The sequence below is a fragment of the Pagrus pagrus genome (assembly GCF_965226575.1).
Source record: "Pagrus pagrus genome assembly, chromosome: 19".
Taxonomy (NCBI): Eukaryota; Metazoa; Chordata; class Actinopteri; order Spariformes; family Sparidae; genus Pagrus; species Pagrus pagrus.
The window spans coordinates 27,819,322-27,937,613 of record NC_140203.1 but is presented as its reverse complement, the minus strand read 5'-3'; the positions used below and the strand labels follow the sequence as shown (position 1 = coordinate 27,937,613).

Genomic DNA, 118,292 nt, shown 5'->3' with positions numbered 1-118,292 from the left:
GGCCTACAGAAAGTCAAATCAAATATAGAAGTAATCACGCAGGATGCATTTTGTCCAGACAATTCCTACTTTCAAATGATATATGATCATGTAGGCTACTGGAAGGCTGATTGCCTCAGTTTTCATACTGCGGCTTAACAACAAGTATGAAATCATACGACACACAAGCAGAATACTTTTTCTATTGAATTATAGAAATGATTCATCAGAATGTTGATGTACAGTATAACATAATATAATATAACAACCTCTTACAATATTGACAGTTACATTTAGGCATAAGGTTGTACATTTATGAAATAATGTAAAGTATAGTATAATAATGCTGCGTATTGTGGCAGACTTTATCATCTAATCATTAAAAAATGCTGCAGTAAAACCAGCTGAAAATCACCACACAGGCACCTGAGGACATATCGAACGCGTTTGTAGAAACAATTTGAAATGATTTTTTTAATGAATTTTTCAAACACAAAGAAAGGGTGTGAAATCAGAGAGCCTGTCAGTAGTCCTTGAGTTTGAAAAAAGTTTGCCCAAGAAAGTAAGAATGGGATATTTGAGCTATGATGTGAGAGAGCACCAGCACCATTGCAATGTTTCAAGTGTCAGAGAATGGGACACACTGCAGGACAATGTAAAGGAAAACTAAGATGTGCAAGATATGCAGGTGAACATGAATATGGAAAGTGTGGCCAAGATGCAAAAATCAGATGCTGTAACTGTGGTGGCGAACATAGTGCTGCTTATAGAGGGTGCCCTGTTCAAAGGCAAGCCAGAGAGGTGCAAAAATATAAAGTAACAAACCAGGTGTCTTATGCTGACACAGATAAAAAAGTAAAGGAAAGTGAGCTAGCCAGACCCAGTGCTGTGCATGTGATAAAGTGGAGTCTGAGAACCAACAAAAACCTACACCAAATCAATACATAGAGGAGATTAATGAAGACACTGATTGTGGACAAAATTAGCTTTGTTGCTTTCATCTGCAAGACTGTGAATGTTGCAGACTTTTCATGTCATGTACAAAGAGAAAAAGCGATAGAATCAAGACAATTGTTGAGGCAGCTGTAGAGATCCTGGGGTTTAAAGACATTACAGCTAAACTGATACATGAAATGTTGAACCCGACTAAAAATGATGGACTGTCTCAAGGTAATTAGTATCATCCTTATGGTAATCCATATCCTACAATGGAATGCCAGAAGCTTAATTGCCAATGGGCAAGAGTTCAAGAACGTTGTGGCTGATCTGAAAGTGGTACCAGATGTTATTTGCATACAAGAAACATGGTTAAGACCACACTTGGACTTTGCCATGCCAGGATATAGTTCTGTATGATATGATAGAATTGGAAGGCAAGGTGGAGGATGTGCAACATTTATTAAGGACACTTTAGCTTGTAGAAGAATCAATGTACCAAATGAGTATGAATGCACAGTGACGGAAATGTGTAGTCCCCGAGGAGATGTTAAAGTCATTAATTTTTACAACCCTTGGAAGAACTTAAAAATGCAAATATTTCAGGAGATATCAGGAAGTGCAGACAAGTGAGAAATTTGGTGTGGAGACTTGCCCACAGTAGTATTTGGGGAAGTGATCATACAGTTACTAATGGAGAAGTGGTGGAAGAATTAATTGAGGAGAGAGCACTTGTCTGTCTTAATGATGGAAGAGGCACCAGGGTGGACGTTATAAGAAATACAGTCTCATGTTTAGACCTTACTCTAGTGTCTGGGAATATGAGTAACTTATGTGAATGGAAGGTAATAACTGATACTAAAATAGGGAGAGATCATTTTCAGATTTTGTGTTCTATTAATATTGATATGCATGCACAGGAAGGACACACAACAGAAAGATGCTGTTTTCCTAAAGCTGACTGGGGAGAATTTAGAGCATGCTGCAGTGAGTCTAATGAAGGAATTACAATGGAGGGTGACATAGATAGATGTGCAGCAGCTGTGACTTCCTTGATTATTAGCAATACATCAACATGTATTCCTAAGAGCACATTCAATGGGAAAAAAGAAAATGGTTCCATGGTGGAACAATCAATGCAAAAATGCTATTAAAGAAAGAAACTGTGCATTCAGAGTTTTGAAAAATAATTTAAGTCAAGATAATCTGATTGATTACCAAAGAAAGAGAGCTATGGCGCGGAAAATAATTAAGTCATCCAAAAAGAATGCGTGGAGACAATTCTGCTCCTCCATGGGCAGAGAAATTAAACTTAATGACATTTGGGAAAAAGAAAAAAAAAAGAAAAAGGAAAAAGGAAATCTGTTAAAATCCCAGTGCTGGTAGATGGAGAATATCTGGCAATTACAAACAAGCAAAAAGCAGCATGTTGATGAAGGTTCTCAGTCATCCAGGTCATGGTAAATCTAGGTGCTGTATCGTAGGCAACTGGACTTTTTTCACTTTCTCGAAGATGTTTCACCTCTCATCCAAGAGGCTTTTTGAGTTCTAACTAACTGGAGGGGAGTTGCAGGCTTTTAAAGTCTGTATGGGAGTGTTCTTACTGAGTTGTTAAGGACACGCGTGAGCTCTGAGTTTCAGACTTGTTAGGGCCACTTATGGGTCATTGGTCAAACCGGCCTTCATGTGGGTTGTGAGCCCAGGTGTAAATGGTTGTTATGCTGTCTGGGGAGAGAACTCAGTACTGCATTGTAGGTGGGAGATAAGTAATGTCATAGACCACCTCCTTTGTGCAAAGACGGTCGTTCCAGTTAGACATAGATGGATAATTTTACTCCTCTTTCAAACCCTCTGTCTTCTCTGGACAAGGGGTTAAACATCTTCAAGAAACAAGTCCAGTTGCCTACGATACAGCACCTAGAAGCAAAAGCAGATTTATTGGGTAAGAAGTTTGCTAGTGTACAAAGTGGAAGCCACTTAGATGAAATCCATAAACAATGAAAAGATGACATTTTAAGAGAAATAATGATGTAACAAAGAAGAAGGATGGTAATGATCATCTCTTGATATGGATATTACATTACATGAGTTGAAAATGGCATTAGAGGGAAGTGGATATACGGCTCCAGGACAAGATCAACTATGCTATGCTATGTTCAGACAACTCCCAGATGAAGTGCTGGTAATTATATTAAACCTGTTTAATATGATATGAAGGAAAAGTGTAATGCCTAACAGCTGGAAAAATGCTCTGGTACTGCCTTTTGCTAAGCCTCGTAAAGACCCAGCTAACGCAGGAAACTAGAGACCTGTAGCGTTAACATCTCACATGTGTAAATGGATGGCAAAGGTCATTGTTCATAGACTGACATACTATTTAGAACAAAGAGGTTTGTTCAGCACATGTCAAAGTGGTTTTTGTAAAGGAAGATCTACGGTAGATGCTTTTAGACTAGCAGGAAGGGCCCTCAGATTTTGAGGTACCCCTACACGAGATAGAACAAAACACAACTGTGTTTTTTTTAAATCTTCAGGGTCTCCTATTCATAAAATGGATTGTTGTGAACTTTAACTTTTGGGCAAAATTTGTTTTGGGGGGTATTATTTAGAACTACTCCAATCTCTGTAAAAAAGACAAATTAGGCCAGTCCGCATAATGGAAAGATGACAAAAAAGCCCATCACTTTAGAATGCTCACTCTTTTCCTATTAATATTTGCTGAGCTATGAACCAGGTGTCTGTCCTACATCACCAGTCAGTCAGAAATTAATTCACTTAAAAAAAATCCTGAAAAATGAACCTGAAAACATAGCTGTAATTTAGGCGGAAATTGCATTTTTGTGGTAATAGGAAAGGGGGACTCCTTTACGTTTCTCTCATTTAACAGAAAATCATCAATTCCTCTCAAATAAACTATTACTGCATTCCCTAAGATGTTGTTGAACAATACCCAGTGGTTGTATGGAGCCAGTGAGTGCGTGACATGCTGGATTGTCATGTCATGTCAAGAATGGTGTTGCATGCCATACATCTTTCAGAATCATATTCTCACATCATTGTTAGGTGTGATGACATGGATGTGGAAGTACTGCTTATTTATTATGCAAGCAAAGGAATTGTCGAGTTTGGCTCGTCCATGGTGTACATGCATGCAGGCCATGGAATGAGAGAGAGATATGTCCCCATCAACACCATATCTCAGAAACTTGGAAAAGACATGTCAAGCTGTCTTCCAGCATGTCTCGCACTCACTGGCTGCGACACAACAAGCAGTTTATACAGGATAGGAAAGACTACAGCGTTTACCAAGCTCAAGACACATCTCAGTGAGCTCAAAGATCTGGCCCATTTTGGACTCTCTCCATGCTTGGAAGACTCTTTGCCAGTAGCAAGAGAATACACACTCTTGCTTTATGGAAAAAAGAAAAAAGAAAATGGACAGATGTGCACTAACCTGGATGAACTGAGGTTCATAATTGCATCAACAACAGATGCAGCCTCTGCAAATCTGCCGCCAACACAAAAAATTGTGAGTTGGCACTATGAATATTAAATGAATTATTTTTACCGTTATTATTACACTATTAGATTTTTTCATGATACTTTTCCAATTTTAAGCTTTAATTTAGATTGAAGACTGATTTTAATGTGTTATTGTTTCAATAAAACCGTTCTATTTTAAGCTTGTGTCTCTATTGTGTTAGCGGCTTGTAATTTTAGATTAACTTGACTTTATGATGTTACACACATTCTGACTACATGGTCATGTAGTACAATCACCAGTTTTTTTCTTCTCCAAGTATGATGACCATTAGAGTGACCATTCTTAACTTATAGGCTATTATAACATCCATCACTCACTCGGAATGACCTAATTTGGCGTTTTTTAGAGAAGAGGTTTGTCTAAAAAAATCTTATTTACAATAAATCTGTACTAGGTATCTCCATACAACCACTGGGTATTGTTCAACAACATCTTAGGGAATGCAGTAATAGTTTATTTGAGAGGAATTGATGATTTTCTGTTAAATGAGAGAAAAATAAAGGAGTCCCCCTTTCCTATTACCACAAAAATGCAATTTCCGCCAAAATTACAGCTATGTTTTCAGGTTCATTTTTCAGGATTTTTTTTTAAGTGAATTAATTTCTGACTGACTGGTGATGTTGGACAGACACCTGGCTCAGCAAATATTAATAGGAAAAGAGTGAGCATTCTCAAGTGATTGGCTTTTTTTGGCATCTTTCCATTATGCGGACTGGCCTAATTTGTCTTTTTTACAGAGATTGGGGTAGTTCTAAATAATACCCCCCAAAACAAATTTTGCCCCAAAATAAAAGTTCACAACAATCCATTTCATGAATAGGAGACCCTGAAGATTTAAAAAAACACAGTTGTGTTTTGTTCTACCTCGGGTAGGGGTATCTCAAAAACTAAAGCCTTTTTTGAGGACTTGCTGCTAGACTATTTAGTTAAAGTTAGTACTGAGGCAGAAAAAGCTGTTTACAATGAAAGAGATCATGGCTGTAGTGTACTTTGACATTGAGAGAGCTTATTACTCAATGTGGAGAGGAGGACTCCTGATTAAAAATGCATAAAATTGTTATTGGTGGTAGACTGTATAACTGGGTTCTAATCTAACCGGACATTCTGTGTTAAAGTTGGAGATGCTGCGTCAGAAGAGGTTGATATAGTAAATGGTATTCCTCAGGGCAGTGCTTTAAGCCCTATTCTGTTTAACATTATGATAAAGTATATTTTTGTGAATGTTGGTGGAGATATAGGGTCATCACTTTTTGTGGATGATGGGGCTATATGGAAAAGAGGGAAAAACATCAGACATGTGATTAATTGCATTCAGGAAATTTTACAAAAGGTTGAAAAATGGTCATATTACTGGAGATTTATGATGTCAGTTACAAAATCATGTTACATGATCTTTACCAGGAAGAGAAGGGTAGATAATGTGCAGCTTAAATTATATGGGCAAAATATGGAAAGGGTAAGTAAGTTCAAATATTTAGGATTGTGGTTTGATTAGAAATGTGTATGGAGGAACCATGTTAAACATGTCGAGACAAGTGCAAAAAGGTACTGAATCTCATGAGATCAGTCTCTGGTTATGAGTGGGGAGTAGATAAGCAATCACTGTTGGATATTTATAGAGCTTTAATACTGTCATGTATGGACTATAGATGTATGGTATATGGAGCAGCGTCTTGGAAAAACTAGACCGAATACAGTTCAGAGCTATTGTAGTGGGATCGGATGCATGTGTATTTTTTCTCAGTCATTTCAAATTGGTGTTGAAGTTTGATTTTCACTTCTAAGTTGAAGTTAAGGGTCTATAGAACAATTTGAGTCCGAGTGTCAAACACACAGATAAAAAATGGCCTCTAGGGGGCGCCGCAAAATATGTAAACTGCTACAACTTTTGATTAGATTAACCAAATTTAACATATGAGGTATGTATGGATTCAGAATTAAAAGGAGAAACTGGTATGCTAAGCATTTGGTGACCAGATTAAAAAAAACAAACACTTTTAGCCCAAAATATCAAATGGACGCAAGCGAAATTATGCTTTTTTTAAAGATAAAGTCTGAAAATATCCTCACAGTTGCTAAGGAATTTTACTTTTAATGTTATTTCATTAAGTCAAGACTGTGTGGTGATTAAACTGAAATTGAAACGCTCCTCACTCTTCTATTCTATGCCCTAGGGGGTGCCGCAAAATGTAGTAACAGCCATAATCTTTGTATGTATGGATTTAGGATCAGGAGTCCCAACTTTTTTTCAATCAATCAATCAATCAAGCCATCAAGCCATCAAGCCATCATTTTATTCACAAGAAATTTTCACAAAATAACTTTATATCTGGAAGAAAGTAAATCAATAACAATAAGAAGAGAAACAATAGTTTTTCTGGCATTCAAAAAATGAACAGAGGACCATAGGGCTAACATTTATTCTGAGAACTTCACTCTACAATGATAACTATGGTTTACTTCTTTGATTTATTCTGTCAGTCTTAGAAGTTCTGACATGTGCACTTGCACAGACGTGTGCACTTTAACTTCGCCTTCATGCACTTGCACCGAGAACTGGCAGGTCGACTTGTACAAGTACTTGTACAACCGCACTTCACATCTAGTTGGAATACGTCTTTGGCAAGTGGTAGCGTAGTCCAAATGGGAAGAGGTTAGCTGTCCTCTTTTTTCCACCCATGGTCAGTGGGGTTGTTGACAGGCATTGTTGACCTAAATGAATGAATAAATAAATGAATAAATAAATGCATGATTTTTTTGTGATTATATAGTACAATACTCAAGTCCATACAGGTGCATACTTACATGTGGGCTGTCGTCCAGATGCTTGCTTGGAAGACACTCCTTTTGAGATGTAGATCCAAAGCATCCATTGTTGGGGGGATTCTTTCAACATCCCTCGTCTTCTGTGAGAATAGCCTCATTCGAAGAAGATCAACATCATTTTCCTCATTTGATTCACTGGGGTACAGCCTACAGACAAAGTTTATTGCAACTTCTTTCAGCCTTGGAGAGGTTTGGAATGGAGTCTCAACGATAGTTGCGAACTCCTCTGTCAAGTGTGAAACTTCGTGCATCAATTTCCAGTTTTGCGGCGAGAGTGTTCAGGGAGATCATTCTTGATGCAGATCCAGATTTCTGCAGTTGCATTCAAAGCCTTGATATGATGGAAATTGCTCAGCAGGATTACGACAACATCTTTGTCTCCAGTATAGACCATCCCAACTGATGCTGTTTGGAGGGCATGGAGAAGATGCACTAGGACACGAGTGTCAGCTTCCTCGTGGTTGCAGCGATCCATTGGAGGACTGTTTCCAACATGGTGGACGCAATCATCTGCTATTATGAAGACATCTTTGTCATCTGGGAACTGTCCATTTGTAAGCGCAGTTGACAGGAATGAAAACAGTTCTGTCTTATTATCTTCATTTGCCAGAAATGCCTGCCAATCTCTTGGGACTTTGGCAGTGCCAGAGATGCATTGTCGGGTGCCTGACCCTCGTTTTTCTCTTGTTCCTCCTTTGATTGTCAAAGCACGATACTGGTCCCAGACGATGTCCACTCGTGTTGATCTTTTCAAGTCACGTTGAACTCTTGGGCAGAAGACCTTGTCGAAGTAGGACTCAAAGGTCTTCCCTTGGACAGTCGTGCCAGGCAGTGAACGGATAAGTGCTCCACCATCAATAACAATGAAATCATAAAGATCTGGTGCAACTATCTCCTCATTGTCAGATATTCCTCCACTCATAGGATTTCCCAGGATGTAGAACAACAAATCTGACTTGGTACAGGAGTTGAGGGATCCTTCACATGATAATGCAGGTGGGTATGGAGAAGACTCGTGGCAAAAAAACTCTTCCAAATTCCCTGCCCTTTTGTGGCAGTAGATGGCATAACTCTACCATAACTTTATTTTTCAAAAATCACAGTATTATGTATATGGATGAAAGCAGCAAAATAATTAAGAAGTGCAACAAAAGGCCTGCAAGTTGGGTGCTTCATATCACATAGGCTATATGCAGCCATATTTGTGTATGGGTATCCTAGCTATTTTTGTGCTATAGGGATATTTTGAACACCAATCTTAAATCCAGTTGCGTCATTACACAGCCTTTATTTACAATAACTTTAAAAATCATGTTTCATAGCAACTTTGAGGACATTTACAGACTTTATCTTCAAAAAAAGCACAATTTTGCTTGTGTCCATTTAATATATTTGGCTAAAAGTGTATTCATTTTTAATCTGGTCACCTGTTTCTCCTTTTAATTCTGAATCCAAACATACCTCATATGTTAAAATTGGATCATCTAATCAAAAGTTGTAGCAGTTTACGTATTTTACGGCGCCCCCTAGAGGCCATTTTTTATCTGTGTGTTTGACACTCGGACTCAAATTGTTCTATAGACCCTAAACTTCAACTTGGAAGTGAAAACCAAACTTTAACACCAATTTGAAATGACTGAGCCTTAAACGACCACACTATTGGTGCAATTTAAACAACTCCTATGAATTAACTAGACTCCACTCGAAGCATGGCAGCTGCGTTCCGCTCCGGTACGGTTTTGCTCCGCCATCCGTAGTCCGGCTAAACCCACTGGCTGCGTTTTGAGTCCGCCATGGCGCAGCACCGCTCAACAGCTGGAGTTAGGAGACGGAGGAGTTCCAGCGATAATTATATAATCACGCGCGACCGCAGTTATAGGTATGTATAAACACAACAACACGAAGTGTTCCCAAACGAAGGATTAGAAGAAGAGCTTGTATTTGTCTTTGTTTTTAGGTTTTTCTACTGGCATCAACACAGAGTGTTTTATTTTGAAAATTAACCAGACGTTATGTTGTTGTTTCGTGTCTGATTTCCTGTCTGCTCTGTGCTGAATTCGGCTGATTTGTTGATCCGCCAATCTACAGCCAGAGACGCATAGACGAGCAGGTTGGCCCGTTGCTGCCTGCGATACGTCGACGCCGCCGCCATATTGGAGGTGGCAGCTCAGCCCCGTGAACCAATACAAGTCAATGGAGTGAACTTTATAAAGCGCCCTCCTACAAAGTGCTATAAGTTGATGTCTCTCATTTACACGTTCACACACACACACACACACACACACACACACACACACACACACACACACACACACACACACACACACACACACACACACACACACACACACACACACACACACACACACACACACACACACACACACACACACACACACACACGGATATATTCAGGAAACAGATAGCAACCAAAAACGTCTGTAACGTTCTCTTTTGATTATAAACGTTACCTACTCCTTATATGTTTAGTAAACAGGTAGGCACCAAACCCACGGATGTGTTTTTCTAATGTTTTCACGAGTGTTTACAGCTGCCAATGTGTGTTACGCTGTTACTGTGATGATACATGACAGTTAAATATTGAATCTGTTTCTATAAAAACCACATCCTGGCAGGTAAATGAGACATCTGTGATAATAAACAGCACCAGCGTTTACATGTTACTGATTTTGATGAATCGTTTTTATATACAGTGATTTTAACTACTAATAATGACAATCATCGGGACAAGAAAATTAACAAAGTCTGCAAATCAAAAGAAGACACTGCTGCTGCCTGGCTGGCTTTTACATAGAGCAGGTCTAAACCGTAATCTTCAATTTAATTAAAAAAACCTCCTCTACTTATATCTATACAGCTTTATGTGCTGGGAAACAAATTAAAGAACATATATACATACTTATATCTATACAGCTCAATGTGCAAGGAAACCTTATATATCTGTAACATATATACCTGTTATGGCTACTCTTGCATTCAAAAAAGGTCAAAAAACTTTAGAGTAGTTTCTGAGGAGGTCTACGACTCACTAAATAATAAGCACTCGCAGAGATGTTTCCAGTTTTAACAAAAAGTTTTTTAATTTATTTACATAAACAGAAAAATTCTCCGGGTTGACTTCAAACAATGAGCAAATAACCTTTTAACTTGAAAGCAAAGAGGACTGATTTATAAGCAAAATGGTCGTATGTTTTTACTTACAAACATTAGTTTTGATTGAAGTTGAAGAAATATGCTCTCATATTTTTCTTTCAATTGCAACCTGTTCTGTTTCGATCTAAAAAAAAAACCATTTTGATTGCCACTTACTCTCTTTTGCTCTCAAATCTTTTTTTTTTTTTGGTTTCAAATCTATTCTATTTGATTGAATAATAAAGGAACAAAATTCTCTCCATAACTTAGCAGTTTAAGTAGTTTTTTCACCTTCAATATCCAGGGTACAGACCTCTGAAGTCGGTTCCATGATGAGTGATACTTGATTAATGTGCATATCGGATATTGGTTTTCCATCCTCACACTGTTAACTATGATCTCCTTTTCCACACTGTTAACTGTGACCTCCTTTTTCACCTCAGGGTCATTTGCTGATATCTCTGCTAGACCTTGTGTGATCTTTGGCCATGTCTTTTTTTCTCTGCCCAGGTATTCAGGACCTCTCAGCCATCTTGATCTTAAGAAAGATTCCATGTGCAATCCTCGTGATGCGTCATCGGCTGGATTGTCTCTTGAATTTATGTATCTCCACTGGCTTCTGTGGGAGAGATCATGGATCACTGCAACTCTGTTGGATACAAATGTATGAAATCTCTTTGTTTGATTGTGAATATATTTCAATACAGATGTACTATCTGTCCAGAAAGTTGAATCTGTGAGTGGTAAATGCAGCTCCTTCTTCAGCATCCGATCCACTTTTACAGCCAGTGTTGCTGCAGTGAGTTCATGCCTGGGTATGGTGATCTGCTTGAGAGGTGAGACTCTGGCTTTTCCAAATATGAAGGAGATATGGATTTTGCCTTGGTGATTTGTTAGTCTAAGGTAGCTTACTGTACCATAACCTGACTCACTTGCATAGCAGAAATGATGCAGCTCAGCAGTCTCCACTGGGTCGTAGTTCTCAGGCTTTATACATCTTGCTACTTGAAACCCACGTAACTGATTTAATTCCCGAACCATCTCTGCCAGGGCCTTGCAAATTCCTGTGGAATAACTTGATCCCATCCATACCTGGATTTGCAGAGCTCTTGCGGTAGTTGTTTGGCTTTCAGGATGAAAGGAGAGAGAAAACCTAATGGGTCATAAACTGAACTTACTGTGGAGAGTATACCTCTTCTGGTTGCAGGCCGGCTGTTGACAGTTACTTTAAAGCTGAAGGTGTCACTGTGGGTGTTCCAGTGGATTCCAAGTGCAGGCTCGACTGTGATTTGTTCTTTCAGCTTTTCTTTATCCAGGTCCAGTTCCTTGACTGCCTTTGCTCTGTGATGCTCAGGAATGCTTGCTAACACCTCACAGTTATTGCTGACCCATTTTGTCAATGTGAAGCCTCCCTGATCGCAGGCTTTAGTGAGATCTTTGACGAGCTTTATAACTTGGTCTGCTGTTGCCACAGATCGGAGGCAATCATCCACATAAAAGTAAGTTTTGATGGTTTTCATAACTTCATCAGAGTAATGCTTCTGGTTGTCATCAGCAGTTTGACGCAGGGCAAAATTAGCAATGCTCGGGGATGATACAGCGCCAAAGAGGTGAACTTTCATCCTGTAAACATCAAGCGGTTTGCTGATATCACCCTCTGGCCACCACAAAAACCTCAAAAAGTCTCTGTCCTTTTCATGAACATGTACTTGATAAAACATTGCCTCAATGTCTGCCATGACTGCAATTTGTTCTTGGCGAAACCTTAATAGCACTCCGATGAGGGTGTTTGTTAAGTCTGGACCTTGGAAGAGCTCCTTGTTCAGAGATGTTCCTTGAAATGAGGATGTACAGTGAAACACCACCCTCAGTTTGAGTTTTCGCTTGTGGTAGACACCATGATGCAGGATGTACCAGACCCGTCCATCCTCTCTGCGAAGCTGCTGAGGTGGAACCTTTTCTGCATAACCCTTTTTGAGAATGTCCTTCATGAAGGAGGTGTATTCCTCAGCATACATCTTATCCTTCTTAAATTTTTTCATAAGGTGCAGTGTGCGTTCCTTTACCATATCATAGTTATCAGGCATGACCTTGTCTTTATCCCGGACAGGCAGTGGTAAATGATAGTGGCCATCTTTAAGGAATGCTGAGCTGGAAGCAATCTCCATAAAACGTTTATCCTCAACTGACATCTCAATTTTCTCCTCATTCATGTTCCCAGAGAAATCCTGGTTATATTGTCTGATGAGTAGATCCTTCAACTCAACAACAGAGATTATGTTACTTGACACTGCAATGGGCCCAACATGTTCTGCAGCACTATTAACACTGAGTGGTCCAGTTACCACCCATCCCAGTAGGGTTTGGACTGCATATGGTCCATTATCATGACTGTTTATTATTTTCCATGGCTCCATTGCTCGAGGAACATCAGTCCCAATGAGGAGTTCAATGTCTGCCTCAATTTCCTTTAACTGGATGCCACTGAGATAAGGCCACCTCTCCAAATCAGCTTCTGTGATTATGTTTTCCTTTGAGACAGGGATTTTGTTCTGTGTGTAAACTTTTGGCAGGTCCAGATATGTGCAGCCCTCCAAGTCTCCCACCTCCAGTCGTCTGACCTCATAGGTCCCTGCAGGCTTTTCCTGTCCCATTGTTCGCAAAAGTATCTCTGTTTTGCGTCCTTTCACATTCAACAGGTTCATTAGATTTTATGAACGCTAGAAAATCATCAAGTGCTTTTCTCCACTGTTGACAGACTTGTTAACCCACCATCCACCATTCCTTCAGAAATGTTGTCCTCAGAAAAATTTGATCAATTTGCTTCTTTCTTTAATAACAAAATCATTACTATTAGACAAAACATTACTGCTCTAAAATCAATAACTGAACTTGCCCTTCCTCTCTCCAGGAACTCCACCTGTGTCATGTCTCACTTTAAATGTTTTAATCTGACAGAGCTTGAAAATATTGTTGGTCAGCTCAGGTCCTCCACCTGCTGCCTGGATCCTCTCCCAACTGCTTTTTTCAAAAATGTCTTTAACTGCTTAGCATCAGAGGTTCTACATATCATTAACTGGTCTCTCCAGTCTGGTATATTTCCCACATCACTAAAAACAGCTGTCATCAAACCACTTTTGAAGAAAAACAATCTGGATCAAAGTGTCATTGCAAATTCTAGGCCTATCTCCAACTTACCATTCCTCAGCAAAATACTTGAAAATACAGTCTACATTCAGCTCAAGAATTATCTTGCATCAAATAGCCTTTTAGATACTTATCAGTCTGGTTTTCGGCCCCACCATAGCACAGAAACGGCACTTATCAAAGTTTTAAATGATCTACATATAAACACAGACTCCAAAAAAAATCTCCATTCTTGTTCTACTTGATCTTAGTTCTGCGTTTGATACCGTTGACCACAAAATCTTACTGGAAAGGCTTGACAGGTGGGTTGGCTTGTCTGGTCCAGTTCTAAATTGGTTCAGAACCTACCTTCATGATAGACAGTTTTATGTCTCCATTGGTGAATTCAACTCCAACACTATGAACATTACATGTGGGGTACCCCAAGGGTCAATTCTTGGACCAATGCTGTTCAATCTCTACATGCTTCCACACTCACATGTCATACGCAAACATAATCTTAGTTACCATAATTATGCAGATGATTCGCAACTTTACATTTCACTACATCCAGATGACCTATCACCCATAATATCCCTCACTCAGTGTATCAAAGACATTAATCAATGGATGTCAGAAATTTTTTTACAACTAAACAAAGACAAAAACAGAAATACTCATCTTTGGTGCACAGGCTCAGAGACAGAGAATAGCAGCACATCTCAACTCTCTCTCTCTTGACAGCAAAACTGAAGCAAGGAATCTGGGTGTAATCATCGACAGCAATCTAAATTTCAGAAGTCATATCAACCACATTACAAGATCATCTTTCTATCATCTCAAAAATATTTCCAAATTGAGGGGCTTTCTGTCAAAATCAGACTCAGAAAAATTAATCCATGCATTTATAACAAGTAGACTAGATTACTGTAATGGTTTATTCACTGGACTCCCAAAATCAAGTATTCAGAGGTTACAACTAATTCAAAATGCAGCTGCACGTATTCTCACTGGTACCAAGAAATATCAACACATCACACCTGTTCTTAAATCTTTGCACTGGTTACCTGTTAGTACAAGAATTGATTTCAAAATACTACTCCTGGTTTACAAAGCACTACATGGCCTTGCACCTCAGTACATCACAGACATGCTCATCACCTACACCCCAACAAGAACACTTTGGTTAACAGGCAGTGGCAACTTACTCATTCCTCGCACCAGATCCAAAGAAGGGGAGGCAGCCTTTAGTGTATATGCCCCACGAAAATGGAACACCTTGCCTGACACAGTTACACATGCCACATCAGTAGCCATCTTTAAAAACAGATTAAAAACATATCTTTTCTCAACAGCCTTCTGTTGAACTGTGTGTGCATGTGTGTGTGTGCATGTGTCCATATGTGATTGTGTGAGTGGGTGCGCATGTGAGTCTAAGTGTGTATGTGCTGAAGATGACATATATGATTGTTTACTTGCACTCTTCTTGTTTTCTATTCGATTTCTAATTGATTTTTATTAGGGCCGGGACTCGATTAAAAAAATTAATCTAATTAATTAGAGGCTTTGTAATTAATTAATCGAAATTAATCGCATTTTTAATCGCATATAAATATTTGACCTGAGAACAGTGAGAAGCAATTTTTTTCATATAGGTTTTAGTATACCATTGAATAATGACTGAATAAAAAAAAAAGAAAGAAAACAAAAAAGTTCCTTTGTTATATTTACATTTTTGGGGATACTGAATTTTAGGTCTTCATTGAATGTTAGCCATAATTATTACTATTAAAATAAACTGAATAAATAAAGACATGGGATGTTTCATTCGGTGTGTAATGGACATATATATATATATATAATGTATTCACTTTTTGAATTGAATTAGTGACATAGGCCTTAATAAACTCTCCTATGACATTCTCATGCACCTGTACATCAGAAACAATAGGAGTGATAGGTACAGTAGGATATGCAATAATTAACTACTGCATACATCTTGACAGCTCTACTTTACACTGTTGATTTGTATAATCCCAACAGACATGTCCAGTGATTTTCAGCTTTCTGTGTTTACATGTGTCTGTTTTGATGATACAAGTCAGCGGTCCTGAAATGTGTGTTTCTCTTCTATAAAACACATTCTACATCGCGGAGGCAACGTCTCTCCACTTAAGCCTAGTTTATGCTTCTGCGTCGCGGCGACGGCGTAGTTACGTCGTCGACCCGACGCCGTCATTGAGCATTCGAAGTTCTGCGTCGAGGGAACGCGTTGGTCTGCAATTCACCGCCAAGCTGCGAGGGGGGGTGGGGGGTGGGGGGATTGGTTTCAGGGGGTTCTTGCTCTCTTGCACTGTAGTTGCGGTCAGAGCGGATATGCTGTGTAGCATTCTGGTCACAGTGTGGGGCTTACAAGCTACATGCTGCACAACACCAATACTCCTCCTGCCCTGCTGGGATCTCACAAAGCATGGAGTTCACAAGCAATAGGAGACAAGCATGCAAGCAGCAGAAGTAACTGGCGGTGTTGTTATACTGTTGACCGGAAAAGCAACTGCCGGAATGACGGTCTGAGCGGACCAATCCCAGTCCTTGCCGTTCGCGTCTCGACGCGTCGACGTGACGCGTAGTCAGGATTTTTTGGAGGCGCACGTCAGGCTACGGCGCAGGGTCCGCGTAGGGGTCTGCGTCGACGACGTAGCTACGCCGTCGCCGCGACGCAGAAGCATAAATCAAGCTTTAGGGCTTCCTTCACCTTTGAAACGGGGCAGAGCTCCGTGGGAAACACCTGCCTGACAGCAACGTAGGGAACCGTGCACGTCGGGGAAAAAAACGGCGTCGCCGTCGCACCGAATGCACGCGGCTACGCGCCGCTTTGGGTTGTGAGCGCGCATGTCGCGCGTCTACATTGGAAGCTAAGAGGTAGGCTGTTATCAGTATAATCAGAGGCAACCATGAATGAGTTCGCCTCAGTTTCACGTGATTGTCACTGTCAGCCTGTTAATTTTACTGACCCGAGCTGAGACGCACCCCAAGTGTCGGCGGCTTTTTAACTCCTTAAATAATTGTGCTCCAGTATAATCAGTACGCCTGAAACTCATCCAGTGAGAAACGTTCCGCGTTGCAAATATAAGTGCGATTAAAATGCGTTAATTTTTTTAACGCGTTAATTTTTGTGTAATTAATTAATCTCAATTAACGCGTTAAAGTCCCGGCCCTAATTTTTATATAACTATGTATACCTGTTGTGAAGCACATTGAGTCTGCCTTGTGCATGAAATGCGCTTTATAAATAAAAGCTGAATGGAATTTTCTGTGCAAAATGTTGCTGTGCTGCCTGGATCGAGGAAGGCATAGGTCTGAATATACCTTAACTCTGACTGGAACAATCGCAAGTGCACAGTCTCTCCCGGCCCCAGTTGCATCACCTGCTGAAACAAGAGCACTGCTTATGGGGGTATCTTCTGTCTCAGCAGTGGCTTTTGGTTGATTTTCCTGTTTTGGGCCTTTTGCACTTTGAATATGAAGTACAGTAGGATGTTTCATTTGACAAACTTGACACATTAATCTTCTTTTACAATTTTTGCTTAGATGACCTTTTAGTAGGCAACCAAAGCAGTATCAATGGCTTCTTAAGAATTCAACCTTGTTGTCATGACTGTGTTTTGAATTGTGAGCAGTCGATCAGAGTGTGTTTCCAATGGCAGAATCCACAGGAAGGGATGATAGGACAGGGTCTGGTTTGAGGAGGTTGTTGTGGAACAGATGATTGTTTTACAGCGCATTCTGCTTTCTCTGTATTCACTGCTACTGAAGTAGCGAAGCTGCTGTTTTTGCCTCTTATTAATTTTGGTTCACTTTTGCTTCTTGGGATAGACTTTTTTGTTGTCATTTGGTCTTGAATGTCCCCGAACAACGGATCCAAAAGCATCTTAGCATGTTTTTCCACAAAATCCACAAGGTGCTGAAATCTGATTCTCCTGCCAGTTCTCTGTTGTGTCTCGTAGGCTGTGGTTCGCCACCTTTCCCGGAGTTTGTAGGGTAGTTTGGATGCCATTAGCCTTAGGTTTGATGGGATCTCGAGTTCCTCTAAATACTGTAAATCTTGCATTACATTACCACATCCTCTCAAATACATTGCATATGCATGCAGCATTTTCCCATCCTCAGCTTTAATCGCTGTCCAGTTCAAGGCTTTTTCCAGGTAAGCTCCAGAAACTTTCATTTCATTCCCAAAGTGCTCTTTTAAGAGGTGTCTTGCTTCACTATAGCCCCTGCTCCCATCCATGTGCAAACAGCTGCGAACCAAGTCTCTTGGTAAACCAGAGGCAAACTGCTCAAGATAGTAGAGTCTGTTCTGATTATTTCTAGTCTTGTCTTCAATCAAGTGTTCAAATGCATGGATAAAAGACTGATATGCCAATGGGTTACCATCAAACACAGAAATCTCTCTTGCAGGTAACAGAGACAGGTTTTGCTGTGAGACAATGAGTTCTGCTATGTCATTTTGTCTTTGAATAACCACATCCAAGTTATCATGAGCAGCATTAACAACCACATCTGAGTAATCTTTTACAGCATTAGTTATGGTGTGATTATGATTTGCAGTTTTGGTTTTGTGTTTTTCAGTTAAATTCTTGTTTTGAGGTTTATTTTCTGGTGTGTTGGTACCCCTTGTAGGTGGAGGTCTGTGGAGACTTAAGATGGTTTGGTGAAGTGGAGTTTTGGGTATTGCACCTAACTGTGCCAATTCCACATTGCTCTCCATTGTTTCTGGTTCATGGTGAGAGTCATAATACTCCTTCATGCCATCACCCAGAACTTCCTGATCCACCTCATCACTTTGAAGAATTTTTATTTTAGCGGTTGATGCTGCGAGGTCTGCTTCCAGCTCCATTTGCTCCATCTTTGATTTCAGTTTTGTTTCCTCCAGTTGCAAAGTGTGTTTTTCTTTCAATGCAGCAGCTCGAGCCATCACAGCAGCTTGTTCCTCTTTGGCCTTTTTTAACTCTGAGGAGACTGAGGAAGATCTGGAGGTTGATGTTCCAGTGGAAGTGGAAGACTTTGATTTGTGTGACACGTTTGATATGCTCTCCAGTGGTCCAACTTTTGATTGTGCAATTTCTCTTTTCCATGTTTCAACATCTTTCATGAAATAATTCAGGTTAGTTATTCTGGGTTCATACCAGTCATAATAATCATTTTCCTTTTCCTCCTCTGATAACAGGTCTTGCACAGATTTGTGAGCATTTTTAAATTCATCCACAGCTCCTTTAAACGCTTCAAATGTGTCATTGACTTTATCAACATTTCCAACGTCAGTCATCAAAGCCTTTATTTCATTTGTCCTCCTCGCGACTTCAACATGTCCTCAGACTCAGTTGCGGTCTCAGTTGTGTCAGACATCATCACAAATAACCACACAAATTCCTTTAATTTCCGTTTAGTTCATTTTTAAACATCCTTCCAACGTCCCCGTTTTATTGCAATCCACATCCACAATCCACAGCTTTGCCTTCCATGGGGTTCGATTGTTTCTTTGTAACGCAACGGCGCATTCATTCATAAAGTCGATCAGCTGATTTTACTCACGGCCCGCCGTCTGCTTCCTTCATCTGTCGGCGAGTGATCCGCTTGATCCGCCGACTCTCCACTTTCCTTCGAGTCTTCAGTGGAGTTTATCAACTTGTTATGGCTACTCTTGCATTCAAAAAAGGTCAAAAAACTTCAGAGTAGTTTCTGAGGAGGAGGTCTACGACTCACTAAATAATAAGCACTCGCGGAGATGTTTCCAGTTTCAACAAAAAGTTTTGAATTTATTTACATAAACAGAAATATTCTCCGGGTTGACTTCAAACAATGAGCAAATAAAAAACGTAATTTAGTGGTTGATAAACTGTTTCACTCCTCACTCCTTCAACACAAAAAGCAGACAAAAGCGCAAACCAGCTGTCCTCTCTCCCTAATCACAGGAGGAGGATGGCCTGACTAGGAGGAGGGACCTGAGCAGCAAAACGATCATAATAAATAATAGTTCATGTACAATATATATCCTGAATAGTTATCCTTATCATTAGCATTATTTTATACCATTACCATATACCATTTTCCAAATAATTAATACAAAGAATCAATAGGCTCCAACAATACCTACATATCTTAATGATTATGATTATTATTATTACTATTACTGGTATATATATATGTATATATATATATATATATATATATATATATGTATATATATATAACTTTTGTTTCCTTTTCTTTATCTATTATTTCATTTACTCAATCTACATTTTGTCTCATTTATTTCATTTACTCTGTTATTAAATATAATATAAAATATAATATACTATGCCCTCTTTCACTTCATACAGTTTCAGACCCTACACATCTTCTCCCTGTTTGTCTTTTTGCTGTTTTGTATTTCTCCCCCCTTGTTTCTTCTGCAACTATTGCTGCTGTTAGTCTATTTTCTTCTTCCATATTATTATTTATTTTTGTTTGTTTCTGTGTTTCTTTGTTATCAGTTCCTCTGTCTCGTCTTGTGCCATATATTATATATATTGTGCCATATATATATATACGTACACAAGCACATCAGGAAATGTGGCAGCACAGGATGGGACTGTGTCCCTGTCTGCTTTTGAGATGTCCTCTTCTCCACCCGCAGAAGAAACTGAAGAGCTTCCATGCCCCTTTGCCAACATTCATGTCGTTGTGTGCGACCATAGCTACTTACCAACCCGCTTTGGTGGCCTTGTGGACAATGCCCTTGTTTACATCTCAGGGTTTGTCGTTCGCCAAGTTTTGCAGAAGCTGTCTTGTCATGTGTGCCGTGGTAGTTTGATGATTGATGTTGTACCCACATCATTTGATCAGAGCTACCACTTGCTCAGACTGAAAAACAAAGGAGGACTGATGATTCCTTCTGAGGGCACAGTGAAGGTGGTCAGATCAGCCGAGCGTTTCATTCGACAGTCAACATCAGGGCAAGCTGTCAAAGTGGCCTTGATCCATCAGTTTGTCCGGGCTGAGATTGGTTCGTTGGATGTGTTTTTTCTTGGGGGGCACATTCAAGAAACACAGTTTGGCATTGACAAGCACCATTTTGTGCTGATGTAACTGGTTGCGTCTGTGTTCCACAAACTGAGGCTGCACCACATTTCCAAACTGAACACTGCACAGTTACAGAGTGGCAGCACAAGGAAAAAGCTGTGCAAAACAGTACTATTCCAAGGGTTTTAGCTAACACACACACACACACACACACACAAACACACACACACACACACACACACACACACACACACACACACACACACACACACACACACACACTCAATTTGGATTAGAACTGGTGATTGTAAAGGGCAAAGCATATGATTCATATCATTTTAAAAATCATAAACCACTTGGCGCCCCTTGTGCCCTGATGTGCATTTGAAGTCAAAGTCATTTGCACAGTTAAAAACAAGTTTCAGTGGGCCTAGAAACATATGAGAGCAGGGAAAATCATTTTATTCTTTGACTCCTCGGTCGAGCAGATAAGATTTAAAGTGAATTGGTTTCTGCACAGCACCGGTACTATACGTTGTTTTTTTTTTTTAGAGGAAATTATTTATCTGTCACTATCCTTGAAGAGCACTCTCTTAAAACCACTGGAGTTTTCACAAAGCATCCCCAAAAGGGTATTACAGATCAAATATTTATAATGTTGACAGATGTTTTCTTGCCCTTCTGCTCACTGATCTGCACCACATACAGTAGTATGCCCCACTCACAAAGGACATATAAAGATAACTGAAATATACACCTCACCGAAAACACAAGATGTCCTGAATGTCTTTCTCTGATTGTTTGACAAATGTATTTGGATACCAGTTAAATCATAGTGAGTATTGTATTAATGACAATGCATCTATATAAGAGAGCATGGCATGATGAAGTGTAACAGTGCTGCTTGTCTCTTAATGTTCAGCAAAATAACTAGTGCCAGTGCTTTTTTTATATATTTAATTTTTTCCCTTTTTTTTTGGTGCAGTACAAGTGACCAAGTGACAAATGTGAACACACACACACACACACACACACACACACACATATACATATATATATGTATATATATATATATATATATATATATATATATATATATATATATATAATACAATACAATACAATAGTTGCAGAAGAAACAAGGGGGGAGAAATACAAAACAGTAAAAAGACAAACAGGGAGAAGATGTGTAGGGTCTGAAACTGTATGAAGTAAAAGAGGGCATAGTATATTATATTTTATATTATATTTAATAACAGAGTAAATGAAATAAATAAGACAAAATGTAGATTGAGTAAATGAAATAATAGATAAAGAAAAGGAAACAAAAGTTATATATATATAGGCCTACAAATAATAGTAATAATAATAATCGTAATCATTAAGATATGTAGGTATATATGTTCTTTGTTTCCTTGCACATACAGCTGTATAGATATATGTATATATGTTCTTTAATGTGTTTCCTTGCACATAAAGCTGTATAGATATAAGTATGTATATATGTTCTTTAATTTGTTTCCCAGCACATAAAGCTGTATAGATATAAGTATGTATATATGTTCTTTAATTTGTTTCCCAGCACATAAAGCTGTATAGATATAAGTAGAGGAGATTAAATTGAAGATTACGGTTTAGACCTGCTCTATGTAAAAGCCAGCCAGGCAGCAGCAGTGTCTTATTTTGATTTGCAGACTTTGTTAATTTTCTTGTCCCAATGATTGTCATTATTAGTAGTTAAAATTGAATTGAATTCATTGAGGGATAGCCCCTTGAGATGCAGCATCTCATTTTCGAGGGGGTCCCAAAATCACTGTAGCTATATAAAAGCGATTCATCAAAATCAGTAGGCTAACATGTAAACGCTGGTGCTGTTTATTATCACAGATGTCTCATTTACATGCCAGGATGTGGTTATTATAGAAACAGATTCAATATTTAACTGTCATGTATCATCACAGTAACAGCGTAACACACATTGGCAGCTGTAAACACTTGTGAAAACATTAGAAAAACACATCCGTGGGTTTGGTGCCTACCTGTTTACTAAACATATAAGGAATCAAAAGAGAACGTTACAGACGTTGTTTTTGGTTGCTATCTGTTTCCTGAATATATCCGTGTGTGTGTGTGAATGTGTAAATGAGAGACATCAACTTACATCACTTTGTAGGAGGGCGCTTTATAAAGTTCACTCCATTGACTTGTATTGGTTCACGGGGCAGATCTGCCTCCTCCAATATGGCGGCGGCGTCGACGTATCGCAGGCAGCAACGGGCCAACCCGCTCAATGAGGCGTCTAATGTATATATGTCTATGGTGTAGATGGTGTGACCGCAGTGTATTCATCTATGGCATAGATGAACTTGCACTCAGTCACACCCATAGACATATACACATTTTTATGAGTGTTTACAGCTGCCAACGTATGTAACGCTGCTACTGTGATGTTAAATGACAGTTAAATATTGAATCTGTGTCTATAATAACCAGATCCTGACATGTAAATGTGACATCTGTCTACCATACTGTCACCTTATGGACTACTGACTGCATAATATATTAATCAGAATCAGAAATACTTCATTAATCCCCGACGGGAAATTGCTTGCGTTACAGCTGGGAGCAGCTGTAATTCAAAGTCAAGAATATGTAGAAAAATAGTAATAACAACAACAACAATAATAATAATAATAATAATAATAATAATAATAATACAAACTATAGCCTATATAGGCCTTTAGTGTATATTTATAAAAGTAACCCACTGCAACTTTACTTTTTTTTTTTTTTAACCATGTAATGTTATTTTATACAATATCATATTTTATAATGTTCTGTCATGGAGTTTATCACTTCTGCTTTATAAAGTTCACTCCATTCACTTGTATTAGTTCACGGGGCAGATCTGCCTCCTCCAATATGGCGGCGACGTCGACGTATCGCAGCAGCGGGCCAACCCGCTCAATGAGGCGTCTATGTATATATGTCTATGGTCACACCCACCACTTGTTTATGGCAGCCGCAGCTGAGCCACTCTGCCCCGCTGTGTTTTTTTTCTTTTTTTTTCTTTCTTTTTTTTCTGCCCCGCTGTGGCGTCGGGCTGACCTGTGCAGCTGTGACGTCAGGGCTCTTCCAGCCTGTCTCCAGCGGCGTCGGTGTTGACAAAACGCCGATAAAATACTCGCTGAAAACTTTCCAATCCATTCTGGACCTAGAGCACTGACGGACCAGAGTCTGTGGGCGGTTCTCTGAAAGCAGAATGTGGGCCATTTGCAGCAGAACTATGGTAAGTACCGCACCTTCAGCTGACCCACATTACACTGGCCAAAAGCCAAGTTAAGCTTAACCTCCTGACATTAATAACCATGAGAAGTATCTCAGACAGCCTTTATGATTATAATGACTCATCAGTCAACACTAGTTAGCTAACAGCGTTGAAGGAATGAAAGATGTTAGCAAAGTTAGCTGACTTAGCTGGTAATGGACTAAAGTAACCTGAGCGGCTGCTAACAGTAAGCTAGCTCACCTCAGTGGGTCAAAGGTGGTTCTACCAGAGGAGCTGTGGCGCCCCGGTGCACACATCAAGACCGATACACAACAAAACAGCGTTCAGCTAACGTTCCTCATCATCATCACGCTGATTTTGAAGACAAAGCCACCTGTTGTATCTGTCTGGACAGACTTTAAATGACACAAGCTAGCCTGTAGACACCGTGGAGCGTTCCGGGCTCATTTGATAGCTGCAACCTGCTGCAGGTGAACAATTCACCTTCATTTTTACACCTGATCGACAGATTCTTTAGGAAAGGAGAACTTAACTAAGCGGGGGAAACTACATTTGGCACCTTTTAAAAATAGATGAATATTTTAAAGCAGTATCATTTACTTCTCAGCAAGTCTGTTTACACGCTTCCTGCTGTTGTTAGGTGAAAGTGAGTCAGACTGCCGCCCCCTACCGGCGAGACATGTCGCTATGATGGAGGTCACTCTGAGAACTGCTACCAACTACCCCTCAGTTTGTTGTAGACAGGATCACTGTAGCTGTTAACCTTAAACTAGCTGTGGCAGCAGACACCACTGGCGAATGTAACACCAGTGATGGAGTCATGTGGGAGTCAGTGGAGCAAGCTGCTGCTGGGATAACATGAGTCAGCACATTTTACACCAACTTTTGAAGTCCATGCCAGCTCCAGTGCATGCAGTCATTAAAGCAAAGAGCACATATTCTGAAATTGATGTACATTTTTCAAAGATTCAACTTTTCACTGTTTTTGTAATCATTTGTAATGAACAAAAATAGTATTACATAGAACTTCTAAAATGATGTAATAATATAATAAACACAATGCCTGTTGAGAGCGCGCGAGTTCTGAACATGTCACGAACCCGTTTGGAGGAAAAAGCCATGACATGTATCACCAATGTGATGTTTATAAAGTGGATTGAATAGAAAGTAGTCGTATGGACTAGCTACCATGCTGCTGGTGACAGCCACAACATCACTGAACAGACTACTTAAGAGATGTTTTGTGCCCATTGTTGGCTTACAGGAGTCACTTTAATGACAGGGAATTAAATAATGACAATAGCAACAAAATTACTGGCTTTGAAAAATAATGCTGTTAAAAAGCAGACTCCCCCAGTAAGCCAGTTAGTGTTTCAGGGTTAGTTTAATAACACCGTCCACTACACACATGTATTACATGACACTGTCTTGTCTCTCAGGTGAAGGTGGGGATGGCGAAACCCTGTGGCTTAATGAAACCCTGTCACTTGGTGAAGCCTGTATCAGCGACCCGGGTCTCTGGCAGATACCTGACCCATCAGAAGGGACTGCCCAGTCTGCCTGTCCCCCCTCTGCAGCAGACCTGTGAGCGCTACATCAGTGCCCTGGAACCCATCATAGAGGTGGAGGAGCTGAAGCACACCAAAGAGCGGGTGGATGAGTTCCAGAAAGCAGATGGGGTAGGAGAGAGACTTCAGAGGAGCCTGGAGAAGAGAGCACGCAACTCTGAGAACTGGGTGAGCTCAACAGCTGGACTGGGGGATGGAGTCCAGCCCATGACGACCCTCACAGTATCAGAATTTTTCCCAACTGTCATTCTGTTGATCTGTTATTAACTGTGTGTCGCTGTGTCTCTGTAGTTGTCAGAGTGGTGGGTGCAGGTTGCATACTTGGAGTACCGTATGCCTGTGGTTGTTCATTCAAGTCCAGGGTTGGTCTTGCCCCGCATGAACTTCCGAGATAAGCAGGGACAAATAAGGTGAGTGGCGGTGAGAGCCTTTCGAAGTTTACACTTTGTTATAGCGCCCCCATTAGGCCGAGTGGGATCAAATGTTTTGAGCAGCATTTGGACATCATTTATACTCGACATACCAAGTTTCGCATCTCTAGGTCCTTCTGGCTCTCCATAAATGATTAAAATGCAAACAATGATGATTAATGACGAACAGGCCACCCCCACATTCACCTATCAACATGGCAGTCAAGGTATTAGTTAACAGTTACCCCTAGAGCATGCATACCAAATTTGGTGAAATTCCGTCCAGTGGTCTTTGAGATACGCATGTGTGGCATTTATAGCGCCCCCTATAGGTTGAACTCAAAAATGCTTTGGTAGGCAGATTCCCAGTCCCGTTGTGAACCTGCCCACCAAGTTTTGTGATGATAGGTCAAAGGGTGTAGGAGTTATGGCCAATCATTTCTAAGCTCCGCCTATTGCGAACATTCATTGGTCCGTGGCAGCCATGTTTTTTGACCAATCTGGCTCATTTATAATAGAAACTTGTCTTTTCATCCCCCGAGGCTGTATACCAAATTTGGTGTTGATAGGGTCAATTTTCCAAAAGTTTTATTCACTTTACTGTTTTTCACATTATGCAAATTAGCAAAAAATCTAGTTAGGCGGACCTTTATGGTCCAATGATATTTTTTGTAGAGCACATTGAGCTGGACTTGTGCGTCAAATTTCAAGTCAATCAGACTTACGGTGTGAGAAGGGTGAATTTCTGAAAAACGCCTTTTCAATCTTCGGTACAATCTTAGAAGGGTTCTAACCCCGAAGGGGTAGAACTAGGGATGAGCGAGTACAGCATTATCTGTATCTGTATCTGTTAACCATATGAATTATCTGTATCTGTATCTGTACTCGGAGCGGGCGGGGCCTAACCCGGAAGTGGGCGGAATTTAACCAGGAAGTGGGTCGGGATGTCTTGAAATGAGCGAGGCTTTAACCGGTATGTTATTTTAAGCATGCAATTGATATGGGTTGATCAGAAATTGTTATTTATTGCTGATTATAAAACTATTTACAGGACAGCATCAGCATTGAGCTTCAGATGAATGGTTTTGATCACGATAGCAAACGAACTATTTACAGAACAGAAGTTTTGCAACAATGAATACAACACATGCGGTTGCAATTATCAAGTAAAATGTAATGAACAAGAGTTTTCATACTCAACAATAACTTTTCTTTTTTTTAATTTTTTTTTTTTTCCCACACCAGGTGTGTGTGTGTGTGTGTGTGTGTAAGTGAATAAGAGAGTGACAGAGAGAGAGAGAGGGGGGGGGGGAGACTGTGTTCTACGGCTCAAATAGTCCGACGCTGTTTTTCAGATCTGCATTGACTTTGATGAAGATCAAAACAAAAAACAAAAAAACTCCGACGACCGGCAGAGAGAGGGAGAGGGAGAGGGGGAGAGAGAGTATGGCTGTGTCCAAATTCAGGGGCTGCAGCCCACGAAGTAAGCATTTGAAGGCCAATTACGTCACAACGCTGCGTGAAGGCTGTCCAAATTCAGAGGCTCCTCCAAACGCAGCCCACAAATGCAGCCTGGCCTTCCCTCTTTTCGGAGGACGCATCGCTACTATCCTTCGCGGCCTCCCATATCCCAAGATCCTTTGCGCACCGCTGCTCAGTCCCGAAACAGAAGAGGAAGCAAGAGAAAATGGCGACATCAAGTGGTGCAGACATGACATTCAAATTTAAGTAATGGGTTTATACTCAGTTTTTAGTCATGTAAACATCCAACGCCAGATATGTTAAACTTCAAAACCTCCAAATTTCAACTTTCAGTTGAAATACGTGACGCTGGTGATGCTCTGGTAAATATAGTTGTTATTCACCAATGGGTTAATGTTTATTTTGTAATGTTAATGATTCAATTTAGATTTGACACATTTTGTCGTTAATTTTTGTACACACACAAATAAATGTACACGTTTGATAGATTTGAACCAAAACAGACTTTAATGCATCTCTTCATTCACAATCGTGACGTAAGGGGCGGGAACATCTGGTGAGGCAACCAGGAAATACTCCGAAGGCTAGACCGTCCCATTTAACAACGGTAGACGCGGCCTTCAAAGACCTGTCCGAAGGAGACCTTGTGGACCGCAAAGGCTAGGCCACTGAAGGCTGCAGCCCCTGAATTTGGACACAGCCTATGTGTGTGTGTGTGTGTGTATGTGTGTATTAGGGTTGTCACGATACCAGAATTTCAGTAGTCGATACCAATACCTGTGAATTTCCATGATTCTCGATACTAATTCGATACCACAATTTTAAAAAAAACAACAGAACCCATGTACTTTTAAATTCACTAATTTATTGAAAACTGCTTCAAACTGTCAAGTATTTAACACCACTGTGCTTCAACATCTTTTTGCACAGAATTTAAATTGCAGTACCAGCTGCCAACTGCCAAAAGGTACTTTTAGTTTAAATAACATAAGGTAAGAGACTGTCAGACAGTATCTCATCATGTCGCCTTACGTATAATGACGCAGACCGTACCGTTACATTACGTTAAACATCTACATGACGGAGCGACTGAGCGAGAGTAGAAGCCTGCGCCCCAGCTCACTCTCATGCCCAAATGACGGAACGTAGGCATATTCGGGTTAACGTATGACGTGACACAACAGTGATAGTAAACGGAAACTCACTCGAAACTCACTTGAATTCTCTAAACAAGTCGGGGTGCCTGTCTTTGAGGTGTTTGGCCAGGTTTGACGTGCTTCCTCCTTTCGTTTGAAAACTTCTGAGGCACTGTTTGCATGTCGGCTTGTTTGAGTCTAGAATTGCTCCGTATTCATCCGCCTCGAATGCAAAATATTTCCACACGCGACTCTTAGTACCTGTCTTGTCGACGAGCCGACGTGTTGTGCTTTCACTCTCACTTGCTGAAGCCATTTTTTCTAAGACGGCAGGTTTCCTTCTTCAGCGCCGCTGACTGCTCTGTGCTGCCGACACGCATATACTGCCCCCGTCAGTTCCGCCAAGAATCGACACGGCTCGCCGAGTGAAAAGTTGTATATTCGGTTCTGACGTTACCAGAAAAAAGCAAGTATCGTATTATTTTTTTCGTGTCGGCATCGAATTGGTACCGAAGTATCGGTTCTTGTGACAACCCTAGTGTGTATGTATGTGTGTGTGTAGCTTGATTTCCAATATTTATACCACTACTAGCTTTATTTTTTTCACGAAGTACAGCAAGAAAGTGTCGGACACCGTGCGTGAAGTAAAAAAAAAACAAAAAAAACTGGTTAGAGCCAGGCAGCCAGATGACGGTTAAAAAAAGAAAAAGAAAAAAAATCTCCGACAGGCAGAGACGCAACGCGAGTCGGCACCACGTCTGAACGAACCCACGTTTACCAGAACTCTACTGGTTCATAAGTAAGTACCAACCTAAGTAATAACAACCTGAAGCTGAAGAAACCCTAAACATTAACGGAAAACGACCCGCGAACCTGAGTGACTGAGGGAGAGACAGAGAGCTGTTCTGTGTGTGAGTGAGCAGAGCGGACACAACAACACATCTGCATGTGTGCAGGGGGAGGGGCGCTGTAGCTTATCACAGAACGCAGACACAGTCAGCTCCCCAATGAGGATTTTCATTCAATCCGAGCACAGATATTGACTCGTATAACTCGTATAATACTCGCACTCGGCAAAAGTGCTTTATCCGTACCGGATACTCGTTTCAGCCGAGTATCCGGCTCAATTCTAGGTAGAACCCTTCTAAGATTGTACCGGTTGTTTATTATTATTATTATTTGTTGTCTGCCGCTTGAGCTCAAATTCCCGTGAGCTGGAATGGCCCAGAAACTTGAAACTTGGCCCAATGATTGGAAATGATGTGCATCAATTTTTATTAAAATATGAGCCCAGTCGGCCGGATTGTGGCGCTGTAATTAAGGCTTGAAAAGGCGTTTTTCAGAAATTCATCATTCTCACACCTTAAGTCTGATTGCCTTGAAATTTGACACACAAGTCCAGCTCAATGTGCTCTACAAAAAATATCAGTGGACCATATAGGTCCGCCTAACTAGATTTTTTGCTAATTTGCATAATGTGAAAAACAGTAAAGTGAATAAAACTTTTGCAAAATTGACCCTATCAACACCAAATTTGGTATACAGCCTCGGGGGATGAAAAGACAATTTTCTGTTATAAATGAGCCAGATTGGTCAAAAAACATGGCCGCCACGGACCAATGAATGTTCGCAATGGGGCGGAGCTTAGAAATGATTGGCCATAACTCCTACACCCTTTGACCTATCATCACAAAACTTGGTGGGCAGGTCCACAACGGGACTGAGAATCTGCCTACCAAAGCATTTGAGCTCAACCAATAGGGGGCGCTATAAATGCCACACATGCGTATCTCAAAGACCATTGGACGGAATTTCACTAAATTTGGTATGCATGCTCTAGGGGTGACTATTGTATAATATATTGACTGCCATGTTGATAGGTGAAAGTGGGCGTGGCCTGTTTTTCATTAACCGTCATTGTGTGCGTTTTAATAATTCATGGTGAGCCAGAAGGACCTACAGACATGAAACTTGGTGTAAATGATGTCCAAATGCTGCTCAAAACATTTGATCCCACTCGGCCTAATGGGGGCGCTATAACATAAGAGTGTAAGCTTCGAAAGGCTCTCCCCACCAACTTATAAGTGCTATTGACTTGAAATTTTTTGTACATGTCCTCCTGATAGTCCTCTACAAAAAAGCCTCTTCAGGGTGGCTCGTTTGGGACAAAAGAGGTTAGAACCCACGGATTGCCGCTTGCGGCTATATATATATATATATATATATATATATATATAACAAAAATACAAGAAATATACACTCCACTAGAATAAATATACATATATACAGAGCAATAATGCCAAAGTTGTAAAACTTTGTGTCTGACACTCAGAGTGAGGAATTGAACAGTTTGATGGCCACAGGCAGGAATGATTTCCTGTGGCGCTCTGTGGTGCATCTTGGTGGGATCAGTCTAGTACTGAATGTACTCCTGTGGCTGACCACCACATCATGGAGTGGATGGGAGCCATTGTCCAAGATGACATGCAATTTGGACAGCATCCTCCTCTCTGACACCACCGTCAGAGAGTCCAGCTCCACTCCCACAATGTCACTGGCCTTGCGGATCAGTCTGTTCAGTCTTTTTGCTTCCGCTACCCTCAGCCTGCTGCCCCAGCACACAGCATAAAGTCTAGCACTGGCCACCACAGACTCCTAAAACATCCTGAGCATAGTCCGGCAGATGTTGAATGACCTCAGTTGTCTCAGAAAATAGAGATGACTCTGTCCCTTCCTGTAGAGGGCGTTAGTGTTGTTTATCCAGTCCAGTTTATTATCAATGTGGACCCCCAGATACTTATACTCCTCCGCAATGTCCACACTGACCCCCCTGGATGGAAACAGGGGTCAACGGCACCTTGGTCCTCCTCAGGTCCACAACCAGTTCCTTGGTCTTTGTCACATTGAGCTGCAGATGGTTCTGCTCACATCATGTGACAAAGTTGTCCACAGTAGTCCTGTACTCATCCTCAGCACCTTCACTGATACATCCAACTATTGCTGAGTCATCCGAGAACTTCTGGAAATGACAGGTCTCTGTGCAGTAGTTGAAGTCCGTGGTGTAGAGGGTGAAGAGGAAGGGAGAGAGGACAGTCCCCTGTGGGGCCCCGGTGTTGCTGACCACTCTATCTGATGCACAGTGTTGTAAGCGCACACACTGTGGTCTGCCAGTCAGATAGTCAATAATCCAGGTCACAAGGGGGAATCCACCTGCATCGCTGTCAGCTTCTCACCCAGTAGAGCCGGACGGATGGTGTTGAATGCACTGGAGAAGTCAAAAAACATGACTCTCACAGTGCTCGCTGGTTTGTCCAGGTGGGCGTAGACAGGGTTGAGCAAGTAGTTGATGGCATCCTCAACTCCAAGTTTGAGCTGATAGGCGAACTGTAGGGGGTCCAAGAGTGGTTTGACCAAGGGCTGGAGCTGCTCCAAGACGAGTCTCTCCAGAGTCTTCATGATGTGGGAGGTCAGTGCCACAGGTCGTCACAACTTTAACTCACCCAGTGTTTGTCGCGGTGAAAAAAGTCACTGTGACGGTCAGCCGTCCCGACCGAGACTTCAGTGAACTTTCCCCCAGAAAACAGCCTCCCTCCCCGCAAGTGAATGAGTCAGACAGCGTCCAGGTTACTGATGGTGATTATGTTATTATGTAATTTAGAGTGAAAAACGTAACTTTGTCACTTTCCAAGATGTTTGGGGGGTCAGGATCTCAATCACAACACATTATAACAGCATCCATATGATTATTAACAGTCAGCAGGTACATGTTTAGATTAACAGGAGGACACCAGGGGAAACACGTTGAAAAAAACACTCAGATGTCATCATCATGACGTGTACCGTCACGCCTCTTTTGGAGCCGCGGCGCCGGCTTTCTGTATGAATTACACACTGGTTCATCTTTTACGCCGGAGCTGCTTGGTTCTGTGTGAACAACCAACGGCGGAGAATTGGCGAACCGCTGCTGCGGCAATAATGGGGCGTCTCTATGTGAAAAGGCTTAGAGTGTAGTGAGTTTGGAGACCAGGGGAGGAGGTGTGGGGAGGAATCTCACAGGAGGATGAAAGGCTGTAAGGAGTAGGAGGGGGTGGAGAAGGTGGTAGTTGGTAGACAGCAGTAGGATTGATGGTGGTGTTATCAGGGGGTGCAGGGGCCTCAGTATCAAATCTGTTGAAAAACAGATTGAGTTTGTTGGCCCGGTCCATGCTGCTTTCAACTCCTCTATTGCCAGCTGACCTGAATCCAGTGATGGTCCTCATTCCTCTCCAGACCTCTCTCGTGCTGTTCTGCTGAAGTTTACACTCCAGCTTCCTCCTGTAGTTTTCTTTACCCTCCCTGATCTTCAGCTTTAGGTGTCCCTGTATTGTTCTCTCCTCCTCCCTGTTGCCAGCTCTGAAAGCCCTCTTCTTTTTATTGAAGATTTCTTTGATGTCGGCTTGTTATTTGGGTAACAATGCACAGTCTCAGCTGGAACAGTGGAGTCTACACAAGAGTTGATATAGTCCGTGATGCACTATGTGAGCCCATCAATGTCCTCTCCACGCGGCTAACAAAGTGACTGCCAGTCCGTGATCACAAAACATCCCTGAAGTGTCTCATAAGCTTCCTCCGACCATCTCACTGTCCTTGTGGTCGCAGGCTGGGTCTTCACCAGAGGCACATAACAGGGGTTGAGGTGCAGCAGGTTGTGGTCTGATCTACCCAGTGGGGGGAGGGGAGAGGCATGCATCCTTCACATTAGCATACAGCAAGTCCAGGGTCCTCTCCTCTCTTGTAGGACAGTTTACATACTGTGTGAAGTTGGGCAGTGCTGTGTCCATGGTGACGTGGTTGAAGTCACCCGAGATAGCAATGAATGCGCTTGGGTGTTGAGTCTGTAACCGGGCTATGGCGGAGTGGATGACGTCACACGCCGACGTCGTGGTAGCAGAGGGAGGAATGGAAACAGTCACCACAACAACATGTGAAAACTCCCGAGGCAGATAATATGGTCGGAGTCCAACGTCAAACAGTTCAATAACCGGGCAACAGATACGCTCTTTGACGATAAATGAGCTGGACTGCACCACCTGTTGTTAACTAGAACAGCAAGCCCCCCTCCTTTACGCTTACCGCTCCCGGTGCAGTCCCTGTCGGCCCGAACAATCTCACAGCCCTCGATGGAAACGTTGTTGTCGGGAATGTCCTGGTGCAGCCATATCTCCGTAAAGCACATTAAACTACACTCCCTCTGACTCTTGGCTAGCGCCGTTAGCTCCTCCATCTTGTTAGCTAGCGATCTCATGTTACCCATGATGAGAGAGGGGACACTCGACTTCAATCTTCTCTTCTCCGTAAGCCGCCGTTGTCTCTACCTTGCTCTTGGATTCCGCTGCTTTATTCCTCCCCTGCAGCCTCTGTGTGTCCTTCTACATATCTCTTCAGGGATGTCTGCTCCCAATGTCACCTCCCTAGCACACTGCTGCTAAGAATATGACACTGGCTACCACAGACTGGTCGAACATTCGTAGCAGCCTAGTGCACACATTAAAGACCTGAGCCTCCTCAGAAAGAACAGCCTGCTCTGTCCCTTCCTCTAGAGGGCCTCAGTGTTGTCTGACCAGTCCAGTTTAGCTCGTCGGCACGTTCCTTTGTCCCCTCCACTGCTCCTCCTGCCCTTTTCATGCCTGTGATATTTCTCACCCCTGCCCACACCTCTCGGGGGTTGTTCTGCTGCAACTTGATGCAGTGTGTGTGTTGATGAATGAAAGCATTTAAACACAGTGTGTCAGGTCGTGTGTTGATCTGATCAGATGTGGTTGCACACCTTTCACTGGACGGTGACAACCCACTGATGATCCTATCACCTGTTCCCAATGAACCTGTTCACCTGTGGAATGTTCCGAACAGGTGTTTCTGGAGCATTCCACAACTTTCTCAGTCTTTTGGTGCTCCTGTCCCAACTTATTTGGTAAAACATTACAAATATTGTCTCTCTACTCTTTTCAATTGTGTAAATGTAAAAAAAAGATTAGCAAATGATCACATTCTATTACATTTATGTTTCACATGGCGTCCCAGCATTTTGGGACAGGGTTGCATGTGAATGATTTGGCCCAATGATAATTAGCACTGTGAGCCTCAGTGCTCACTGGGGAGGGCAGGAAGGAGGAGACAGAGGCCGATGGTGAAGGTGAAGCGGGTTTTATTGTCCAGGTGGGCAAACAAAAACAATGCAGCAACAAAAATCACGGAATAAACGAACAAAGGAACAGCCGTCTCTCTAGGCAGAGGGCTTCCGCGTCTGCCGTCGCTGTCCGTCTCTTCTCCGGTCCTCTCACAGGACCCAGCCTACTGCAAGAGACCAGAACCAGGTTACAAGCATGCTTATATAGCTGATTGATTACCTGATTCTGTCCAGCTGTCTGAGCACCGGCTGAGCCACTCCTCCCTCTCCTCCAGCAGCCGGCGCCTCAACCACACCCCACTGCCACAAGCACATTATTGTTTCCTATAGCAAAAAAAAATAGCAAGTCTAGTTTAATACAGTATGTCTCAGTACTTGGTGCTACATATTACAACCGCACACTATTTTGTCCATGTCATGCAGCGCCACTGTGCTGTGATCAGTTCTTTTTTTTAAACCCAGTAAAAAGTTTAGACACTAACTGATTTTCCTTTATTTAACCAACAGAAGGAAAAAGTGTACAATTGAACATTTAAATGTGTTGTGGAACAAAGGTAGGGCAGGTGTGGTATTTAGCAATTAATAATTACAAATAGTAATTATTAAAATTAATAATGATAATTATTCATTAAATCAATAATACGGGGCACCACCCTGGGACCAATAACCAGACCGAAAACAGTCTCAATAGAAGAGTATACAAATATGCTTAATATTTAGAATTAACGAAAAGGGGAAGGAAATGAATCCGAGCGCTGACCATCACAATCAGCAGTTACCACAAAGCATATGCACGAATAATCACAGAAAACTGCTCTGTACAATATAAGAGTTTATTAATGTTAGCAAATTGATCAATAATCAATAATACTTCAATCATCAAACATCTATCATCAAACTACAGCAGCTAAACTATGAAACTAAAACACTAAGACAACTCAAACAATAAACATGCGTGTGCGTGCATGCGTGCGTGCGTGCGTGTGTGTCAGAGAGACAAAGAGAGAGAGAGAGAGAGCCAAGATGGCCGACGTGATCTCTTTGAAGATTAAGTTTTCTACGTATAAATGTGAATCATGTTCTCTCTGTTTAGATTTGCTGCCAAACTGATAGCAGGTGTGCTGGACTTTAAGACAATGATTGACAAGTGAGTACTGAGCTGAAAATATTCTCTTTATTGACGAGATACCATTACCTGTTTTGTCTCTTGCTACTATACAATTCTTAAAATCGACAACAACATCCACATTTGTGAGATGGACATCAGACCTGACATTTGATATCCGATTAAAAAGAGCATCTTTGGCTCAGTGTTAGCTACAAAGCTAACATTTATGAAAGTTTAACTAGCTTACTGTGTGTTGTAGCAGCTGTTTCAATGATGAGCTCACTTATCAGTGTGATGCAGGTTATTGAATTATTAACATGAGCATTATTTGCATTATAAACCGTCAGTGAACCAGATGATTTTTGCTTTGTTGGTTTGGAATCTGACTAATCTACATGAATTAAAGGGCCGACCCTGTAATATTTCATATATGTTTCATTGATCATATCATTTGGAGCAATCAGCTTGTTGCACAGTAATAAGGTCACAGAAAACTGTATACGATCAAGTGACTAACCAGATGAGTTTTCACTGTGACTCGGTGTCTTATTACAACAGTAAGATGATGAGCTGATCCCAGAGTTGTCATGAGATCTGATTAAACTAGTGTCACTATGTAAATAGAGGTGGATCTAATGAAGCTGGTAGTCTCAGAGACATTGAGTGAAGTGGAATATATTGTAAATGATATTGTGGCTAAGTAAGTGCTCATATGTTTTACAGTGAGACACTACCAGTTGAATACCTGGGAGGGAAGCCCCTGTGTATGAATCAGTACTATGAAGTGCTGTTGTCCTGCCGTATCCCGGGTCTGAAGAAGGACTCGGTGGTGAACCACGCCAAGAGCTCCAGGCCGCCCAAACACATTACTGTTGTACACAACTTTGAGGTGAGGAGCTGTGTCCGAGCTCCTCTGGGATCAAGGACATCAGTTCAGCGTAGTCTGGCTCTGTCTTGGCTACCAGGTTTCACTGAGCCTGACATTAGTGCCGACTGCTATCAGCAGCGAACTCCGGGTTTTCTAGAGTATGACATTTTCAACACATTCAGTGATCTAGATTGTTGTCTCATAAAGAACAAGTGATTATGAATACGTGATTAACTCAAATAACAGTTTAAAGTTTCTGCTGCCAGAGCAGAGAGGAAAACAGTTTATGCGATAGAAGGCTTGATGAAAAACAGTTGCTGCATCAGGTCAAAGTTGTAATCACCATCCATTAGGTGTTTGTGTCTCTTACATGCCCTCTTTAGTTGAGTCTAAATAATACAGGTGTGGACTTATATATAACCAACTGTTACTTTGTTTTTCTCTGACCTTATTCTTCTTTAGCTGCAGCTAATAACAATTGCCAGTTACAGTAATTACATCTGGCACACAGACAGTTGTCCAAGAAAAGTGAGAAGCCTGACTTTCTGAGGCTTTCTTGTCTTTCTTCCTCTTGGAATCAGTTCTTTGTGTTGGACGTGTACAACAGTGATGGAACTCCACTGACGGCTGATCAGCTCTGCGTTCAGCTGGAGAGGATCTGCAGCTCCTCACAGACCAACATGGAGCCTGTCGGCATCCTCACCACCCAGCATCGCGACTCCTGGGGCAAGTCCTATGTCTCTCTCATCAAGGGTGAGCTCAGAGACCACTGACGCTGAACTGAAGAGCGATGTCTTCTCAAACAGCTGAAAAGCAGTGTGCTTGTATAATGAATCAGAAATGTAGAAAGATAATACAGAAATAAAACATTTGTGGAAATACTAAATGGGGAAAAATGTGAAGGGAAAAGAATACATAAATAAAATGAAAAATAAAATTGGAAGACAAATAGGTGAATTAATTAAGGGAAATAACTACGGATGCAAATTACAACAGACATCAATTCATGTCGCCCTTGATAAATTATTGAATGCCTAAATTGTTTTGTATATTTTTGGCATATTCAATGACTTATTTATTTATTGAGCCATATATTTATTTATTTAATTTCTTTTCCATTTTGGACGTTTCAGTCTCCCAAATGTCCAGTGCAATAGGGAGGGTAATCTGATGAAACTGCATTTATAGGATTCAAACAAAAATTTTGAGTGTTTAAAAAAAAACCCAACATTTTTTAATTATAAAAACACATTGATAAATCATTAAGTATCTTTATTTTGCAAATTAGAGTATTGGCTGCTGTCTAGATATCTCCATTAGCTAAAAAAACCAAACATGTTTGTGTACTTAATTTGTGCAGATAAGACCAACAAAGAGTCGGTGTCGGCAATCCAGAGGAGCATCTTCACCCTGTGTTTGGACGGAGCGATGCCCCGAGTGTCTGAGGAGACGTACCGCAGCTGTGCTGCCATCCAGATGCTGCATGGAGGAGGCAGCCAGTGGAACAGTGGCAACCGCTGGTTTGACAAGACACTGCAGGTGAGGATTTTTATACGCACACACATATACACACACACACTCCAGTGCGCGGTGCGCGCTGTCTCCGGTGTGCTCTGTGCACCTGACAGCACAGTCGTGTCCACTGCAGCGATTTCACACACAAATAATTATTCCAGCTAGTTACCAAAGAGTCCGGCCCTCTCCACTGCACTCCAAGACAGGGAGTGTGATGACGGCACAGCGCTCAATGGGGAAATATTGATTTAAGGTTTGTGTTGGCTGATATTTATGAGCGCAAATACGAGGTTTATGAAAACGGTCACGAGAAAAGTTTTGTGAGCACGTTGTCATAAACATTCGAACCAGCAGTGTTACTCACGTACTTGCACTTCCGTATTTGAGCTTATAGTGAAGTGTAATAGTTATTCCATAAACACCTTTCAGTTGTAAAAATATCAGCCAACACAAACCTTAAATCAATATTTCCCCATTGAGCGCTTTGCCATCATCACATTCCCTGTCCTGGAGCGCAGCGGAGAGGGCCGGACGCTTTGGTAACTAACTGATCCAGTAATCATAATCGATGGTCGAAATCCAAGATTAAATCAAAAAGCATTAAAGAATGAGTAGCCTACTGTTCATGTTTCACCAAATACAATTTTAGTTTTCATGTAGCTTGTGTGTGAGACAGCCCACAGAGCGCACTGGAGACAGTGCAGTCTCCGCACACACACACTGCCTCCTCTAGTTAGCTCATCTGGATCATCCTCACCACCTGCGAATATGGACTGTATGATTTATGAAAGCCTGTAAATAAAGTCAGTGCCAGCTCTCACAGAATCGTTACACTCCATATCCTCATTGTGAGTCCTAATCATGATGCAGGCTGAGTTCACCGTACACTTCAATGAATAAATAGTGTTCACCTATCAAACTTCCATTTTCAAATGATATCCCAGGCTGAGGGATACCACTGATCGCGCATATCTTGGGCATGTGAAGAAAAAAAACTTCTCTCACGAGAAAGGTTATCAATAGCACTACTGGTAATTTTGGGGTGAACTGTCCCTTTTTCAGACAGTCTTTACTCAAAGACATTCATAGAGTTGCACTCACTTGTACACAAGAAAAGACACAGAGGAATTAGTGTAAAGTAGAAAAAATACAGTTTGAGACTGTTCAAACCCCTGGCTCCTATCTCTCTGAATATCTTTATCATGGGGCTTTGACATTTATTACAAACTGTTTTTCACCAGTGTGTATCATACTCAAAGTGAATTGGTGAGCCTTATGTGCACGCTGCTTAGTCTTTAGTACACTTTTATTTATGAAACCAAATTTTGGCAAATTTCCTATTTATGGATCTTCTCTTTTAAACTTCAAATATAGAAATCACTATCTTTGCTCTCTTGGCGTTCTGCGATTGATTGTTCCACAAGTCTGAACTGAGTCCAGGTTGTCTGTGTTCAATGGGACTAACCTTGTTAAATAAAGGCTACATTTAAAACAAACAAAAAAAAGTAAATAAAAATCACTTTTCAGGTAAACAAACAAGAGCAACAATATGAATGTCTATGAGTAAAGACCGTCTGAGGATGTGTGCTGTTATCTCTTTTTTTTAACTCTCTGGAGTCAAGGCTGTTTGGCCGTTTTTGACTACTTTTGATTTTACCTTTATATTTCACCTTAAAAACTGTTTACCTTGCCTTGTTTGGTGTCATTTTTTTCAGCACAACCATGCATGTGTGACTTTACAGTTATTTCTTCATTTTGACATACTGTATTAACACATTGGACCTAAAAATCACACAAAAAACATCAAATCTAGTAGGAAAAGGGGTGTCATGGTTTTTTTTTGGCTTGCAAGCACTTTCCTTAGAATAGCCCGTTTTTACCATTTCTTCCTGCACCAAACGCACACCAAACGTGATGACAATATTCAGGAAAAAGCATGGCATAAATTATTTATCATAAGTCTCGTTTTACTTGGCCTATCAACACAATTTAAAACTGGTATATAGTTTGAAGTCTTGCTGCTACGTCATCTCAAATCAGTCATGTGATTTGGATGCACCAGCGCATCCGTTGACTCAAGAAGGTTACAACATGTGCATGAAATAAACAACTAAGGCCATTATGACAATAATTGGGATACACTGCATGGATGGTAGCTATCTCATTTAATCTAATCTATCTTTCCACCTCTGGCACACATTACTCAGTCTGTAATGCAGTCCGATGTTTTATGTTTTGCTCTCTGAAGATTTCTGACCATTCTTTCAGTTTATTGTTGGAGAGGATGGGACATGTGGTGCGAACTACGAGCATGCCCCAGCTGAGGGCCCACCCATAGTGGCTTTGATTGACCATGTTGTAGAGTACACGTAAGTAGGTCAAAGATTAATTTGGCTGTGTAGGTGTTTTGTTACAGCATCTTTGAATGGTTAGCTACAAGACAGAAAGACTCAATAATCTGCTAGAAAATCACAATAAGAAAGTCTTTATTTACTATGACTTTGGGTTTTGTTCCATCTCATGTTTCCCTTCTTTTCTTTCTTGTTTCTGTAACAGGAGGAAGCCAGAGATGGTGCGCTCTCCCATGGTGCCTTTGCCCATGCCCCAGAAACTGCACTTCAACATCACGCCTGAGATCAAGAAGGACATCGAGGAAGCCAAGAACAACATGAACACGTGAGGCCAGATTATATTACATGACATCGGTATAATAAATATATACATATTTATACTTAATAACATTAGGCATACAGATGGACCAGGTCTCACTGTCCTGACATTTCTCCCACCACAGACTGGCCCAGGACCTGGACATGAGGGTCATTGTATTTGGCAACTTCGGGAAAAATGTACCAAAGGCCCACAAGATGAGTCCTGATGCTTTCATACAAATAGCACTACAACTGGCTTACTACAGGTGAGCTGCTGAAAGGTGGTGTGGAGGTGAACAACAAGGCTCACTTCAGAGCTTCATGTAACAAAAACCATGATCACAAAGTTCAGCTGCAACAGAGACTCTTGTCTCCCGTCATGGAGGTGGATCTGCCCGTCCTCAGCTACTTATAATAATCTGTAACCTGACGCACCAGATGGTTTGTTACACTGAGAAGGAGCAGTAAGAAACTGTTTGGAAATGGGCAGGCAAAAAAATACTTGACAGGTGATTGGACTAAACATCTGTCTATCACCTTCTATCGCGGGCTAACTGTTGATCACCAATCAGATCAACAGTAGGAGAGCGCTGTCACCAGCGGCGCTCGTTGGTAAAAACAAGCAGAGAAAAGAGCAAACCCCTCTTTTTTATTGAGGAAAGCCTTCAGTGTTGTTCTTTCAATGAAACATAATGATGTAAATGTTGCTATAACAGCTACGCTAGAGCTTAGATCGGGCCCAAAAAATCAAGCCCGACCCTACCCGAACCCGTGGCCATTAGGTCCGAGCCCTGCCCGGCCCGACACATTAACTGTAATTATGAGCCCGAGCCCGATTTAAACCTGACAATTTTTTAATACGTAGTGTAACAGTCAGTTATTCAATGTAGCGCCACTAGGTGGCGCCTCCTTTTGTTTAGTGGGTAATGTAACCTGTACTAGTGATGGTATACTCCATTCCTTTTACTGACTCCAGTTTGTATGAGTCACTCACTAAAGTGAATCGGGTTTTCGAGTCACTTGAGTCAGTCACCCAGAGTGTGCGCCACGGAATGCGAGTTTATCAGGTAAGGGAGGGGCTCTACGAGCTGGGAGGGAGAGCGAGTGAGCTGTGAGCTAGCTTGATACATTTACGCAATTGCAGTTAGAATAACAGTTGTGTGGCATGTCTCCTCTTTGCAGTTAGCTGGCGGTAGCAGTGGTGAGTCAGGGAACGAGTTAATGGAGACAATGACTCGTAACTCCTGAGTCAGTAAAAAGAATCTCGAGTTTTGAACGATTCGTTCATGACTCGCACATCACTAACCTGTACGATGAAGAAGAGCAGGTGTACTTCCGCTCCCCATGAGAAAGGATACTGCCGACAGAGCGAAGACTCCCAATTTTATTTTGTCTTTATTTTGTAAAGTGTTGGTGCAAGAACCTCGGCCTGTGTTCGTTTGCATGTATGCCTGTAACATCTAGTGCCGGAGAGACCTGGCATGGTGTGGTCAGTATTATGAATAAAAGTGCCGTGCGGAAACCCCCACATGCTGCCTGCTGTCTCTTGAGTAACCGGAGCTACCCGCACTAAAGTGGACCATCACCTTCCCCTTCACCAGCCCATGTTACAGTGGGCTGTTATAACTGACATGTTTGAACTACAGAAATCTGTTTAGAATTATCTTAATGAATAATGCAACAAGGAATAAGCATGTAAACTGCGTTGTTTGTTTATTCAGAATGGAATGGATCACAAATGAATAAAGTAATGATTAAAAAAAAACCCACAAATGCTTGATCAAGGGCCCAGCCCGGCCCGGCCCAAGGATAGTGGCGGGAAATATCGAAACGGTCCGCGGGAGGAGTTGCCATTGTTGTTTTTAAACAGTGCTTCTCTGGCTGTTGTTACACCTAAACCACGTCCGTAGCTGCCAGTAGTTCCTTATATGATGCTGATTAGTTAAACAAGAGCATAGCTAGAAGTCTGGCTAGATGGATTTACAAGATCACATGATCATGTGATCTCTTGAATCCAACTGCCTCGCAAGGTAAAATGATCCGGGCTTATATGTACAGTAGTAAGAATAATTAATTAAATAATGGTACTAAACTAATGAGTCAAAAATGAAAGTCTTTGTTTGAAGATACTATACTTGATGAAAGTTTAAAGTGGAAAAAGACAACATCTGTTCTTTTCTGAGGAAAAACTACCAGCAGTGCAGGACACACCACAAGTTTATTTATTAATCTGTAATAGACGTGTGAAAGCTTCTACATATAGTTATGTAGTCAGCATTTTCCTGCCTGGTGGCCGACAATGCATCATGAAAGTGAAGTTTACAGAGAACCAATCGAAACAATTATTCATTGATTACACTGGACTTGCATTTCTACATTTTCAGTGCTTTTCCGTTCTACTGACTTTACAACACCTGTCACATTCACCGATTCACACACACATTCATACACTGAGCTACAGCCCCTTAAAACTATATGTGTTGCAAAGTAAGTACTCTCCAGAGGGAGCTGTGGCAAGTCTGAAAGATGTCCTCCATTGATGTCACTTGAGTACGTGTCTGTTGGTCTGAAGACCAAAAATGTATGGCTGTAGAGTAGAGCTAAGTGAGCTCATTATCTGCTGCAGGCTACAGACACAGCCAGATCTCTGACAGAAGTGTTGGTTGCACTGTGGGTAATGTAGGTGCCATGTTTTGACAAGAAAGAAGAATGTGTGAAATAAAAAAGAGACATGTCGTTCATGTTGTGTTACTGTATCATCACACCGTCTCTTGTCATTGTTCAAAGTGTGTGTCTTTTGTGCTGTGAGACGGCATTCGTTCTCACTTCTAAGAGCAAAATGACTTACTTCTTTGAATTTTTGTACACTCGAGAATATTTTTCTCTGAGCCGCTTTATACATGAAGGTCATGATGACTAAGCAACAGCAGGTGTGTTAGAGTTCTCTCACACCATCTTTCCTCTTTTCCACAGGATGTACCAGCGCTGCTGCGCCACATATGAAAGTGCCTCCCTGCGTATGTTCAGACTGGGCCGCACAGATACAATACGATCAGCCTCGAGTGCCTCTGCTGCCTTTGTCAAGGCCTTTGACAATTCAAGCAAACAGGTCTGAATAGAGGGGAGATTTTGCCGGACTCTATTTGTAATTACAGCCACCATTTTGACAGTAACTAAGGTCACAATGCAAACACTCTGCCATGTGATACTGGGCTCAATGCTTAGTGATACAACAGTCAGGTTCAAATGGAACTTAAACATTTCAGAAAAAGATGAAACTGGGGATGGAGCCAAAGACAAAGTGGTGATGAATAATGTTCAGTGTTACACAATCAGATTCAAGTCAAGTTAGATTCAGATATATTTGAACACTGTTAAACCAAAAAATATGTCTTAACTGTCTTCTTTCCTGGTTTTTCACAGAACACAGAGAAGGTTGATCTGATGGTGAAAGCTGTAAGAGCACACAGGTCATATACTAACATGGTGAGTGTTCACAGCACCAGTGGTGGCAGAGAGTGAAGGAGAAGTCTGCTGATCCTTTCTATATTTTTCTACTAACAAGTATCATATGTGTTTATCACAGCCTGATGTGTCTTCTTCCACAGAGCTCCAAAAACTATGAAAACACATCAGTGAGCCACATGTTCCTTCATTACGATAAACACACACACTGAACCTTACTTTGACTTAGTCCCACACACACCATCCTGCTGCCACAAACACTATCTAGAGCAGCAAATATGGATTAATCTGCTGCTGAAAATAGTCCCCATCAATGCACTGTCCCCTCCGGTTTGAGTAATGTTTGATTAAAAAGTACAGTGACCAGTTGTTTTAGTAAATAATGTGTTTAGTGTTTACTGCTAGTTGCAATAAGAAAAATCTAGAACATTTAGTCTTATTGTTAACTGGTTTGGATCTGGTGACTGCCATCACAAAGAAATTAATTCTGTCTGTCCCCACAGGCAGTCAGTGGCCAGGCCATAGACAGACACCTCCTGGGCCTTAAGATGGTGGCTGTTGAGAAAAAACTCTCCATACCTGATATCTTCACGGACACAGCCTACGCCAAAGCCTTACACTACCAGCTGTCTACGAGTCAGGTATGGGCCAGAGAAAACCACTGAGAAATTCATAATGGCTCAGATATGTTCTTCTAATGACAGAATCATAGTTTTAAGTAAATGTGTTGCTTAGTGCCCAAACATGAATATTCTGTAAATACACATCAGTAGTCTAAAGTAGGAGTACATGGTAGTAGATGGACCAAACAGTTTGCTAACTAACATCACATTCTCATTTCTTCATAAGGTACCGTCCAAGACTGACTGTGTCATGTGTTTTGGCCCAGTCGTACCTAATGGATATGGTGTGTGCTACAACCCTATGGAAGATCACATCAACTTTGCAGTGTCGTCTTTCAACAACTGTGAAGAAACGAATGCAGAACATCTGGCTCAGGCCGTGGAGGAGGCACTGCTGGACATGAGGACAGTGCTGGAACAAACCCCAAGAGCCAAACTGTGAAGCTCTTCTAGACTTTAATACTTGTCATAGATGAAGTGAGTGCTACAGGGCTAGTGTCAGTGATGACCCAACTCAGTCACACTTCATAGTGATACAACTAGTGTGACTGAGTGACATTTGAATGACTAGACCCCACAGCTGGTGCGAGCTCCTGTTGTTAGTATGAAGCAGCTTTTTGTTCACTCACCATGTTGATCATCATCATGCACTTTAAATTATGCTGTTAAAAGACAGGGCAGTGCTGGTACTCTAGTGTTACAATGCAGAATTAATTAATAATGATGCACAAACTCAAACATTTCGGTGTCAGATTGGAACACTGAAATACGAACAGAAGTGACCTTGTTGTGGTGCCCTGGTAGCTCAAAAAAAAATCAGACAGGAATACAGTGGAATCAACAAGTCTTTCCTTGGTAACTTAACGTAAATACACAAGTTTTATTTATTTGAAGTTAATTAAACTTAATATGTCTAAAGTTTTATTTTCAGGCTAATTTATAAACTCAAAGTGTTTTGATTTGAACTGACTGGTTAGATGACTGTACTCTACAGAGTTCAATGGAATTTTTCTTCTAAGGAAACATGATCAGCATATCACATTAGCCGACTTCCCAGCATGCATTGTTTGAGAGTTAAAACTCTCTTGGGACCCTTCTGTCTCATAGTTTGAAGAAAAGATACAGAAGGGTCCAAAAGTCTGAGACCACTCTTCAAGATACCTCTGTTTTGCATTTGTTTCAGATGTAATTCTATTTGTTTCATCCCAGATAATAATATCAGTTTAACAGTTTGAGCGAAAAGTTGAATGTTTGAAAAAATATCAGTGAATGTCAGAATATCTCAGTATTTGTCCCCCTTCATACACTGGGCTGCATGGACTCCACAAGGTAGTGTAAGACCTGCTGACTCATGTTGTCCCAGCATGATGTGACAGTGTTCCACACAGCTTCTTGTGATGTCACAGAGGATGTTTGGCTTTCTCACTCTTCAAGTGCCCTCATACATGTTGAATGTGGTTGAGGCCAGGTGACCATGGAGGACAGTTCAGGACAGTCAGGACTCCTTGGTCTTTTTTGGTCTTCAGTAGTTGTGTGGAAGCTTTGAGGTGTTTTGGCTCATTATCCTGCTGCTGCATGAATCCTTCTCCACAAAGATCCAACCAGGGTGGAGGGTGGAGCATGTCTCTGAAGAATGGAGCCGTGCTTCTCCTCAGTCAGGGTGGAGTCAGTTCTGTGCAGGAGTCTGAAAACATCTTTAAGCACCATGTTTCAGTGTGGCTTTGACACACTGGTATCATTCTCTCTCCTGTTCGTCTTCTTCCATACACCCTTCTGTTACTGACACTAATCTATCACTGGGATTCATCAGTAAATAGACTTTTTTCATCATCCAATGTGAAATCCTGGTATTTCTAAGCAAATGTGTTGCTTAGTGCCAAAACATGAATATTCTGTAAATACACAACAGTAGTCTAAAGTAGAAGTACATGGTAGTAGATGGACCAAACACATTGCTAACTAACAAGTGTTTGTCCTTGTTTCCGTCCTGAGAAGTCGTTCAGAAACTGCTCCTCATCCTCTCAGTTTAGTAAATTGTGTATCAGTGACGAAGTTTCTTATCCATCTCTCAGTGAACTCAGCTTGATGCATTGACCTTCTGATGGTGTGGCCACTTTGGCTCTGACTCATTGTGCAGATTGTGTAAAGTGGTTCAGAGTTCCAGCACTGCCCCCTAGACTTTTAGACTAGCCGTGATTTGACGCTGAGAAAACCCCTCTGCCTAGAATAATAATCTGACTTCTGACACTTTCACTTAACTACTGAATTTTCAAACCTTCTGGCTATTTCCAGGTTTACGTGACAATTTTAGAGATCTTCAATGTAGCCTGAGACTTTTGGGCCCCACTGTATATGGTGGAAATGTCTTCAATACATTTTAAGATAAGTCATAGTTGTTTGTTTTTGCAATAATGAAGATGAAGATTAGTAATGAAGTAAGTCTCTACCCCCTCAGACTTTAACACTTTTGAAATATTCCATGGGAGCAGCTTCAAATTTTGGAAATTGTCTTTTTACCAATGCTGTTAAAAAAGCAGCTCAACAGGAGCAGCTATGACCTTTCTGTTTGAGGAATGAAGAACTGGCTCTTAAAATTGAGAAAATGTAAAAAACCATTCAGGTCATAATGCTCTGCATTCAAAGTTTGTGAAAAGTTTTATCAGTAAATGGAGCCCTGTTTTATAGATTTAATTTACATTTCGATTTCATTTGAATGTGTCTTTACTCAGTCATATTTAGATATCTAAAATGGACTTTTAATGAGGTGAACACAGATCGAAGCTAACAGTGTGTATGTTTTGAAAAAACAAATATATAAACATTGAAATAAAGTTTAAGATTGGATGAGTTTTCTTTTTTTATATATTTGAAATATTTTTAAATATATGTTAAACATTATTTGATGAAACATCTGTGACACAGGGAGGCTGGGCTGTGTGTTGTCTCTTATTACACTGCTTACTTTCTTTCCAAGTCTGTTGACAGATGGTGTCCAGGGCGTCACGCAAGCTAGGACCGCCACTTTTCATGACATAAAATAATATTCATCATTAAACCATATCTTTTAGAGATTGGATTCTATGATTAGGCCAATCAATTTCAGTGTCAATTTCCAAGCAATTATCACTAAAGGTGCATTTTTATCTCTTTTTTTTTTGATCAACCAATCACAGCTTTTAAAAGAATGTGTCACACAGCAACAGGGTTGACCCCACCTCCTCACTGAGGTAAGTTTCTGTCTCTTCCTGCTCAGAGCTGCTCCAAGAGGTTCCCTGAATCACTCTTAAATTAGGGTTAGAAGTTTTTTAGGCTCAGTCAGAAGCTCCCTGAGAGAATTCTCCGAATGTTTGTGAATACGGTTCCTGGGGCCCGCCCAACCTTTTAATCACAACCCTGTTCCAGGTGATGTGAACAACATTGATCATCTTGTTACAATGCTACTGGGAAACCTTGGGTACTGGCATTCATGTGGATGCCACTTAACCCAGCCACACACTGTTGTGGACCAAGTACACCACCTCATAGCAACAGCACTCCCTGATGGCAGTGACCTGACACACCGCAAACACTGTTCAGGAATGACTTGAGGGTACGTGACAAAGAGCTCAGGGCTGTTGACTAGGCCTACAAATTCCCATCCATGGAGGCCCTGCCCCCCAACATACAGGATTGAAAGGATCCACTAGAAATGTCCCGGTGCCAGACACCACAGGACACCCCAGAGGTCTTACAACCATGCCTTGACAGGTCAAAGCTTTTTCGGCTGCACAAGGAAACCTGTTGAATATTAAGCAGGTGGTTTTAATGTTGGGGCTGTTTGGTGTATTGATGTGAACTGACTGACTCTGAAAGGTCTGACTTTGGTATTTAACTATAGTGTTTACTTTAAGTCTCTGCCTAGTTAAAATATGGGCATTTTGTTGCCACTGTGAACTGGCACTGTGACCACTGAGGACTGACCTGTAGAAGTAGAGAGAATGTACTTGCTGTCGTAATAAAGACCCACAATACTGCAATAATAAAACTAGTTTTTGTTTGTGAACACTTTCATGCATCATTTCCAAGTATCAAACTATTGTGCTAGAAAGTGCAAGGCTTGTCTGACCTAACCACTGTGACTCATGACTACCAGAAAGCAGCCTCCCCATTTCCTGCCTTGTGGTCCACATGGATTTCACAATCATGCAAGCTCAGACATGCATCAGTGGTTTCTTTGGAAGGGAGTGTTGCTTAAGGGAATAACTTGACTCTGTGTTTTCTTTCTGTTTGATTCTCATCTCTTTTAGCTTTCAAATGAAACCATTCCCTGTGCGAGATCAACAACCAGTCGGACCTCCTCATGTAAGTATTTTAATTTAATTCATTCTTAAAAAATACCTCAGGAATATGCTCTTCAATCAATGTACATTATTTTGACACTTATCAAAGGGATATTTATTTCCACAGGTATCAAGTCTCATTACTGTGTAAAAGTGGTAAATCCTTGAAGACTTGCTGGCAAGTTCACCTTACCTTTAAAGGAAAAATTGACCATATGATGATCACATGGATATTACTCGTCTCACTGGTCTGCAAGAGCACACAACATGGAAATGGCCCAGAAAATGGTGAGTATTTCATCCTCTCTCTTAGTGTCAGATATTATTTACAGCTCTATGGAACCTCCTACACTTTACTGTATACATAGCATAAGCATGTTGGCCCTTTTCCAAGTGAATTTATAATGTAAATTACATTGTATTAGAAAGAGGACAATGGTCTGTAGTTCTGTTTGCATTTACCACCATGTGCCTATATGCAGCCTCTTTAATGTTTCATTAGAGTGTTAAATACATTTCTTTTGGCTCTTTGAATTGTTTTATAACTTGTACTGACACAAAAACGAAACAAACAAAAAGTCTGTTGGGTTAATATGAGATTGAATGTACATTAAAACCCTGAGTTATTTCTGTGTAATCAATATACTGAATTCCTATTTATTAAAGTAATATGATTTTTCTTTAAAGTCTGCGTAACACAACCTTTATCATACTATGGTCTGGGTGAATAAGCACGTAGTCCTCAAGTAGTTCCAGTGAAATTGTCCATTCTAAATTGAAGTGTTATATCCTGTATCTGAAATCAGAGGCACTGTCATCAGCTTACTGCATACACCTCGACACTTGAAATAAATTAAATTAAACAATCTGAATATCTTATTTACATTACTGATGTAGTGCTTCAGTGCATCACCCTCTGAACACCACAGGATGGCGTCTGTGACACACAAGCTGAAAGGGGGAGCCTCCACTGTCCCTCTGAACACAGTAATCATTCACCTTACATTCCTCTTTCCACTGGCTGCTTCAGGCTGGGCCGACAGCACACATGGACCATCAATTGCTCATGAAAATCTTGATGTTGATTTGGGGACAGTCAACAGTATGCAGCGTTACTGACTTTGAATCTTGCTAGCATAATGTTAGCTTTTTGTGCTGAGTGGACTAGTTTATTAACTGAACAATGTTTCCATTGCATAGGAACCTTATGGGATTGTGATGATTGTTTCAGCCAAAGTCAAAGTCTCAGGTGTTGCCAGGGAAATGGAATTATGCTTGTGAAGAACAAAATTTTTATCACAAAAATGTGAGATTAAATGTAATTTAAGTAAAGCCTTTAGCGACCAAACTGTTAAATGTATAGAAAACTGAAACAGCTACTTCATAGTCAAAAACATCCAGACCTTCTGGAGGAATATAAAACCGGAGTCACATCAGATTCCGGCTCTGATCCAGAGCCGTTCACTGACCGGAGGAGAGCTCAGAGATTACTTTTTAATTTCTGGGATTAAAAAGCAGATTTATCTTCACTCCTGTTTATCAACCTGACTACAGCAGTGATCCGCGGAGATGACCTCCATTGTCAGGTGTTTCTGTTCTGTAATGTTGACTGCTGACTGGAGCTGGAGGGGAAATGTACTTTACTTCATGAACATAACGTTACAGAGAGGAGAGGGGAAAAAGAAGAGAGAGAACCAGAGTCTCTGCTGAGTGCTGACTTCACTCAGAGGTTGACCTCATTTCAAACACAAACACACACAGTGCGTGCTGTTGCTCAATATCTTATTATATCTTATATCTTATGGCTAATCTACAGTAAAGTAATCTGACTGTTTTGGGCGAATAAACACAAATGTGAGCAACACAAATAAACACAAATGATGCCTTGGCCAACACCATAAACAATCTCCACTACGTAACATTTAGTCTAGTACAAGGAAACTTGTGGATTTCTCTGGTTTGAACATTGTTGGAAACATTTGGGATAATGTAAGAACACCGCTCAACAACATAAACAACAAAGGTCGAGTCATGTTTACACATTTTTATGAGGAACTCTTACACATTATATCTTTAATCTTACCTAGCCACAAATATAGACATTACCTCGTCATCATGCATCCTGCCGACAGCTTTTTAAAAAAGAATAATGGTGCTGCATTGCCACTTTTACACTCGCTTCCAAAATGGAAACACACCACTTTAATCTTTAGTCGTCAACAACAACAAAAAAAGAAAGTTGTAGCAGTGAACACTTAAAATGTCCCTGTATCTGTTTAAAAATACATTACAGTCTGTTTTAAGCCATTTATTTCCTGTTTATATGCTTTAAAATGCTGAATAAGGGATGGCCAAAACATATTGTTCATGGAAAGGATACAGCCATCACATGTGAACTAGAGCAACACAGGACAGCAAGAGAACAATACAGCTGATAATTATGATATAATATTTTTTAAAACATATGTATATATGTGAATAATATTCAAATGTTTGATTTTTTTTAATGTATTATTGGTTAACTCATGCCTTGGCCAGCTATGTGATCTGAATTTTGAAACATCAAATAAGGCGATACAACGTACCAGTAGAGCCATCAGGGCTGCTGTCATTGTGTCCCATAGCTGCTGTACCACTGTCTGTGCAGCTGATGATGTCATTATTTTCTGTCTCTTTGCAGGTCAGCATATAGAAGATTCTTTAAAATGTATTTTCCTTTTCCTCAGGTGTCCTTCAATGTGGACCTCAGAATCTGACACTTACTAGCTCTGACCAGATGATTATGTTAACGTGGACGGAGGACGACCCTTCATGCTCTGCAGTACACGATGTGCTTGTTTATGAGTTGGTGGTTCTCAAACCAGATTCTTCCATACCACTTACTGTAAGAGTTGATAAACCAGCATTGCTGACTTTAACAATAACATCAGTGCCTGGAATAGCCAAACAAACAAACCTCTAATTTGGTTTTGAAAAATTTTTAGGGGGAAGTTTCTGTGATGCCTGACCAGATAGGATCTTCTCACTCCTGGAACTGGACGTCCCCATTTGCATTGGAATGTTTTTCCCATTCAGTCAGGATCAGGTCGCGATACAACAAACAGACGAGCCCATGGAAACAAGAACATACTCATCCTGGTTAATATTAAGCTTACTTCGCTTCATTTTTTTTTTATCTTGAAAAACATTCAATCTTTTCAGATGCTTACTATGTCTTATTTATATGTTTTTGCAGGGATGGAAAACTTAAAACAGCCTGGGGTTTATCCAAAAGACGGATTTTTTGAGGTTGGCAGTAATTTCACCTTCTGCTGCATTTTGCCGGCAGGGGAAATTTTTAACAATACACCAGGGTCCAGTGAATTGAGACGGATCTCCAATCAAACATATGCCTTTACTGTCCACCTGACCCAAGCATCAATTTACTCTTGCACCAATGTGTACTGTCCATCCACAGAACATGGGGCTTGTGCTTATATTGGCTGTAAGTATGGTTTAATATTGTGTGGACTGTGATTTTGGAGTCTTAAATACATCTTATTAAATGCTGACTGTTCCTTTTTAATGCTTGCCATGACTCAGACCCACCTCAAGACAAGGACCTTCAGTGTGAAACCCGAGATCTGCAATCAGTCGAATGTCACTGGACAGTCGGAGGAGACTCACCTGTATCTCACAAGAGTCCAACAGTTTATCACCTACTTGGACGGTATAATAATATAACTCTACCTGTTATACACAGGTGGGTAGTAACTAGAGGTACCAGTCAAAAGTTTGGACACTCTTTTTCATTCAATGTTTTTTCTTTATTTTTATTATTTTCTACATTGTAGATTAATACTGAAGACATCCAAACTATGAAGGAACACATGGAATTATGGAGTAAACAAAACAAGTGTTAAACAACCCAGAATATGATTTATATTTTATATTCTTCAAAGTAGCCACCTTTTGCTTTGATGACAGCTTTCCACACTCTTGGCATTTTCTCAATCAGATTCATTCATTTGCCTTTTAAAAATCCACTATCAGTCGACCTCTAGTTACTACCCACCTAAAATGGTGATTCTTTTTGTTGGTGAAAGCTGGACAGGTACAACATAGTCATATATTTTCATATTCTATCTCTCTCTCTCCCACCCTCTTGGTGAATAGTTACAGTGAAACTCTGGCTTTGTAACATTAGTAAAATAGAGTAACTTTAGAGATGTGCAGGACACAGTCTTTAATTTGAGTTGAAAAGCTAGCAGTAGCTGTCTGCTTGATATCAAGACAAAAGATCTGGAAATGTGGGATTTAGTGGATTACATCGTTGGATTGTGTTCTATTTACAATATACAATGAGCTACTCTGTGGCTGAACTGGCCAGGATTACTTCTGTTGTGCGTCCCATTACATTGTTAAATGCCACGCCAACCTTTAATGTTACCCCGGGACCGCAAAGATTTAGCGTCAGCCCATATTTTCTAACCTTAATGCCAGAGTAATGCGTGGAAGGTATTTCATGGAGTGGAGAATTACTTTATGAAAAATATCTCTGATGTCTCTTAGTCTATATTGAAAAACGTGACATTAATTCAAGTCTGTGGTGCATGTATGGCTGCCGCATATTTAACGTTAACGTATAGCAGTTGCCTGTCTTTGTCAATTTGCTTACTTTAGATTAAGAGGGAGATTAAGAGGATTTATTTTCAGCAGAAGTGGCCCTGAAATGATGATGATTGACTCAGCGTATCCTCCATTGAAAATGATGATGTACTCCTCGGCGTGGTTGGTGAAGGCTGCGCAGCCATCGGCAACTATTGGAGCCACGTTCAGCCGATAAAAATAGTTTGTAAAAGGTACTATCAGCGCTGATTAATCGATTTGATTAAGTCGACCTCTAGTAGTAACCACTTACATATACTCCATAAATGTACTTGAGTAACTTTTTAGGGTAAATTGTACTTTTTGGAGGTCAAAGTGAAGAAGTGAACATGCCTGTATTTAATAGACAATGATGCAACACTGCAGCATCATCTCCCAATGAGTCTAGATAAGTCATTTATATTTAACCACTCTGCTTATTGTCTTGTGGTTGGACAGACCTGATCTGGGCTTGGGACATCAGTACTGGAATTATCAAACTTAAAGGACACTGTAACATATTTACTTTTTGACACAAAAGACATTGTCTATTATGCTCATGATTTGAAGATTAATTTGCCAAATTATAATAGGCTATAAAATAGGAGAAAACAACCAAATAGTACATTTTTAATACATCTTTACTTTACTTAAGTGATATATTTTGTGAATACGTTATCTAATCAGGAGATGATGATTTGTTATTGTGTTGTCTGTTCACTTCTTTACCTGATGAAGACGTCTGTGGTTGAAATAATTCCAGTCAGATCCACGTCAGTGCAGCCTCCGACATGACTGCTAGAGCTGGTTGAAGCCAATGATTGTAGTTCCGCCAGCTGCTCCTCTGTGTTAGACCTCACACAGCTCCCTATGGAGACGAAAAAGGCCAGAATAGACTAAAGTTGAAATTGGATGGGTGAATTTTAGAGCAGAATTCAGGATGAAAAATTGAAGCTTGCTACCGAGGATTAGCTATCAAGCAACATTTGTCAGTCACATGATCCAAGAAAGAGATGCTCCAGTGCTGTAAAAACATACACAACAAGTAATTCTTGATTAAAAGTAAAGATATTGTGTTAAAGCTACTGTAAGTATTATTTTCTTATTAAAATAGGCATTAAATAGTTCTATAATGTAATTGTAATCACTGTTGTAGAATGTTTGGTCAGTAACATGTCTCTCCTCCTCCAACTAATGCTGGTATCCCTGCCTACTTTATCCAATCAGGACAGAGAACTCCATAAACAAGATTAAGATGCTACTTTGGTGAAAGTCTGAAAGTATCTGATACTAAATGTACTTAATTATCAGAATGTATCATCTGGCAATAAAAGTAACAAAAGTACAAGTAAAAGTAAATCATACATTTATTTCCATGTTTACTGTATATTATGGATCAATCGATTATGGCCTGGCCAATCACTGGATCTGACCTAGACCTTTATTTGTATACTGCCAATTTACAACAAAAACCATCTCATGACACTTTCCAAATTGAGCAGCTCCTTGATTCATTTATTTACAGAGACCCAAAATTCCCTCATGAGCAAGCACCTGGCGACAGTGGCGAGAAACCAGGAAGAAACCTTGAGCAGAACCAGACTCAATGGTGGCCCGCCAGGCGATATTTTTTTTCTCAGGATGGTAGGGGAAGGTACCGCTTTTTTCGCCTCTGATTGGCTAGAAGGGCTCTCCTCTGATTGGTTATTTGATTTGGCCGTGAACGTCATCTCACGTTCATGGCAGGCTGTCTGCTAGTCTGTTTTGATCGTCTCAAACATCTAGGACTAACCTAAACACAATCTAAACAGGCTATGAAAATGTGAACTTGGAATGTAAATTTGACGGCACACACTTATCACACTGTTTACTTACATCGTTTACTTATGTTGGCGGTAAAGATGATCAAAACAGACTAGCCGACAGCCTGCTATGAACGTGAGATGACGTTTCACGGCCAAATCAAATAACCAATCGGAGGAGAGCCCTTCTAGTTAATCAGAGGCGAAAAAGGCGGTACCATCCTGGGAAAAAAAATATCGCCTCCCGGACCGTGGTCGGGAAGCACAGGGGAGATGATTTCCTCCAGGGCAGAAGTTTCTGTTTACCTTCGGGGTGAACCCCCTTTCACGTGTTAAGCTGGTCGGGAAATAATACCAGGGAGCTTTGCTGTATCTGAGGAGCCGTCGCCTTTATTCAGCCAAACTGCAGCCTATATTGTTCACTTTATTGCTGCTGTCGCTGCTGCTGCTACTCCTTTCTTCTCCTTCCTCTCCCATTCATTCACTGTCCGCACGAATGCACGCTCCCTCACTCGCGCTCGCCCACTCACACCTTACGCACCTTGTATATGTCCAACTGTTGGGAAATAGTTTGTTAGGACACTTAATTGTTCAGAGAAGACTGTGGACATGGCTGTTTATTCTTTTGTTTGTTTTGTTGTGAACTTGAATGTCACCTTCTGTGAAGAAGACTGCAGTTACAAAAGAGAAACTAGATGGCAGGTTATTTTGTTTAAGTTTCCAATTGACTGAAGATATAAGTTATTGTTACATTATGTTGTTAATAAATGTTTTACATTTGACAATGTAGTGTGGTACATTGCGAACAAAGGTCAATCTATTATATTGCATAAAAGTCTAGTCTAAAAATGACATTGCAACCTGTGCTTTAAAAAAAAATACATGTAAAAATCGAGAAACGAATCGAACCGTGACCTTAGAATCGAAAATTGAATCGAATCGAGGATTTGGAGAATCGTGACACCCCTATTCTGGATCAGCTGGAGAGTATTTAACAGACATATTGGGGCAGCCTGATAAAAGGGAATTACAATAATCCAGTCACTCTGTGGCTAACTTTGGTATGCAGTGAGGATTCATTGTTTACTTGTACAAACTGAGGTGGGTCTAATAAATAGGACTTGAACCAGCTCAATGCAGTTCATTTAATACCAGTTAAATGTTCCAAAGGATGTGATGGTCAATAGTGTCAAAAGCTGCAGTAAGATCTAATAAGACTAGCACCGAGACGAGACCTCATCAGATGCGATTAAGAGATCATTTGCAACTTTAACCAATGCTGTTTCGGTGCTATGATGCACTCTAATGCCTGATTGGAAATTCTATTGTTATGTAGAAAGTCACACGGCTGATTGGCAACTGTTTTCTCAAGAGTCTTAGAGAAAAAGGGAAGGTTAGTTATGCGTCTATAGTTGGCTAAAACCTCTGGATCAAGTGTTGGCTTTTTAAGAAGCGGTTTAATTACAGATACTGTGGTACATGTCCTGTTAATAGGGACAGATTGATCATGTCGAGTATAGTATAAGTGCTAAGTAAAGGTTGAACTACTTTAAGCATTTAGTTGGGATTGGGTCTAACAGACACGTTGATGGTTTAGATGAAGAAGTCAGCTGATGAAGGTCAAGGGTAGAAAAGAATTCTAGATATATATCTGGTTTTACAGCTGTTTCTGAGGGTTCTGTGTTAGAGGCTAAATCGGTACCATCTGGGGTCAGACGGTGATGAATTTTGTGTCTAATAAGTAAAATTTTATCATTAAAGAAGTCCATAAAGTCATTACTGATGAGTGTTATAGGAACACAAGATTCAATAGAGGTCTGACTCTGTCAGCCTGGCTACAGTGCTGAAAAGAAACCTGGGGTTGTTCTGTTATTGTAATTTTCCTCTATCAATGCTGAATTATAAGATGCTCTGAAAGCTTTCTTATAAGTTTTAAAGCATTCTAGCTAGACCAGAGCTCGAGCTTCTTCCAGTTTGGTGGAACGCAATTTCCTATCCAATTTTCATTCATTCATTTTTTGGGGGGTTATAACATGGAGCTGATCTCTTATGTTTTATTGTTTTCTTTTTCAGAGTGATAATAGAGTCAGGTGTCATTTGCAGAGAGCTTGCAACAATATCAACAAGATGATCAATCTGGAAGGGACTAAGATTAGACTCTTGTGTTGGGACATGACATTGAATGAAAAGCTGATGGAATAATTTTCTTAAATTTAGCTACAGCACTGTCAGACAGACATCTAGAATAGAAATGTTTGCCTTGTGGCATGTAGTCCAGTAATATGAATTCAAAAGTTCTTAAATAATGGTCTGATAAAAGAGGAGTCTGTGGGAAAACTATTAAATGGTCGAGGGTGTGATTAAAACAGTGAGTTGGTTCATGTACACACTGACTGAGGCCAATCGAATTTAATAATGAGGTAAATGCTGTACAAAGGCTATCATTATCAATGTCCACGTGAATATTAAAATCACCCAAGATAATTACTTTATATGTTTATCTCTGTCTCCCTGTGTGTATTCAGGTGTAGAAATCTGTGTACACACAAAACAGGAAACATGCATACGCAGTCTTTTCATGAGATTTATAAAACCCCACGTACGTCTGTTCCTGAAATTTTACACACGAGCATGAGCTGACTGACCATCCCCACAATTCACTATAAATAGCTCTAAACACGCTCCCAATTACCTGGTTTGTATATAAAGGGCCAGAATTTAGTTTCATGTTGAGGAGAAATGTCAGGAGCAAAGAAGCAGTTGAAGAACAGGAGGCGTAATTTTACGGACCGTGAACTAAGTTCAGTAATGATTGATCAAACTTACAGGCGAAAACGGGTATTATTTGGAGGCTTCAGTTCAGACTTTAGCAACAAAATGAAGCAAGTGAAATGTCAGAAAGTGATAGAAGTGGTGAACCCTCTGTGAATTTTTATACATCTGGATGTAAAACAGTGGCTGGCTCTGAACTTTTTGCACCTGAACGACAGCATAAACCGAACGTATTTTGTTTGGCACGCCATTTATGTCAAATGTTTTAATTACAAACTCTGGGACTCTGGCGCCCTTTTTTAAACCACATGTAAAGAATCTTGGGGTAACATTTGACAGTGGGCTCAGATTCGATAAACAGATTTGGTATGTTGTTAGCACAAGCTTTTTTCAGCTGCGTCTCCTGGCCAAAGTGAAGCCTTTTTTAAGTCGGCAGGACCTCGAGAAGGCGATCCACGCTTTCATCAGTTCAAGACTGGACTATTGCAATGCACTTTATGTCAGCCTCAGCCAGTCTTTAATCTCACGTCTCCAACTTGTTCAGAACGCTGCTGCCCGATTTTTAACAGGCGCATCCAGGCGTGAACACATTACCCCTGTGCTGTCGTCACTCCACTGGCTTCCAGTTCGTTTTAGAATTGATTTTAAACTTTTATTGTTTGTTTTTTACTCCATTAATGGCCTGGCTCCCTCCTACCTGTCAGAGATTTTAACTGTCCGCGATCATGGCAGGGCCCTCCGTTCTTCCGGCCAGCTCCTGTTAGAGGTCCCGAGGTCAAGACTTAAACAGTGGGGCGATCGTTCTTTTGCTGTCACAGCTCCCAGGCTGTGGAATAGACTGCCCCCTGACATTCGCACCACTACTGACCTTAACCCTATTTAAATCCAAGCTGAAGACACACTTTTTTAGATTGGCATTTAACTCTGACTAGGGTAGTCCTGCTCTTAGGTGTACTTATTTTGCCTGTTTTTTACTTAATGCACTTTTGGAGGGCCTTTAACACCCTGCAGCACTAGTAGTACTTCCTTGTGTTTTCTTGCAGCACTGTAGCACTTTCCTGTGTTTTTTATGTATTGTTTTTATGTATTATTTTATTGTTTTGATGTAAAGCACTTTGGGTACCGTCTGGCTATTGTAAAGTGCTATACAAATAAAATTTGATTGATTGATTGATTGATTGATTGGAAATCTGCGTGGAAAATGGCGTAAGTACATTTTTCGTGTATACGCATGGTTTATATTTGGCCTGAGGAGCGGTGTTTCTTTGTTCCATATTTGAGTTAGGAATTAAGCATGTGTATAAAGTAAACTAACATTCTCTTGACATATGTATTTCAGGGAATGTCGGAAAGGAGGGGGTGGATTGGAGATAACGGAGGATAAAGGGAGATGCAAGATGGAAGTGAAAATGGACAGTGGTGAAAGAAACTGGACACTAACAGCAGAAAACAAGCTTGGGAAGGTGGAACTCTTAGTCGGAGCAGACCTGATTAAAAGAGGTACATCTTTTTAAAAAATGAGCATTTTATGCAGTAAAATGTTTACTTGGCTATTGATATGCATATGCATATATATGCATGTATATACATGCATATATATGTATATATGTATATATATGTGTGTGTATATATATATGCATATGCATGTATATGTATGTGTGTGTGTGTGTATATATATATATATATATATATATATATATATGCATATACATTGACCACATTTCTATATTGTATTATAAAAGTGAAGTTATTACCACAAATGTATATTTCATAACATATTAATATTTTATACACACAAACACATGCATACATCTATGAAAACACCTGGTGATTTTTAAAGCCCTCCCTCATCCCTGTACCTTATGAAAATCATGTCCTTGTACTTTTTTTAAACTGGCTCATGCTTGGACATTGCTTTAGCTCCATGCTCATACTATTCCACAATTTCACACCGCTGACTGAAATGCACTTACAGCTAGCATCTTGAAATTCAACTTCTCCCTCAAATTATAACCCCACTCTCTATCAAAAAAAGTTTCTGAATATTACCTGGTAGTAGTTTATTTCTTGCTTTAAACATTATTTGTTTGATATTCAACCAGGTCAAATAACTTTAACGCACAGGAATTTAAAAATGTCTCTTTGTAATCATTACATTCAGCTGACCGTTGTTTGTCTTTTGTTTCAGTGCACATGATCGCTCCAAATGCAACGAAGGCTTCAACTGTTAATGCCAGAAATGTCACCCTGGAGTGGGAGTGGACGGTGCCACACTACAGTAATCTCAAAATAAAATGCCAAGTAAACATTAGCCACAGTGAAACACATACCATAGTGAGTAGACCAAAGGAGGGAGGTTAAGTGACCTGGTACCATTAGTAGACCATAGTAACCTACACTAACATCAGTCTTGTCTTGTGTTCCCAGAGAGAATACTTTGGAGTTGGCCTTAATTTTACAGTTCTGAATGATCTGATACCATATTGGAAATATAATGTGACAGTACGATGTGGAACAACACATCATTTGTGGAAATGGAGTGACTGGAGCACAACTGTCAACTTCCACACAAGGGGTGACGGCAAGTATTGAAAAAAGGAAACAACAAACTTCTAACTATCTGATAATTTCATAGATATTGTTTACATTTTCTGTTCCCTGATTCGTCCCACAGTTCCAGATGCACTTGATGTGTGGAGGCAGGCGGTGGGTGACAAAATTATAATCCTCTGGAAAGTAAGTCAGATGAGTGGGAACCCCTTTCTAATAGGCTGCTCTTTCTAAAGCCTTTAGAAGTTGCCATTAATGGCTTTATTTAAGTGTAGTTAACCATTCAGTATTGCTTAATAGGAGAAAGAAATTCAGGTTTAAAGGAATTTATTTCAGGACAGAGTTCTTGGAGAAGTAGTGCACGAGGAGGGCAGGCAGGCAGGCTTGGTTGTCTGGTGGCAGCATGGAGGGATCTCAGGTGAGCCAGTGGAGCAGGAAGCAGAACGAAGAGGCGCTGGACGTTCTGCATATGAGGAGGCATGAGGAGAAGCCCAGTTCAGAAAAAACACTGGAACATAGGCACAAGAAAAATCGCAACACTAGAAAACACTTTGAAGATAAGCTAATACAAGATAGCAAATAGCAAGCCGCACTGATATAATCACTATATGGGACGGAACAATCTTGCACCGGAGTGGAGTGGCACTGCCACGCCCACAGACACACACACACACACACACACACACACACATACACACACAGGGAAAGGAGCAGGTGAGGGAGAAGGGAGAGGGGAAAACGGTGAATGTGTGCCGTAATCAAAGCTAAAGGAGGTCCAGCAAAATATTCGAGTGTGTGACTTTTTTTGGGCCGGGCAGTGTATAAACACAAGCAAAACAGCGTCATGAACATACAAGAAAAGGTTACACAGTAAATAGCTACTGCTCACTGCTGTGGTGTCCTAACATTAAGGGGTTTAGCTGCTGAACGAGTCTGTCACTGCCACTCTGATCTTTGACTCAGGACTGTGATCACAGCACATCATTGTAATTGCTAACTGTGTCTGACTTCCTCATGTCTCACTCACATGTAAGAAAACACCAAACATGATCACAATGGAGACAAACAACAGTCATACCTATTATTAGTACTCACCGCTATCAGGCTAGTATGTTAGCATTGGGAGAATTGTGCTGCTCTTTCTCTGACATTCTTGTGCCAGTAGCTCGCTAATAGCTTTAGCAATACATCTGTCTAGCCCTGTGAAGACTCATGAGTGCATGGGCACTGATTCATTTCATTCAGGCCTGATAAAATGATTGGATGAGCTTGTTAGAGGCCTGTGACAGCCGCAGACACCAATCTTTTGTCCTTTATTGTCAGAGTATGTGATTTATTGATTGCTGTTGGGATGGTAAGAAAAATGCTTCTGAAATAACTTACCAGCTTTAATAGCTAGTTTTACATTGTGGCAACCCATAAATTGTTCTATTTAATGGTTTAAAACTAATCTGTAACTAATCTAACCATAAAATAATTATTTAAGAGTAAAAGAGTACCTTTTTCATAAGAGGTGTTGATGAGCGCATGCTCTCCATACATGTACTTTGCCAGGTACACTAAGGTCCTGCTGTTACTCTCTGCAGATGCCATTGGCCAACCAGAGTCATGGAAACATCAAAGACTATAGAGTGACCTGGGAAAAGACCAGGTCACGAGGGAAAGAACAGCAACATACAACCGTTTACAACAATGACAGCCTCGCTCTGAGTCTTGACACGACTGAAGAGTATGTTGTCACAGTCACAACTAGAAATGAATACGGCAGTTCATCCCCATCAACCATCACCATCCCCAGCCGCAATCCAGGTATGACGGTAACACAGTTGAGCATTTTGCTGTTATGTAATTTGCTGATTCTTGTAAGTAAGTCGCTCGTTTGTTCTGTTATGTGAAACCTTTTATGCTGCTGTCTTGGCCAGGGCTCCCTTGCAAAAGAGATTCCGAATGTCACTGAATATTCATGCTAAAATAAAGGTAGAATAAAAACAGCTTCCTGCTGTGGCAACAAGGTTTCACATAATTGCCATATCTGAAACTTGGATCAACCCTGATAAAGGAAGAAACTTTGAATTAGACGGATATGAATTTAGGTATATAAACAGAAACAATAAGAGTGGAGGAGGAGGATGAATGACAACTGTGGTGGACAACTTATTAGAGAGTATAATAACAGATCTGCATAGAGAAAAAACAAAATATAATTAAAGCTGCAAGCAGCGATGAACGGGCCCTCGCCGACCCACGTACGTTGGGCTGTGGCGCCGTCGGAGGCCGTGCGCCCAGATGTGTGCTTGCCTGTTGCCTGTGGAAATGTCCTACCTAAATGGGATCCATGTCACACAAAACACAACAGTGACATCTTCAGTGACTTCCTGTGTCCAGTGGGTGGCGCTATAGATATGACACAGTATTGATGCAGAGACGTATTCAGTGTGAGCCCCTCTACATGTGTGAGCAATTTGATGCCGATGGGAAATTGTATGTTGAAGTTATAAGGACTTCCTGCTTCATGGCAAAGGATCGACCTTGAAGGAAAATGGCCGACTTCCTGTTGGACTGAGGGTTTGTGTCCAAGAGGGTTTTTTGTGCGACTGGTCATGATACATATGCGTACCAACTTTCGTTAATATGTGTGCCTGTAGGAGGCGGGGCTTCAAGTTTGAAATATTCCAGGGGGCGCTATGGAGCCATTTGTTCACTTAACACAGTATTAATGCATAGACCTATTCAGGGACATCCCCTCTACATGTGTGACCAATTTGGTGTAGATGGGAAATTGTATGTTGAAGTCACAAGGACTTCCTGCGTGATGGCGAAGGATCGAAATCGACCGCACCACAATGCCCACCAAGCACAACGCAGGCTGTTGAAGGTATAAGGATGCTACTGAGTGAATGTGAAGTCTGTGGTGTTAAATATGTAGGACGAGTTAATTAAAGTACGAGGCTTAGAAATGACTTCCTACAGAATGGGAACAGCCATAAGGGGTCATTGCACTGCCACGCCCACCAGGTATATCGGAGGTGAAAGTTTTGCACAAGGTGTCATCATCAAGGTCTGAAGATGATATGTAGTGAGTGTGAATTCTGTGGCGTTAAATCTGTAGGACAAGTTACATAAAGTATGAGGCGAAAACATGACTAAAAATGAATGGGAAATTCCATAAGGGGGGCGTTAGGGGGCGCTACTGAGCTATCGTGCTGCGCATGAGGGAAGTTGTGGTATCGAATTAATGTACTCATAGGTAAGAAGATACGGGCCAAATTTGGTGAGTCTGCGAATATCCTAAAGTCCCGAAAAATGCGTCGGAAAAATGAAAATTGCCGCACGTCATTCAAGATGGCCGACTTCCTGTTGCGGCTAAAATTCCGACAAAAATAATTCCTAGCTAAATCCTTGAGATCCACGACTCCTGCAAATTTCATGATAATCTGAGAAAATTGTCGCAGGGAAAAACGACGTTAGGTGGCGCTATGGAGTCCCCTGGCCACACCCACCCCCAATCATTTTGAATTCAGATAGCAGCACACCAAGGTGAGGTATGTTCCAAGTTTGGTGAGTTTTGGGGTATGTTAAAGCCTCCAAATATGCAGTCGAATGGAAGGAAAAAGAAGAATAATTAAAGCTGCAAGCAGTGATGAACGGGCCCTCGCACCCTCACGTACGTTGGGCTGTGGCGCCGTCGGAGGCCGTGCACCCAGATGTGTGCTCGCTCGGTGGCTGTGGAAATGTCCTACCTGAATGGGATCCATGTCACACAAAACACAACAGTGACATATTCAGTGACTTCCTGTGTCCAGTGGGTGGCGCTATAGATATGAGACAGTATTGATGCAGAGACGTAGTCAGGTTGAGCTTCTCTACATATGTGAGCAGTTTGATGCAGATGGGCAATTGTATGTTGAAGTTATAAGGACTTCCTGCTTCATGGCGAGGGATCAACTTTGAAGGAAAATGGCGGACTTCCTGTTGGACTGAGGGTATGTGTCCAAGAGGGTTTTTTGTGCACCTGGTCATGATACATATGCGTACCGACTTTTGTTCATGTATGTGCATGTAGAAGGCGGGGCTTCAAGTTTGAAATATTCCAGGGGGCGCTATGGAGCCATTTGTTCCCTTAACACAGTAATGATGCATGGACCTATTCAGGGACAACCCCTCTACATGTGTGACCAATTTGATGCAGATGGGAAATTGTATGCTGAAGTTATAAGTACTTCCTGAGTGATGGCGAAGGATCTAAATTGACCGCACTGCCACGCCCACCAAGCACAACGCAGGCTGTTAAAGGTCTAAGGATGCTACTGAGTGAATGTGAAGTCTGTGGTGTTAAATATGTAGGACGAGTTAAAGTATGTGGCATAGCAATGGGTACCTACAAAATGGGAAAAGCCATAAGGGGGTCATCACAATTGAACGCACTGCCAAGCCCACCAGGAATAACGTAGGCAAAAGCTTTTCACAACATATCATCATCAAGGCATGAGGATGAGGCGTAGTGACTGGGAAGTCTGTGGCGTTAAATCTGTAGGCCAAGTTAAACAATGTACGAGGCTTAGAAATGGGTTCCTACAGAATGGGAACAGCCATAAGGGGTCACCGCACTGCCACGCCCACCAGGTATATCAGAAGCGAAAGCTTTTGCACAAGGTGTCATCATAAAGGTCTGAAGATGATATGTAGTGAGTGTGAAGTGTGTGGTGTTAAATCTGTAGGACAAGTTACATAAAGTACGAGTCAAAAACATGACAAAAAATGAATGGGAAAAGCCAAACCCATGACTCCTGTAAATTTCAAGACGATCCGAGAAAAAGTTTGCGGGGACAAAACGACGTTAGGTGGCGCTATGGAGTCCCCTGGCGACACCCACCCCCAATCATGTTGAAATCAGATAGCGTCGCGCAAATATGATGTATGTTCCAAGTTTGCTGAGTTTTCAGGTTTCTTCAGGCCTCCAAAAATGCGATCACGTGGAAGGAATAATAATAATTAAAACTGCAAGCAGTGATGAACGGGCCCTCGCCCCCCCACGTACGTTGGGCTGTGGCGCCGTCGGAGGCCGCGCGCCCAGATGTGTGCTCACCCTTTGCCTGTGGAAATGTCCTACCTAAATGGGATTCGTGTCACACAAAACACAACAGTGGAATATTCAGTGACTTCCTGTGTCCAGTGGGTGGCGCTATAGATATGACACAGTATTGATGCATAGACGTATTCAGTGTGAGCTCCTCTACATGTGTGAGCAGTTTGACGCAGATGGGCAAGTGTATGTTGAAGTTATAAGGACTTCCTGCGTGATGGCGAAGGATCACAATTGACCGCACGGCCACGCCCATCAGGTGTAACACAGGCTGTTGAAGGTATGAGGATGCTACTGGGTGAATGTGAAGTCTGTGGTGTTAAATCTGTAGGACAAATTACATAAAGTACGAGGTGAAAACATGAGAAAAAATGAATGGGAAAAGCCATAAGGGGGGCTTTAGGGGGCGCTGCTGAGCTGTTGTGCCACGCATGGTGGCAGATGTGGTATCAAATTAACGTACTCATGTGTAAGAAGCTACGGGCCAAATTTGGCGAGTCTGCAAACATCCTAAAGTGCCGAAAAATGCATCGAAAAAACGAAATTTGCCGCACGCCATTCAAGATGGCCGACTTCCTGTTGCAGCTAAAATTCTGAAAAAAATAATTCCAGCCTAAATCCTTGAGACCCATGACTCCTGTAAATTTCAAGACGATCTGAGAATGTTTTCACACCCTGATCTGACGTTAAAGGATAACTACCGTTTTTTACAACCTGGACCTTATTTCTGGCAAAACATATGGTCATTTACTCACCCAGATAACTTTGGTGTCATTCGGCGTCGTTCGGACGAAATTAGATCCAGTGTAGCGGCGATATATCCATATAATGGGAGAGACGGGGCAGCGACACACAGCCTCTATATAACGCATTATCTGCCACGAAACTAGTTCATTTCATCAATATTTTGTTATGAAATGCTAGCGCTATTAGCCTCTGAGTCCGGGCTCGTCCGTTATCAACATCCGGGGTCAAACTAGCAGTAGCAGCTACAGGTAAACAAGCCGCGCTGTCGCGGGTGCGCGCGCAGCTCAGAGACGACATCTTCCAGGTCAGAGGTAGTAGATCAGCCTACAGACCCCGGATGTTGACAATAGACGAGCCCGGACTCAGAGGCTAATAGCGCTAGCATTTCATAACAAAATATTGATGAAATGAACTAGTTTCGTGGCAGATAATGCGTTATATAGAGGCTGTGTGTCGCTGCCCCGTCTCTCCCATTATATGGATATATCGCCGCTACACTGGATCTAATTTCGTCCGAACGACGCCGAATGACACCAAAGTTATCTGGGTGAGTAAATGACCATATATTTTGCCAGAAATAAGGTCCAGGTTGTAAAAAACGGTAGTTATCCTTTAAGTGGTGCCATGGAGCCTCCTGGCCACACCCACCGCCAATCATGTTGAATTCAGATGTGGGCGCGCACATGTGACATATGTTCCGAGTTTGGTGAGTTTTGGGGTATGTTCAGGCTGCCAAATATGCAGTCGACTGGGAAGATAAAAAAGAATAATAAATAATCCTTACAGATACAATAGGTCCTGGCACGAGATTCGTGCTCGGGCCCTAATAATTAGTTGTATATACAGGGCACCAGGGTCTAGTATTGAATCTTTCAGGGACTGGATGGAGGAAATGTTTTCAAAAATAAGTCGGAAAATGCATCCAAAAGTATATCCAAATAAACAAAAACTGAGTGAAGAATTCATCAACACAATGTACAGTATGAGCCTATTTCCAAAAGTGACCAGACCCAGTAGAGTAACCTCCGAGTGTGCCACTTTAGTAGATAACATATTCACTAAAGACAAAGAAAACAATACAATGAGCGGACTGTTAATCAACAATATCAGTGACCATCTACCAGTTTTTATAGTCTGTGACATTAAACACAAAAAAGATCACCTGGACAAGAAACCAGAATACAAATGAATGAGGACGGAGGAATCAATGAATGCACTAAAAGACGATTTACTGGCACAAAATTGGGAAATATTTTACATGGAAAAGGTTATTGACAGTGCATACGCACCATTCTTAAGAATATTCAGGTCATTATATGATTCAAATTGTCCCGTAAAACAATATTGCAGAAAACATAAATATAGAGATCATCCATGGATCACCACGGGATTACAAAACGCCTGCAAGAAGAAAAATACACTATACAAAGATTTCACAAGACAGAGAACTAAAGGGGCAGAAAATAAATACAAAAAATATTACAATAAGTTCACTAATATCACAAGGAGGTGTAGGAAAGACTACTGCAGTGAAATAATAGATGATAATAGAAATAATGTAAAAGCAATCTGGAATAAACAAGTAAGTTATCCTCAGTATTGTATTGATAATGACAATGAAAATTATAATATGGACAATGTGGTAAATAGCTTTAGTACATTTTTTGTGAGTGTTGGACCAAACTGATCCCCCGGTGACAACTAAGGAAATTAATGATTATTTTATAGAAAGGACTACTGACTGAGGATTACTGACAGTAAAGGATTAGAAAGAAATGATAGATGGTTAATAAATGTAAAAACAATACGCCCACTGACTTTAATGAAACAGACATGACAGTAGTGAAAAGGGTTACTGATGGGATTTCAAAACCACTAACATAAATCTGCAACTTGTCATTCCAAACCAGTACATCTTCAAACAAAATGAAAATAGCTAAAGTAAAGGGCTAGTTATTTTTCATTTTAATGTAGAGCATTAGAGCAGACTGGATTTAAAAACAGAAATCACTCATTTGCTTGTGAGCTCATTGATATTATGATCCAAGGGGATTTAGCTAGACAGTAGCTAGTTTTTGAGACTGTGTGGGTCAAACACACTAGACTTCTTTTTAAAAAAAAAAATCTGTTTCAGAGATGTCAGGGAAGAAGCACAAAGGCCTGCTTTCATTCTGGGCAGTGATAATTTGTTTGAATTTTTCTTGCTTTGTCAGATTTTATTATTATTTTCATTTCTACTTATGCTGGTCCATTATGAACAATATGTACAATTGCAGGAAACAGTTTTTTAAGTTGTAACAATAATTGGGTGGGTTGAGAGGGGCTGCCTGAATAATGACAGAATAAGACTGACTAATGACATCACAACAGTCTAATCTTAATGTAGACTATGTGTATGAACATCTTTCTAGTCACTAATTTACTGATAATATTTCTTGCATGTTCACTGGTATATTCAGAGTAAAGACAGAGAGGCAGAGAGCACGCAGAGACCAACAGGGCAGGGAGAGTAGCTGGTATGGAGGTGAGGGAGAAAATAGTGATGGTTAAGAGCAAATAATGACATCACAACAGTCTAATCCTAATGTTAATTTAAAATGAGATATTACTCTAAATCTGGCTTCAAATGGCCCTGTTTTTTTCGCCAGCCAGTAAGACCTTCCCCCAAAGTTTCACTCCAAACTTTTGGTGAAACTTGGCAGCCCTGAACAGTTTAAAGTGTCAGCCTAACATGAAACAAAAGACTGCTCGCACACTGTAGGGCCCCAATGTCCAAATTATTTATTGCACTAAATAGGAGTGGATGTGTGCGTACATATCTATGTTAGAACATTAAGTAAGCGTGACACCACTGGATATTTTTAAGGAGACCTTGGGGCGATTTCCAGCCGTGTTAGTCGCAACAATGAAAATATATTTTTGACAAAACTTGGGACATCTACAGCCTACAGAAACATACATAGACAACATTTATTCTGGTGGGTGGGGTGCTAAAAACAATCAAAACAGGAACTTACATGTGAATCACGCAGTTGATTTGATGTGTAACAGTTGATTTAACAACATTGTGACAAAGCATTTGGTGGTCTGCAGTTGACACATATAGTAAAGTAGCCTCACATTCAGAACTGATTAGACTGATATGTGTAGTAAAAGTGGACTTGCTTCAAAGTGAGATTTGAAAGCCAAAATTCCAGCATTTCTTCATCATTCATCACTGAATCTCACTGAGGATGTAGTTGGCAAAGCTGTGGTCTTTTGATGCTTACAGTGATATACAAGGAAGTTTGTATCAAACATATTTATGGAATAAGAGGATGCCTTTAAGATATTGTTTTCTTCTCAGTGTGAATTAACAGATACATTACCTGCAGCTTTATGTCAAAATCTAAGTTTCAGACGGAACAGAAAGAGCGAACACTTCCTGGATTGTTCGCAGCAGCGGTAGCTTCAACCTGTCCTGGTCTCCTAGTCCTGCAGCCAGCTGTGGCTACATAGTTGACTGGTGTCCCACCGTAGGGCACTGCAAGGTTGAGTGGCTGAAAGTTGCTCCCAATCAAACCAATGCTAGGATATTTTCAAGTAAGTCTTATTCTTTGCACACATAACAGTTGCACCTATCTAGTGTTACATGTTCTCATGCAACATCTCTTTTGTTATTTCTCCACCCCAGAAAATTTCACTGATGGAGTGAGATACTTAATATCTGTATATGCCTGTACCCAGGAAACTCCAGTGCTACTAGACAGATCAGAGGACTATGTCAGAGAAACAAGTAAACCTGAATTGTTTGACTGCAGTGTGGCGCATTGTCTGCTTATTAAATGTGTCAGTCAATGTCCAACAGTGTTTCACCCATGCTCTCTATGCCAGGAATAAAAGACGGCCTGTTTCAATCATTGAAATGGAAACAGAAGGAGTCAGATGTTGAGGTATACTGGGACCCTATAAATCAAAGGGAGCAGTCTGCTTTCATTCGAGGCTATGTTCTTTATTGGTGGGAAAACGACAGCAGTGAAAACTTCAGCACATACGCCAGCACAGGTACTGTGACACCCAGGTAATTTTCTAATAATAGGCCACAAATAAGGATATATACTCTTTCTCTCACCTACTGAACCTTCCAAAATCAAGACTTTAAGAAAGCGACTAAACACCAGCTGAAAATGTTGTTTTCACTGAGCTCTAGTGATTTAACACGACCACCTTGGTGCAGTTACATAGATGTGTACCAATTACGCCCATCAGTGACGTTGAGTGGAGTCAGAGATGCACGTATGAAGGGTTTAACCACAGAAAGCAGTGACACACTGCTTTTCATCCAGATTAAATCAATATGAAGATTAGCAACTTGATAAATACACATGTGCACTGAGATCTGTGAATGTGTATCTAGATGTCCAAATACTTATGTAATTGGAGAGTCCTGATGCAGGCCAGGGATTACAGACATTTATCATGTTACTTCCAGTGGTGAATTCAGATCCTTTACTTAAAGGGCAACTCCCCCAGTTTTACACATTGCAGTGTGTTTACAGGTGTTGGGGAGTACTACTGCACATGTAAAAAAGTAGTATAAACTATTTAGTGGCTCCAGAGGAAGCTGTATGTTATCTGTTAAACTGCCTCCAGTGATGTCACTCAATTGCTCTGTTGCATTGTGGGTAATGTAGGCACCAAGAAGAATGCGCAGAATAAAAAGGTGATATCTCTGTTCTGCTGTGTTGATTTTCATCATTCGTTATTAAACTGTCCATAATGAGTACAACAGTGTTAGAGGAGTGTAATGTTAGACCAGTGGACTGCTTTTTAAAATATGGTGCCTATATTACCCACAATGCAACTAACCATTAAGTGGCATCACTGGAGGCAGTCTATCAGATTACGTGCAGCTTCCTATACTATACTATAGTACTATGTAGAACTATAAAATACTATTTATACTATACTTCCTATACTACCTTCCTATAAAACCTGTAGAGTTACCCTTTAAGTAAAAGTAGAAGTATTGTAGTCCAAAAAAGAATGTTTCTTACATAAGTCATATCAGCAAAATGTAATCAACATTTAAAATAAATATTATATTTGTTATAAATATTATGTTTCCCTCTGAAATGTTGCAGACCAGAAGTATAAAGTAGCAGATAATGAAAATACTACTGCTCAAGAACAAAACTTGAATAAATATACTTGGTTACATTCCACCACTAGTTACTTCTGGTCTATCCTCCAGCAGAAGAAGCTATTAACCCAAATTTCACTTCTTATTACCGTATGCACTTGACATAAATGGATTTACTTGTCAGCAGTGATTTGTATCAGTTTTGATGTGGTGATGCTGAAAGGGCGTCAGATCAGAAAGCACTTGTGTGTGTCAGTCCACATGGCCATTACAAACAATGTATTTGGCCCTCTAATTTAGACTAGTGTAACTTGCTGTTTGTGTTAAGATGAAGAGGCAGCACCAATAAACTACCACACCAAGGGACTCCAACCCAGGGGTCTGTTGTGACAGGAGGCAACTTCATAGCTGGAACAATATTTCAATCAGAGATGCAGGGTTACAAACAGCACCCAGTACACATTCACAGATGTAAGAACACATTGCTACATATCAGGATTTAATAACCTTAACATTGGTGTCCTGACTTCACTTAGGCAACATTCAACTTGATAAAACACAGTTGTAATATTAAATGTGTTCATAGTGGAACTTATGATAGTTAACGAATGCTGCACAATAATAAACACTTTGAATGCCCCTATAACTATACACACCTACAGTATAGCGTTTTATAAATAATTTCTTACATGGTTGTATACTGCTAACATAGTATATCTTCAGTAGGGCACACTCTCGTGTTCAACTGTGACCCTGAAGGTTGTTCAGGATGTTTATCAGCAACAGTAATGTCTCTGTCTTGATTTAGGGAACCCTGAGGACACCAGCTTGACAGCAAGAAACCTTCCTATCAATAAATACAAGTTCATAGTGATGGCACAGACAGCAGTTGGAGAATGTGGTACTACATATATTACTGCCACCTTGAATCCACTGAGTATGTTGCTTTTCCCTTTCAGACAACTGTTTCTGCTTGTGTGGAAATTCATTTTTTAAAGTAAAATAATGGGAAGAACATTAAATCTTGCATTATTACACCTCTTCTTCATCTGGGCTATTTGTCTTCACTCAACAGCAGTTAACTTGGTCAAGCCTGTCCTTATTCCCCTGCTCACTGTTTTTGGTCTCCTCTCCCTCATCACTATCCTTTGCTACCAAAACTGGACATGGTAAGCAAGTCAACACAATTTTCTGTGAAAATTTTCTGAATTGTTGCCTCTGATGGTTCCATTTGAATGTGTGCATGGTGTTGCCAAACCTTTGTTTGAGATTTATTTTCATACATTCTTTCATCCATCAACAGTATCAAACAGAAAGTCTATCCTCCGGTCCCAGAGCCAGTGTTGACGTGGCCGACCTCACCGGTAGGTTCTCAGGTTGATCTCACAAAGATCAGTGTCAGTTGTATATTGTCTTCTGTGGTGCTGAAAGAGGCTTTTGAAAGTCTGATGAAGCAACGTTGATGATGTCACAACAATGCCATCAAGGCTCTTCAGATTTTAGACAGAAAGCCTTTGTGGGTAGAAAGACGTAGACATTGGTATCTGGTCAAATGCTGCAATCCATTGCAAGTCAGGAGTTGGTATTTCAGAGTTGGTATTCCCAGCTTCCAATTTAAATGTGTCCTGGTGCATCTGCTCAGGAAAACATGGACAAACACAGCAAACCGATGTTGCATGTCAAGTCTCTGAATCTCACAAGCAACTACAACAGCTAATTTAACAGATCCGGACATATAAAAAGACACAGGGCCAATAGAGCACCACATGCTAACAAAGACTTTAACAGAGAACAAATCAACTGAATGGAAATGAAAACGGCAACTACAAAGTTGTTACAGCACATTTCACAACACAAACTACATGCAGCATAATGACGGATGCCATTGAGTAGATTATGGAAAGTGTGTTTTTGGAGCTTGACTGATACTAGAGAGTAAAAGTCAGGATATCTTTGCTTCTGATGCTTTGATTTTAAACATTCTTCTTAGCCATGCAAGTGCTGTGGCTCCACTCGTCCATCACTGAGATATCTCAACAACAACTGTTGGATGGACTGCCTTGGAATATTGCACAGATGTTCAGGTTCCTCATGGTGTGAATTAAAATAAGTTTGGTGATCACTTCCCTTAACATTTGTTGTTTTGACTTGTTGTTATTGGATCGCCATGAAATGTGGAATACACATTCATGTTCCATGTTCATGTTTAGGGATTCTTCCAGCACCATCATCAGGTCATAATTTGTCCAACCTTTCCTTTACGACCAAAAACCACAGGCCTTTTTATATTTCCACCAGCCTCTGTTGTACTTTCTTCCTTTCAGCATGCTAACACTCAGCTAAGATGGTGACCATAGTAAGCATTACATGCTAAACATCAGCATCTTAGTATTGCCATTGTGAGCATGTTAGCATGCTGACATTAGCAGTAGCTGAAAGCACCACTGTGCCTCAGCCTTGGACAGTTTCACAGAGCTGCTCTGCTAGCAGGCCAGTACACCCTTAACCACCAACAATAACTGGAATTATAACTATTATTTTAAAAATGTGAGAATCTACTCTGATCAATGACAACTTTCTGTAAACAGTGGCGCCAAGCACACACTGCAGGCTCCAGCTGTGGAGGCGCCATAGGAAAATGGATATTGACAACCTGTTACTGCTGTACATTGTGCACTGAAACAATATAAGGACATGGGTTCACATAATTCTTCAAAGATGAGAGGAGTTAGGAGAAACCAACACTCTGGCACTGATGGGCTCTATGAAGTTCGTTTTGTCTTTACTGACTATTTTAACAAAGACGGTTCTGCAGTATGTCCAAGGTAAAATGACATTTTTATGTGTAATTTGCAGCCTAATATTTGGTCATACATGTGTGTCATCAGTTGTGAATGTGACAGCCTGTAAACTGTGGATTTTGATTGACAGTTGTCAGTACTGACATTGTCAGTATTTCTCTTGTTCACCAAGTCACCCCTGAAAGCGCTTCCACCCATATCACTCACTACTGTTGTTGTTATAGTCATGGTGTGGACTCCACCATCCACTTGAGTTAGAATGATTTTTAAAATGATACATTTCTAGTTATTGTTATAGTCGTCATTCATGGTTTGGATGGATCTTTAGTTGTATTTTCCTCTTTCTCTTGTGAGTGTCCAACTTTATGGAAGTGAGGCACTAGATTGCTGAATTATCCCTTCAATATTTGGTGAAAATAAAGTTTTGTTTTCTTCCCTTGGGAGCATTCTTGCACACTCGGCCACCACCAATCATTATCTGAATGTTCTTGTTTTGTCTGTATTCCAGGGTGAAAATAGATGTCGTCCTCTTCATGTGGATCTGTATCCGTACAATGAACCAGAAGTCTTGGATGTTTCTGAGCTGCATTATAACTTGGGACAAGTAGTAAATGGCAATGTCAGTGAAGACTACAGGCCTTTTGCCTCTACACAAACTCCAGGGGGTTACATCAACCAGCCCCTGAAAAAGAGCACCCCACCACCCCTCACTTTACTAACTATAGATGCCCCATCTTCTCTATTCAGAAGTGTATTTTCTAACCCGTCATACAACCTGCTAATGGAGACTGGAGATCAGCAGTCCAGCCCAGGCCCCAGGCTTCAGGAGGGTACACCTTTAGGGAGAAGCTTCAGTGAATACCAGCCTCAGAGTAACACACAAACCTTCAATTTGTTCCAGACAACAGAGGAACCACAAAGTCCTATGTCCTGTGACTCCACTTACATTGTGTTACCAAAGTCAACTTAACAATTAGCTGCTGCATGAATAGTCTATGTAGGAGGTATAAATAAAATGACAAATATGATTACACTGCTAGAAAACAGAAATTTAAAGAAAAAATAATGAAAGACAGATTTTTTATTATGTTTACATATTTACACATTAGAGTTATTTTAGTTAGTTAGTTGTATTTTTAGCCTTGCTAGCATGGTTGCTCAGGGATGGCAATGTCCATCTTACAAATAGCTTAGCTAAAGTGCCCACTAGGGTCTCCCAGTGTGCAAGAAAACATTATGCAGTACCATCGAGGGCCCCCTTCTAGTGGGGAAGGGCTTCCAGTGGGAAAAAATAATTACACAGTTCTAATCATAACCAGGGTTTGGATCTGTATCACCATAACAGCATCACGACATTCTGTGGCTGGTGCCCCACCAAAGGCAGCTGGTTACCTTTTTATTTTTGAGTCATGTTGAGGCACATGAGAGTCGTTTGTGTAATGTGATTTGTTACAGCAATGTGAGTCAACGTTTGACTTGGTGTTGAACTGCCAAGGATGTGTGGACCACACTGTAATGATCTTGAAGATCTCTGAACTACTTTGACAAAAGGCCAAGTTTAGGTCCTCCTTCTGGCATTTATGCTCCTTCTGTGAACATCTTCAAAAATCTAAAGCATGTTCAGTTGTCCCTTGACTTGGCTGTGGATATACCATGACCCAAATTACTAACAATCTTCACAGACAGTTACAGGTTGGGCACACTGGATGCCTGTGTGCTGCGTGGCGGCTGCATAACTGCTGCTCACTCGCCTGTTTGTGTTCACACAGGCTGCCTTTGACTTTAATAATAATAATTATCAATAAGTATGATGACATGATTTTCCTTTACCCCGCTGAAAGAGCCAGAGAGCCTGAGGGGGAACAAGAGGGAGAAAATGTGAAAGTGAAAGAAAGAGAGTGCACAGGAAAGAAACTGCCCCTCACCTGCTGTGTGTATTCTCTTCATGTCTGTGACATATTCTACACATACAGACATTTAAACTGTAGTGAAATGCTGCTATGTTGTCCATATGACTGTCTTAAGGTCGTTTTCAGATCGATTTTTGCCGAGAACCGTTCGCTGTAATGTATATATATACAAATAAACAACCGTTTCCAACCACTTGTAAAGAACATGTATGTATGTATGTTTTGAGTTCCAATGATTTCTACAACTCTCATTTTTCATATATGTAACATATATAGTTCTCGTACAGCATTCTAGAGACATGAGTCATAAGCACCAGCAACAATAGTATATTGCTCTGCTCTTTTGGTGCATGCAAACATGAATCATACTGGGGTTTATTTACAATTCCTTTCAGTGCTGAAGCAGAACTGGTGACTGTGGCCATTTATGTGATGTTGTCTTCAAAAGCAACACTGATTGGCACAAAGCAGGCCTTCATTGAGCTGCTTGAGAAGTGTTGATATGTGAGCTGGCTTTGTACTACAACAGTGGCACTGAGCTGGTGCCAGTTGATTAGCTCAGTATAAATATCGCTTCTCAGGAGCCAGCGTCAGCTGATTTTATGTAGTATTCCTTTGACCCTGCTGCCAGGTGAAAGACTGGAAAACTATTCTAGAACACAGAGATGCACATGCAAACTCCACATTCCCAAATCCATCAGTGTAAAGTGTTGATTTCCCCTCCATCCTGCCTGCTGTTCAGAGCGGATTACCCCTGACTTGTGAAATGATTTATGATTTTTACAGTCTGCACAGAAATACGTACCACTATTGGTTATCTAAGTTCAGTGAGGAAGACTCATTCATTTTCACACAGGATTACCTAAATACCAAAATTGGGCTTTTCAAGCGTCATGGTTTCTGAGTCAAAGTAGCTGTAAACTGTTTGACTCCTGATAGCACGCAGCATTGCTTTGAATCAAATAGTGTAGAGTACCTTTTTCTATTTAAATAGTATGCTGCCACCTACTGGTCATGTTTGACCTAAACGAAATTCTACCTGCATACAGTACAGTACCTGTAACCTGGAGAATCTTCTACCTAAACCGTTCAGAACTTTTAAAGCCTAAGATACAGTCCTGGTCAAAAGTTTCCATCCACAATGTAAACATCTTGTCCAGAGAAGACATATGGTTTGAAAGAGGAGTAAAGGAATCCATCTATGTCAAACTGGAACGATCGTCTTTGAACAGAGGAGGCGGCCTAAGACATTACTTATCACCCACCTACAATTAAGTACTGAGTTCTCTCCCCAGACAGCTTAACAACCATTCACACCTGGGCTCACCTAGCCCTAACAACCCCCATAAAGGCCTGTTTTCACCAACGATCCTAACGATTCTGACTCTGAGTCACTAAGGTGCTTTTGATAGCCATCCACAAGTTTCTGGTCATCCTCTGGCTGAATTTTTAACCACTCCTCTTGACAGAATCAGTGAAGTTCAACTGAATTTGTTGTCTTCCTGACACAGACTTGTTTCTTCAGCACAGTCCACATGTTCTCGATGGGGTTCAAGTCAGGACTTTATGAAGACCATTCCAAAAGCTCAATTCTAGCCTGATTGATCCACGCCTTTACCCAGGGGCGGGCTGGCCATAGGGAGGTTCGGGAGTATTCCCGAACGGCCGGTCTGTTCCAGGCCGAACCGGCTGGTGGTCGGAAAAATTTTTTCCCCATAAAACGGCCGCAGGTGACACCGAGTGGATATCAGACTGGGTCAATCTAATATTTTGCATATTAAGGGGGGATACGAGCGGCCCCTCCCAACTTGAGCTTATCCTTGTCTCTATTGAAATGTGGTTGGCTCAGCCGCTCAGTCAGTCATTAAACCGTTATCTTCCTGTTGAAAAATAAGAAAGAGCTGCAGGGGAACCACAATGTCGAGAAGATTGAAACCATCCAGCGCCCAGGGAAGGAAAAGCAGGAAAGGAGAGGAAAAAAACGAATAGAAGGTACAGTAACATCAATGTGATGAAGTGAATGAAATTAATAGTTTAATTCATTGTAGTTGCTGTTGTTGGAGCAGAGTGTTAACTTGCTAGCTTACTTCAGACGATAGTAGCATTGTTTAATAATCACTAAATAGCTAGAGTCGACATAAGTTGATGTTACTCCTGTCATATACGGCAGTATAATCTAGTAGAACTAGGTACTAGGTGTTATACGGTAATGTGACGGGGTGCCCGCCAGGAGGCGAGTTTTGTATTTATACCTATGTGTTGACCGGTGTTCAGAAGCTTCAGCTAAACTGGAGAAGCCTCCTTCACAATCATTTACATGGTGTCAGAAGTGAACGAGAGGAGCAAGAGAGGCCATGGCAAAGTTTAATACCCCAACAAACTTCTCCTTTGACAAACCCAGTGAGTGGCCAGATTGGAAGCAGCGTTTTAAAAGATTCAGGACCGCGACCAGTGGTCGGAAAGTTTGACGAGTATTTTGTACCAAGGAGGAATGTGATACACGAACGAGCGTGTTTCCATCAGCGTGTGCAGAGACCGGGAGAGAAAGCGGAGACTTTCATCAGGGCTCTGTATGAACTTTCTGAACATTGTGACTTTGGCACGAACAGAGAGGAAAATATCCGCGACCGGATTGTTGTGGGAATAATGGACAAAGATGTCTCCTGCAAGCTGCAGCTGACGAAGGACCTGACGCTAGCGCTGACCATAGAGACGGTCAGGCAGTCTGAAGAGGTGGCTTCACAAGTTAGTATGCAAGGAGAGGCAGCCGGCATTGTCCATGAAGTCACACACAAGCGTGGGAAGTTTCAACACGCCAAGCTCCACGGTAAGCAGAAAGGGGGAAATAATGAGCAATGTGGAAAGTGTGGGAAAATGGCGCACAGTGAAGATGAAAGCTGCCCTGCTAAAAAATCCACTTGCAATACATGCAACAAAGTTGGACATTGGAGTAGAGTATGCAGGAACAGAAAATCTGTGAGTGAGGTGACTGAACACACAGAGCAGCCATACTTCCTGGGGGCGGTGAGAAAAGCAGACGGGTCACCAGAGCAGTTGAGTTGCTGGTGGGCTCCACCCCGGTCGAATTCAAAATCGACACGGGAGCTGATGTGACCATCATCCGGGAGGAGACCTACCACTCACTCATCCCCAAAGGTCCACTGAAGCCTGCAGATATTCCACTAGAAAGCCCAGGTGGAGAGCTGCAGTGCATAGGATAGATTGAAAGCACTGTGACATATAAAGGAATGACTCACCCACTCAAAGCATATGTCATCCATGGACACACTGTAAGTAACTTACTCAGCAGACCACTATCTGTTAAAATGAACTTGGTGAAGAGAGTGGATGAGACTGTGAGTAACAGAGGACATTCACTGGGCATATGGTGAGCATGGGACATTAAAGACTGATTCTGTAAGAATACATCTGAAAGACAATGCTCAGCCATATGCTGTATACACAGCACGACGTGTACCCCTCCCCATGCTGCAAAAGGTAAAGGAAGAGCTGCAGAGGATGGAGCGAAACGGCATCATCGAGAGGGTAACACATCTGACCGACTGGTGTGCACCCATGGCGCCAGTTTTGAAGAAGAGTACAGGCAAAGCCCGCATATGTGTTGATCTTAAGAGACTGAATGAGGCTGTTAAAAGAGAACAGTACATCCTGCCTACTACTGAGGAGATTACAGCAAAGCTATGTGGGGCAACCGTCTTTTCTTCACTCGATGCTGCTAGCGGTTTCTTCCAGATACAGATTTTTATTAAAATGTAACATCCAGTGGTCACATATACTTCTTTTCTCTCTTCAGATGCACTTATATATATAAAAAAAAAAACATAGTGAATACATATATGCAGTTTCTGTGTGAGTGTATGAAAATTGATTGTGAAATTGACTGCGATGCAAGGGGGCGCCAGCTAAAATCTTGCCTAGGGCACCAAATTGGTCAGGGCTGGCACTGGGCATAAGACATTACTTATCATCCACCTACAATGCAGAACTACAGGGGCGGTTTCTCATATGGGCAGTCGCCCAGGGCGGCATTTGTGGAGGGGCGGCATTGAGCGCCCTCCAAAAAAAAAATACCGAGCGGACACTTACCCACAGTAACCGGCCATCTCTGGGCTTATCTCGTCTCGGCGGACCAGTACCGGCTGCCTTAAATTTGTTTGCATTCATTTCATCCGGTTTTTGTATTGCTCATTTACATGTCAAGTCAACTATGACATGTTGCCGTGTGGGGAGCGGGCGGCTGGGTGCCCTCTGTTTTGTAAAGGTGCGTCTGCTGCTGAGAGAGTCTCACATAGGCTGTGTAAGAAGGGGAAGGGGAGGGGGGCGGATAGGTTCACCTACTGGACCTCAGCTCTCCCTACTGGTGCGGGATCAGAATTCCTTTATTAGTACGCAAACGGAGAAATATGTGGGTCACAGCAGCCAAAGGACAGTTCAATATAACAATAAGCAATAATAATAGTAAAAAATATATATAATAAAAAGGTAGAAATAGAATTGTATATACATAATATGTACAAAAATAAACAGTGTAATTAGAACAGTGTGGGCAGTGTATTGTTATTAATAAATAATAAATTTGAGTATGAAAATATCTAATATATACCAGTTAGTGCAAACCAAAATGAGTTATGTATACATTCATATTAGATTCATCTAATAAGGCAACTAAGGCAATTTGCCTGAAGTCAATCACATCACAAATTACTTCCAAATAAAGCACATTTCAGTCATAATAATATTGTGAATATTAGTTTAATAAGAAGTTGTTTTGTGCATGAGTCATGCAAGCTAGGACTGCCACTGCAGAATTGAGTTCTCCCCCCAGACAGCTTAACAACCATTCACACCTGGGAAAATCCATTTTAAGCTTGAGTTTTACCTGTGAAAAACTGAGATACTGAAACTAAAATATTGCTCAAACCAAACCTTAACCCTTGAATTCTGGTAGAGTTTCCAAAGAAGAAAGAGGGAGAGGAGTGATACAGAAATATTTTTTTAATATTTTCTTTAGACAATGAGTCACGGCCATGCCTCCCTCTTCTTTATTCTTCTTTTTCTAGATTTCAATCTTGATTATTTTATTTCCTTCTGTTGGAATGTTAGCTTTCATGCTCCCATGTTTCCATTTATTATCCAGTGGCTCCCACAGTTTTCCTCCTGGATGTCCAGAATATCGTCATCCCACAGGAGCACCTACAGGAAGTCACTCTCCACTCCTCTCGTCCTCCGTGACCCCGAGGATCTCTGTCTGCGTCATTGCTTGTTCAGGCTTCTGTAGAGAGACAAAATAAAAACAGGGCTTGATACCACAGTTTTCATATTCCTAAACAGAATAACAAATTGACCAGATTCTCTTTGCCTGGATAAAAGGATCAGCTGATATGGATAAAACATCTCTGTTCATTTTTTTTTTTTAGCATTTTCACTTAAGTTAGATTTAATCTTTAGGCTTAAATTAATGATTTTTTGCATTCTTTTATGTGAGATCAGGATTTATTGTCAATGTAATTTTTTTTTAAGTAAGCCTTAATACCTCTAAAAAAATTATTTAAATTCCATCCATCCATCTTTGTTTGCTTATCTGGGGTTGGGTTGCGATGGCAGTAGGCTTAGCAGGGTTTTCAGATGTCCTTTCTTCTCAATTAACTCATTCTCATCAACAGTAACTCGTATATTACAACACTCAATTCATAGTTAAATTGTTTAATTTGTTCAAAAGTAATAAAGCAATACTTTTTCTTGTATAGTTATAAGTTATATAAATACAAATAAACAAAAATAATAAAAAATGTTGTGTTTTAAAGTTAAGACTAAATAAACAGAAATGAGACAGTACCTCCAATGTTGTGAAGTTGGTCGACTGCAGCTATGAATTTTTGCCAGACTTCAGGTGCGTCATGATGACTTGGTCTCCAATCTGCAATGGTTGCACCGCCACCTCCCTCCTCAGGCTGACAACCTTGTATTCTGTTAAAGGTAAGGGAATACATTTTTTTTAATGTTAGCCTGTGTAACAAAAACATGTAAATTATAAAATTAAATAAAGTTACTCTTGTTTTTTCCTTTTCTCTCCTACTTTTCCCCGTCTCCCCTTCTTCTTCCCCATCTCTACCTGTCCATGAACCATACCAATGTCTTTACAGTCTACCTGCTGCAGTGTTATTTTCTCCATTGTGATGAACTCCTTCCCAGATTAATTAATTAAATTTCACATTTTATAATGATATTCCAAACTCTAGTTTATATTATCATGAAAATACTTTTAATTGTAAAAATAAAGTCTCAGTCTTATCAAATAACAGACAGTCAAACTCTGAACACACATTCATACATACCATTACAGGAGTCAATGGAGAGCACACACAACAGTACTATTGACCCTCACTGTCACTTTATGATCTTAATACTAGGAGATAAGAAAAAGCTTGCCTCCACCACCTGGCCCTCCACAGGTATGAGGCCCTGCCTGCGCTGCACTCACTCAGGGGAGTGAGAGGAGAGGCAGGGTGCAGTCTCTGCCTCTCTGTGCATGTCATCAGTGACCTCACTGCCAGTGGTTTGGAAGAACATTGTCATTCTGTTAACATTAATGTGATCGGGGGGTTCATTGCCTCTGAGGCTGTGGCCTCTGATTATGTAGGTTTTTCCCTGTGTCATTTTGGTGCTGAGGGTATGGGGTTAGGAATTGGAATCTTTCTAGGTGACACCTCCTGCTTCATCCAATGACTGGGCAGTTGGCAAAGGCAATGCTGGACCGACGCACATTATCCGCAGCTCTCTTGTCCTATATTAGTCATTACCGTAATTTGTTGTAGGAGTTAAGGTCATTAGTTATTGTTGCTTTTTTTTTAGGTCTTTGTCTAAGGTGGATCGTTGCCTGCATCCAACAGCCACCAGGAGGTCGCGAGACAGCTGAATGGAGCAGTTTGCCTTTCGAATGTATTAATTCGGTATTGGGTGTTCTGACTTTTTAGTTGTTGGTTCCTTTAAAGGTGAGTATTTTTGTGGGTCGGATTGTCAGTAAAAGGTGTTGTTTTTCGAGTTTAGGAATAGGGTCCGTGGTTAGGACAGGTTTTTAGGAATCAAGGTTGGTTCAGATTAGGGCTCAGGTAGGTTGAGGCTAAAATCAGGCATAATGGTTGTGTTAAGGTTAGGATTAAGCATCCTGGTTAGGTGTAGGCGTCAAGGGTTAGATTTAAACTTCTAAATTAGAGGTTAGGATTAGGGTTTCTCCTCTCTTCCTCTTACTCTTTTTTCATTCAGGCTCCTTTCTGATGGACCACGGGCCCCTGTGCCTCTCCTGGCTCCTGCTGCCTCACATATTGATGGATCCAGATCGTCATACCCTGGGCTGCGCTGGATCATTACTCTCTGCTGTTTTATCTCTCCTTTTATCTGTATTTCTGTAAAATGTGATGCAAGATAATTAGCAGTAAAACAGAGAGATCACAGTGAAGATGCGTGTCCTGCCCTCTTCCAAGTCACCACCGTGGAGAGGAGGTTGTGTGGCTAGGGCACCACTTGGCAATGTCTAGGCCTGCTCAGTCGTCTCCTGGATCATCACACTTTACATATATTATATAATTATTCATATCAGATATTCTAACAATGCAACTTGTAAACTGTGATTTTTGTTGTTCTGTTCTGTACATGCAACATCTATTGCATGTCTGTCCGTCCTGGGAGACGGATCCCTCCTCTGTGGCTCTTCCTGAGGTTTCTTCCATCTTTTTTTCCCCCGTTAAAATGTTCTGGGTTTTTTTTTCTCTCAATATGTCTAGTGTAACCTCACTTGTGTTGAGGGTCTAAGGACAGAGGATGTCCTTCACTTTATAGATTGTAACGCCACTGAGGTGATGTGATTGTGATTTTAGGCTGTATAAATAAAAATGATTTGATTTGAATTGATTAGGGTTAAGCATCCAGGTTAGACTAAGACATCTAGGTTAAGTTTAGGCATCAAAGGTAGGGTTAGGGAAGGGGGAGTGGTTAGGGAAAGGGGCAGGGTTAGGGTCTCTTCCTTTTGTGTCTGTTTTCTTTCAGGAAGACACACCTGTCCAGGGAAGCCACGATCTCTCTGAAGCCGCTGCCCAGTAGACACCCGAGGGAGGAGATTCTTTCCACCTAGTCTCCTTTGTTACCTTTTTCCCCCACATGTTTTCAGTGCTGGGGTTTCTGTTTTGTTAATTTGTTTGTAGTTTTGGAGCTCACCAGCAGTCTAGTTTTCGGTGTTTCTTTACTTAATCTAGGATTAGGTTAATTTGTTTTCTTACCCATCTGCTACGTACTACAGTAAGTGTGTTGCGTCATTGCGTCACTGCGTCATTTCCTGTTGTTGTGTTACTGATAGTGATAGCATACCTGTGCTGCTCCGGCTCGTCGGAGCAGATTATTGTTATATTTCTTACTGCAGCGGCTGAATTCCCGCTTACAATTAAGCACGTACTAGTCCACTAAAGCATTCAACAGTACTCTGTGTTTATAGCTTAGTCGCTGAACTTACTGCTGTTTGTAGCTCTCTTAGCTCTGTTAGCTAATCTATCGTATCCTAGCTTAGCCGCTATCAGCTAGCGATGGCTTCTCTCTCTCCCTCTCGCTCTCCTCTTTTCTCTTGCTCGGTGTGCCAGATGTTTAGTTACACCTCTGCCTCCCTTAGTGATACTGGTACATGTATTAAGTGTAGTTTATTTGTAGCGCTGGAGGCGAGGCTCAGTGAGTTGGAGGCTCGGCTCCGCAGCATGGAAACTCCGACTGTAACAGCTGCAGTTAGCCAGGCCCCCTTAGCTAGTGCGGACCGAGCAACCGTAGCTTCAGTTAGCGTAGCTTCAGTTAGCCGTCCCTCGGCAACTCCTGAGCAGCCGGGAAAGCAGGGCGGCTGGGTGACTAGTCGAAGGAAGCATATTACCACGCCAAAGCCCACGGCACCATCTGCCGCTTCACGTTTCTAACAGATTTTCTCCACTCAGCGACACACCCGCTGAGAAACCAACTCTGGTTATTGGCAGCTCCATAGTACGAAACGTGAAGTTAGCGGCACCAGCGACCATAGTGAAATGCATCCCAGGACACCATCAACCTGACAACCCAGAGTTGAGACCAGGAGACAGAGCTGCAGTCTTACACGCTTCTCTGAGCTTCCATTAGATCAGTTGCACACCCAAAACTTTATTGAGACTGTGTCTGCCCACCGACCACCTAAATTAATCAAATCAAAAGTCCACAGAAGAGGAGTTGTGCATGAAAATCTAATAAAAATTAACAGCAACTCTGCAATTTCAAAACAAGACAAGAGAATTAAATGGGGACTCCTAAACATCAGATCCCTGTCATCGAAAGCTGTATTAGTAAATGACTTAATTTCAGATTGTAATATTGATTTATTCTGTCTTACTGAAACCTGGCTGCATCCTGAAGAATATGTCAGCCTGAATGAATCCACTCCCCCTAGTCATATTAATACTCACATTCCTCGAGGCTCCGGCCGAGGAGGTGGTGTTGCAGCTATTTATGACTTAAGTCTGTCAATCAATCCTAAACCTAAATTAAATTATAACTCATTTGAAAGCCTTGTTCTTAGTCTTTCACATCCAACGTGGAAAACTTTACAGCCAGTTCTATTTGTTGTAGTGTATCGAGCACCTGGTCCTTACTCAGAATATTTATCTGAATTCTCTGAGTTTTTATCAAGTCTAGTCCTCAAATCAGATAAAGTAATTATTGTAGGTGATTTTAATATTCATGTGGATGTCGTTAATGATAGCCTTAGTACTGCATTTATCACATTATTAGACTCTATTGACTTCTCTCAGTGTGTACATAAACCAACTCACTGTTTTGACCACACCCTTGACCTTGTTCTAGCTTATGGTATCGAGATTGAAAATCTAGCAGTTTTTCCACAGAATCCTCTTTTATCAGACCATCACTTAATAACTTTTGAAGTTCTATTACTGGACTACACACCATTAGGCAAAAACTCCTTCACTAGATGTCTATCTGATAGTGCTGTAGCTAAATTTAAGGAAATTATACCGCTGGCACTTAATTCAATGCCATGTCTTAATATAATAGAGGACTCCTCCACTAACCTCAGTTCCTCACAAATTGATCATCTTGTTGATAGCACTGCAGGCTCATTGCGAACAACACTGGACTCTATTGCCCCTCTGAAAAAGAAACCTATAAAGCACAGGAGGTTAGCACCCTGGTATAACTCGGATACCCGCAAATTGAAGCAAACATCACGGAAATTTGAAAGGAAATGGCGTTCCACTAATTTGGAAGAATCCCGCTTAGCCTGGAAAGATAGCCTTAAAATATATAGGAAGGCCCTCCGCAATGCCAGAGCAAGCTATTACTCGTCATTAATAGAGGAAAACAAAAACAACACCAGGTTTCTTTTCAGCACTGTAGCCAGGCTGACAGAAAGTCACAGCTCTACTGAACCATGTATTCCTACAACGCTCAGTAGTAATGACTTCATGAGCTTCTTCAATGATAAAATTTTAACTATTAGAGACAAAATCCATCATCGCTTGCCCTCAACTGGCACTATTGTATCTTTAAACACAGGAACCTCAGAAACAGTTGTAAATTCTGACTTATATTTAGACTGCTTCTCTCCCATTGACCTCCACCAACTAACTTCGATGATTTCTTCATCTAGACCAACAACTTGTCTCCTAGACCCCATCCCAACTAGGTAGGGTTGTCAAAAGTATCGAAATTCAAAAAAGTATCGATACTAAAATGTTGTATCCGGATACGATACTCATTTTCAAAAGTATCGATACCAACCCCCCGGCACCCCTCCCCGACGCCGAGCCGCCGACGCTGCGTCCTTCTCCCTCTCTGCCTTCACACACACAGCAGCAGGCACCCTCCCCCTCACCATGACGTGCATAATAACAACAGAGCATGGCCAGTGCTGCTGCAGGAGGGCCAAATCAACCAGTTTTGGTTGAAAATGAAAGAGGTAAAAGTGATGTTTGGAGGTATTTTGCCTTCGAGTCTAACGAGCACGGAAAGCCGAAGGACGTGGATAAGCCTGTGTGCAAACACTGCTACAAGGCGGTGGCGACCAGAGGTGGACAGAGTACACAACTTCACTACTTGAGTAAAAGTACAGATACTCCTTGTCAAATATTACTCCAATACAAGTAAAAGTAGCTTAGTCAAAATATTACTTAAGTAAAAGTACTAAAGTATTTGTTTAAAAAATTACTTAAGTAAAAGTATTTAAAAAATATCTCAGGAAATACAGGAAAGTAAAGTAGCTTAATGTCATTATACAATACACTGATGCGATTCTGCTACAGACAGTTTATAGCTCAAAAAATAAGCAAATAAAGGCAAGAAGCCTCAGAACACAGACTCAGCTGCATTCATCAAAAAATGAAATATATTGCAGACAGCTGCGGTCAGTTCAGTATATTTTTGCATCTGACATCCATGCTTTCTCTACATAAAAAAGATGTAGATGCAGGCACTACAAGAACTGATATTGACATTTACAGATAAACAACTTATTGGCTAGTTTACTTTACTTATATCATACATCATAGCCAAAAATGAGCCGGATAACCCACATCAAAGACAGCCGCACCTCACTAACGCGCGCACATCCACTCTCTCTCTCTCTCTCTCTCTCACACACACACACACACACAGACACACGCGCGTGCGCGCGCGCACACACACACACACACACACACACACACACACACACACACACACTCTCTCTTTCACAAACATTAAGCTAGCTAACGTTAGTAGCTACTTTACATACCGCGACGTGCTTTTTCAGGTTGGAAGACGAGTCTTTGTGGTCCGTGATATAATTGGTCCGCGGTAAGCACAACAAACATTTAAACTGAAACGAATCAGTTTTTGTGACAAAAATCTCAAACATGGGTTTTTTTGTTGTTTTTTTTACTTTTTATTTAAACACTTTTCAATTACAGTCAGAACAATGAATTTGAAAATACAAACAGAGTCTGGCATCTCACATTAGGAAATAAATAATAAGTAAATACATGAGACATAAAGTGAATGTAGTGCGTATGTCAGTACAGGTATAGATTAAACATAATGATAAAAAAATAAAAAAAATAAATAAAAGGAAAAACAGGCAAAACATTAAATTTCTCCAAATGTTTCTTGAATTATGTTAACAGTTTGTATACATTTCTTATTATCAATTCTTTTTATACATTTAAGGTAGTTCTTGAATTCAATTTCAAAAGCAGGAAAGAAAGGTCGACCTTTAGAAAATTTGGCTTTATGTATGTGGAATTTCGCCATTAGAATAATCAGATTAATTAAGTGTTGATTTTTCCTATCTTTATTGTTATAGTATAATAGTACATCCTTGGCTTCCAAATTAATTGGAAAGTTGGAGTGTGAGGTGATGTAATTTTCAATTTTTTTCCAAAAAATTTGGGAAATTTGACATTCAAAAAAGAGGTGCTTAATTGTTTCTACTTCAGCATTGCAAAATACACAATTAACATCAATATTGACAAATCTTGACAGAAATATGTTAGTGGGGTAAATGTTATGTATAATTTTATATTGAACTTCTTTGATTTTATTGGATATAACAAATGTATGTGGAAGAAGCCATGTTGTTTTCCAATTAATGTCAGAGAAGGAGGAGGACCATACAAATTTTCCTCTAGGCGTGATTTTCCTTTTCCTGAAAAAATAGTTCCTTATATGTTTATTATTACCTCAAACATGGGTTTGAGATAAGGCCACGGGTGCTAATGACGTAGTACAGGTACGGCAATACGACTAAGACAAACCATACGCGAATCAGCAGAAACAGTTTATTTTCTCTGAATTTTGCAAAAAAAAAAAAATCATCAGCTGACGTAAGATCAAAAGTAGCGAGTAACGAGAGCATCAATAGAAATGTAGTGGAGTAAAAAGTACAATATTTGTCCTTCAAATGTAGTGGAGTGAAAGTAAAAGAATCCCCCCAAAATAATACTCAAGTAAATTTACTTCGTTACTGTCCACCACTGGTGGCGACCAAGTCAAGTAATACTTCCAACTTCGCGAAACATCTTAAGGACCGACACCCTGGCCTTTACAGTGAATTTCGACAAGTTAGTGTCTTTCGTTTAAAACTTATTACTGATGTTATCATGGCCGGTGGCCCGCATTATTGTTGGCCGTGTTATTATTAGCCATTAGCCGCACCTAGCGATTAAAGGCTGACGTCACGTTAATGATTATAAACAACGTAAAAAAAAAAAAATGAATTGGGCATGCCCATATTACGTTAATAGACACAGTGTCAGTATACTAAGTTTACATAAATGTTGGTGACTGAAAAGTGTTATTTTCTCTGTTGTTAAAGTCCCAGAATGAAACAGAGAAAGTCGACCTGCAACCAAACAGCAGCACACACAGTCGACTCTACCAACTGTGTTTGACCAACAACGAAAATATGATGCCAAGTCCCCAGAATATTTAACGTGTGGTTCTGTTAATTGTTACATGTTGTAACAGAGGTTATTTTTGCATTTTTCTCGTTAATAAAAGTATTTCTTTTTTTCTTTTGGAATATTTTCTTGAGTATCGGTATCGAGTTGAAAATTTTAGTATCGTGACAACCCTACAACTAGGTTGCTGAAAGAAACTTTACCTTTAATTAGCTCATCTCTACTAGAAATGATCAACCTGTCTCTATTAACAGGATACGTACCACAGTCCTTTAAACTAGCTGTAATTAGACCGCTTCTTAAAAAGCCTAATCTTGATCCAGAAGCTTTAGCCAACTATAGACCTATATCCAGCCTCCCTTTCCTCTCCAAGATCCTTGAGAAAGCAGTCGCCAACCAGCTATGTGACTTTCTTCATAACAATAGTTTATATGAGGATTTTCAATCAGGTTTTAGAGCACATCATAGCACAGAGACGGCACTGGTGAAAGTTACAAATGACCTCCTAATCGCTTCTGACAAAGGACTTGTCTCTGTCCTGGTCTTGTTAGATCTTAGTGCTGCATTTGATACCATTGATCATCACATTCTACTACAGAGACTGGAACACTTAATTGGCATTAAAGGACCCGCATTAAACTGGTTTAAGTCCTATTTATCGGATCGATTTCAGTTTGTACATGTTAATGATGAGTCATCCCTGTATACCAAGGTTAGTCATGGTGTTCCTCAAGGCTCCGTGCTTGGACCCATACTATTCACCTTATATATGCTCCCTCTAGGAAATATAATTCGGAAACACTCCATAAACTTTCATTGTTACGCAGATGATACCCAGTTATACTTATCAATAAAGCCAGATGAAACTAATCAGCTAACTAAACTCCATGCATGTCTCAAGGACATTAAGACCTGGATGACCTGCAATTTTCTGCTGTTAAATTCAGATAAAACCGAAGTTATAGTACTTGGTCCTAAACACCTTAGAGATGCATTATCTAATGATATAGCTAGTTTGGATGGCATTAACTTGGCCTCCAGCACCACCGTCAGGAATCTGGGAGTTATCTTTGATCAAAATATGTCCTTCAACTCCCACATAAAACAAATTTCAAGGTCTGCATTTTTTCATCTACGTAACATTGCAAAAATCAGGCCCATCCTGTCCCAAAAAGACGCAGAAAAGCTAGTCCATGCATTTGTTACTTCCAGGCTGGACTATTGTAATTCTCTATTATCATGCTGCCCTAACAAGTCTCTAAAGAGTCTCCAGCTGGTCCAGAATGCTGCAGCACGTGTACTGACAGGAACTAAGAAAAGAGATCATATTACTCCTGTATTGGCCTCTCTGCACTGGCTCCCTGTAAAATCAAGAATAGAGTTTAAAATCCTTCTCCTCAACTACAAAGCTGTTAATGGTCAGGCACCATTATATCTCCAGGAGCTCATACTACCCTATTACCCAACTAGAGCAGTATGCTCCCAGAACGCAGGATTACTTGTAGTTCCTAAAGTCTCCAAAAGCAGAATGGGAGCCAGAGCCTTCAGCTATCAAGCTCCTCTTCTGTGGAACCATCTTCCTGTTTTGGTCCGGGAGGCGGACACCCTCTCTACCTTTAAGAGTAGACTTAAGACCTTCCTTTTTGATATAGCTTATAGTTAGGGCTGGCCCAGGCCTGTCTTGGACCAGCTCTTAGTTATGCTGCTATAGGCCCAGTCCGGGGGACAAATGACCCACTGAGCTTCTCTCTCCTCCTCTCCTCTCCATCTGTATACATTATGCCTGTATACATGCCCCATCTCTGCATGTCACTGACTTCACTTCTTCCCCGGAGTCCTTGTGCTTTCTAGTCCTACAGGCTCTCATGGATCCTGGCCGCACCCGGGTCGTGGATCGTGGATGCGCCTACTGCCATGGCCCTGCCTGACACTCACCACTACTGTTGCTAATATTAGTCATATCTCTGTAACATATGTTTCACTACTATTATTGTAATGCATTACTACATACTATCCTTACCGTTAACCACTACTACTGTTATTACTAGTAGTCACATTTCCATTATGTGCATTTCATTATTATTGCTGTAATACCTCTTTATGTACTTTCATTCCTGTCAACCATCCATTATAATTGTATACATTGTGATCTCGTTGATCTGCTCTGTACATGCGACATCTATTGCACGTCTGTCCGTCCTGGGAGAGGGATCCCTCCTCTGTGGCTCTTCCTGAGGTTTCTTCCGCATTTTTTTTTCCCTGTTAAAAGGGCTTTTTTTTGGGGCAAGTTTTTCCTCACTCGAATCGAGGGTCGAAGGACAGAGGGTGTCGTCTCTGTACAGATTGTAAAGCCCTCTGAGGCAAACTGTGATTTGTGAATTTTTATACAAATAAAATTTTATTTGATTTGATTTTGTTTAGGTTAGAGGGGATAGCTGGGTGCGACGGCACACTGTGTGGCTGGCCCAGTGATTCCCCCCTTTTATTTATTTCAGCTGGGTTCTCCAACCTTTTCCTTTTTGGTATGTAGTTTTACTTTTTTCTTGATTTATTGATAAAATTTGGTTTATTCCTTGATTTGTTTGTCTGAGCGTCCTTTTGAATATGTTGCATCTTCTTTACGAGCTTTTCTGTTAGAGGGTCCGTAACACTAAACACAAATGTGTGTGTGGGGGTTGTTCTCTCTGATTGCTGCTATCAGCGAGTGAAATGAAAGGATAAGAAACACACACACTCACACTGTTTCCTCCTCCTTATATTTATCTATTCACTCTCTCGCTGTCTCTTCCAGTTCACTCTGCTCAACACTGAAACTAAAATCTGTTTCACTTTGCCGAACTGCAGCAGACAGAGTTTAAGTTGCACCAAGGCTAGTGTTCAGTCTGACAATGGAATGTTTTGGTGTTTTGATGTCTGCTTTTTTTTTATGTGTTCATTAGTAGTGACAATAGTTGAGCAGTGAAGCATGTGAAAATGTCCCTAAAGCCACAAGAAACGTAGGATAAAATTCTCACCTTATTCACATCGACTTTAATCCCTTTAAATCTGCTCCTCTTGCTGCTGCTCCTCTGTTGAGACTCAGCTCCTCCATCTCCTCCCACAGCTCCTTAAATCCCCTCCAATCCTTTGAACGTCCTCTTCACGAAATTGACAAACACAACATTCAGGAGCCAGCAGACTCTACGCAGTTTGAAATCATTTCTTCATGAGCAGCAATGGAAATTATGGCGAGACGTTTCACACAATCAAGGAGACTTCAATTTATTCTGTATTATCTGTCCAATCAGAATACTTGCTTTAAACCACTTGTTGTATAGGATTGGCTGGATAACAAAGGAGAGATTATGGTCTGATTACTGTGGGATTAAACTGAGATCACTGAAAGTGAGGTTAATCGGTCACTCTAAATTGTCCATAGGTGTGAATGTGAGCATGAATGGTTGTTCCCTGTATGTCAGCCCTTTGATGAACTGGGTGTACCCCACTGCTCTGGCAAAATCTGCTGCAATCGTCTCCAGCCCTCCCAACGTGACCCTGTAAAGGACAGGCCGTTACAGACAATGGATGGATGGATGAATGTATGGATGAATATATATATAATTTATATATATAGGCGTATGAGTGGCCCCAAATTTATTCTGCAGCAGGACAATGACGGCAAACATACAACCAATGTCATTAAGAACTATCTTCAGCGTAAAGAAGAACAAGAAGTCCTGGAAGTGATGGTATGGCCCCCACAGAGCCCTGATCTCAACATCATCGAGGCTGTCTGGGGTTACATGAAGAGACAGAAGGATGTGAGGAAGCCTACATCCACAAAAGATCTGTGGTTAGTTCTCCAAGATGTTTGGAACAACCTACCAGCAGAGTTCCTTCAAAAACTGTGTGCAAGTGTACCTAGAAGAATTGATGCTGTTCATGCCAAATATTGATTTGATTTAATGTCTCTTCTGTTCATTCACTGCATTTTGTTAATTGATGAAAATAAGCCATTAACACTTCCATTTTTGAAAGCATTCTTAGTTTACAGCATTTTTTCACACCTGCCTAAAACTTTTGCACAGTACTGTATATATACCATAAGGCACTTTAACACAACACAGTTTAGACTGCTTACTTCTAATTGTTATAATATAATTACAGAGTTTAACTCACATTCTGTCAATATTGTCAGTATTTACAAAGCTTTTTTGTTTTTTATTGTCGATTACATTTATTCAACGGTTTTATCATCATGTGCAGAGATAAACAAGGTATCAGTGCAATGAAATTAGAAACTGTTTTTAAAAGAACGGATAGAAAAATATACAAACACACATTCATATGCTCTAACTGTAGCACTTCCATTGTTTAAGATTTGCTATTTTTCTTTGTTTTGGGCTGATTTACAAAATCCTTCTGGACTAATTGCAGGGGATTCAGATCACCTGTGTGCAGGGTAGGGAGACGGACTCCTGATTGAGGAGTGGAAGCAGCTTGGGGCATTTCCCTCCCAGACAATCATGAGCCCCATTCACACTGCCCTTTGAGTGCGGGGATCCGGCGCCAATTCTCCGCATCCTCCTCTGTGTGAAAGTCTCAGATGCTGCGAGGGGTGAAATTTCTCTGCGCCTCCTAGAGGTAGTATCAGAGGTGTTTCAGAGGTAGTATCAGAGGCGCAGTATTGGCGAACCAAACCAGTGTGAATGGATAAACCGGCAGCGCGGAGCGAGGGCGTGTTAATCTGGTGGTGTTCACCGTCTGATACCTAAACAGGTCCTTCACTCAACAAAATATAGAGAAATGTCCCACAAAGCAACGTTACAGAACCAAACAACAGTAACTTAGTAACTGGTCGTGTCTTTGGTAACTTATGTGAGGAAAAAAATACTGCAGTTATACATGGAGAAGTGTCTGTCATCCTGTCTGTCCTACCGACTCTGTCACATTTCTGCCCGAAAAAACAGCGTCTGTCCCCACGAGTGAGAGTCATGCAGCGTCCTGTTTACTGATGGTGATTATGTTATTATGTAATTTAGAGCGAAAAACGTAACTTTGTCACTTTCCAGGATGTTTGGTGGGTCAGGATCTCAATCACAACACATTATAACAGCATCCATATGACTGACTTTTATGACAGTGAAGAATGAGCGATTGGTGAGGTTCACAATACACATACAAAGAATCACTTAAATGCTGAAATTATCTCAAAGGGCCAAACCTCAAAATTTCAACATGTTTTTTTTCAAGAAAATCCATGACATGAACTGGGAGGCCGTAGGTGAGCTGGCATGGAATGACCCAGCTGTGAGCTGTAGAAGCTGGCAGGTCGACAGACTGCAGAACAGCTGATGTGTTTGGTTAAGATAAGAAAAGGGCTGATAATCAATACAAACCTCATCAATAAACTCTGGAGATAAGAGACAAGGAAAGCTCCCACTGAAAATACTAGTTAAGCGAGAGAGACAGAGAGATCCGGTTTTTAAATTTAAAAATGTTAAATGCTTTGTTTTAAATACTTACTGAGAAACATTATTTGATGATGTAAGCATGTTTTTTTCATATTCAAATGTTGACTTCCAGTGTCACACTTGTTTTAATGATGTAAAAATGTGTATTTTTTTCAGAGACGGAATTTCTGTTTCTCATAACACAAAGAAAACTAGTGTATTATAAAAACTCAATTGACACATAATCAATACATATTTCTATGCAAAAGGACAAAATGTCACATCAGCTCACAGTTTGTGCAAACAGAAAGAAGACAAAGCTGAAAAGAAACGCTGTCTTCTTTTACAAAGAAAAAGAATAACATTGGGCCACAGATCCTAAAATGACAAACATACTTTTTATAAAAATCTTAAGTACATCTTCAAGACATCATAGACACGAAGACGACCTTCCACGGGAAGGATACATTTTAAGAAGCAGAGACATACTGAGTTTGGATGAGATGAACTTCAGTTGCTGATTAAATTCCAAACTGTCATATTTGTAATAATAAATGTCCTGAAACAAGATGAACTGCATTGGGAACACAGGAATTGGTTCAGATGCACTAGGTGAATTGTTTTCTTCGTTTGAAGAAGCTGATTAGTTGCTTAAAATGTTAAAGTTGGTCCTGGGGTATGGCTCAAGTCCAAAAATCTTTATCTTAAATGCAGCAATGAACAGCTCAGTTTAGTGCAGAAGATAAAACACATAATCCAGTTTAAAATCCAGGAAAAACTCCTCAGTATTCGGATGGAAAACAATCAATATATAAGCTCATCAAGCTCTGACTGGGTTGGAAACTGAACTTTAGTCCCGAAGAAGCAGCTTGAGATACCTTGCATAGTTCTCAGTTCAGTGTTTCACATAAATCCTGGTGTTTTCCAAAACCATCAGAGGAAGAGAAGCAGAAGAAACGGCGTCAGAAACAGGAAACCGCTGATTTGAGCTATCCTGACAGCTGACGAACGATACCAACGCACCTCCTCCGAGTCATCTGGTAATAAGAGAAAGACAGAAAACTAATGAAGCACTAGACTCATCATTCAGTGCAGAACTCGGGTGTAATTTTGTATTTCATTATTCATTGCAACTTCCTCCTTTTCACGTCTTTGTGATATTTTGTGTGTCATTACACTTTGTGGTTATTTTATAATGTGTAACATATTCAGAACATTACACATTTGCTTTTTATTGCTTATTTTGTGTGGTAGACAATGACAATGTGCATAGTATTCAAGTTTTGCATCTATTCTTGTACTCCCTTCGGCTGCAGTGACACTTCACTTTCCCTTAACAGGGTTTATCTCATCTCATCTTTACTTGCACTTCTTTAGTTCCTGAAATACGTTAAAATATGTTGGCAATGGTAGGTATTGAGATCAAAAGGTTCTTCAACCAAAAAATAAACTATATCAATTAAGTAAGTAATGCATCATGATAAATATGGTAATACAACTAAAAAATCTAACTGCTTTGTAATTTGTTGTATTACTAACAGTGATGAAAACTATGGCCAGAAATGTTCGTTCCCCCAAATTGGATGTGTAATCTGTCAAAATATAAACAATGCTTCCCTCTCACTGATTGGCCTGTGCAGAATCCCAGGTGATGCTGTCTCTAACACACAGGCAGTCAGTGACAACAACACGATGGCTTCAGTGCTAAAAGGACTTATTAGCCTGACTGAATCAATTAAAAGACAGAAAACATTTTGACAAAAAGTTGACTTAAATTAAATGACTTTTTGGTAAATGCAGTGATAAAATGGAGTTCTAATGCAGTGATGCTTCTTAAAACCACATGTATTGCCAGAATACTGATGCTCAATTATTGATAACATTGAGTTATTGTTTCAATAAAAGACTTTATAACTCTGTTTGAAAAGGAGCTTTATAAATCATTGTTATTATTACTATTATTATTGTTATTAAAATAACAATCAAGCATTTGCCACTTCTGCTACTGCTGGCAAAACTTATTAGTGTGGACACACTGTAATAAATGAAGGCAATCCAGATAAACATATCAGCATTTTCATCAAGCCTTCTTCTCTTTTCTCATCTGGACATAGCTGGATAGTTTATCAGTTTGCAGAGTAATGGAAAGTAGCTGACAGTGTGCACTCAAGCTTCAGCTTAGTAGCTGTCCTTTAATCTGAGACCTAACGCATGTAAAAAAAAATCTAAATATATTTATTTAATTTTTACCCAAAGCATTTTAATATTGAAAGGGGCCTGAGGTTGAGAAGCTGCCATGGTTTAACTCTCTAGCTCAATGCTTTTATTCTTTACACATCTATTTGGGCCACTTTTCATGTGAAAAAACATCATTAACGTCTTCCTGGAGATTTGAAAATGTGTGCTGATGTCATGTTTCCTCCTCTCATACTCTTTTGAACAAGTTCTGTTATAGGGTGAGAAAAATGCCAGATTATTGTGGACTATGGGCTGACAGAAATATATAAAAAAGATGCACTTGTATTTAGACAACTTAATGTCGAGTTAGTCCGTGTTGTTTTTGTGGGACGTTTTTGTAGGAGTTAACAATAGTGAGTGTGTATTGGATTCTTGAATAAAAGCCGTACTGTGAACGACAGCTTTTGACGGTCTGACTGCACGGCATCGACGTCTGGTCTACATCTTTACTGTTTATTCCAATGAAAAACTTCACAGCTGGTGAAAGGACAGCATGGAAAACCTTCAGAAAGTCAATTGTGACAAATGAATGAACACAGACCCTGCGGCTGTGTACTTCCATGAGAGTTTTAAAAAGAATCTGCTCTTAACCCCATCACCACATGCTGACAACAAAGCCCATGCTGACCCTAAACAAGTCTCTGCTGTACAGACACAGACAAAGGAAAAAATAAATCAACCATAAAATGATGGGTGATTGGAAAATGGTCAATTTACGCAGTTAACAGCGGAACACATATAATGTATTTGTCTGGTGTGTGTTTCTTACCACAGTCTTTATGGAAGACGTGGGGGAAGCAGTGCAAGACGCCGTAACCACAGCGACAGTAGGAGCATCCTTTCTGAACCCACTCACCATGAGGAATGGACCCACAGTTCCTACAGGCACAAAGAGAAAACATGAATGACTCAACTAGGGAAACAATAACTGCTAGTGTGACGGAGAGATTCATTTAATAATTAAATTATAGGTATTGGTTAGATAATGGAAGATGTGCATCTAAGACATGAAGTGTAAATGCAGAGCAGTGAGCAGTACAGTCTTGTTGTTTACCTGATGCGTTGGTCATACTCGCAACTCCTCCCTGTGAAGAACGGAGGGCAGGCGCAGAAGCTGCCCAGGATGCAGGTTCCTCCGTTCTTACAGCAGCTACGACTCTGCTCAGCACCTACAAGGAAAAAGACACATCAGAGTTACCACCAACATAAAGTGTTTCCATACCACATAACTGTACTCAAGACAAAATAACCCAACATGAAATATCTTTTACTTTAACATAGTTCAAAGAATTCCCTGTCTGATTATATTCCCCTTCTTTTCCATTTCTTCCAGGTTTAGATAAGTTTAATGTGGGTTAGCCACCTGTAAAGCATTATATAATCTTGTCTTGAAAGCAACAGTGTAAATGTAATGTTACCATAATCTATATGGCTTTTAATCTGTTGATCAGAGTCTCTTGTGTCTGTGCCTTTATAGAGCAGATTTCAGGACCCCATAGGACCAGTTGAAGGCCACTGTAGGACTCTCAAACCTCAAGCTGAGCCTCTCTAGGTCTGTATCTGTATCTGTGAGATAAACCAGAGTCTCCATCTGGCAGCACATTCCTGCTGTCCTCTGCTTCACATCGGCAGACAAACAGTGAGAGTCTGAACAAACATCTAAAAACAACAGAAAAACACTAAAACTAAATGACATCGGCCTAAACATCCAAAATTGTGGTGGGAAAATTATTAAATTCACTCATTTATGTATTCAATTTATTTTACGTTTTCTTGGCCAAAAACTGAGATGAAACTAGTTGATAAATGTTGGAAATATTCTTCACAAAATTTGTCCGTGTTTCCAGGGCTCAGTTTGAGAGAGAGAATAGGCATTAAGTTAGTCTGTTTGGGACAAAGTGATAAATTCTTTCCTTGGCTGGTTTTCAGGGCTCACCGCCTCAGTCTGTACATACAGTATTTCAGTGTGAACTTACTGCCTGTGAGGCCAATGAAGGGCAGGACAGCGCTGGCATCGCGGTGTTTGCGGTCACCACTGTTTGATGAGCTCACTTGGGAAAACTGGCCCAGGAAGTCCTGTGAGGGCTGCGGGGATTTCTCCACCAAGAAAGAAGAGGAAGAAGAAGATACCGAGGTTGACAAAGAGGATGAGGATGAAGAGGAGGTCTGGCCTCCGCTGCACTCGTCTCCCTCACAGCCTGAAAAATAAAGATGACAAAGATCAGCCCTCCTGACCTCCCTTCTTTCCGATGTTCCTGCTCATCCTATCTGTTTTCCAAGCTTAAACAAATGCATCAGTAGTTTTGTATGTTTTGGCCCATTTACTACAAATCACATATTCCTTACATCTCGGCTAAGTGCTCTGGAAATCATGCTGTTGTGTTTGCAAAATAATTTTAAAGGATATTTTATACATTCCCTTTCTGAATAACATGCAAATCACTGAGTAGTCATCGGCTTGAATTGTGTCATTATCCACAAAATGAGCATAAAGTCTGCAGTAGTTTCTGTCAACATTACATTTTTGTTAACAGCCAGAGTTGATGGCCACTGTAATCACACAACTCTTGTATCAACAGTGTTACCTGATTTTCACATTGTACGGAAATGGATGGAAATGATTTGCTGCCTAGAGTTGGATCACAAATATGCTCAATATTTTTAACACTGGACCTTTCAGCGGCAAATATTCAGCTGCAAGTGGTATTACAGCACTACTGATACACAATTTTGGGACCGATAGGCCTGCATACTAAGAAATTAAATATTCTGATATCAATTTATCAGCCGATATTGCTAATCACATGCACACCCGCACACACGATTTTGTAGTGATCCCGCAAATGTGGTTATCAAACATTTGTGACAATGATATGTACCAGAGGCAGGACACTACACAGTTTAACAGTAACTGTACTGTCGATTATGATCAGTCAGTAATCAGTCACAGTATTGGAAACAGACCTGCAGCAGGCAGAGCACCAGCACAGTGGAGCCAGATCACTGCGAACAACACGATCCTGAAAACACACAAGACAAACTCCATTAACAAGATGTCCGTCTGTACTCTCATTTCTTTACATCACACATTCATCTGGTCTCACCTGAGCAGCTGCGTCCAACTCATTTTACCGCAAGAGATTAAAAAAAACACAAATTCTTCTTCCGTCACAACCGCCGATGTGAAATATAGTCAAAGTAATTTAAAAGAAGAGCCGAGGAGAACTGTGCCCTGCATTAATACATATGAAAAACGGTTAAATATTTCCAAAATAACAGAAACGCAGATTGGTTGGTGTTGGTCAGAAGAAGGTAAAGGTGTCCATGATGATGTCACTTCTTCTGCTACTTCTTCACCGATTTAAAAAAACAACAACCTAGAGACAGGTTTCACGTTTACAGAAACACATGAAGCTCTGCTCTCCCTGCAGCGTCCCTGCAGTCTGCGGCTGTCTGTTCACTCTGAACCTCCTCTCTGCTCTACAGGTGACCGTCTTGCAGGGGGAGGGGCTCCAGAGACCACGCCCACTCCGGATTGCTCTCTCTCAAATTCAAATTCAATTCAAAGTAGCTTTATTGGCATGAAAGTTTTAACAACAATGTTGCCAAAGCATCTGTCCAAACACTCGGACATAACATAACAAATAACAACACAAACACAACACCAAGATTGATTTACATTAATTATATATACAGTATATACAGTGTGTGTGTGTGTGTGTGTGTGTGTATCGGTCATTCACTGTCCCTCAGGTTGTGGCATGTTGACACATATTGGGCAGCAAGGCATGCCCCATCTCCTTCTCCCAGGAGTATTTTTAATTTTGATGTGTCGTTCAGCTCTTTGAACTCTGAGATTACCAAATTGAATTTATTAAAATAAATGTTCCTCATTTCGTTGAATGTTTTACATTGTAGGAGAAAGTGCATCTCTGTCTCAACCTCACCTGTCTCTCTCTCTGTCTCTCTCGCTCCCTCTCTGTCTGTCTGTCTCTCTCTGTCTCTCTCTCTGTCTGTCTGTCTGTCTCTCTCTCTCTGTCTCTCTCGCTCTGTCTCTCTGTCTCCCTCTCTCTCTCTCTCTCCCCCTCTCTCTCTGTCTGTCTGTCTGTCTCTCAATTCAATTCAAAGGGGCTTTATTGGCATGAAAGTGTTACAACAATGTTGCCAAAGCATCAAAACACAACTTGTCCAAACTTTCGGACAGAACATAACAAATAACAACACAAACACAACACCAACACATTCTCTCTCTGTCTCTCCCTCTCTCTGTCTGTCTGTCAAGATGATAGAAACAATAAAGTTTGGTTTGCATTTATAAAGCTGTAAAGGGTGAACCTAAAAAAATCACTTTCTATCCTGCCCTTTAGCTTGTAACAATCCTTTGCCCTCTTGTTGATTCAGTAGCATGGTGCTACACATGAGGTTTTTTTTCTCTGAGTCTGGAAAAGTGACCAGTGCTATGCCAGTCTGCTAACCTGTATAATTATATAATTGGGAGTGCTGCAAAGTGTGCTAAATGTAAGTTAAGCTTCTGTTACAAGTCTTTGGTGTAGCTGCCTGCACTGCACTGTGTTTTATTCTGCATAAATCCTGTTTGGGGTAGTGTAGGCAGCAAAGGCGGTGACAGGCTTTCTTCACAACCATCAGATATAAGCCAGATCTGAAAAAAGCATCTGTCCAGCAGTAGTTTTGCAAACTAAAGCAAATCAAAATGTTGGGGATGCAGGACAAAGAATAAAGATGCAGTGCAGTCCCACATAAAGAGGGGCATCCAATATCAACCTGACTTCAACTAAAGAAGTTCATACACATGCATAGTAACCTCCCTCGCCCATCCAGTCCTGCCTTCACATGTTAATGATCCTGCTGCTGAAAGGCAATCCATCTTTAAGGAAGAATGCTCCCCCTTCTCATCTGCAGAAAACAGCAAGAAGCCTGATATTTTATTATTATACACAAACATGGCACATTTTATCACAAATCTTTCATCAGTATACAGTATAATAACACGTTATGATAATATGTGACAAACAGCTTACCCTGACCTCGTTCTCTTGTTACAAACTACACAGTTGTCTACACAAATGTCCTACAAAGAACTTCATGAATCAGTTTAATTTAGTATTGATGCCTGTATATGAGCTACATAAGCAAACAAGTTCACCAAAGAGAAGATCTGCTTTTTCTACATTGTTATAGTTCTTCTTAATGCCTGTCAGTGCTTCAGATTCCAACTTGGGTTGGATAATTCCTAACATTTTAACTATTTTTTATGATGGAGTGCTGAAGATGAGTCTCACATCCTGAGGAAAGAAGCTGCTTTGTAGTCTGGTGGAACAGCACGAAAACAAAGTTTGTTTCACCATCGTCATCTTTGTTCTAAAATATGCCACCAGAATAAAAAAAAAATTAAAATTCCTTGTAGTAGCTTTAAATAGCCTACATACTTGGTGAGTATTTTATAAGCTCATTTATTAGTAGTATTTTAGACTCAGTATGTTGTAATTAAACTACTGTAAGACCAACTAAATAAATACATCAATAAATCAATGGAGGATTTAGTAATTGTATTTCTTCTTGCATGGAAAGGGATTTGAAACGATTGATTAGACTCAATGTTGGGAAATAAAATAATACAGCTTCATTGGTTGGTTGGTTGGTTGGTTGGTTGGTTTATCAGCAGGACTACACAAAAACTGCTAAAGAGACTTCAATGAAACTTGGATGGGGGATGGGTCTTGGCCGAGAATAGACTCCATTAACTTTTGGTGTGGACCGGAACAAACGGACTGATCCAGGAATCTTTTCTCACTCTCTATAACATTGTGAGGTAGGGTAGTTTTCCAACCTTCTCACTGTGTATTTCGGCTTTTGGAATCTGTAAGTGAGTACAGTTTGATGCAGATAAAAGGGGACTGTTGGGCCTTCATGGCGGTATATGTGCTTTACTGAGTGTCATCCTAGTTTCCCAATAATTTCCCAGAAAGTTCCCTGGATGTCATCTTGGCTCTTGTACTTTATTTAAGAATTTCTATTCTAGTCTGTTCAAAACTTAAACTTAATTTAATAGAATTGGAATAAAAGTCCAAATAATAAAAAAGAGACTTCAAAAACTGTAAATGAAAGTACATCCTGTCACTTTCCTTCAAGGTAAATCATTAGATTTAAGTTAAATATGAACACACATGATTCAAAAGTCATCTCAAAACCCATCTCTTCAACATCACTTACAAGACCTGACAAAATCATCTTCCACCCTCTTTCTTATTTTTCCTGTCTACTCTTTTATTTTCTGTATTGCTGTTTATCTACCTTTGTTTGAGTCCCTGTATGTGTATGTATGTATGTATTGTCTGTTTGTATCCTTTTGTTTTGTGTTTTTGTAAAGCGTCTTTGGGTACCTAGAAAGGCGCTATATAAAACCTATGTATTATTATTATTATTACATGATAATCCTGGAGGAAATATTCAAGTTTTCAATCTGTTCTACTATCAAATGATGAATCAATACTCATATTGTGTGGAATAAACACTTAGTCACAAAAATGAGTGAGTAAATGTTCAGGAGGTCGTAGAGCATGTTAATTTATCTGGAGTTGAGTGAACAACAGCTTCATCAGTGTGTTCAGGATGGACAATTGAGCTAAAATAAACTCTAATTTCTCTTTTATCTATCATTTTCTTTTCAAGTTTTTGTTTTTTCCTTATCTTCTTCAAGTTTGTTTTTTATGAGTAAAACCAGGACTGGACCCCTCCCCCTCCACACAGCTCCGGTTAATCTGTCTCTGCTTTGACTACAGAGGAACAATCAGAGGTGGAAATGGGTATTTTGTAATCTGCACAGCATCACAATGCAGTCTGATCTCATGCTAATACACAGCAGGAGTGTCAGCAGCAGGAGGGAAACCTGATCTGAGCACAAGAGGAAGTCTGCATGTGAAAGCTGTCAGCCTGCTGCAAGACACAGGGGGGGAGAGGAAGACAGATTTACGAATGAAAGCGTAACTTTATCATTACATGGTGATGCAAAGAGAGATACAGTGAATATTTCCCCTGACTGAGGGTGGCAGTGTTGGTCATGGCCACTAAAGCACACACACCTCTGACTTTCAGGTCAGTGTTTGCATCTGAACTGCATATTTCAAAATTAGCCCTAAGGAAAAATCTTCTAACCTCCACTGATTAAAAGATTCAATAATAGCTTAAAAGATGATTTTATCTATTGGAAGGGATATAAACAAGAACTCATTTTAGACCTGTGTGAGACGAGAAACTGAAACTCTCTTTCCCAATCTCTCTCTGTGGTAAGAGAATCAATAAAATAAATTTTTGAACTTTCATGTGCTTACATAATTTTCCATTATAACTGCTGGTTTTGTCACACTCAAGCACCTCACCTTGAACCAATAAAGTTTCTGGATGGCAATCCGTGCACCGATGCAGTCTTGAGTCGGAAAAGGGAAAGTGACCTGGAATAGTGGCTTATTTGGCCCATAGATGAATCAGGCAGACAAAAACAACAAAAGAAGACAGAAGATTTGTCTTAGCCAGGACACAATGGCTGTACTTGCTCTGACATTGTAGGGACCGTATATCAAACCTGTCAAGATTTTTAGCCAATAAGGATTAAGCAGTTTACACACCCAAAAGTATTAGAATATTCTTTAACTTAAGTGTACAGGAGAGAGCAATGTGACTTCTTCAGTGTGCAACAGTAATTTAACTTAACCAACAATACGTGTCAATCAGCTCATCACTTATTGTTGTGTTAGGTGGCAACCTCAAGTCAAACAGATTTTTATCTCAGTTTCGTTATTGAATAACTCCACTGTCTGACAAACCAAGTTGTACATTTCAACACAACTAAGGCCACATACAGACAGTGGCGGTCCTAGCTTGCATGACGCCCTGGGTGGATCTTACCTTCAGCTACTCAATAACTAGGCCTACTTATTAAACTAATATTAACAATATTATAAATACTGAAATGTGCTTTATTTGGAAGTAATTTGTGATGTGATTGACTTTTGGCAAATTGCCTTAGTTGTGCACTATTAGATGAATCTAATATGAATGTATACATAACTCATTTTGGTTTGCACTAACTGGTATATATTAGATATTTTCATACTCAAATTTATTATTTATTAATAACAATACACTGCCCACACTGTTCTAATTACACTGTTTATTTTTGTACATATTATGTATATACAATTCTATTTCTACCTTTTTATTATATATATTTTTTACTATTATTATTGCTTATTGTTATATTGAACTGTCCTTTGGCTGCTGTGACCCACATATTTCTCCGTTTGCGTACTAATAAAGGAATTCTGATTCTGATTCTGATTCTGAACCCCCTGCTTCACCGCTCCCCCGCACCAGTAGGGAGAGCTGAGGTCCAGTAGGTGAACCTATCCGCCCCCCTCCCCTTCCCCTTCTTACACAGCCTATGTGAGACTCTCTCAGCAGCAGACGCACCTTTACAAAACAGAGGGCACCCAGCCGCCCGCTCCCCACACGGCAACATGTCATAGTTGACTTGACATGTAAATGAGCAATACAAAAACCGGATGAAATGAATGCAAACAAATTTAAGGCAGCCGGTACTGGTCCGCCGAGACGAGATAAGCCCAGAGATGGCTGCGGTTACTGTCGTTTTTTTGTTTTTTTTATTTGGAGGGCGCTCAATGCCGCCCTGGGCGACTGCCCATACTGCCCATATGAGAAACCGCCCCTGCATATAGACACACTTGAACCTTGTGTGAAAAAACGCAGCCCATTTATTCATTTAGCTCAAGCAAGTGCCAGAGCACAGCAGGGATAACACAGGCAGCTCCAGAGATATATCAGTAGCCCCATTCACACTGCCGTTTACATGTGGGGATCCTGGCCAATTCTCTGCATCTGCCTCTGTGTGAAAGTCTCAGATGCGGTGAGGGGTGAAATTTCGCTGCGCCTCTGATGCGCCCCCGGAGGTAGTAGCCTATCAGAGGTAGTATCAGAGGTAGTATCAGGGGCGTAGTATTGGCGAACCGAACCAGTGTGAATGGATAAGCCTGCGGCGCGGAGCATAAGTATAAGGGACCATCTACCTCTCCTGGCTCCTACAGCTCCACATACTGTCGGATCTGGATTGTCACACCCGGGCTCCATTGGATCATTTCCTCTCCTTGTTTCGCTATCTCCTTATAACTGTATTCCTGTAAATTTTGAGGCCTCCTCACTCTGATCTCTCTATCTATTACTAATTATCCTGTGTGGCCTGCCCTCTTCCTGGACAGGAGGTCGTGTGGCTCGGGCATCACCTGGCGATGCCTTGTCCTGCTCAGTCGTCTCCTGGATCCACACACTTTACATATATAATTTGTATCAGATTTTCTGTCAATGCAACCTGTAAACTGTGATTTGATGTTCCTTCTGTACATGCGACATCTATAGCATGACTGTCCGTCCTGGAAGAGGGATCCCTCCTCTGTGGCTCTTCCTGAGGGGTCCTGAGCACCTATGGTGCTGACCCTTCATTTTAGATAGCCAGCAGCAAACAGTGATGTTGTGATGACTGCTATGATGTACATTTTAGCTTGCACAGATGACTGGAAACACGAGTGTATGGGGATCATTTCATTGAAGACGATTACCTTAACTGGGATCAAGGATCTGAAGGAGGGGACTGTACGTGGTCCACTACCAAGCCTGGCAGAAGGGAACTGATAAGAACAAGGTTCACACATTTTAAACCTTTCTTAAATAAATTGTAAAATTCATTGTCACAAAGCTTTTTTTCCCCTTTTCTTAGTTCCACCACTAAATGTTCCACTGGACATTTCTATCAGTCACTGACACTTTTTTTTGTTTTGTTCTGTCATCTCTGAAATCTGTCTAGACAGCCTTGACATAATAAACACTGAGTCACTGATATCTGCCCGAAATATAATAATAATGGTGTACAAAAGCTTATGCTGCATACGAAAATCCCACAATCTTTGAGAACTTGAATACACCATGGACTTGTATCTTGGTGGAAAATTCCATTAGTCTCTGTGGTCATTGAACGCACCGCGGACGTGCAGATCGCTGCTGAGACACAGATCGGCAAAAATGATCGTTAGTGTGTGCGTCACTTAAGATGTAAGTTGCTGTGTTTTTCTTATCGTGTTCCACTCTGTTGATTGTGTTTATCCACAAGTCTGTTTGATGGCAGTAGTTTGTTATCTGTGTGTATTTATTGATGAACAATTAGCCGCTAATGAGCAACATGAAGCTAGCCGGAAACTAGCAATAGCCTTAGAGGTTTATGTTTCTGTATTGTTGCATCCAAGCCAGTAGATTAATGCTAATGACTCTTAAGTTCATAACTAGTCTGGAGCTGTATTTAAGTTGTTGTCTGGTTAGAGATAAATGTCTAGCCCAGTTTAGTTTTATGTTAAGTTGTACTTTATTTTCTAATCTGTCTTTATCGTTGTTCTTGTATTGCAGAAACCACACACACACACTTTCTCACTCACCCAAAAGTCAGATAAACATCACTTGAACTGTATTGAAGGACTCTGCCTCTGATTAATGCACTTCTGAACATCACCACAGTGTCCTGACCCGACACCCTGAAGCGCTTGCTGCCATCCTATATAGTCTATCATACAATTTTTGGTCCTTCGAGCCGGATCCAAGCAACTGCTTCAGCCTTACATGTTCAGCATGGAAGAGAGAGACGCCTACAGAGAGTCTGATCGCCCGCGCCAACGCAGCCAACTGCCATCATATCTTCAGGACTATGAGGTGGGTCACCCCGCTAAGCACCGCCTCCCATATGATGAACAGGTCAGACGGACTACTTCTCCCGAGGTTCTTCAATACATTCATAATATGAGAGAGGAACACGATCAACTGCGACGAGATTTGCAACGCCTTACAGAAGTCATCTCTAGCTCTCCTGTACTAGCTTCACAGCACACCATGTCACGGTCCAGACTGGGTGAGGAAGAGATGTCACCCACACCTGAGCACACTAGTAAGCTGGTGCCAGTCAGAGGTCATGGAGACCCACATCAGCATGAGAGTGCCCCACAGGTGCCAGTCAGTGATAAGTCTCTACACCCACAGGACAGCCAGCGTGACCTGATCGAGGAGCTCACTCACAGTCTAAAGGGAGCAGGGTTGCACAGTCAGGACGCGTCTCGGAGATATCCCCTCAATCTCAAGACCTTCTCCATTACACTACAACGGGTGAGAAGCTCCCTCCACCTCAACATTCAACTGTTAGGGGACAGTCAGAGTAGCTTTATCAAGAACAACGCACCTCGTGCCCTACCCCTGGCGCCTTTTCCAGTCAGCCTATAGACAGTCACCGCCCTCATCATAGTGCTACAATCAAACAGCCTGATAGCAGGCATCATCCCCAGGTTGATGATGTTTACGATCGTCATGACAGCAGCTACAGTCAGCCTGCCAGATCTCATAGACTGCATAATCTGAGAGCCCGCTATAATGATAACTACTACAGACGAGATCACATGTATCCTTCCCCTGATCGCCGAAGCTGTCCTGACAGTCACTACGGTCCTGCTCATCGATATGGTCATTATGGTCATACTGATCAGTACAGGCACTGGGATAACTGCTACCCTGGTGATCTCAGTCAGTATCCACCTGATCGCCTGCAAGCAGATGAGTGGCCTCAGACTCCAACCCTTCTTCGCAGACCTCCACCGGCAGAGACTTATCGTGGACCTCAACCAACAATCCCTGATCTCGTACATGAAGACCCACGTGAGTTTGCAAGATTGAAGTTAGCTTTAGATAACATACTCCCACTTGACGCTCCAGAACATTTCAAGTTTCAGATATTAACCGATCACCTTAAGTGTGAGGAAGCACTGCTCATCGCTGATTCATACAGCAACAGTCAATTCCCATTTAATGACACCATGAGAGCACTCACTGAGATGTATGGTCAACCTCAACATCTGGCCTTGAAGCAGATCACCAAACTGATGGATGGACCTAGCATCAGGAGTGGTGACATCAGAGCCTTCAAGTCATTTGCACTCCAAGTCCGTGCACTAGTGGGCATGTTGCACCAGTTGGGAGAACAGGGTTGGACGGAGTTGAGGTGCAGCTCACATGTATCTCGCCTCTTAGCTAAGTTGCCGTACGACCTAAGAGCCAACTTCCAGAGATTCGTGAATCCCATCCACACTCCTATACCAACACTGCTCGACCTAGCTGAGTGGCTTGAGTATGAGGTGCGCGTCCAGGTGATTGGGGACAAGTACTGTGACCACTCAGACAGGGAGAAATCAGCTCCACAGAAGGAGAGGCGTGTTGAGTACAACTCTCATAAGACCACGACTATTCTCCATGGAAGTGAACAGAAGGGAAAGTCAGAGAAAGATACGACTGCCACACAGGAGAAACCGAAGAATTACTGCCCGTTCTGTGATACTGTGCAGCACTATTTGAATCAGTGCAGTAACTTCAAACTCTTGTCGAGAGAGCAGAAGACAGAGTGGATCAAGGCAAATAAGAGGTCCTGGAGATGCGGCCATGAGCATCAAGCAGCTAAGTGTAACCTCAAAGCCAAGTGCAAACAGTGTGAACGAAGGTACCTTGAGGTTCTTCATGAAGTCAATACCAGCCAAATTGCACCAGCATCTGGTAAGCCCAGCACGACTGAAGAGAGCACCTGCTTGGTAAGTTCCATCTCCGAGATGCTTTATGTAGATCGACCAACCAGCAGCAGCCAGGTTCTACTCAAGTTGAGTCGCGTCATCCTTAAGAGAGGTACCAAGGTGATTGAGACCTATGCTATATTGGACGATGGTTTGGAGCGTACCATACTCTTAAGTGAGTCGGCTGATCGATTGGGGCTTCAAGGGGAACCTGAGGACCTAGCACTCCGCACTGTCCGGCAAGAAATTTGCACCATCCATGGCGCCACTGTGTCATTCTCTGTGGCTCCTGCATCAAAGCCTGGCAAGTCCTTCCAGATCCACAGAGCCTTCACTGCGGAAGAACTCGGCCTGGCCCACCATACTTACCCAGTCAAAGCCCTACAGGAGAGGTACCGTCATCTCAAGAACCTGCCACTGCCAGACATAAGGGAGGCACAGCCACTGCTGCTCATTGGGTCAGATAATCCACATCTTATCACTCCAGTGGAGCCTGTACGCCTGGGTCCCCCTGGTGGACCGGCAGCTGTGCGCACCAGACTCGGGTGGACTTTACAAGGTCCATCGAGATTCCTGCGTCATCGGTTATCGCCACAGCAGTGCCTTTTCACTTCATGTGCCTCGCCAGAAGTCGAACTCTTCAGCCATGTTGAGAGACTGTGGCAAATGGATACCTTACCATATCGGAGTGAGCGGCTCATTTCTAGGTCCAGACAAGATGCTGAGGCCATCCACAGACTTGAGGAAAAGACGATCAGGGTTATAGTGGATGGAGTGAGACGGAACGCTACCCCGCTATTGTGGAAGGAGAATCTTCCCCCACTCCATGCTACACAGGAGGCAGTCTTGGCTCAGCTACGTGGGACAGAGAGGCGGCTAGCCAGAGAACCAGAAAGGGCGGCGGCTTACTCCACGGAGATTCACAAACTTCTCGAGGCTGGCTATGTCACACCTGTGTCACCTGCCGAGGCTGCAAAGAGCAACCGTTTGTGGTTCATCCCGCACCACATGGTGCACCATAACGGCAAAGACAGGAAAGTCTTTAATTGCTCCTTCACATTCAAGGGTCAGAGCCTTAATGACCACCTCCTGCCAGGGCCCACACTGGGAGCCAGTCTGTTGGGAGTCCTCCTTAGGTTCAGGGAACACCCAGTCGCCATCAGTAGTGATGTGAAGGGGATGTTGCACCAGGTCCATCTACTGGAAGAAGACAAACCTTTCCTCTGCTTCCTGTGGAGAGACCTGAAGGTAGATGAGAAACCTACTGTCTACAAATGGCAGGTGCTCCCCTTTGGGACTACATGCAGCCCATGTTGCGCCATCTTTGCACTTCAGTCCCATGTCCAGAAGCACACCGAGCAGGAAGAGGATGCTCGTCTGTCTGTGGAACGTAATTTCTACGTTGACAACTGTCTGCAGAGTCTTCCCTCGGAAGTACAAGCTAAGAAGTTGGTGGACAGGCTGCAGTCTCTTCTCATGGAGGGTGGATTCGAACTGCGGCAATGGGCTAGTAATGTCCCTGCAGTCATTGGCCACTTACCTGTAGAGTCCCGGTCGGAGAGCAGTGTACTCTGGTTCTCCCAAGAGTCAGCCGATCCTCAAGAGCTCACTCTAGGACTCGTATGGCAGTGCAAGTCTGATACACTTCGGTACAAGCATCACAAGAGCGAAAGTCCGGAGCCGACCATGCGCAACATCTATCGACTACTTGCCCAACAGTACGACCCTCTCGGGTTCCTTATCCCATACATGACCAGAGCCAAGGTCATCGTGCAACACCTCTGGAACAAGAAAAGAGGATGGGACGATCCCCACTTACCAGAAGACCTGCTCCACGCCTGGCGTCTGTGGGAAAGTGAACTGCCCCAGCTGTCACAAATAACGCTGCTCAGATGCTACACCAACCCACGCTTGGATTGCAGCAATAGCATTCTAAGTGTGTGTTCTGTGATGCATCAGAACGTGCATATGGGTCTGTCACTTATCTACGCACCGACAGAGGTGACGGACAAGTCTATGTGGCCTTTTTAGCTGCAAGGTCAAGAGTGGCGCCCAAGAAGCAACTCTCAATCCCCAGGCTGGAACTGTGCGGAGCTCTAACGGGAGCCCAGTTGGCTTCAATCTTGAAAAGGGAGCTCACTCTTGACATCCAGGAGGTGGTGTATTGGATGGACTCAACTACAGTGCTCAACTGGCTCCATTCAGACTCATGCTGATTTAAAGTGTTTGTAGGAACCAGAGTTGCAGAGATACAAGAGCTCTCTGACCCAGCAGCCTGGCGTTATGTTGACTCAGGGTCAAATCCGGCCGACGACATCACAAGAGGGAAGACACTGGCTCAGCTTGCCGGAGAGAATCGATGGAGTCGGGGGCCACCCTTTCTTCAGCTGCAGGCCAACCACTGGCCAAAGGCTCCAGTGGGAGAACCTCCAGAGGAAGTAGAGGAGCTGAGGAAGACAGTGTTCTATGGCCTGTTGGTAGGGTCAACTAGTCCAGCAATACCTGACATTCAACAGTTCAACACTTACCAGGAACTCCTGAAAGCCACCACACAGTTGCTGCACGGGGCGGCAAGTAGCACTGACCATCCTGCCACTGCCGATTTTCAGAAGGCAGAGCTGGCCCTCTTAAGACATGCTCAGATGGAGAGTTTTCCAGGAGAATCTGCACTACTTAGATCAGGAAAGGCCATCCTATCCAGTAGCAGACTACTTACTCTTGCTCCCGAGTATGACGAGTCTTCTGACCTGATTAGAGTAGGAGGTAGACTCCGCAGGTGTGATAGCCTGGGACCTGAAGTTCTGCGTCCGATACTTCTAGAACCCTGTCACCCAGTCACAAAGCTTCTAATCCAGCATTGTGATGATCAGCTGCACCATCCTGGAGCTGAACGTGTCTTTGCAGAGCTGCGCAGGAAGTACTGGATATTGAAGGGCAGAGAAGCAGTTAGGAGACATCAACACCACTGTCCTGAATGCAAGAAGTGGAGAGGCAAACCAGAAGTCCCAAGAATGGCAGATTTGCCCCCCTCTAGTTTGAGGCTCTTCCGGCCTGCCTTCTATTCAACTGGGATGGACTGTTTCGGCCCTATACTCATCAAAGTAGGGCGACGCAATGAGAAGAGGTGGGGCATCCTTTTCAAGTGTCTTACCACTTGGGCAGTCCACCTAGATCTGGTGGTGAACATGGATGCTGGTTCCTTCCTGATGTCGCTCCGACGGTTTATAGCTCGTCGAGGGAAGCCTTTCGAGCTGCTATCGGATCAAGGCACGAACTTTAAGGGTGGAAGTAAAAAACTGCATGAAGCATTCAAAGCCATGGAGCCAGCCCTCCAAGAACAACTGGCGGCAGAACAGATCCGATTCCGTTTCAATCCCCCTAATGCTCCTCACTTTGGTGGATCTTGGGAAAGAGAGGTGCGATAGGTGAAGGCAGCCCTGCGCACCACATTGGGAGCTCAAACGGTGTCAGAGGAGGTGTTGAGGACCGTTTTGCTTGAGGTAGAGAGCATCCTCAACTCCAGGCCTTTGGATTACGTCTCCACGGACATCACAGACCCGGATCCTGTTACACCCAACTCCTTGTTGATGGGGCGGCCAGATTGCTCTCTGCCGCAAGTGGTCTACCCAGAATCAGAACTGCTCAATCGCAAGAGATGGAGACACACTCAAGTTCTGGCTGACCATTTCTGGAGGCACTTCATACGACACTTCCTGCCCACCTTACAAGCACGGCAGAAATGGCACACCGAGAAGGACGACATTACTGTTGGAACTGTGGTCCTCATTGTTGACCAGCAAACCCCAAGGGCTCTCTGGCAAGTAGAATTAGTGAAAACAGTTATACCTGGGGCTGATGGCCGGGTTAGGACTGCAGTTGTCCAAGTCAAGGACCGGACCTATACTCGCCCAGTGGTGCGGCTCATCGGGCTACCAGCCCTACCACAGGATGCTACAAAGACATATTGAAGCTTCCATGTCAAATTTGCACACCAAATTCGGGGGCGGCTGTACAAAAGCTTATGCTGCATACGAAAATCCCACAATCTTTGAGAACTTGAATACACCATGGACTTGTATCTTGGTGGAAAATTCCATTAGTCTCTGTGGTCATTGAACGCACCGCGGACGTGCAGATCGCTGCTGAGACACAGATCGGCAAAAATGATCGTTAGTGTGTGCGTCACTTAAGATGTAAGTTGCTGTGTTTTTCTTATCGTGTTCCACTCTGTTGATTGTGTTTATCCACAAGTCTGTTTGATGGCAGTAGTTTGTTATCTGTGTGTATTTATTGATGAACAATTAGCCGCTAATGAGCAACATGAAGCTAGCCGGAAACTAGCAATAGCCTTAGAGGTTTATGTTTCTGTATTGTTGCATCCAAGCCAGTAGATTAATGCTCATGACTCTTAAGTTCATAACTAGTCTGGAGCTGTATTTAAGTTGTTGTCTGGTTAGAGATATATGTCTAGCCCAGTTTAGTTTTATGTTAAGTTGTACTTTATTTTCTAATCTGTCTTTATCGTTGTTCTTGTATTGCAGAAACCACACACACACACACTTTCTCACTCACCCAAAAGTCAGATAAACATCACTTGAACCGTATTGAAGGACTCTGCCTCTGATTAATGCACTTCTGAACATCACCACAGTGTCCTGACCCGACACCCTGAAGTGCTTGCTGCCATCCTATATAGTCTATCATACAAATGGTCATGTTTATCAGTGTACTGAACTATATGAAATTATACTCATAGTTTTTACTGTATTTTGCAATAGCTTTTTTGTGGTTGAGCTACATTCACATCTGCGTGGTATTTGAGGTAGTAAAATTACTTTTTGCCATTTTTGTCTTATTAACTACTGAAACTACAAACTAGGGAAAGAGGAGATAGGATTTTATCATGGATGGGGATAAAAAAAAACATTCATTACACTGAAGGTGATGCATTTTCATTATCAGGGTAACCATGAATATCCTCACATCAGTGACCCGAAAAAGCTGTCTTGCTCAATAACTTCGTCTTTTATTGATTTCCCGATTTATTTTGCATTGCCACAAGGGTTAGCCTGCATGTTTCTAGTCTTTTCAAAACCTGTCAACATGGATGAAGGCTCGGCTTGCCAACTGTATCCTCCCACAAAAATAATCAGATGTGTGTAGATACTACGGATTCCAAACTTAAGGAAGATATGGACACTGGGTGCACTATATTTATCCTTTATTTTTGGAGGGAGGCCTCATGATATGTCCTTGTGAATAGCCCAGGTGAGGTTTTTTTCATTTTGGACAAGTTTAGGTACTAGGAGTATTCCAGTAAGATGAATTTGCCAGTACGACAGTGAAAAATGTTTGGCTATTAGTTTCTGATGATTAATTGTGAGTAAATACATCAATTTGACTCTGCAGTTTGCTACTTTAACCATTTAATTTAAACTGTCATGTTTGCAGGTGACCTGAATTGTTAACCTGCAATAGCCAACATTTTACTATCAAATTCAATTCCCTCATTAAATGCTTGACCCTAACATATAATTTAACAAAAGGGATATTTCTGTGACAAGCTGCTTCTAAAAGGGCTGCATAGAACAGCTTTCCATTTATTTTTACTTTGCACCTTCAGTACAGTAGAGACAAGTTTTCCACATGCAGATCAAGATTATGACCAAAGATCCCATTGTAGGAGCAGCTTCAAGAGGCTTCCGCAGAGCCATAGAGTGCCAAGAAGAGGAGTGTGTGAAACTAAGAAACAACCAGTTATAAGGACCAGGAGTGCGGTACACTAAAACAAACAAGATTGGCTGTATTGTTTTCCAGGTTGGGTGAGAGAGACTAATAATAAGACTTTCAAACGAGTTATAGGTTTGAGTCAAATATTGCTGCAACTACACCTTCTTGGCCAGTGTCTCGAGGAGTGTGAGTATTAATATGACTGGGAGGAGTGGATTCATTAAGGCTGACATATTCGTCATTACACAACCAGGTTTCAGTGACACAGCATAAATCAATGTTATGATCTGATATTAAATAATTTACTAAAAGAGCTTTGAATGACAGAAATCTGATGTTTAACAGTCCACATTTAATGTTCCAATTTTTCTAAAAGTTGTAGTGTTAATTGATTTAAGTGGTCGGAGGACAACTGTTTTTCTGTAGCCTGCAAAATCCTTACATGGAAGGGAAAGTGGCAATAAAGGTTGCTGACTATCACCTCACCCTGAGCCTTGCTACCTTTGTAGCAAGGGTCAGTTCATTTTGAGGTGGCTTTATTTAATTGATTTCAACTGAATTTATGGGTTGGGGGATTAACCCCTCTGAGTGTTGGGGGACGTGCCAAGTTTGTGGCGATGGGGTCTTGCTCTGCACTGGGGCACCGGACTTCACTTTTGCTAATGTGCAATAGTAATCCAATTAAATGCCAGGTTATCATTAACCCTTTATTTGACATGATTTTTAATTCTGGACAGATGCATCAGTGTATACTTTAACATAATTCTGAATAGTTTCTTGCAGTGTTCTAACTAACTTCACTTTTTCCAATACTTTCCCCCTTTCTCTTCTTTAATAAGTTTAAATCAATCCTTAAATCTTCAAGAGTCCAAGGTGGGGCAATAGGGAATGCCACCATAGGATTCACCATCTTATCAGCTATTCTGAAATGACTGACCTGTTAGTTTCCAGTCTCTTTGTCTGGCCTTTTTCCTTCTATTAGTAAGGTTCTACTAGCTTGGATGTTTATGCAGCAGATATAGGTAAGCTAGTTCAAGAAGCATTCCCAGAGCTCAGAGAGAAAAGAAGTTTTGCAGGTTTCTGGCTGGGCTCAACCCGGTCCTGAGAGCTAAATGTCACGAGCAAGGAGCTACTGATCTGGAGGAGGCCCTGGTCCTTGCCAGCCGATGTGAGATGGTCCGAGAGGCTCTAAAGATGGACTATGGCAACACCCCAGTACGGCAGACTCCGACTGGCAGTGGTGCGGCAGCAATGGTGCACTCTGTATCTGATGGAGGCGGTTTGTACAGAGCCATGGACAGACTTACAGATGACATGAGAGAAATGAGAGTGGAAATGAGACGTAAGGAAAACAATAGACTGAAAACCAGCGGCTGGAGAGATGAAGGAAAAATCTCTCACCCAGTACGTGGAGGCCAGTGCCAGTGTATGTGTGGAGAGCAGGCCTGCCAGTCGCGTTGGCTCCATGTGGTTCAGCACCCTGGATTTCTCTAACGGTTACTGGCAGGTGGAGGTCGCTGAGGAGGACAGGGAGAAAACTGCCTTCACCACCGGCAGGGGTCTCTACCAATGGCAGTTGATGCCTATGGGCCTCACTAGCAGGCCTCAGGCTAAACCCTAAAAAGTGTAATTTGGGCCAAGATCATGTAGTGTTCCTCGGCCATGTTGTGTCTTGCCACGGCCTGCAGCCAGACCCTCGAAACAACAAAGTCAGAACCTGGCCCACCCCTCAGAATCCAACCAAGGTGAGAGCATTTGTGGGCCTTTGCTCCTACTACAGACGTTTTATTAAGGACTTTGCCCAGCGTGCAGCTCCCCTGCACCACTTAACAAGACATACAGTTCCAATGGACAGCTGAAGCTGAGGCAGCCTTTCAGTATTTGAAGGGAATACCCTCATCTGCCCCAGTTGTCACAATGCCTGACTTTCACATTCCCTTTAAAGTGTACACCGGCGCCTCCATGGACGCTGTGGGGGCTGTGCTGGCTCAGGACAAGGAAGGGCTAGAGAGAGTGGTGGTGTACACTAGTCAGTCACTGGCTCCCGAAGAGAAGCACCGGTCCACATTCGACAGAGAGCTGTGGGCTGTGGTGTGAGTTGTAC

The 118,292-nt window shown here is 41.3% G+C and overlaps 3 protein-coding genes across 7 annotated transcripts; 2 read left to right on the top strand and 1 right to left on the bottom strand.

Moving 5' to 3' along the window:
- Nucleotides 1-23,620: 23,620 nt before the first annotated feature.
- On the top strand, nucleotides 23,621-47,751 carry LOC311275042 (carnitine O-acetyltransferase-like). Its single transcript, XM_084383204.1, has 14 exons — nucleotides 23,621-23,915; nucleotides 25,355-25,651; nucleotides 25,775-25,893; nucleotides 35,771-35,824; nucleotides 36,509-36,674; nucleotides 37,235-37,406; nucleotides 38,014-38,192; nucleotides 40,437-40,537; nucleotides 40,725-40,844; nucleotides 40,963-41,085; nucleotides 43,793-43,928; nucleotides 44,243-44,305; nucleotides 44,788-44,925; nucleotides 45,134-47,751. The coding sequence occupies exons 1-14, from the start codon at nucleotides 23,889-23,891 to the stop codon at nucleotides 45,347-45,349; spliced, it is 1,911 nt and encodes a 636-aa protein (XP_084239330.1). The 5' UTR covers nucleotides 23,621-23,888; the 3' UTR covers nucleotides 45,350-47,751.
- A 1,353-nt stretch (nucleotides 47,752-49,104) lies between these two features.
- Nucleotides 49,105-76,825, top strand: LOC311275066 (oncostatin-M-specific receptor subunit beta-like). Of its 5 annotated transcripts, none has more exons than XM_084383260.1 (18): nucleotides 49,105-49,248; nucleotides 49,354-49,514; nucleotides 51,953-52,110; nucleotides 52,211-52,364; nucleotides 52,462-52,710; nucleotides 52,809-52,935; nucleotides 59,766-59,926; nucleotides 60,615-60,760; nucleotides 60,854-61,007; nucleotides 61,101-61,162; nucleotides 62,563-62,785; nucleotides 70,200-70,388; nucleotides 70,480-70,581; nucleotides 70,680-70,850; nucleotides 72,737-72,865; nucleotides 73,004-73,097; nucleotides 73,232-73,292; nucleotides 75,238-76,825. In XM_084383260.1, coding segments are annotated over exons 1-18 (2,805 nt in total). In that variant the 5' UTR covers nucleotides 49,105-49,246; the 3' UTR covers nucleotides 75,700-76,825. The 5 variants fall into 5 exon arrangements, with proteins under 5 accessions (XP_084239386.1, XP_084239387.1, XP_084239385.1 ...); XM_084383261.1 differs by having other exon boundaries at nucleotides 52,809-52,968; nucleotides 60,615-60,727; XM_084383259.1 differs by having other exon boundaries at nucleotides 52,809-52,968; nucleotides 70,206-70,388.
- Nucleotides 76,826-95,922: 19,097 nt separating this feature from the next.
- Nucleotides 95,923-101,250, bottom strand: tdgf1 (teratocarcinoma-derived growth factor 1). The gene is made up of 6 exons (XM_084382887.1): nucleotides 100,886-101,250; nucleotides 100,746-100,801; nucleotides 99,758-99,979; nucleotides 98,836-98,950; nucleotides 98,551-98,660; nucleotides 95,923-96,580 (listed from the first exon to the last, which is right to left on the bottom strand). The coding sequence occupies exons 1-6, from the start codon at nucleotides 100,906-100,908 to the stop codon at nucleotides 96,477-96,479; spliced, it is 630 nt and encodes a 209-aa protein (XP_084239013.1). The 5' UTR covers nucleotides 100,909-101,250; the 3' UTR covers nucleotides 95,923-96,476.
- Nucleotides 101,251-118,292: the final 17,042 nt, after the last annotated feature.

What these genes read in the sequence shown, in the direction of transcription:
- tdgf1 (XM_084382887.1), bottom strand. Translation starts at nt 100,908, where the DNA reads ATGAGTTGGACGCAGCTGCTCAG. An exon ending in TGGTGCTCTGCCTGCTGCAG is followed by an intron (nt 99,980 to 100,745) that starts GTCTGTTTCCAA and finishes TTTATTTTTCAG; the next exon opens with GCTGTGAGGGAGACGAGTGC. An exon ending in CTTCATTGGCCTCACAGGCA is followed by an intron (nt 98,951 to 99,757) that starts GTAAGTTCACAC and finishes TTTTCCTTGTAG; the next exon opens with GTGCTGAGCAGAGTCGTAGC.
- LOC311275042 (XM_084383204.1), top strand. Translation starts at nt 23,889, where the DNA reads ATGTGGGCCATTTGCAGCAGAACTATG. An exon ending in CCATTTGCAGCAGAACTATG is followed by an intron (nt 23,916 to 25,354) that starts GTAAGTACCGCA and finishes CTTGTCTCTCAG; the next exon opens with GTGAAGGTGGGGATGGCGAA. An exon ending in GATAAGCAGGGACAAATAAG is followed by an intron (nt 25,894 to 35,770) that starts GTGAGTGGCGGT and finishes CTCTCTGTTTAG; the next exon opens with ATTTGCTGCCAAACTGATAG.
- LOC311275066 (XM_084383258.1), top strand. An exon ending in ACTCTACCTGTTATACACAG is followed by an intron (nt 52,969 to 59,765) that starts GTGGGTAGTAAC and finishes TATGTATTTCAG; the next exon opens with GGAATGTCGGAAAGGAGGGG. An exon ending in TGCCACCTTGAATCCACTGA is followed by an intron (nt 72,866 to 73,003) that starts GTATGTTGCTTT and finishes TTCACTCAACAG; the next exon opens with CAGTTAACTTGGTCAAGCCT.